At 38.3% G+C, this 144,179-nt stretch overlaps 1 protein-coding gene across 1 annotated transcript; it reads left to right on the top strand.

Annotated features, from left to right (window-relative positions):
* The first annotated feature begins 40,007 nt into the window (after nt 1–40,007).
* ST8SIA4 (ST8 alpha-N-acetyl-neuraminide alpha-2,8-sialyltransferase 4) lies at nt 40,008–143,584 on the top strand. The gene is made up of 5 exons (XM_086413267.1): nt 40,008–40,443; nt 47,704–47,835; nt 58,273–58,530; nt 82,051–82,344; nt 139,244–143,584. The coding sequence occupies exons 1-5, from the start codon at nt 40,331–40,333 to the stop codon at nt 139,524–139,526; spliced, it is 1,080 nt and encodes a 359-aa protein (XP_086269393.1). The 5' UTR covers nt 40,008–40,330; the 3' UTR covers nt 139,527–143,584.
* The last annotated feature ends 595 nt before the right edge of the window (nt 143,585–144,179 follow it).

Raw genomic sequence — 144,179 nt, 5'->3', positions numbered from 1 at the left:
AAGACATGATCAAATGACAAGTATCCTTGCCTGCTGTTCCAACACAGGGTATCCATTAAGATAAATTAATAGAGTTAAACTTACTATAAAAAAAATCATCTATTCATAGGTCTCATCCACTCTAAGAAACAATTTGTAAACTGAAAGTAAAAAGTTTTGGGTAATAATTGGCTACAGTGTAACACTTGGATTAAATAAAGCAATTACCAATTAATAATTCCATGATAGTCTGTATGAAAAAAGAGAAATGTGGTTTTGGAATCTAAGAGCAGCGTGCGGCAGTCTGTCTCTATGGTCACCTGGTAGAACTGATACTTTGAGCAACGTCCCTGTCAGAAGTAGGTCTGTCCCTTCAGTGACGATGGGACCATCAGATCATCACTATCATACCATCATATTTACTTGCTCTATTTCCACACACACTCTGTGAAAAAATGTCCCATGTAGCTTTACCAACTAACTCTTTATATTATCTGTCTGAGTTGAGTTAGGATTTTGTACCTCTAAAACTCATAGATATAAATGATAGATACCCATTTTGTGCTTCTAAAACTCATCAGATATAGATAATAGATACTCATATATCACATCAAGATTTACCAAAGAGGCCCAACTGGGTAACATACAGCACATTCTAAGAAGTGTGCATGACACTCTCACTTTTTGTGTATAAATATACAGAACCCTGACTTTTTGTTCTATTATAATACTGATTGCAAAATGTTCAAATAATTCAGCAATAAATAAAAAACTAAGTACCATCAAAATATAGTACTATTAATTTCTAACTACATAAACCTTCACATACATATGAACTCATACTAAAAAATGTATATACTCTAGGTATTTGTCATACCTATTAGCTGTCTATTCCTCCTAACGCAACATAGATATAAATGTGCATGGCATTTTTAACAGCTGCATAACATTTCCTTGTATAAAAAATACTACTAACATAAAAATAATAAATGAATTTGAAATTTTTAGTTTTGTGTATTTTTTCCCATTTGGAAGTTTTTCTTTACAGATTATGTCAGGATTATAACTATAAAAAACTTTGTATTTAGTTTGCAATTATGCACGTTTACATACTCACTGAAGTAAAACTCCATGTTTTGTATTTAACTTATGTCTTTACAGAGATTATTTCTATGCCTTGTTTGAAAAAAGAAGAATGGATAACAGTGTGGAAATTCCTTAAAAAACTGGAAATAGAACTGCCTTATGATCCAGCAATCCCACTGCTGGGCATACACACTGAGGAAACCAGACTTGAAAGAGACACATGTACCCCAATGTTCATCGCAGCACTGTTTATAATAGCCAGGACATGGAATCAACCTAGATGTCCATCAGCAGATGAATGGATAAGAAAGCTATGGTACATATACACAATTTTATTACTTAGCCATTAAAAAGAATACATTTGAATCAGTTCTAATGAGGTGGATGAAACTGGAGCCTATTATACAGAGTGAAGTAAGCCAGAAAGAAAAACACCAATACAGTATACTAATGCATATATATGGAATTTAGAAAGATGCTAACAATAACCCTGTATACGAGACAGCAAAAGAGACACTGATGTATAGAACAGTCTTTTGGACTCTGTGGGAGAGGGAGAGGTGGGATGATTTGGGAGAATGGCATTGAAACATATATAATATCATATATGAAACGAGTCGCCAGTCCAGGTTCGATGCATGATACTGGATGCTTAGGGCTGGTGCACTGGGACGACCCAGAGGGAGGGTATGGGGAGGGAGGAGGGAGGAGGGTTCAGGATGGGGAACACATGTATACCTGTGGCAGATTCATTTTTATATATGGCAAAACCAATACAATATTGTAAAATTTAAAAATTAAATATATATATATAAAGAAAAAAGAAAAATGAAATAGTGATAATATTTTTTAAGTATGCCAAGGGAAATAAACAAATACACAAAACACACATACAAGTTTTTCATTTTAGAGTTTTGTAGGTGAGAAGTCTGGTAAAATTCTCACCAAGCTAACAGCAAAGTGTCAACAGGGCTGTTTTCCCGTCTGGAAGCTGTATGGGATAATATATTTCATTATTCATTTATGTCGTTGGCTGAATTCAGTTCAGTGCTGCTGTAGGACTGAAGTCTTTGTTTCCTTGTAGACTGTGAGAGTAATCCCCAGGTTTTAGAAGCCACCAACATTCCTCAGCTCATGGTCCTGCTCCTCTGTCTTCAAAACAAGTCACAGTGGGTTGAGTCTCTCTTATGCTTCAGATCTGTCTTGCCTCTTCTTCTATTAATACCATCACATCTCTTTGAATGACTATTCTAGTTTCCTCTTTTGCTTTAAAAAAAATTTTTTTTAATTGAAGGATAATTGCTTTGCAGAATTTTGCTGTTTTCTGTCAAACCTCAGCATGAATCAGCCATAGGGATACATATATCCCCACCCTCTTGAAACTCCCTCCCATGTCCCTCCCACCCCACCCTTCTAGGTTGATACAGTGCCCCGGTTTGTTTCCTGAGCCACACAGCAGATTCCCAGTTGGCTATCTATTTTACATATGGTAATGTAAGCTCAGGTTACACTTTACATACATCTCACCCTCTCCTCCCCTCTCCCCATGCCCACCTCTTTTGCTTTTAAGAACCACGATTACACAGCATTAATCTGCTTCAAAGACAACAGATTAACCATCTTAATTCCATCTGACTTTGCTTTGTAAACTGTCCCTGGTATCATGCTGGGGGTGAAGATCGTGTGAGATACATCCTTTCCTCCACACCCTGCTTTGCCACCATGCCCAGTGGTTTTGTGCTTCCTGTCCCGGAACCTTGGCCTTTATAGATTAGAGACGTTGTTTTCCAGAGGGAGGATAGTTTCGACAGTTTACAAGACCCTCATAAAGATTTGAGCCACGGATTACTGCTTGGTTACTGCAAAGAAGCCAGCCAGCAGGCGGGAAAGGGAGCCGCCATGTTGGCTCCCTGAGAGGAGGTTGGCTGCTGGCTCACAGTGAGTGCTTTCACAGGACATTCTTCTGCCTCCTTGCCGGGTTTTGACTATAAATGGATAAGTACAGTAGGTTTAGTAGAAGAATGTCATTGCCTCAGGCGCGTGAGGGCTGAGGGTCTGATCAGGCAGATCTAGCTGAGTTGCTAAATGAGAATGGTGGTTTAGTCGCTAAGTCGTGTCCGACTCTTGCGACCCCATGGACTGTAGCCTGCCAGGCTCCTCTGTCCATGGGATTCTCCAGGCAAGAACACTGAAGTGGGTTGCCATTTCCTTCTCCAGGGGAGCTTCCTGACCCAGGAATCAAACCCGGGTCTCCTGCATTGCAGGCAGATTCTTTCCCGACTGAGCCACAAGGGAAGCCCTAGATATAATGAGAGGAGTCAAATTGTGTAGGATGCTGCAAAAGTTGTTCTTAGATAGGGACACTTTTTTTAAAAAGTAAAAACTTAAAAGATAACTAAAACTATTTTCAGGGAAGAGCTGGAGCATCAAGATGTAGCCTGTAATATTTTTGAATAAACATGAATATTAAACTAAATTATAGAGATAATTAATATCCAGATACTTTCTCAATACATCCTGGGATGCCATACAGGTAATAAAAATGAAAATAAATAGGCAAATTGCCCAGTCCAGCAAATATATTTGAAGCAACACTGAGGGATTAAGAATAGTTCTATAAATGATATGCTAGTGAATAAGGAAAACACCATTACTTAATGGAGAGCAAAACACACATACACAAAAAAGCTTTTTTTGGCAATATTCACAGGAAAATTCATTGGTAACAATCAGAGAAAATTTTTATAGGGTTTTTCTGCATCACAGACAATTTACTGCCATCAGTCTAACTAAAAAGAATGATTAAAACAAGGTAAAATAAATTATCTTTCATTTTCTTGGCCAACATTTCTATAACATGTTTCTTTTTCAGTTATTTATCAGTGAGGGGAAAAAATAGTATGCAAGCTTTCCATACTAAAAGTCAAAACTTTTTTGAAGCTTTTTGTAGAAGTATTGGTGAAATAATTTGTCACTGTAAATCATGTTTGCAACTCACATATAGGAAGATAATTTTTTTTTAAATTAAGGATTGTTATGGAATTAAAAAAAATCTGAGTCAGATGATCAGCCATGGTCATTATTCGGTGATCTATTTACAAAAAAATATGCTATTTTATATAAAATTTAAAGTTTTACTTTGAAAATTGATCCTGCAGTCCTATTCTCACTTTGTCAGAAGAGATGATGCATGTCATTGATCAGACTTTCTTCATAGAACTATAAATATAAGTTGTTTAGTCACTAGGTCATGTTTGACTCTTGTGACCCCATGGACTGCAGCCTGCCAGGCATTTTCCAGGCAAAAATACTGGAGTGCCTTGCCATTTCCTTCTCCAGGGGATCTTCCCAATCCTAGGATCTATCCCATATATCCTGCATTGGCAGGAGCCACCAGGGAAACCCCAAAATATAAGTTGAAGTATGGATAAAAATAGAATAATGTTATACTAAGAGCACAGACTACAGAATCCAGCTGCCTCAGGTTGAGCCCTGAAGGCTGGTGTTATGGGTGCAAGAGTTTCTTTGGTGGAGGAGGATAAAGTAAAAAAAAAAAAAAAAAAATAAGTTAAAGGAAAACAATTTTGTACTAAGAACCAAGGAAGATAAATAATAAGAACAATGTTTCTCCTCTAGCATGTTTGAAAAAAAAAATTTTTTTTTATTAAGAATGTAAGTTTTTTTTCTCCTCATAATTTTTATTTTTTAATTTATTTATTTTAATTGGAGGCTAATTACTTTACAATATTGTATTGGTTTTGCATACATTGACCTGAATCCGCCATGGGTGTACATGTGTCCCCCTTCCTGAACCCCCCTCCCCCCTACCTCCCCATACCATCCCTCTGGGTCATCCCAGTGCACCAGCCCTGAGCATCCTGTATCCTGCATCGAACCCAGACTGGCAATTCATTTCACATGTGATAATATAACAGCTGCATTCTGTTGACACCAACACCACTCTTGAGACTGAACCAAAGTAATTGCAGCTTTTCCATCTGAGTTAGACACACTCAGGGGATAGATACCAAGAAAGATAGAGATAAGATAAATATAGTGTACATTACAGAACACATATGTAATACAATATATACTGAGTCCATTTCATTCCTATTAAATGTAGTCAAAGCTAGAAAATAAAGGAGCCTAACAAAAGCCATTTTTCATAATAGAGAAAAAGTTAAAAAACAACAACAACAGGTTTTCACATGTCTTCTCATTTCCTCCAACTACTGTCTCTTTCAATGTAACCAGGGTTTGTTTGAAAGTTAATAGATTAAGTTCCTTCTTTGTAGGGAAAATAAAGCCTTAATAGTTATACAACCATTATTTCCATTGCATAGAATTGAAGACGATAGCATTTTTGTCCCCCTGAGTTAGTACCATTGTAATTCATTATGAAATATAGACTGTGGCATTTAAAGGGAACTCAGTAGGTTTCAAATGAATTATTATGCAAAGCATAACTTCACAGAACACAACAAAGTGAAGCAAAACAAAACAATATATACACATAGAGATGTGTCTTGGTGATGTGAGTCTCTATGTGAAAGTCTCAATAGATAATAAAACAATGTCTTAGTAAAGAAGAATTACTAATTCTAATTAAAAAAAAAAGTTCAAGTTGTAAATTTGATGATTTTGGGCAAATTTGAAGAGACAGTACTTCGAGGAAACAGCAAGACTGAGGGAGAAAACCCCATGGCTATACACTGACAATCAGGCTGACTTGGAGCCTCAGAACCAGAAACCGTAGACCCACATGGAGTCCATGGGAGCAGAACCTTAGCCGATACTCAACAGCACTCTCAGATCTGGATGACTCTGCTCCAAAATTATTTTCTGCTAAAGATCAGAGCCTGAAGGTGAATTTATGGCAATGTGAGGTCATTTTTCCAAGCCCGAAAGAGAAAAGAGCTTGATATGCTGAGGTGAGGCAGAAGATTGAGACTCCAAGTGGATGTTCATACAGAAAGCAGACTTGCATCTCCTTCTGTCAAGGCTATGGTTTTTCCTGTGGCCATGTATGGATGTGAGAGTTGGACTGTGAAGAAGGCTGAGCACCAAAGAATTGATGCTTTTGAACTGTGGTGTTGGAGAAGACTCTTGAGAGTCCCTTGGACTGCAAGGAGATCCAACCAGTCCATTCTGAAGGAGATCAGCCCTGGGATTTCTTTGGAAGGAATGATGCTAAAGCTGAAACTCCAGTACTTTGGCCACCTCATGCGAAGAGTTGACTCATTGGAAAAGACTCTGATGCTGGGAGGGATTAGGGGCAAGAGGAGAAGGGGACGACAGAGGATGAGGTGGCTGGATGGCATCAGTGACTCGATGGACGTGAGTCTGAATGAACTCTGGGAGTTGGTGATGGACAGGGAGGCCTGGCGTGCTGTGATTCATGGGGTCGCAAAGAGTCCGACATGACTGAGCAACTGATCTGATCTGATCTGTCCTTTGGGGGTTTTAGGAAAGTTGGTGTCAGGAGATAAACCCATGTAATTTTTAAGGATTCTGGATGAAGATCTTTAAGGATAAGGATGAAGAAAAGGGCTGTCTGTATACCATGGACAACTCAAGGAGATATATAAAAAGCAAATAAAGCAAAACAAAGACATTTTAAAAATTCACTCTCTGTGCATCACCACCACCTTTTCTTTTTCAATCTGAAATAACGTGGGAGAATATTTCCAAGTAGTTTGCATCCACCAGACCAGGGTGGAAGCAGCAAAGTAGGCATGAGGATGCCTATCTATTGGGTAAAGGTAGCCGCAGTCACACTGACATGGTGACTGGAGAACAAAGGTGAGGACAGTTTAACTGCTGGTATGTATGTCCCCTGCCCACCTCATCAGCTTCCAAGCTAGGAAGAGAGGAGGAAAAGTGAAGACGAGTGGAAAATACTGAACTGACTGACTGTCTATAACCACTAGACTAGAGGAGGGAGCAGGGAGAGGAAGGCAGAGACAGAGAGAACCTGCTTTTACCTTCAGTGAGCACCAGTGTTTTTCAGTAAAAGTAGAAATGAGGATGAAATACCTAAGGGCATTTATGAGAAACAAGTCCTTACTTTGGCAGTTCCTGTTTGCAGACGATAAACTTTGGACCTGTTCTGCCAGTGAAAATACCTCAATCCAATAATGATCCATTATTGCACATCTTACACAATATAATGGAACGTCTTATATTATATAAAGTTAGCAGCATTATATGACAGCCGTACGAACAAGTTGTTCCTCATGTTTTAATGTTTGGACAAAATAAACTACTCAGCAAGTATGCCTAAAAGGAGAAGGAGACAAAACCGGAAGCAGTTCTTCGTCAGTATTTAAATATTGAGATAGGGTAACTTAAGAGATGGTGGAAATGGCATCCATGTCAGCTTGAGTAAAAGGAAAAGAAAAAAAAAAATGTATAGGATAGACCTACCTAGACTTCAGGTATTAACCTTTTAGAGGGAGAGGGATTAAACCAGGTGATTTTTCAAAGTACAATCTAGGACTGTCATTCTATCATTCTGGTTCTTTGATGCCAGAATGCAATTCGGAGCTTTTGAAATACATTAGAAAACTCAGTATAGCTTGCTGTCTCCTGGGCCACAAGCCGACACCAGTCTTATGAAAGAAAGTATCAAGGATGGCTTTCGCTAAGGATGCAAAACTCACCCAAAGAAACAGATGAGAGAGGGAATAAGATAGTGAAGGACCTATTAGGAAGGGAAGTAAACGGTGGAGACATAAGAAGCTCAGGCAGAAACAACCTGGATTAAGACAGTGTGTATATAAAGGAGTAGTGCTTATCTGGTTTTATCCATTTTGGATACCTGAATTTGAATGTTCATTGACAAGTTGGTGTCAGATGTAGAACAGGAAACTATCAAACTGGTCTCTAGAGGAATTTCTTACCAGAGTACTACGAAGAAAGAAGGTTTATTGAGAATATCTGAAATCCTAGAAATAAATTATGTGTATGATAAAATACATACATGTATCTGGGGACAATGGTATCATTAATCCTTCAGATAAATATTTATGAACACCTGCTGAAAACTAAGGCACAAGGCCATATTCTGAAAATAAATTAGTAAACAAGGAAAATACAGTCTTTCTCCTCTCGAGACATACAGTTATTGCTGATCCTATGGATCCCCCTCCTTCCTCGTGCTCTGTGTGCCTCAGTGGGGCTGATGCTCACAGAAAGCATCTCCCTGGCTCTCACATCACCGGGCTCCAGTCCTGGTCCCACCACAGAGCAATACCGGTGGGAGGTCGGAGGGACAGAGAAGCGAGGATGGTCTTTGTGCTCTTTCTGTTACATCTCCTCACTGGTTCCCACTTCTTCCAAGTGGCCACTCTCAACAGGGTTCCATAGGAGCAGGGATTCACGAGCGCTCCTTTGCATGTTTTCAGGTCTCATCTGGTCATCCTGGATTCTGGGCTCTCAGAGCACCGCGTTTTCCTTTTGTTCATCAACATTCCAGTTGCTGCTAGTATCTTGGTTAGCTCTATTTGTCTTTTTAGCTCTCCCCAAATTTCTATAAATTATGTCAAGGAGATTGTTTTCTTGACTTAACGCTAACTAATCCACTGCCTAATAGAATAATTAAATAAGATTACAGAAGACCTAGGTTGCTAAGGACACATTTATCCATGGGGACTACCATAGTCCTAGGTCGAGAAAATGTCTCTCAAGGCAACTGACATGAATGCTGGGGCCTGAAGATCAGTGGGCTTCACGCCACTAAAAGAAAAGGAAGATTTCAGACCTGGCAATAATAGCACCCTCAGAATTACCATTTGTGACTGTGTGTATATGGTGAGAACACATAAATCTACTCTCTGCAAATTTCAGATATATGGTAGATTACTAGCTGTAATTACCATACTGCACATTAGATTACTAGAACTTACTCCTCCTAAAAATAAAAATCTGTTTGTTATGACCAACAACTCCCTATTTCCACCGCTCCCCCACCCCAGCCCTTGGAAACCAACATTCTTCTCTCTGTTTTCTAAGTTCAGCTTTCTCAGATTCTGCATATAAATAACATTATGTAGTATTTGTGAGTTTGGTTTATTTCACTTAGCATCGTGTCCCCAAAGTTCATCCACGTTGTCAGAACTGGCAGTATTTTCTTCTTTTTTAAGGGTAAATAATACTTAAATATGGACTCCCCCAGTGGCTCAGCAGTAAAAAATCTGCCTGCAATGCAGAAGACTTGGGTTCAATTCCTTGGTCCAGAAGATCCCCCGAAAAAGGAAATGCAACCCACTCCAGTATTCTTGCCTGGAGAATCCCATGGATAGAGGAGCCTGACGGGCTACAGTGCATGGGGTCACAAAAGAGTCAGGCATGACTGAGTGACTAAACCACCACCACCAATATTTAAATTTAGCTCTCAGGCTTCAAGAATTGTGGGCATGTAAGACAGGACTGGATGAGTGCTTGATACTATGCAGGTTAAGCAAGTGAAGGGTGTGAACAATGAGAAGTGGGTAAGGAATGGACGGGCAGGGAGCTCTGCATTTCCTCTCACTGTGGAAGTAAAAAGATGTTAACTCACATTGGTGGTGGCGCTGCTCAGTCGTGTTTGACTCTTTGTGACTCCATGCACTGTATAGCCCACCAGGCTCCTCTGTCCATGGAATTTTCCAGACAAGAATACTAGAGCGAGTTGCCATTTCCTACTCCAGAGGATCTTCCCAATTTCTCCCCATAAAATCAATATTACATTCTTTGCTAAAATTCATTTTTTAATTTTCTTTCCCCCAGATAACCAGATGCTTCACTCTATCAACTCGTTCAGGTGTTAACTCAAATATCACCTACTCCTTCCTCCTTCATCTCATTTAAATCCCCAGCTCCACCTAGAACTACCTATTTCTTTTCCTGGTTTTGTTTCTCCCCTTAATGTTTAGCATTAGTAATGGAGCAGATTTTTATTTTACTCTATGTGCATTGCTTCTCCGTTCCCAGCATCAGAACAGTGCCAAAAACATGTAGAAATAGTAAGAATTTGATAAGTACTTCTTTAATTGAATCCAATTAAATTATCTCAACTCTGCTGATCCTTTTCCTTCTGACAATGATTTTATGAGCCATTATCACTAAATATTTAGCCTTTGAAACAATAAAAGACCAGAGTTCACTTTAAGTAGAATCTGCATCAATTGATTTCTACAGAGACTTTGCTTCCCTCTGAGATGTTCTGCAATATGCTGACTGACAGTCTGACTTGTTTTCCACAGGAGCAGAGTCTGTCTGGCAGCTTTGGCTGCAGCTCTGTCTCTTCTGAAATTCTCTGCCTACTTCAGGGTTATTTGCTATGTTAAATGTGAGGGCAAAAGAAAGACACTTCTCTCATGAGGGATTTGAACTGAAAATGAGTTGCCTTTCTTATATAGGGCCTTACTTTTTCCGATAAATATTCCCTGGAAGCAATTTCGTATCATCAGTTTGATATATTCTCTGCAGAACAGACCCAGAAACAGAGATGTGTATGCAGACATTGTATTCAGCCATGTTCTAAAGGACAGAATGTGTGAGGGAATGCATGCAGCAGGGTTGGGAGGAGAGAAGGGAGGAATTGGATGCAGTTGGAACAGAAGGTTAAGACGATCCCAGAGGAGATCTGAGATGAGGATGGCCCTTGAGAGAAGCCAGTCATCAAGGCACAGGGGCTAGCCGAGCCCAGCCCCACAGTAGCCATCGCTGGACTCTGGCCACTCCAGGAGTCCAGTTCAGTTCAGTTGCTTAGTCGTGTCTGACTCTTTGCAACCCCATTAACCACAGCACGCCACGCCAGGCCTCCCTGTCCATCATCAACTCCCAGAGTCCACCCAAACTCATGTCCATTGAGTCGGTGATGCCATCCAACCATCTCATCCTCTGTCGTCCCCTTCTCCTCCTGCCCCCAATCCCTCCCAGCATCAGGGTCTTTACAAATGAGTCAGCTCTTCGCATCAGGTGGCCAAAGTATTGGAGTTTCAACTTCAGCATCAGTCCTTCCAATGAACACCCAGGACTGATCTCCTTTAGGATGGACTGGTTGGATCTCCTTGCAGTCCAAGGGACTATCAAGAGTCTTCTCCAACACCACACTTCAAAAGCATCCATTCTTCGGCACTCAGCTTTCTTTATAGTCCAACTCTCACATCCATACATGACCACTGGAAAAACCATAACCTTGACTAGATGAACCTTTGTAGGCAAAGTAATGTCTCTGCTTTTTAATATGCTGTCTAGGTTGGTCAATTGGAGAAGGCAATGGCACCCCACTCCAGTACTCTTGCCTGGAAAATCCCATGGATGGAGGAGCCTGGTAGGCTGCAGTCCATGGGGTCGCCAAGAGTCGGACACGACTGAGCGACTTCACTGTCACTTTTCACTTTCATGCATTGGAGAAGGAAATGGCAACCGACTCCAGTGTTCTTGCCTGGAGAATTCCAGGGATGGGGGAGCCTGTTGGGCTGCTGGTCTATGGGGTCGCACAGAGTCGGACACGACTGAAGCAACTTAGCAGCAGCAGCTAGGTTGGTCATAACTTTCCTTCCAAGGAGTAAGCGTCTTTTAAGTTCATGGCTGCAGTCACCATCTGCAGTGATTTTGGGGCCCCCCAAAATAAAGTTTGATACTGTTTCCACTGTTTCCCCATCTATTTGCCATGAAGTGATGGGACCAGATGCCATGATCTTAGTTTTCTGAATGTTGAGATTTAAGCCAACTTTTTTACCCTCCTCTTTCACTTTCATCAAGAGGCTCTTTATTTCTTCTTCACTTTCTGCCACTCCAGGAGAGAAATTGTCAAATCTCAGGGCCTCACCTCCCTTCAAACAAAGGCATTTCAGAGGGAACTACTCTGTTGCTGGTCACCATCATACAACACTCCTGGATTCTAATGGAATGAGTCTCCTGAGGTGCACTCAACATCCCCCCCAAACTTCATGTGCATTTATGGGGATAACCAGAAAAGATAAGTTAGAAGAAATTAGAGGTGCAAGAATGAACAGATTCTTTCCTTGAAGGTAAATAAAAGAATGACTATACAATGAATAAGATGGTTCTAGGTGTTATCATAATCATAAGATATAATAGTATCTTATTGCTAGATAGGAGATAATAATAATTGGTTAATACTTGTGTCTCTTCTTAGCAAAAACAAAGGTTTTTTTCTGCTGAAATAGGCAGTAATTAGGATAGTATGTATTAAATAATTAATAACTATTTTTATAATCATTAATGGTAATATTTCTCTTGCAGTTATTACTGTCTTATTGTACTGGTCATACACATTCATAATAAAAGCTTTAAAAATATTTTAAAAGCTCACAAAGGAAAATAAGAACACAAAACCCCACTACCCAGATGATGCTTGTTGCCATTCAGTTACAATTCTTTCAGGATGTAAGAAGCTAGCAATCTTTTCTCAATTTCTACACACACTGTTTATACACATATACGCATGCATACAACATTTACCCATGCTATTTTTAACATAAGATACATGTTGTTTTATATCAACTGTATTTTATTTAATATATCATGAACATTTTAATAACTTCAGATTTGCTTGTACTGTTCTACTTATTGCCCATTATTCTTTTACACAGATGCATCTTTATTTCTATATTTCACAAAGTTACCATAATTCATTTCACTGATGAACTACTGCTTTTGATGTAGACAAATAACACTTTAAACTCTTTCATTTTTCCTTAAGCCTTGGGCAGGTTTTTCTAAAAGCCAGTTACTGCAGAATATGTGACAACATATTTTACACGACACATTTATAATTCTTCAATATGTTCCTTGGCATGCAAGGAGGCTTTGAGGCAGAATATATCTTTGAAGGTAATTAACACTAAACTGTTGAACCACTAAAATACATGATTATTTGTATTGTTTAAATTTTGTTGAATCCAATTTTTCATTATTAAAGTAATTCAGCAGTTGCTATCAAGTTCCCTGAGAGAGAATATACGCTGCTTTAATCTTTAATCACATAAGTGAGGCTTATTAGATATAAAGTTATTTTGCTTAATGTAAATATTTCCTTTAATAAAAATACGCAATATCATTTAAATATTTAATTCTAGTGGCTTCTCTGTGTATTGCTATTGAAGGTGCATTAACAGGGGGAAATTAAAGACTTAGTAATGCACTAGATAGAAATTTTTAACATTCTTTTACAGTAAACTCATTTTGTATAGTAATAATCTTTGCCATTGCAAATGAAATGCACCACCTGCCACAATTAATGTTATGCCTCTTATTTTTTTAGTACATCTCAGAGCTCTAGTACAGTGGCATAATTTGCATTGTTATAGCTCAGAAAAAATGCTAGAACTTGATTCAGAATATGTCTTCCATACCTGGGTCTGAGGTCATTTAATGTATTAGTTACCAGTTAGGTACCATGAAATTTTTAAAGAAAGCACAGGGTTGGTAAAATCCAGGCAAAAATTAATATATAAGTAGCTAAATCTTTCAGGAAAGAGCACTTGACTCATGTAATCTAGTGAAAATTGTTGTTGCTTAGTTGCTGAGTCCTGTCCAACTCTTTTGCAACCCCATGGACTGTAGCCCATCAGGCTCCTCTGTCCATGGAATTTCCTAGGCAAGAATACTGGAGTGGGTTGCCATTTTCTTCTCCAGAGGATTTTCTTGGCCCAGCAATCAAACCCACATCTCATGCATTGAAAGGTGGGTTCCTAACCACTGAGCCACCAGGGAAGCCCAGTGAAAATTAGAACCTCATATTAAAATATAAATGTAATACAACTTATCAAGTAAGTGTATTAAACTATATAAAGGTAAAGTTGTAACAATAATAATATTCAGCCAAAGCATACAAATTACCCTTCCAACATTTTGTGGGAAAATGGGAAGAAACCTAAAAGAAATAGTCTATTGAATAGACCTGATTTTATTAATTATACTTGAGAACAGTTCTTAGTAGATTGAATATTGCACCATAACCATTAAATTTAAGACAATGATGAGGCCATTAAAACAACTGTCAAAAATATAGTAAATTATATCTCTCTATTTTGAGGAAGGTTATTAACAGTATTTCATTCTCTATCTTCCAAACTCCATTTAAAAATCACTGTAGAACATATATGTAAATGAGAATTAAAAATCACAAAAGCTCTGACATCTAAAGATAGAAATAGGAACCATAAGATATACAGATAAATAGAGATCGAAACAGAGATGTGTGCTGAATTAGAGAAGCCCAGTTCTTGGATAGTGCTTTCAAAGTGTGCAGATGAACCCCTTTCAGGAGAAGACAGGGAGATAGGAGATTTTAACTGTTCCCTCTACATTGAGCCCTGGGTAGAGGAGGAAAGGCACTGAAATGGGAGTGCCTTTGCCTTCATTAACAACTGTTCCCTTGTTCGCTGTGATCTTGTAGGTTTCATGGACACAAACCTCAGTGAAGGTGGGAGGTGGGAGTTGGGGGTTCCTTCCCAGTTGTATGAGGCTGTACTAGAGGTGGCGTTTATGGCAAGAGTACCTGTTTTTCTTATGAATACCTGGCAATTATTCTTTCCTTTGATTCTTTTTCTTTGCTGTCATGGAGTTTCACTGTACACATGCAGATTGGTATTCAACCTAAGACCCCAAGAGATACTTATGTAGATTTCCAAGGTTCTTTCTCTATGTAATTCCCTCTTTCTTCCTTTTCCATTTGCTATTGCTGGTTTTGAGGATTTCAGATATTCAATAAACGGCTTTTATTGTCAGTTTCTTGAGAGAGATCACTAGTATACAGTCATGAACCTGCCCTGGCTATGCAATTAGTGATGTAATCTCTCCATTAAGCAAGCTCTGCTATCCAAGCAGACAGTATTTAAGAGTCTAGTTATACTCATAAAGAGAAGGTAACATTGTAATCACAGTTAAATTTCTGAAGTATTCTTTTACCTAATTTTGAACGTCCAAGTTTCATATGATACCTGTATTAGTCCAGGTTTTCCAGAAAAACAAAACCAATGAGATATGTTTAGAGAGAGATAGAGGTTAATTATGGAGAAGGCAATGGCACCCCACTCCAGTACTCTTGCCTGGAAAATCCCATGGACGGCGGAGCCTGGTAGGTTGCAGTCCATGGGGTTGCGAAGAGTCAGATACTACTGAGCGACTTCCCTTTCACTTTTCACTTTCACGCATTGGAGAAGGAAATGGCAACCCACTCCAGTGTTCTTGCCTGGAGAAGAACCCTAACCCAGGGATGAGGGAGCCTGGTGGGCTTCCATCTATGGGGTCGCACAGAGTCGGACACGACTGAAGCGACTTAGCAGCGGCAGCAGCAGCAGCAGCAACAGCAGCAGAGGTTAATTAGCTATAAGGAATTGGCTCACACAATTACAGAGGCTGGTGAGTCAAAATTCTGCAGTGTGGACCAGCAGGTTCAAGACACAGTTAAGCCAGCGGTGTAGGTGAAGTCCAAAGGTGGTCTGCTAAAGCTTCATTCAGGTCTTCAACTAATTTGAGGAGCCCCACTCAGGTTATCAAGGGCTATCTGATTCACCCAAAGTTTGCTAATTTAAATTCTAATTTCATCCAAAACCCTCCAAGTTGACACGTAAAAGCAGCCATCACAATAACATTTAATGTTAATCCCTTAGGCTTATTAAAATACTGAGAAATAGACAACTTACAGTAAAAAACATTTGATAAGTTAACAAAGACATGCTCATTTTATAGGATGAAATGACAAGAGTTATTATGAGGAGAAGAAGGTGTGGGTTAAAGAAAATAGAATGGGAAATATTCAAGAGGTTGAGATAAAGGGAAAAATGGCGTATTTGTCATATTCTGTTGTTGAATCTCGATCGAGTACCTACTGTCTCAAAGCCTTACTTGCCAGTGGCACAGAAGGAGAACTGTGAAGCCTTGTGAGCACTAATGACCGCAGGTACTGAGTTACATGTGAAAACCCTACAGTTACTGTGTGATAATTAATTAGCAGTTTAAGTCACACAAGGGCTAAGAGACTTTTTTAGCCTTAGCTTGTAGTGTAAACATTGCTAAAGAGAAAGCCATATTACACACAGTGAGGATTAAATAATTAAACTTTGTTAAAGGAGTTCTTATTCTGCCTACTGCTTCCCTACTGGCTCAGATGATAAAGAATCCTCCTGCCAATGCAGGAGACCCAGGTTTGATCCCTGGGTCGGAAACACCCCTTGGAGAAGGCGATGGCAGTCCACTCCAGTATTCGTGCCCAGGAAATCCCATGGACAGAGGAGCCTGGTGGGCCACAGTCCATGGAGTCGCAAAAGAGTTGGACACGGCACGGCGACTAAACAACAACAACAATTCTGCCTCCCAATCTACAGCAATCAGATTGATTTTTTTTTTTTTAATTTCCCTTATCAGTCTTAAGGCAGGAGCCAAAAAACGAATGTGTTCCTGACTGATTTGTGAGGAAATTTCCCTGGCTACCTTATTTTCTTTTTTCTCCCAGGATACTTGAATATGTAAAATTCCTGTGCTACCTTGATTCTTATCCTCCACCCTCAAAAACAAGTGCCCTATCTGGTGATTAGGAACATTTTAGTCCAACTCTTTGGAGAAGGCAATGGCACCCCACTCCAGTACTCTTGCTTGGAAAATCCCATGGACAGAGGAGCCTGGTGGGCTGCAGTCCATGGGGTCGCTGGGAATCAGACACGACTGACCTCACTTTCACTTTTCACTTTCATGCATTGGAGAAGGAAATGGCAACCCACTTCCGTGTTCTTGCCTGGAGAATCCCAGGGACGGGGGAGCCTGGTGGGCTGCTGTCTCTGGGGTCGCACAGAGTCGGACACGACTGAAGCGACTTAGTAGCAGCAGCAGTCCAATTCTGCAGTCACACTGTCTGAAATGAGGGATAGAGAACAGGACCTTGTGCCTTTTGTGTCTGCTGTACGCCGTACTCTCCAGGAGTCAAGGGTTACTGAGCCACCTCCGTAATCGCATTGTTCTAAACACTCATTCAGACATTCTCTTTAATCTCTGAACATATCATAAAATGGCTAATTCATTTGTCATTTTATTCCTTCATTTTTCAGAATAACATGCAGACTATTCTTATAGCTCTCCTACCACAGTTTTATTTCAATGTTTGGAAACAACACAAAGGCATACGTAAACATTAGAGTGAGTAGATGATGCTACAATAAATATCAACGAGATCTATTTTCATTAATCATCCATTCAAATGTGCACTTTCAGGCTTTCTAGATGAAGCTATCTCCCACAATATGAAAACATTTAGGTAAGTGTTGGTGAACGTTATGTGCAGCCGTGTGATAACTCATGAACATTTATATGAATCTTTCATTGCCCATCCAAATAAATGCCACATTGAGCATTCAATATGTTTGAATGTGCAATCTCGCACAAAAGTATCCTCTTTCTTTAAACCATAATGTTACATATTGCCTTACCATCTGGCTTTTAATATCGTATTAGAATGTGATTCTGCACATATCATCTTTGGGATTTTGTGCTATGAGCCATGGGATGCTCCTATACACTGCTGTCTGGATCAGTGGACCTGCGTTCTGTTATCCCACTGCAAACAGAAGGAAGAACAGAGGTGCTTGTCACTTATATCAGGGTCTCTTACTTTGAGTCTTTTAGTTAGTGAATCTCAGTGTCATTAAGGGTGATCTGAAAATTAAACATTACAAAGCATTTCCAAAATCAACAATTGGCTGCTTCACACAGCAATATGAAGAAAATCCACTTCAAACTACAGGTGATATTTTTTTTTCCTTTCCTTCTTTTTATTTTCCTTTAAACCTCCAAGAATTAATTAAACAGCCCATTTTTCTAAAGCCTACTAGAGATACTGGGCTTGCTGAAGTTAGCCATTATAAGAAGTGTCAGACATAATCTGCCTTTTTTTACTATAAAATCCTGGGTTTCTTGAAAGGAATATATTGTCTTTCTCAGAAAAATGTAAAGTAACAAAACTCCAACATTCGTAAGTTAAAATAGCTGTCATGTGTGCCAACACTAAAGACAGTACAGAGTAAACCTGATGAAACTTGAATCAACTTCATAACCTCAGAAACTACAGTCAAAAACAGGGAAAAATAAAGGTCCTAAAATTCTTATGAATGCAAAATCAAGGAATGACCAAACAGTGCAATGCCATTTTCAATCACTTTCTATAGTAGATGATACAGTGTGCCGCCCAGACTCCCCCTGCAAGACTCTGCTGGAGAGGGTGTGGAGAAAAGAGCACCCTCTTACACTGTTGGTGGGAATGCAAACTAGTACAGCCACTATGGAGAACAGTGTGGAGATTCCTTAAAAAACTGGAAATAGAACTGCCATACGACCCAGCAATCCCACTGCTGGGCATACACACGGAGGAAACCAGAATTGAAAGAGACACGTGTACCCCCGTGTTCATTGCAGCACTGTTTATAATAGCCAGGACATGGAAGCAACCTAGATGTCCATCAGCAGATGAATGGATAAGAAAGCTGTGGTACATATACACAATGGAGTATCACTCAGCCATTAAAAAGAATACATTTGAATCAGTTCTAATGAGGTGGATGAAACTGGAGCCTATTATATAGAGTGAAGTAAGCCAGAAAGAAAAACACCAATACAGTATACTGGCACCCCACTCCAGTACTCTTGCCTGGAAAATCCCATGGACAGAGGAGCCTGGTAGGCTGCAGTCCATGGGGTCGCTAAGAGTTGGACACAACTGAGCAACTTCACTTTCACTTTTCACTTTCTTGCATTGGAGAAGGAAATGGCAACCCACTCCAGTGTTCTTGCCTGGAGAATCCCAGGGACGGTGGAGCCTGATCGGCTGCCATCTATGGGGTCGCACAGAGTTGGACATGACTAAAGCAACTTAGCAACGCATATATATGGAATTTAGAAAGATGGTAACAATAACCCTGTATGTGAGACAGCACAAGAGACACAGATGTATAGAACAGTATTTTGGACTCTGGGAGAGGGAGAGGGTGGGATGATTTGGGAGAATGGCACTGAAACATGTAAATTATCATATGTGAAATGAATCGCCAGTCCATGTTCAATGCATGATACAGGATGCTTGGGGTTGGTGCACTGGGATGACCCAGAGAGATAGTATGGGGAGGGAGGTGGGATGCAGGTTCAGCATGGGGAACACATGTACACCCGTGGCAGATTCATGTTGATGTATGGCAAAACCAATAGAATATTGTAAAGTAAAAATACAAATAAATACTGAAAAAAAAAAAAAAGACTTGAGACTCTCATTCCCACACCTTTGTGGAACACCAAGAGCTGTGTCCCTCTCCAGAAATTTCCTTCAGCTCAAGTAAGCATCTAAACTCAGGTGGACTCCCATCCCCAAATGGTCTCAAGGAAGGCCACTCTAAAGGACCACCCCAATTCCAGTGCTTCCTATGAAACTATGAGTTTATCTTGGTAACTCACTGAAGTTCAGGTTCTCTCTTTGCCCAGTTCTAGAGTGTTTATATCTAAATATTGGTATTAACGGCACTGCCCAAGACACCTTGTTTTTTGCTGTTGTTGTTGTCTTTTTTGCCCCAAACACTTTCCACTTGAAAATCTCCCACTCATGGTCTGTTTTCCAGAGTTCTGACTTAAAACAATGTGTCAGCAGTGGTCCAGGTTAATAGTTCTTAATATGAGTTGTTGAAGCTGGATGCTCTGGCAGCAAGCTGGCAAGGAAGACTCCGTCAGTGCTGGTAGGCACAGTCCTACAGTTTTTGCAGTGAATTTATTAAATCCCTCACCTTTGGTGAATTGCTTTGGTATACACTCACAGGTGCAGTATCTCCGGCTTTTGCGTGGCTGAGGAAAGTATTAGTTAGAAGGAAATCATGCCAGGTGTCTCTTATTGCATGACTTTGATGCATCCGAGAAAACCAATAAAAGGCTGTGGGGGATTAATCACCAATTGAAGGTGAAGTATAAAATTCAGAGGGCCTCCTTGGCAGCTTATAAAGGGACTCTTATCTCCTGCAGCTAGAGACAGGGAAAAAAACTGAGTATTCCGCCCAGGAATTAATTACAATAATAGCAGAGAGCCTTCCAGAGAAGATTGAATTGTCAGTCTTTCTGCAAAGGTTGTGCCAGTGATAGATCCCTGGTTGGAAAGACTGAGATCCTGAGGCTCGAGTTGGGGACATTTGGGTTGATGAACTCTTTATATTAACTCCAGATCCCTTAAATCATCTTGACTTGAAGGAGAGGCCTGCTCCTTCCTAATAAGGGCCTGCACTCCTCCACTGCTTGAAAATTACTGAGTGATCACTGCTTCACAAGGAAACGTGAATACCCCTCAGCACCTGGCTGTTAGCTCCCCTTTAGATTCCAAGCTGGGGAAGTGCTGGGCAGGTGAAAGGAGGCAAGGAATTATGATCCCTAGGGCACCTCCCAGCAGACTCCTCGTGGGTCCGCAGGACTTAGTCATATACATGGAAAGGAGCTGGGAGAATCTTACTGAGACTGCATCCTGATGGTCCTGTATCAAAAATAGAACATAAGATTGGATAACAGTTCCTTGATTTATTAAGAAGGGGAGAACTGTCTTGCGATAAAGGGTTTGGCAGCTTGACAAGATCTCAAAGGACATGTCAAATCAATGTTAAGATAGATCTTGGAAGCTTGGAGATAGTGAAAGCCCATAATAAGTAGAGTAGAAAAGTCAAAACAGCCATGGCTGACGTGGGCAAAGGGGAATTTTAAAAATTAATAAAAATGGCCAAGCTACTGGATTATATACGGCCTGAAAACCCACCGGTTAATCATGTCCCGAGGGAGAGCCTGGGATACTCCTCAGTTCCAAAAGCAACAGTGAAATTCTGGTGCAGGAACATCATTGTCCTTGAGAAGCTCAAGGACAGCTATTGTCTGTTGGCAGGACTCAGGGCAATAAAAATACTGTCATAGAGCCGTGTTCTCTGCAGATAAGAAGGACAATGGAATCTTGAAAATACAGAGGTCAAAGGTAGCAACTGACCATCAGAAGCAGCGTGGGTGCAGCTGCCGTGATGAGTAGTGACACAGGTATGGCTGCCACAGGCGTTGCCTCTCAAAGAGTTTCCCTTCAGACAGCGTGAAATAATGTTAATACTACTGGTATGAGCCTCCCCCAACACATGCTAAGACTGAGGCTTGGGACTGGCTCCGTCACTACCCAGCAAGCAGAGGAAATGCAATCCTGAACAGAAGGTGGGACATTGACCTGAGACACGGCCTGACCCCTCATATTCAGACAGGTAGTGATCTGTGAAAACAGCCTTGGGGAAGAGAACACCTTTGCAGATGTGATGGGGGCAGAGAGGTGTCAACATGGAATTCAAGTGACCCACTTGGATGCTCCTGTTGCAACTTTCCTCTGAAATAATTGTGAAGAGACACAAGCAGGAAACTTGTCCTGGGGAGATGATGATCACCAAGAGGTTAGAACCATCATGAATGGAGGTCCGAATGAAACCACTAGATAAGCCACCGAGACTTTCAAAGGTGCCTGCCTAGGGTGAAACGGGGAGGCAACAGTGAGTACAGGGTATGGCCCCATGACCAACAGCAATAACAGATGCTATTTGTTCAACCAACCACTGCCACAGTTCCCCTGCCACAGTCCTGCCAGGACCCCACTTCCTATGAGCTGATCCCAGCCAATGAATGATTATGGCAGAAACATCCGTGCCTTCCAAGGGGCTACTTTGCCTTCAGGATTCTCCATAGGCATGACTGAAACTCTCATAGACTTGTACTGAAGGCTGACATTTATTTTCCTACCCAGCCCCTCTTCCTCCCCTCTTTCTTCAAAGGGTAAGCCTTGCATAACAGTCTGATGGAGCCCCCTGCCTCCTGATATTCCTCACAGTCCAGTCCTCCAGTACATCTTTTGCATGTCTAATCCTGTCTTAGCTTCTGCTTCTCAGAGGAAATGGGCTAACACATCTGTGATCCCTAAGAGAAGGGAAATGCTTGAGGTGAGCCTCATGTTCGCACTAGTTGCTGAGTGCATGCCACTTTCTGAATTAAAGTGTAAAGAATTAGAAGCCAAACAGAACACAGTTTGCTGTAACACAAAGTTGAAAAATCTCAAGACCAAGCTAGGAAAGAATATTACTGCATAAGTCCATCCCTAGGGAGCTCAAGCACAAGATAAACAAATGTATAGCAAGATAAATAACAAAGATTCACTGCATATGGTAGATGGAGATTGACTGGAAAGGGGAATAAAGGGCATTTCCAGGATGATGGAAATGTTCTATGCTCTGATCAGAGTGCCAGTTATTGCTTATAGACTTTACCAAATTCATCAAATTGTACCCTTCATAATAGTACATTTCACCAAATGTCAAGTATTTTGATATATTTATTAATTTATTGGTAATGAAATAAAAATGACCCTTGCCAAAGTGCACAATGGACCATGAGAGTGAATAGCCAACTCATTGTTACACTTTTATGAATACCTCAATTCTCATATCTAATTGCTCCTTAGTCTTTCTACCCTGATCAGACAATTATTTAGGGTTGTTGGTTTGATGTTCAAGAGTTTTGAAGTCTATCTTCAAAAGATATAAACATATTAATTTATTATATTTGAAGTGAAGTGAAAGTCTCTCAATTGTGTCTGACTGTTTAGGACCTGATGGAATTCTCCATGGAATTCTCCAGGCCAGAATACTGGAGTGGGTAGCCATTCCATTCTCCAGGGGATCTTCCCAACCCAGGGATTGAACCCAGGTCTCCTGCATTGCATGCAGATTCTTTACCAGCTGGGCCACAAGGGAAGCCCATTACTATATATACATGTTATTAATTTAATGAGGCAATATAGTTAGGGGAAAACTCTCCAAGTTTAAGATTCAGGAAGTGTATATTATGTGAATTTTCTAGAATTACAGGATAGCTACATAGTTGTGAATTCATAAATGTAACTTAAATGGGATAAGTCTGCTAAATAAGAAACATGCCAATCAGAAAGGGTCAAGATTAAACCAGAAATACTACATGCTGCTGCTGCTAAGTCGCTTCAGTCATGTCCGACTCTGTGCAACCCCATAGATGGCAGTCCACCAGGCTCCCCCATCCCTGGGATTCTCAAGGCAAGAACACTGGAATGGGTTGCCATTTCCTTCTCCAATCCATGAAAGTGAAGTCACTCAGTCATGTCTGACTCTTAGAAACTCTTGAAGATAAAAGTTTTATCAGCCAAGGAATAGACTTACGGAAAGAGAGTTTTGGCCATCAGCCTTCAAATACATTAGCCCACATCCCCATGCTGAAACAACAACAAAAAAAAGCTTTGCCCTTTGACACATAGAGCTTTTGTGTAGTGATGACAAAATTAATATGTCAGAGTCACTAAATTTGGTGGCTAGACATTGGATCATGAATAATTTACTGTGGAAGAGTTGCCACTTTGTGAAGGATTTAAGGTATGGACTAACAAACCTTTCTTTTCTAACAGTATTATTCCCATTGCTTCACCTGTTTTTATTTTCTGTGATTTTTATAGAAAAAAATATTGCTAACATTTATTCTGTCTTTAAATCTCGTATCCCTTCAGACTCTACAGACTTTGTCAGCTTGGATCTTTATCCATGATAGATGCAACTCTACCTGCCCAGTATGGATTTATCTCCTGAGTATTCATCTCTTAATGATTTATTATTAAATCTTATCTTTTGAGTAAGCTATTAGATCTACCAGTGGTAGGTCTTATTTTTCTGCTAAATTTTTACTTTCTTCCTAGTAAGGGATTTACCCATCCTCATTATGGACACATAGCATGCAAGTAGGTCCCTACAGTACTAACTCATTGATTTGGGTCTTGGCTACACTGCAAGCTGTAGCTAAAGTAATGTGAAAGAACAAAGCATACAGAAATATCTGAGGGGAAGCTTAGGAGACATCAAGAGTTCCTGCCAGCTGCCTTTCTGAATGTCCCAAATAAGGACAGTTCCCTGAGGCTGGAATCTAGAAGGAGAAAACTTGTGGATCAGAACCACAGAACTTGAGCCAGGCCAATGACATCTACCATGAGCAAGACCTAAATATATGTTGTTGTGAGCCACTGTGATTTGGGTGGGGTCGCTTGTTATTAACAAAGCTTACTAATAAAATTCATACGCTGAATTAGGAAATAATCAAAATGAACACTTGTGTCAGAAAATTTGAACCCATTTTAGCTGATATATCACATAAGAATGAAGAATAGGACTTCCCAGGTGCCTCCGTTGGTAAAGAATCCTCCTGCAATGTGGGAAACCTGGGTTCAACCCCTGTGTTGGGAAGATCCCCTGGAGAAGGTAATGGCAAACCACTCCAGTATTCTTGCCTGGAAAATTCCATGGACAGGGGAGCCTGGGGCCTGACAGGCTACAGTCCATGGGTTGCAAAGAGTCGGACACAACTGAGCAACTAACACACACACACAAACAAAAATAATTAAGCAATTTAAAATTTACATTAATACAAATAAGAAAAATCTTAAATATGGCAGCAACTACAGTCCAAGATTGCTAAAAAATGATTTTTTTGTCTTTTGGTTATAATTATTTAAGATTAAGTAACTAGTGTTCTCATCGCTTAATGAACACCTGCATTTGAAGAGAGATCCCTTTTTCTCCAACAAGTCCTCACAAATGAAAGCTGTTCTTCCTTGACATGTCGTATAAATCATGGACAGTAATAGAAGAAATATCCTTTTTGGTTCCCCATTACATATGCAAAACATCTCTTCATATCCTCTGATGCTTATGCCATCAGTAGTATCCTTCTCTACCACCTCTGAGGCTGTCATTTACAGAACACGGACTCAATGGACATGAGTCTGAGTAAACTCCAGGAATTGGTGATGGACGGGAAGGCCTGGTGTGCTGCAGTTCATGGGGTCGCAAAGAATCCACACGACTGAGCTACTGAACTGACTGAACTGAACAGAACACCTACTCACTAACCCTAATTAAAGGCCTGCTCAACTCACTCAGTCCATACTGACTCCTCTTGCCCTCCTTGGTGACTTCAAATAATCATCTAAATGATCCATCTGAAACCCTAGTCTTTGCGTTTTGTCTCATCTCTAGCAAAATTTGGTTTCACCTCAATTTAGTCTTCCATTCCCATAGATATTCTGTATCTTACACTGCCATTAGCTTATTTTCCCCTGAAGTCCACACTGTTAGTATCTCACTCTTTGAGTACTGACTCTACCTTATGAACTTTGTCCTGTAGCCCTTTAAAATTATTTCAGTTCAGTTCAGTCGCTCAGTCATGTCCGACTCTTTGTGACCCCATGAATCACAGCATGCCAGGCCTCCCTGTCCATCACCAACTCCTGGAGTTTACCCAAACTCATGTCCATTGAGTTGGTGATGCCATCCAACCATCTCATCTTCTGTTGTTCCCTTCTCTTCCTGCCCCCAATCTTTCCCAGCTTCAGGGTTTTTTCCAATGAGTCAGCTCTTTGCATCAGGTGGCTAAAGTATTGGAGTTTCAGCTTTAGCATCAGTCCTTACAATGAACACCCAGGACTGATCTCCTTTAGGATGGACTGGTTAGATCTCCTTGCAGTCCAAGGGACTCTCAAGAGTCTTCTCCAACACCACAGTTCAAAAGCATCCATTTTTTGGCACTCAGCTTTGTTTATAGTCCAACTCTCACATCCATACATGACCACTGGAAAAACCATAGCCTTGACTAGACAGACCACTATCTTAAAATTTCATCCTCTTGAGTTATAGACTTTACACATCTGTACCCCTTTTAAAAAAATGTTTGGAAGTATAGTTGATTGACAGTATTGTGTGGGACCATTCTGCTTTGATTTGCCTTTTTCCCATATTAGGTTTGGTGGCCCTTTCAACCCTTGTTAATCACTGTCAACTCTTTCCCTTCGCCATTCTTGTCTGGCAAAACCTCAACCGTGGTTGAACGCAAGTATATATATTCTGTGTTTGAAACCTGTATAACTGAGCTCAACTGGAAGTAGGAAGTAGTCATATAACCATACAGATATGTCTCTCCTTAAATTCATGAGCTAAAGCCTCAAATAGACAAGGATTGCCTAAAAATAATGCTACATGTCCTAAATAAGTTGGCTTTCACAGGCTTTGAGATATATATATACCTCAGAAATTTGTTTTCCTCAAATACCTTCTTATATGATATCTTCTATTTCACTTAATTTATTGTGCACTGTATAATGACTTCTGGCTGGCCTAACTTCCCTTGCCTTTAGGGGCTTCCCTGGCGGCTCAGATTATAAAGAATCTGCCAGCAATGCAGGAGACCCAGGTTTGATCCCTGGGTTGGGACGATCCCCTGGAGAAGAGAATGGCTACCCACTCTAGTATTCTTACCTGGAGGATTCCCTGGATGGAAGTGGACTACAGTCCATGGGGTCGCAAAGAGTCAGACATGATTGAGCAACTTAACACTTTCACTTCTTTTTCATATAATGGCTGCTGTTGTATTCGTTATTTATGTCATATCTGCCTAGCCATTTTCTGCTTCCTGGCCATTGTATTTGCTATTCTCTTAGCCTATAATTCTCCTACTGAGTTCTGTGGATTCCTATATCCCTCTCATTCAGCAAGTTCATTCCAACCATTACATCCTCAGAGAGCCCTTGCCTGACCGTCTTCTTCAAAGAAAAACACCTTTATTACCCTCCGTTCCATTGCCCTGTTGACTGCTTCACACACTAATCACAATATGAAATTATCCAATAAATATTTTGGCTAATGAATAAATGAATGAATGCCATCTGCAAATCACTTGATAATAGTTTAATTCATTTTATAGTCTGTAAAATGAAGATGTAATAGTACATGTAATAGTCATTTTTTAAACTTGTAAAGTGAGGGTGTATTAGTACACATGATAGTGTATGGTTTACAAGGTCTCCTGTAGGATTCTAGCCATTTCTTTAATTAATACCTTAACTGTAAGTTGTGAATAACTATCACAGGATTAAGTGAATAGTTGAATCCTAGTTGTACTGGCAGTTTGACATGTCTTTTTATGCTTGTTCTACCAGGTGTTGTCAGAGAGCTATCTAAGACTAGTTTTAAGGCTTCCTGTAAGTGACTTCATCTTCAAAGGGATCACAACATCCATGGACAAGAATCCACTGCCCAAATATCTCTGCTCACCTTAACAGACCTATGACAGATATCTCTAATACCAAGGACACATGTTCAAAACCTTCATAGGTTCTAGGTTAGTCTCTCCAGGAATTCTATACATCATAAATGTTGTAGTCATAGTCCACTCACATCAGAGAACTCCCTGTAAACACACTACTCTGTCAGAAAGATTGTGAGTGGATAAATCCAATCAGCGTTCTTTTTCCTATCTCTTTCTAAGAATGCAGTCAAAAGGTAAAGAGTTTCACATTTAGGTCACACAGGAGGGATAAAATTGCCAGATATTTTTGATCTTCCCAGTAGAATTCTAAAGCACATTTATTTATTTTTCTGAGGATAGGATCACAATTGTAACTAACAAGCTATCACAATTAGATAAGGTGTATATTTGTGAGCGTGTGGTTAACCACAATGCCACCATTACTGCTGAGTCGCTTCAGTCGTGTCCGACTCTGTGCGACCCCATAGACGGCAGCCCCCCAGGCTCCCCCGTCCCTGGGATTCTCCAGGCAAGAACACTGGAGTGGGTTGCCATTTCCTTCTCCAATGCATGAAAGTGAAAAGTGAAAGTGAAGTCTCTCAGTCGTGCCCGACTCTTAGCGACCCCATGGACTACCGCCCACCAGGCTCCTCCGTCCACGGGATTTTCCAGGCAAGAGTACTGGAGTGGGGTGCCATTGCCTTCTCTGATGCCACCATTATCCATAGCTATTTACACAAAGTTTTCTGGTGTAATGTAGGGATATACGACAGTGGTAATGCGGTGTGTGCATGCTCAGTCATGTCTGACTCCTTGTGACCCTATGGACAGTGGTAGCTGGCCAGGCTCCTGTGTCCATGGGATTTTTCAGACAAGAATACTTGGAGTGGGTTGCCATTTCCTCCTCCAGGGAATCGTTCCAACCCAGGGATCAAACTTGTGTCTCCTGTGTCTCCTGCATTGTCAGGCAGATTCTTTACCAATGAGCCACCTGGGAAGCCCCTAGGGGTAATGTAGAAGACAGATCAATTATTTATATTATGAGGCACAGGTCATATGTTAATTAGACTCATTGTTTTTCCTTTATTCCCACAGGTGCCCTCTAGGGAATATCTATTGATTCATTCCCCTAGAGCAACTTTCTCTTGTGACAGACATTTGGAGACTTGGCATTTGAAATTTTGGTTAATAAGAGCTTTATTTTGTTACTTTTAAAAAAGTTGGTATTGTCTAAAGTTCAATACATCAGACAGGTTAATCATGAAGTATATATCTTTTAAAGGGATCATTTACTTGAAGGACTGCAACTCAAATACCTGCAAGGACCAAGAAGTTAAAGTATAAATGAATTTTTAAATCCTGGAATAAACACAAACAAGAGAGAGATGAAACAGCTGCTGCTTAACTTCACCTAATTACTACCATCAGAGTAGATGAATCTGATATTAACAAGTCTTATGATATTTTTGAAAAGAAATTTGAAGTACCGACAACTAATTTTCTGTATGTGTGTGTGTGTGTCGGTGTATCTTATTTCAGTCATTTCCCCATTTTGTGGGAAAACAAAATGCCTTTTACAGGCTATGTTGGTCACTAGTTTGCCAGTTAATAATTACCTCAATATTATTTTTCTTTAAAATCTTCAAATGACAAATTAAAAATAATTTGAAATGTCTGCTTCACAAAATTAAATTTACATAGAACTGTTCTGTGTTATAATGTGTACATCAAAACAATATTTTCCAGAGATACTCACTGAATACTATTTTAACTATAAAAGCAATTACTTGAATATAGATATCTGGAAAGAGATAGACTTACACAAATGATTTTTTAGCCTTGAACAATTTTTATTACTATTTCTCTTTTGCTTTTATTGTGATGAATGGAAAGTCATATAAAAAGAAGGTGGGTTCCATAAAAGAAGATATTAAGTGAGTGATTAGATTGGGCAATCTTATGAAATATAGATAATAGAAGAAAAGATAAATTGGATGAATCAGATACAAGACAGACTTTTAGAAGGTACAAAAAGATTAAAGAAATCACAATCCCAAACAGTAAATTCCCTAGGTGGTGACACACAAAATTGCCTTTCAAGTGACCACTATTCAATAGCTGAGCAGTTTGAAGTGATATTGAGCCTTATGGTTATTCTTGTCCTGGTAGATAGCTTCTCCCATCACCATTAAGCACAGAAAAACAGCAAACTGAGAACACAAAATGTATTGCTAGGTAATAAGGTAGGGCATCTGGAACTTGCCAAAACATGTATGGGGTGTGTGTCTGTTTATTTTAACATTCCAGAGGTGTGTGCAGTAGGAAATAAAACACCAGGAACTACGTCTAAAAGAACAGTTTATAAACAATTAAAATGTGAACTGTGAGCAAAAGAAGTGCTTATTTCCAATTGAGATATGTTTGACAAACAGAAGTTAAAAGATGTCAGAGAATATTTAAAATGGATATTACAACTTAAAGAATATTTGTCTAATAGTACATAAGAATTGTCTCTTCTAAGGACATTCATGTTTTGAGATTAAGTATTAAAAGCAAAGGATGATGTAAGTGACATGCATCACTTAAATAATGCGTTAAATGATGGGGAAAAATTGAGAATGGCAATGATGGAATTTTTCCTGTTGTTCTAGTTATACTAGATTCATGCTTGTATCTGGTACCTAAAGTCAAAACCACTCTTGTGCTGTAAGCCTAGTAAATTTGGTTACTATGAATGAAAATAGTAACAGACAGTGAATATACATATAAAAAATATGTGAAGATTTTATGAATTTTTACATGGGCAAAACGAATTAATATAGAATGAAATTTAAAGACTAGATATTTTTTCCAGAAACAAAGAGGTTGAGTTGCCTATTGGTGAACAGCTGAATTTTCTTATTAATATGCTTCTTGTTCTTATTGATAATTGATTCATGGGTAAAAGGACTTGTTTGAATAATTCTTACTGTATTGCTAGGTCATAAATAAGACCTTCAAGTAGCTCATCTGTGATGGTTAATTTTATAGTTGATTAGGCCACAACACCCAGATATTTGATCCCAGCACCAGTCTAGATGTTGCTGGGATGTGTCCTTTAGATGAGGTGGTGGTGGTGGTTGTTTAGATGTTTAGTTGTGTCTGACTCTTTGCAACCGTGTGGGCTGTAGCCCACCAGGCTCCTCTGTCCGTGGAATTCTCCAGGCAAGAATACAGTGGGTTGCCATCTCCTTCTCCAGGGGATCTTCTGACCCAGGTATCGAACCCTTGTCTCTTGTGTCTCCTGTTTGGCAGGCAGATTCTTTACCACTGAGCCACCTGGGAAGCCCATCTTTTAGATGAGAGTAACATTTAAATTGGGCATCCCAGGTGGCTCATTGGTAAAGAATCCACCTGCCAATGCAAGAAGATGCAAGAGTCAGGAAGATCCCCTTGAGAAAGAAATGGTAACCCCCGCCAGTATTCTTGCCTGGTAACTTTCGTGGACAGAGGAACCTGGTGGCTGTGGCCCACCACTGGCACTGCAGTCCATGCGACTGCAAAGAGTCAGACATGCCTTAACCACTAAATAGCAACAACGTTTAAATCGATAAACTATGAGTAAAGCAAATTACCCTCCATAATGTGGACCTTAGCCTGGAAACTGAAGACTTTAAGGAGAAAACAGACCAGGTTCCGCCAGAGGGATACCTGCCCCCAGATGACCTGAGAGTTGAGCTGCAATATCAGTTCTTTCCTCTTTCCTAGTCTCCAACCTGGCAGCTTGTTCTGCAACATTAGAAACTGCCAGCTTCCACAATCATGCAACGTATTCCTTAAAATAAATCTTTTTATTTCTGTACATACACACTTTCTATTGTTTCTTTTCCTCTGGAGATTCCTGACTACTACAGCAGCATCCTCACTATTAAAATGTCACAGGTACTAGCAAGGAACACTTGGAATTTGAAATGGAAAAAAGAAATATCTATACTAGCATTCAAAAAGATGAAACACTTAAGCATAAATTTAAATATGCACAAAATGTATATGAGGAAAACTACTAAATTCTGATGAAAGGACTCACGAAGGAACTAAATAAAGGAAGAAATGATCCATATTTATGGATAGGAAGACTCAGTATTGCCAAGATGTCAGTTCCTCTCTGCTTTCAACAGAATCAACACAATTCCAATCAAAATCCCAGCAAGGTATTTTGAGGATATTGACAAACCAGTTATAAGTTTACAGTGGAAAGAAAAAACCCAGAATAGCCAACACAATATCGAAGAAGAACAAAGTTGGAGAAGTGAAGCTACCAGACTTCAAGGCTCACTACGAAGCTTTAGTAATCAAGACGATGTGACACTGGTAAAAGAACAGACAAACAGCTCAATGGAGCAGATGAAGGACCCACCCAGTGTATTCAACTGATCTTTATTGATAAAGGAGTAAAGCAGCAACATTCAGAACAGATTGTCATTTCATAACAAATAATGCTGAAACACTAGACATCAACATGCAAGTACACCTTCTGTATGCTTGTCACAAAATTTAACTTAAAATAGACAGTAGACCTATGTGTAATTTGGGAAACTATAAAACATCTAGAAAGTGACACATGAGAAAATCGACATGAGCTTGGATGTGACAATGACTTTTTAGATACAGCATCAACGACATGATCAACGTAAGAAATAGTCGATAAGCTGGACTTAGTCAAAATTAAAAATTTCTACTCTGTGAAAGTCAAGAGAATGTACTGGAAGAAAATATTGCAAAAGACATGTGATGAAGGACTGTTATCTAAAATATACAGGAACTCTTAAGCCCAGCAATTAGAAAATGAACAACCTAATTTTAAAGTGGACCAAAGATCGGAATAGATCTCATCACAGGAGATAAACAGGTGGCAAATAAACATACTGTGTGTTGCTGGAGAAATGAAACTTAAAACAACAGTGAGATACCACTACATACCTAATAAATGGCCAAAACCCCAAACGCCAAATGCTGATAAGGATGTGGGCAACACAGTCAAATTCTTTGCTGATGAAATGGATAATAATACAGCCACTTGGAAGTCTTTCACTTCAGGTTTCTTACAAATCTAATTATGGTCTTGTTGTTATTCTTTAGTCACGAGGTCATGTCCAACTCTTTTGCAACCCCATGGACTATAGCCCACCAGGCTCCTCTGTCCATAGAATTTTCCAGGCAAGAATACTGGAGTGGGTTGCCATTTCCTTCTCCAGGGCATCTTCCTAACCTAGGGACTGAATCTACATCTCCTGCTTGGCAGGCAGATTCTTTACCAATGAGCCACCATCAGTCTTACCAGCAACAGCACTCCTTGGTATTTACCCAAATGTTTAAAACATGCCTACACACACAGAAGCCTGTACATGTTTGTAGTAACTTTATGAGTGCCCAAACTTGGAAGCAACCAAATGCTCTTTGTAGGCATTTGGATAAATAAACTGTGGTACATGCAGATAATGGAATGTGTGTGTCTGCTAAGCTGCTTCAGTTGTGTCTGACTCTTTGTGACCTATGGACTGTAGCCCACCAGGCTCCTCTGTCCATGGGATTCTCCAGGCAAGAATACTGGAGTGGATTCCCATGCCCTCCTCCAGGGGATCTTTCCCAACCCAGGGATTGAACCCTCATCTCCTATATCTCCTGCATTAGCAAGTTGGTTTTTTACCACTAGCACGACCGGGGACGCCCAGATAATGAAATATTCAGTGTTAAAAATATGAGCTTTCAAGTCATGAAAAAATATGGCAGAATCTTTAAAGCATATTATTAAGTGAAAGAAGCAAAGGGCTGCATACTTTATCATTCTAACTATATGACTTCTGGGAAAGGCAAACCTATAGATACAATAAAAAGAACAGTTGTTGCCTGGGGAGGGGGCCATGAATAGCCAGAACACAGAGGATTTTTAGAGCAGTGAATCTACCTGTATGACATTACAATCGTAGATATTATCCCATCATTTTATTGGTGGATATCATTGTACATTTGTCAAAGCAATTAGACATATAGACCACAGAATGTACAATTCCAAGAGTCAACTACAGACCATGGGGTGACAATGATGGGAAGGTGTACTTTCATTGACTTTAATGAATGTACTGCTGTGCTGTGGGATGTTGATAGTGAGGCTGTGCATGTTTGGAGGTAAAGGTGTGTGTGGCTGACCCACCTGGACTCCATTGGTCAGCTCCATGTTAGGCCCACAGTCCAAGCCACCCCCGTTTCCTTATGACTGAACATCTGCCTACTCATAAGGAATGCACCTAAGCCCAATGAGTTCCCCGTCAGCTTTCACCCTTGCCTTCACCAGATCCGAAAACTGGAAGAATGTCTTTTGCTAATGCAGACGGTTAACAGTCATGAGACCTCCAGGGGGAGGGAAAACCCCTGGTCCCAGTCCCTGTTTATGTGCGTCTCGCTGGGTAGTCAGGTTCTGTGTTTTAGGGTTTGTCCCTTTGAATCCCTCAGTACCCCTTTTGTTGAACGGAATGCAGTGGCAAAATTCGCAGGATCCTCTGTATGTGAGTTACTCACAATAAACTGCACTTTCTGGAGTTGCCTGCTTTGTTTTTTGGTCTCCAAAGTTTCTTCTCAGTTTGGAGGATATTCAGTATCTCCACCTCTCAACCGCATATGTGGGCAGTCTATAACTTGCTACTCAATATCTCTGTAAACCTAAAACTGCTCTAAAAAATAGCCTATTAAAAATGTCATGAGCTTTTAAAAAACCCCACTATGACATTCCATGTGTCTATTCATTTCTTTCCAGCTGAAGTTGAGGGCACTGCCAGTAATTAAAACATGATTTACATTAAGTTAAAGGATAAAGTTGCATTTTGAAACCAACTGCCATTACTTGTATTATTTATTCATAGGGTACTGTGTAATTGCAGATTTGTGCTGAATAAAGACAAATGTGTTCTCTTTATTGAAGAACTTACAGTCCAAATATAGAATAGAAATTTAGGAGCAACTTTAATTTTTCAGGATCATCAAAACCAGTATTCTAATAGAGGGCAATAAGTTCAAAAGACACTCGTGTGGATAAGAATTTTTACCCAACATACATATTTACGGCTCTTGTCCCTAATAGCACATTGAAAAGAATCAGACTGTCCTCAATTTGGTCATACTGTCGGTCTCTACGTATTTCTAAACTTGGCAAATGATTGTGGATGCATATTTCATAAATCTAATAAGATGAAATAAATGACGTTAAATTATACTCTCAACACTTAATTGTTCAAATATGGAAAGAAGGACTCTCTTGAATTTCATTGAACCATTATCAATCATTCAGAAGTGTTCACCTCTAAGTAAAAGGTGCTCTGCTTAACAAATTCAGAAACAGCAGCATATACAATTGGAGAGTTCTTTTTTTTTCCTGGACATTTGAATTTGCCTTATGTGTTCCCATAACTAGTTCTTGGTTTGCTTTAGTTTTGCTGTTGATGGATTTGTTTTGTCTTGTTTGGCCATGTGAACATTTTCACCAAACTGGAAGCTTAATTCATGAAATAAACTTACTGTCCTCTTGAAGATTTTCATATTGTAACTTGCTTATTAGAGAAAACAGTTTGACATTGTGGAGGTTTAGATTACTATGATCACACTGAGGACTATATCCCACTGTTTTCCTTTTACATTTCTTATTCCAACAGTACTGATCTATTCCAAAGCTCCAGCAATGTATTCCTCCCTGTGTACACATATCTTTCCTGTGCTTGTTGAACCCTCTGCCTGACTTACCTCTTAGCTGTGCAAACTCCATTTATGTGTGCCCTTTCCTAGAAATCTTACCTTCCTTGCTGCTAAAAACTTAGGTGCTTTATGTGCTTCCATCCAGTAGCCTACCTACATATGAGATATATACTTCAAACCTTACTGTTAATTCATGGTGCCTAAATATAACTTGGGCTTCCCTGGTAGCTCAGCTGGTAAGGAATGTGCCTGCAATGCAGGAGACCCTGGTTTGATTCCTGGATCAGGATTATCCCCTGGAGAAGGGAAAGGCTACCCACTACAGTATTCTTGGGCTTCCCTGGTGGCTCAGCTGGTAAAGAATCTCCCTGTAGTGCGGGAGACCTTGGTTTAATCGCTGGGTTGGGAAGATCCCCTGGACAAGGGAAACATTACCCACTCCAGTATTCTGGTCTGGAGAATTCCACAGACCGTATAGTCCATGGAGTTGCAAAGAGTTGGATGCAACTTTCACTTTCACATTGCAACTTATTTTGATTTCTTTTTCTCAATCTGTCCCCTCTGAGTGAGTGGTCTTCCTATCTGCTTAGATGCTAAATTTTATTCACTACTGTATTTCCAGGTACCTACCCATTATAGGGGACTGGAATGCAAAAGTAGGAAGTCAAGAAACACCTGGAGTAACAGGCAAATTTGGCCTTGGAATACAGAATGAAGCAGGGCAAAGACTAATACAGTTTTGCCAAGAAAATGCACTGGTCATAGCAAACACCCTCTTCCAACAACATAAGAGAAGGCTCTACACATGGACATCACCAGATGGTCAATACCGAAATCAGATTGATTATATTCTTTGCAGCCCAAGATGGAGAAGCTCTATACAGTCAGCAAAAACAAGACTGGGAGCTGACTGTGGCTCAGATCATGAACTCCTTATTGCCAAATTCAGACTTAAGTTGAAGAAAGTAGGGAAAACCACTAGACCATTCAGGTATGACCTAAATCAAATCCCTTATGATTATACAGTGGAAGTGAGAAATAGATTTAAGGGCCTAGATCTGATAGACAGAGTGCCTAATGAACTATGGACAGAGGTTTGAGACATTGTACAGGAAACAGGGATCAAGACCATCCCCATGGAAAAGAAATGCAAAGAAGCAAAATAGCTGTCTGAGGAGGCCATACAAATACCTGTGAAAAGAAGAGAAGCAAAAAGCAAAGGAGAAAAGGAAAGATACAAGTATCTGAATGCAGAGTTTGAAAGAATAGCAAGGAGAGATAAGAAAGTCTTCCTCATTGATCAATGCAAGGAAATAGAGGAAAACAACAGAATGGAAAAGACTAGAGATCTCTTCAAGAAAATTAGAGATACCAAGGGAACTATTCATGCAAAGATGGGCTCGATAAAGGACAGAAATGGTATGGACCTATCAGAGGCAGAAGATATTAAGAAGAGGTTGCAAGAATACACAGAAGAACTGTACAAAAAAGATCTTCACAACCCAGATAATCACGATGGTATGATCACTCACCTAGAGCCAGACATCCTGGAATGTGAAGTCAAGTAGGCCTTAGAAAGCATCTCTATGAACAAAGCTAATGGAGGTGATGGAACTCCAGTTGAGCTATTTCAAATCCTGAAAGATGATGCCGTGAAAGTGCTGCACTCAATATGCCAGCATATTTGGAAAACTCAGCAGTGGCCACAGGACTGGAAAAGGTCAGTTTTCATTCCAATCCCAAAGAAAGGCAATGCCAAAGAATGCTCAAACTACCACACAATTGCACTCATCTCACACGCTAGTAAAGTAATGCTCAAAATTCTCCAAGCCAGGCTTCAGCAGTACGTGAACTGTGAACTTCCTGCTGTTAAAGCTGGTTTTGGAAAAGGCAGAGGAACCAGAGATCAAATTGCCAATATCCTCTGGATCATCAAAAAAGCAAGAGAGTTCCAGAAAAACATCTATTTCTGCTTTATTGACTATGCAAAAGCCTTTGACTGTGTGGACCACAATAAACTGTGGAAAATTCTGAAAGAAATGGGAATACCAGACCACCTGACCTGCCTCTTGAGAAACTTATATGCAGGTCAAGAAGCAACAGTTAGAACTGGCCATGGAACAACAGACTGGTTCCAAATAGGAAAAGGAGTACGTCAAGGCTGTATATTGTCACCCTGCTTATTTAATTTATATGCAGAGTACATCATGGGAAATGCTGGGCTGGAAGAAGTACAAGCTGGAATCAAGATTGCCAGGAGAAATATCAATAACCTCAGATATGCAGATGACACCACTCTTATGGCAGAAAGTGAAGAGGATCTAAAAAGCCTCTTGATGAAAGTGAAAGAGGAGAGTGAAAAAGTTGGCTTAAAGCTCAACATTCAGAAAACGAAGATCATGGCATCTGGTCCCATCACTTCATGGGAAATAGATGCGGAAACAGTGGAAACAGTGTCAGACTTTATTTTTTGGGGACTCCAAAATCACTGCAGATTGTGATTGCAGCCATGAAATTAAAAGATGCTTACTCCTTGGAAGGAAAGTTATGACCAACCTAGATAGCATATTTGAAAGCAGAGAGGTTACTTTACCAACAAAGGTCCGTCTAGTCAAGGCTATAGTTTTTCCAGTGGTCATGTATGGATGTGAGAGTTGGACTGTGAAGAAAGCTGAGCGCCAAAGAATGGATGCTTTTGAACTGTGGTGTTGGAGAAGAGTTTTGAGAGTCCCTTGGACTGCAAGGAGATCCAACCAGTCCATCCTAAAGGAGATCATTCCTGGGTGTTCATTGGAAGGACTGGTGCTGAAACTGAAACTCCAATACTTTGGCCACCTCATGCAAAGAGTTGACTAATTGGAAAAGTCCTTTATGATGGGAGGGATGGGGGTCAACAGGAGGAGGAGGGGACAACAGAGGATGAGATGGCTGGATACCATCACCAACTCAATGGACACGAGTTTGGGTAAACTCTGGGTGTTGGCGATATACAGGGAGGCCTGGTGTGCTGTGATTCATCCAGTCACAATGAGTCGGACACGATTGAGCTACTGAACTGAACTGAACCGAAGGCATTTTCTGGTCAATAGGAATTGCTTAAGAAGGATGAATTTAATTAAATTATACATATTACTCCATCAGCAGCAGCAAATAGTGTTTTATTTGAAATTCAGAATATGTTTGTTTACTGCTTAAACATCAAAAGTTAACTTAGCTAACATCCTAACCATGCATTGCCCACTTCCTCTGCATCCTGGTACCCTTCTCACTTAAGTAAGAAGCTGTTTATTCTTGCAGTTTCTGCTAGTTGAGCAGGAACTGTGATCAAGCTGCATTAATGCAAGTGGGATTTCCCGAGACATCAATAAACTCGAAAGGCTCCCGGTGGGCCACTTGTAGTGTCAATAAAGGTTCATAATTACTTGCTCCTTTGAGCTTTTTAGACCCAACTTCCTTTCACTCTGCTGTGAATAGGAGGCTGGAGACCTGAGTGGTTCTTAACTTTCTACATCTTAGCTGAAGAATGGCAAACATCGCCAGGGATCCCAAGTTTTTAAGCAAAGGTGTTGGCTGGTATCCTTGTTATTTTACGCTGTCAAGAGACTAGAAACTTTTTGCCAGTATTGCTCCCCTCCAGCAGAGGACTGGCGGTGAACCTCACCATTTCTAAGTTCAGGGAGGTGGAAGGCCTAGGGGCCAAGGGTGGAGTTGGAGCCACTGCTCAATCTGAAGGAACAAGAAACAGAATTGAGAGAGGCTCTGGGGGAAGGACTAAAAGCAGAGAGTCTGGGTCCTGCTCAGATAGATGGGGGAAATTCTGGCTTCCAGACACTGTCTCACTTTAGGACTGACTCCCCCAGGCACCTCCACCACACCCACACCACACAAAAACCAAACCAAGGCAAACTAAGTGGCTGAGGCTAGGGGACCCAAGACTTGGAGAGGGACTATAACTGAAGACTAGAATCTAGGAAGGAAAAGTGCTCCCGCCACACAATAAGGTGTAAGTCAAACAAACAAACAAAAAAACAGTAGAGGGAAAGAGAGGGTGAAAATTAGGCTAAATACACTTTACTAACTTTGAGAGAAAAGCTTGCTGTTTTTCCTTTTCCCCCTTCTTCCTCCCTCCCTCCCTTCATTTCTTCTCTTCTCCCTTCTTTCTTCTGGGTGTGTGCATATGTGTATGCATGTATGGGTCTGTGTGTGTGTGTGTGCGCGTAAGTCCACTTGCGTTTTAAAAAGGAGATTCTGCTTTTCTCAGACTCTGATCTCTCCGCAGCAAAGTTAAAGTGGGATTGGAGTTTCCTTGACTTCTGCGTGAGGAGTTTTCAAATGGCAGCGATCGACCCTCCTAAATATCCATCAAGTCCCCGATGACACCTCTGCCATCATTGGTTCCTTGCCAGATTCTGAGCTGGGCTGGTCATCCACCACCCACCCGGAGTGGGAGATCCGCTCTTGCGCGCGTGTGTTTGTCCTTTCGGGATCGAGCGGCGCCCAGCATATCAAATGTCCTCCAACCCCCTCCTCCTCCCGCCCCCCATTCACTCCCCTCTGGAGGCTGTGCGTTTGGCTTGTGTGCGCGCGCGAGGGTGTATATTTAGCAAAGACGCCTGGAAGCGGCTACCCCTCTTGCTAGCCACCCCCAGCTCTCAGATCGCGTCTCCGATCTGTGTCCCCAGCCGCGGGGTCCTCTCCAAGCGGAAGCGGACAAGACTATCTAGGTGCGCCCTGCCTCCCAGATCGAGCTCAAGCTTTGCTGTCCCGAGAGGACGAGCTGACTTTTTCCTCGGGCGCTTCTCTCTTCCCACGGTGTGCGAGCACTGGTGCGTGCGTGTGAGAGAGAGAGAGAGAGAGAGAGTGTGTGTGTGTGTGTGTGAGCGCGATTGTGTCTGTACACGACTGAGCTCGCGAGCTTCCTCTCTACGCACCGCGCAGGCAATGCCGGCGACGTTACTCTGCAAGCAGCAGCCGGAGACCGAAGGCAACAGCAGCCTCCGCCCCCTCGGCGCCGTGATTGGCTGGCTTTGCTCATCATTTCCATGCTAGCAAAAAGGGAAGGGCCAGTGACGCCCCCGAACCCCGCTGCAGAAGCGGCCGCCACCTCCAATGCACAAGGTGTCTCTCCTGCAAAGGAACCGAAGCCCCAGGGAGGAGGCGCTGGACCGACCCGGGCAGAGCTGGAGGGAACCGCGAGAGAGAGAGCCCGGCGCAGCGCTCGGGTACCAGCCGGAGGTCGGCCGCAGAGGACCCTCGAGACCTGCTGGGGAGATCCCGGCTCCACGGTCTCCTCGGCTTTTACAGATCTTGCCCCCCCGCCCCGCGACTACCTCTCCCCCTAAAGGAATCTTTCTATGAAGAGGAGGTGAGGGAGCTGGGGCCACCAGGAGTTTCCCGGGCACCCAAGATGCGCTCCATCAGGAAGAGGTGGACGATCTGCACGATCAGTCTGCTCCTGATCTTTTATAAGACAAAAGAGATGGCACGGACCGAGGAGCACCAGGAGACGCAACTCATCGGGTAAATGCAAAGCTTCATTCTAGGATCTGACAAAAAGTCCAGCCGTGAATGAGATGTGAATTGAAGCGATCGAGTGAGGGTTGGGGTTGTGTTGGCGGTGGGGTCCGCCTGTGAGCGCTTAGTCTGGTGAAGTAAATAACAAAGGATGTTGTTGAGGTGTGTGATTTCTCCACGGCGGGTTCTCAGTAGGAGTTCAACTTGCCCTGCGCGGTGATAGTGACAGTTGCCTTGGTGCCGGGGCTCGCAAGCCAAAGAAGTCCCCGCAGAGTGTCAACAAAGAACGGGCACCCTTGCCCTTTTTAGTCCCAGGGCAGAACTCGGTCCAGATGTCTTTATTGCCCTTCCGTCTTTCTCTGTGCTAGCTCTAAAGGGAGGTACCAGCAGAAGCTGGCTTCCTGAAAGGCTGAAGTTAAAGCCCAGAAAGTAGGAAAAGCGTCTCCTCTTCTTTACAATTGTGTGTGTGTGTGTGTTTTGGCTTCTAGTTAGATCTGTGTATCATCATTTGAATTAGAAACTCCAGGTCAACCAGTGATACTTCCTTGTTTGCTGTCCATGGGTCAAATGCATGGGCGTCATGGTTACAGTTTTGGAAACTGGGTTCGACTTCACACAGACTAGATTTCTGCTTTTTCTTTAGTTTGTCTAGATGAGTTCAGAATCTTCCTTCACCCTAGTCAGTTCTCTAAATATCACACTTCCTTCCTCCCTCCCCCCAGCCTCTGTGACTTTGAAGTTTACCCAGGAGGTGGTTGCAACTTTGTGTTGCTTACAGAGCTTGGAAGCGTTCTTTTTTTTTTTTTTTTCTGAGAATGTGACCCCTGGTTGTCAACTCTGCTCGAAGTCCTGTTTCGGAAATCCTGCCTCATCCGGAGGTGTCTGCTGTCGCTATCGGAAACTCCACACTGGCAGAGATGCCAGCCTGGTTTTTCTTTTCCCTAAAGATGAGGACGAAGATAGAACCCTTGCACGTTGGGGTGGGGAGGCGGGGGCACAGGACGGCTAAAACGTGTGTACGCGCGCGCGCGCACACACACACACACTAAACTTAATGCGCTCCATTTCTTAATATTCCTGCTCTTCCCTAAGTAATGAGAATTTAAGTGAACAAAACGCCGGCTTATCTGTACAGAAGACGCTGTTCTTTGATAGAAAATTAACACAGAAGTAGTCGAAGGGGACTGAAGAGAATGAAAAAGCCAAAAAGGCATGTGCGGGATGGTTGTTATGCCTCAATAAATCTCCAAATGGGCTATTCGGGGAGGGGGTCCCCGAACTGTGTGAGGTCCTTCACACTGGGAGGGGTTGGCTTGAACCTTCAGCCTGGCTCGATTGTCAGAGAAGGACTCTGGGGGGGGGGCGGGGGTGAATGGGTGGGCATTCCCGGGTAGACCTGGGGCTTTGCAGACGGACAAAGGGGTCTTTTGGGAAGTGGTGAACCGGCGCCCAAGGGGGGAGAGGCTGAGGCTGGGCTTGGGGGTGGGGGGTCGAGGCTCTCGGTAATCTTCAGGGTTCGGTGGGCTCCGCAGACGCGCCTTGAGCCCAGACAAAGCGGCCGCGTCCTCGGCCAGGACTCCGAGGGTCGGGGCCTCGGCGGCGGGCCACCCTGCGGGGCGCGAGCGGGAGGAACGGGTTGGGGGTCTCCCCCGGGGGGCCCCCTCCCCAGGCCTCCTTAACCCGCCGGCGGGAAGGCGGGGCTCACCCCGAGTCCTAGGATGCTCCCCCTTTCCTGGGCGACATGCCTCCTGTGGCCTCTGCCAGCCGGTGTGCGCAGCCCAGGGCGCCCGGGAGGAGGAGGAAGGGGAGGGGAGTGAAGGCGGGGGGCGAGCAGGCGTCGGCCTGGGCCAGAGGGTCGGGTCAGCCCCGCGGGGCTTCTCTCGCACCTTCTCCGGGCCGAGCGCGCCCCTCCGAGGATGCGCGGGGTGGGCGCATCCAGCAGGAAGAGGGGTGCGCGCGGAACGGGGGTTCTCCGGGGCCCCCTCCCCGAAAGAGCTGCCCGCCCGGGTGGAGGAACCAGCCTCTATTGCAAGAATCAGGTCCCCTTTACAAATAAAATAATAACTTTTACTGCTCCAGTCGGCCCCCGCGCGCCTCCTCCCTAATTAAAACCCGCAATCACAACCACGCAGGGCGGCGCGCGCCGCGCCTCGCTGAAACCTGGGAGTTGGCGCTGCCTGGGGTTCGGGGTTGGGGGGGCGCACCGGGAGGACAGCTGGTCCCCCCGAGCCCACCCTCGCCCCAGCGCTTTACCCTCGGCTGAAACGTGCCCCTGAAAAGCTGGGGATAGCAGCTGATTATTTCAACTCCCCCGAGTAGTGCTTCTGGTGGCAGGGTTGACTCATCCCAAACAACGGTTCTTCTCATTGACTCTCTTTCTACCCAAGCCACGTGGAGGGGCTGGTTTCTTTGGAGATGAGTAACCCAGCGTGGCGGTTTGGCCGCCTGAACCCAAGCCAGTTCATCGCCCGAGAGGTAAACAGGAGTCTGACCTTTGGGGGCGCCGCTGCGTACCTTGTGAGCGGGCCGTAGATTCGGTGAAGGGCACTTCCGTAGTCCTTGGATCAAACATCCTTCTGGATTCGGATTTAGCGACCCTGCTTCCATCTGGCAGCAGACAGGTAGTTTCTTTCTTTATTCCACCTGCCTGCCTTTTAACACTGGAGGTCCCACCTAGAGTCTGTGTGACCTGGTTCTTCTTATATCCAGGATAGAGCAGTCATTCCGCACAGAGGGAAAAGCAAGAAACAGCCGCTTAGCTTCCCACACCAAGCATCCACATTCACACATCTCCAGAGGAATTCCAGCATTATGTTTGTCATAAGCAATGATTGAAGAATGGGTCGAGTAATTATTGGATGTTCAGAATTGTTTCCTTCAAAGCTAGCCTATTAATTGCCTGATCTGTTGGCTAGTTAATAAAATTTACCTCAAAGCTCATTTAGGGATATAAAGGGGTCTGTTCTTAGCTGATATTTTTACTTAATGATGGAAAATGGCATTTGCCTCTCAGTTGGCATATTCTTTTACTGACTGTATTCTTTGGATATAATTAGAAATATGCTAACTTAAAGATCCTACAGATAAAATCATGTGGGTGTACTCATTTAATGAAATAATGCATTTGGGAAAGTAACAAACTTTAATACCAAATAGACATTTGCTTTGTTACTCCTTAAAACTTACCACATACTTTTTTAATGGTGGACTTTAAATGGCACTTTAACTTACTTTTCTTATTATCTAGAGATCTCTTTTTTCACTTGACTGTGCACTTTAGGTTGTCTCACTAGGTTATCTCCAGTATTAGTTCTGAAACAGGATTGACAGTGGAGATAAGCATTCATACTTAAGAGTATTTTAGCATTGTCAGCAGTGTTCATTCCAGTTTGTTCTAGAGTAGAACACGCGCTGGTAACTCAGGAAACCAGAATCTGCATGTTACTTCATATGTTATATTTGGAATTCTACTAAAAGCCATATGCTGTAAGTTAAGGTAGCACATCTCATTGTTTTTTAGTTGTTTTACACTTAGGTAATGAAAACACAAAACTGCCTGCTATTTCTGTTGAGGCTTAGTTTGATGCAAGTTCTTTTTGCATAAATAATGTACATTTTCATTTTAAATAGGAAGTTTAACCTAAGAGAGCACATTCCAAAACCAAATCAAGAAGAGTATACAATGAGGTGGAATACAGGGCTTTTGGGTACCTAATTTCATGAAACTGAATTAATCCTCCGTATTAGGCACTGCAGAATTAATAGAATAAATTATAGTGATGCCTGGCAACTCATATTTCAAAGAGAAAAATATTTGTAAAGTCTAGTAGTAACATTACTACTGACTAGCTTCTATCCCTGGTATTACATGGATGGCTATCTAAGTGGGTTTTTTAGCTGCGTATAAGCAGGAATACTTTATATGTTGCTTTATTTCTTTTATATGGTGTGTAATTATCCCTTTAGAAGTACATGTTGAACCTTCCTGTATATAGCCCATGCAAGAAATGTTTTCAGTGCAGCTGTTTGGATCTGGGATGAGAAGCTAGGAGGGGGTGGCAACATCCTTCATGCCTTGCATTCACAGGAAGGAAAAGGCTTGTCCAAGACCAAGTACTACCAAGGTCACAAGTGAAGAACCCCCTGGGACTCATTTAACTTTATACAAAGAAGTTTGCTCCAGAGCCTCAGATTGCTGGAAGCCTGGCCTTCTCACACATGAGTTCCACTGACTTCAAGGAGAAGTGTGACTAGTTGTAGATACTTTCATTCAAAATACTTTCCAGTAATAAAAGTCTGAAGTTTGGCTGATCACCAGTTTAGTGAAAACAAAACAATTCAAAGGGCAGAGTAATGTGGCAGCATTTCGTTAATATATTAATAAAACTGATTTAAACTTTTAAAGCACTTCTTTAAATCTTTGCAGTTCTGAAAAGGCTGCATACCATATCGTAGCAATCATTCTGCTTTATAAAAATGTATCTTTATCTACCTGTCAGTAAAGCAATCTTCCACAGGTATTTAAAATGCCAGCTTACTTCTTCTATAAAAGTTTATTGGTGGCAAAAATAGTTATTTTAATTGTAATGTTAGGTAGTTAGAATAGGGAAAAGGAGTCCAAAATGGCGGTGGCTAAAAGACAAGGAAGGGAAAAGCCCGCAAAAATAGAACAGAGGAAGGTTAAAGGAAGATCCGAGGACCGGAGTAAGGACTTAGGTAGAACAGCATTCCTGACTAAGCAAATTTGCCTAGGGCAGCCCCAGGGGGAAGGAAAAAAAACATATAAAAAGAGGAGCCAAAGGGCTGTCTCTCTCTCTTCCCTGCCCCTGCACGCGTTGGGGCCCTCTTCTCTTCGCGTCTTTGGATCTAAGTGCCCTCAAGCCTTGAAGATGGATTTTCCTGCTATATTCTAAATAAAACAGAGCTGTAACACTGAACTGTAACACTGATTTGTCTAAGAGCTATAACATGGTCCGTTCACGACCTGAGAGCTATAACGGTCTGTCCAAGACCCCAGAGCTGTGACACGCCGAGAAGGCTTTAATGTCCGTCACTCCAAATCTTTGTTGTGACAAGACAAAAACTGAGGAGCATACAGTCACCTGACAGTAGCAATCTGTGTTTAGAAAAAGATGAATTGACAGGCCAATTATTGACAAGATGAAGATTGGGAAGATACTAACCCCTAGAAATGTTTGTGTCCATACCCTTGAAAGTACATCTCCAAAAGTATGAAGGTTAACTCTGTACATCCACATTTTCATTCATATATAGTTATCATGATTAGACATGTAATATAAAAATTGACTCTGGGCCACTGAGTAGTAATTGCACCCTGTTTCCTTACATCCTAAATGACCTCTATAAAATGACTATTATTAGCCATGCCTAGGCATGCGAGTGTATCGTTTTCATCAGTAGAACAGTTTAAAATATTAATTTTTATAGACTTCTAAATTTTACAGGGAGTAGTTGCATTTGATGCTTTGAGTTGCTTCAAATTGGAACTACATGTTTCAAAAAGAATGCAAACCAAAATACCAAACTATAAGCCTCCAATTACAGAATTCATCTAGCAGCTGTTGCACAGGCAGTGTTTCCATTGATAGTAGGGGAGGATTGCCTACATAATAAACACAGATTTAGACTTTGTGACTGAGCAAATAGCCATGCTGCTTTTTAACTATGTTCTTGAGATTCTAAAAAAAAAAAAAAAAAAAAAAATTAAGAAGTGACATGTAAAGAAATACAGATTTGAAAGGGCTAGGCCATAGACAGGAGGCTTTTTTTTAATTCTCTGAGTCTGGATTTACATCAATAAAATGCCAAGAAATAGTCTACTGAACATTGAACAGTTTCAACTATAAAGGCCCTAAGGGCCTAAATGCCATCATAGGTATCTGTCACTTACAGTCAGTACCCCTGCTGTTAGTATGCCTCATGATATACTTGCCCTATGCTGCTGATTGGTGGGGGTAGCACAGTTGATTTTTTGGTATAACTGAAAATACCAGTAATAATGGCTACTGAATGAGTATTCCCCCAATTGCAATCTCTTATCTCCCCACCCCAAACAACTATCAGAAAAGCACCTCATTGTTGAGATTTTTTTTGAGACCAATGTAATTTCAGAATTAGCACTTCAGTTGTTTTATAAATCACTTTCACGTGCAGAGTCCCATTTAATACTCACAAAGTCAAAGCATATTAGTTAATATTTTTGCAATTTTCAAGGTAAGGCTCAAGCCACCTCATCACAGAGGATGAGATGGCTGGATGGCATCACCGACTGGATGGACATGAGTTTGAGTGAACTCCGGGAGTTGGTGATGGACAGGGAGGCCTGGCGTGCTGCGATTCATGGGGTCGCAAAGAGTCGGACACGACTGAGTGACTGAACAACTGAACTGAACTGAAAGCCACGGTGGCTTGGAAAGAAAGGATTTAGGCGCTAGGGAGCAAGAGAGTCACAAACATGCCTAGATCACTTGATAGCCAGCGCCTTACTCCAAAACAAAAGCTCTTTCCGTTATGTCTCATGTCTCCTGTGAAAATAAAATTACTATCTTAGGAGTCACAGTTACGCAGATGGAGGAGAACTGGCCAAACATCCTGTCTCTATTGTTACACACAGCAGGGAGGGAGGGATTAAAGGGGAGCAGAACTTTGATGAGAATTTTTTCCTTTAAGTACCACAAAGGTCTTTTCTTTACACGAAACAAGTCTTTTCTTTACACGAAACCAGTTTTATTTAAAAAGAGTATTTTGCCTATGTTCTCCTCTAGGAGTTTTATAGTTTCTGGTCTTACGTTTAGATCTTTAATCCATTTTGGGTTTATTTCTGTGTATGGTGTTAGAAAGTGTTCTAGTTTCATTCTTTTACAAGTGGTTGACCAGATTTCCCAGCACCACTTGTTAAAGAGATTGTCTTTAATCCATTGTATATTCTTGCCTCCTTTGTCAAAGATAAGGTGTCCATATGTGCGTGGATGGCAAAACTAATACAATTTGTAAAGTTTAAAAATAAAATAAAATTAAAAAAAAATAATAAAAGAGTAAGTGAAATAATAAGTGTAAATGATTGCCTGATAAAGACATATTCACCTAATCTTTGTAATAATACCTTTCATCATGCTTATACTTCTTCTTCTAACATATAGAAAATGTTGTATCTGTAAGCTGTCAACCAGTAATCTAAATCGGGTATTATGATATTATACAAAGTGTTTCTTATTTTTACAAAGCTTTTATTGTGTTCTGTTCCAGAGATGGTGAGCTGTGTTTGAGTCGATCCCTTGTCAATAGTTCAGATAAAATCATTCGGAAGGCTGGTTCTTCAATCTTCCAGCATTCTGTAGAAGGTTGGAAAATCAATTCCTCTTTGGTCCTAGAAATAAGGTGAGTTTCTTTAATAAGGCATAATGAATTTCACATCATGTTCGAGAATACACTGGATTTGGCAAATGTACATTGAATGCTTGATTTATAGTTTAAGTGTGAATACTTCAGTAAGAGTGGACCAGTGTTTAATGTTGCTCACTGAAAGATGTGAAGTCATAAGACTGAAATCACTATACAGTCAGAAGTATAAGGATGAATATATGAGTTTTTAACATACTGTCTTTATGCTAATGAAATAAAACATTCAGCAGAACCCTAATATTTAACATACTTTTGTCTGGATGGACATATATTTTGAGAATTATCTTTAACTTCTCTAAAGTCTTTAATAATCTTGTGTTTTCTCATACTGGATACAAGTAGAGCCTATTCAACTGCTATTTTTGCCAACAGTTATAAATAAATTTTACTTATTCTATGAGTACTTATTCAATAATTATATCCTAAACAGGTAAAAATTAGCAAATAAGGTTTCTAGAATAGAGGTTTATTCTTTGTAAGATTCTGTTATTTTCACTTAGATAAGCTCTTGAAATCAAATACAGCGCCTATCTATATTCATTATATCTTGTTTTCTTCAGTTATAACTCTGTAACTAAGAAGAAAGTTAGGGCCTTCCTAATTATAGAGGAAAGAAGATCATTTTCACTATAGTTACTTTGCTGTGTTGGTTGGCATGTTTAAATAAGAGCATTTCAGTAAATCAGAACTCTTTAAAAGTTCAAGAGAACAACCATCCTTTACATAATAAAACATTGCATTTTTCTAGCATTGGTAAAATGCTAATTACTCAATGACTGAATATTAACATATAGATTTTGTAAGAGTGGTTTAGTGGTTAAGAGAGTAAGCTGGCTGATCTCTTTGGGCTTCTACCTCCTCACTTCTTGCCTCACATCTATATGTAATGTAGAATAAGCCACTTGAAGGAAGGATTCACTACCCTCATCTGCAGTGTATGCATAGCAATTCATAGAATGCATCCCATCAAAGGCACTCACTACATGTTAAAATATAATTGAAAGAGTGGCTGGAAATTAAAAAAGAGATGGGTGCCATGGAAAAGCAGGAATTGGTAGACCTCTTTGTTTTAAAACTTTCAGTCTGACTGGAGTGGAAACAGGAATCAAGCCATGCAATGTCAAGTGGTGTCTGTTTGGTTGTTTTTAGCTGAGGGTGAACTTTGTATATTTGAAGGCAGAGTACAAGAACAAGGAGATGAGTAGCATCTGACTGATGTAGTACAACTCTGACAGTTTATAAATCGATGTCTTCTGGGTAGAATGTGTGCAGCAATCAATATTTATTTCCAGTGGATAAAAAGAAACTTCAAACAGTTCTAATAAATTAGCAAATTCCTTATAAAAGTACAGATTTTCATATTCTCTTGAGAGATTGAAAAATGTGTGACTCTGGGCCTGTACTCCTCCTAAGACTTCCTTGGCTGAAACCAACACTAATCATGATATCTCCAGTTGGACAGTTTTACACCTTGGCTCCGATTTCTCATGACACCTACCTAGTGTCATCCTTACTATCTCATACTCCTATGCCCACATTGGCATTTAGAAACCCTGTAAGAGATGAGATAATTATGAAGGAAAAGCCACAGCATGTGGAACTAGAAGGGGCCATGAGTCCAGTGTGTTTGAGTTTAGAATAGAGTAAGGATTTAATATTTCTTAGAAGGAGATCAGAGAGAGAGAGAGATGGGTTATTAAAAAGAAAATATATGATCTACAAGAATGGCTAGAAAGAAAACTTTTAAGTGTGGATGATTTGACAAGAAAGGTGTCAATTAGGTAAGGTTCTATAGATCAAGTAAAGTACTGAAAGAAAGTAAAATCAGAAATTGAAATACTTAATATAATTATTATATCTAATAATTAATGTAATGAACATATATAGCCATGCTGAATAATAAATCAGGTAAAGTCTAATAAATAAAAATACATAATTAACAATAGTTTAATCAATAAATCTGGCCATGCCTTCTTAGTATCTGTGAAAAAATGAATACTACATAGGGGCATGAGGCTCCATCTATTGCTGTTTTTAAAATATTCAAGCTAAAAGTGTTTAACATAGTTGACCCAAGCAATTTATTATTACAACTTTACAAATTAATGAGAGTTGCATTCATATCTTTAAGGGTGATTTATCTTCAATTATAATAGCTCATAATGTGAATGAAATGTAAACACTCTTTTCATATGGTTCTCCTTAGCAGGTAAAGAAGTAAACAATTAAACAGTGAGCAAATATTAAATAAGACATACAAAGTTGTCACTTCAAGGAAATAATAATTTATAAAACCATTACTGCTTAATATACAGTTTATAAAAATTATATAATTGCCGATCACAGTAGTGACTAGTAAGTATCAATTTGACACCTAATACTAAAAAATGTAGAATATAAAAAATTAGTTAGTGGCTTAACTTTCTTTTTAACTCCAACCTAAAACTAATCTTAAAGTATTTTGGTTATTTTCCTTTGTTTTTCCCCACACCTATAGCATTTACGAAGAACCATATTAAATTTGTGTCAGTGAGTGGGTGTGGGCCTATTTTACAAGTGTTTTCAAAATTCGACTTTGAAGTTTTTGATTAAGACATTAAAACTAGTCAATTTTGATCTTACATGATTGAACAGTGCTTACAAATCTTTCTCATTTTTGAAATCTCATTAAACTTATAATGCTCTTGTGACATTCCTAATAAATTATTTATCTGTTTGCATTAAAATGTGAAACAGTCACTGAAGATAAATTGTTTTCCCGTACTTTTGTAGACATGCTTTTCTTTCTTATTACTAATTCTTCCATCCCTATATACATTCTGCTGCTTGCATATGCACATCAAGAAAGGATTCATATATATTCATCAAACAACTGTACCTCTGAGGAGTTATCTGAGAGAGATGATTTCATATATTAGTTCATTGTACTTTGAAAACTCATCGAGATTTAGGGAGGTTTATGCATCCCACAGCTAACTTCACAATTAAACTAATTAGCTTGGTTAAAGGCTTGATTTTATTGTTAGTAGCTTGTTCTTTATACTGTAAGCTAAGAAATGACACGTTTAAGATGCATCAGATGTCAGTATATCCGTGAACTATGTACTGAGAAATTGTACTAGTCATGTCCAACATTTGTGACTTGACTTTTTTTTTCATCTTTGGGTTGTTTCTTTTTGTTCCCTCATTTTTCATGTGTTGAATAGAAATCTGAAGAATTACAATACCAGATATAAATGTACAGAAATGTATGAGCTCAGCTGCTGCTGCTGCTGCTGCTGCTGCTGCTGCTGCTAAGTCACTTCAGTCATGTCTGACTCTGTGCGACCCTGTAGACGGCAGCCCACCAGGCTCCCCCGTCCCTGGGATTCTCCAGGCAAGAACACTGGAGTGGGTTGCTCATCAGAACCAGAATAAGCACATCATGATTAGTCAGCAAATAGATCTTCAACTCTTAGTGTCATTATATAACAAAGTTCTTCACTGAACTTTTTTATGGTAGGTTGACTAACCATAACAGCAAATTTGTATGTGCTCCGGCTGTCGACAATAATTTGCTGTTGCATGCACTGATTTACTTTAGAAGAAGGTCCACATACAGTTCCACTCGTTCAGTAAGTGACCATCGTGGCTCTCACAGCGCGTTAGTTCCCTGGTCACTCTTCAAAGCCAGGCCTCTCTGACTGTGCAACCAGAGCCTCTTATTATGAGATAAATATTTTGGAAGGCTCACGTTTAATACTAAAAGTGCATACTATTAAAACACATCTTTATGTAAAGTTCACAAGGTGGAGTTTTTTGCTCTAACATAATAAAATATAACAGTATTCATCCAGTATTGCCAAATGCTGAACCAAATATCAAATGGCTGCCTGACGTGTAAATTAAACTAAAACAGGCTTTTCCTCAAGCTTTTTTGAGACAGTTTTGCCTTTTCATTTGGTTGTGTTCAGAATTTCTTTATTTTAACACTAACTAGAATATCTTTCCTGTAACAGCTAGAACCCTAAGCTCAGAAGCTCTAACAAGCTATAGGTTATGTTTTTGTTTCGTTTTGTTTTTTTTTTTTTCAGAACTTTAAGGCATGTTACCTTGCAGAATTAATCTTTTGAGACAAAAAATTGTCTGCTTTTTCTGGGTTTAATGAAACACTTGGCATTTCTTAAACTTTTTTTTTTTTTTCAGTGAAAACAATTGAGTTGATTCAGTGATTTTTGTCTAGAGTCAAAAGTTTGCAAAAACTGATTCCTAATACATGTGTATCACTACCTAATTCGTTTCTCAACGTGTGATGCCTTCCAGCTGTAAGATTCGCCTCACAATACTTACTGATGAAGTCAACAATGTCATTTAGATTAAATTTTAGCTGCCACAGCACGTGTGCTTGCTGTTGACAGGAAACCTACAGAGAAGAAAGAGTGGCACCTGGTGATAGGTTAGCGATATTTAACATTTCACAAGTGAAAACAATGTTTAGTAAATTAATTCCCCAGGACTCTGCAGCTGCTATTTCAAGTGGTGGGTGACGTTGAAAGGGAAGTTGTCATTGAAAATTCAGTTGAAAAGTTTCTGTATAGCATCTATTCCTGTCAGTTTCACAGTCTAAACCAGTCTTTCGGTTTAAGCCAACGTTGCCTAACAAAACATTATCTTTATGACTAACTTTTTAGTCTTACCAAAAGTGAAAAATATTTTCTGATTCTGTCAGTTTATCTTTACCGTTAAGACAGTTGCTGAATTTAGGTGTTTGCTTTTCGAATAGGGTTTCAGAAGTCACATTATGCTTACAAAATAACAGTTAGAGACCTGTAAGGAATCCTTCAGGGCTTCCCTGGTGGCTCAGATGAAATCCTGCCATTGTGTTGCTCTTTGAAGCCACACACAGAAAACACAATTCTTTGCTTTAAAAAGCTGGTAATAACTTGACCACATATTAGGAAAGCTTACACTGGTACAGCCTGCATATTCAGTATCAGCTTCTGTTGATTCATGCTTCCGAGTCCAGAAATTGGAGTTTTCTATCTCTTTCCAAAGTATCTTTTTTTTTTTTTTAATGAGCTGTTTTCATTCATGTCAATTTTATCTTGTGAGCAAAGCATGTATGTTCCCCTTGGTAATACTTAACATGTTTCAGTTCAACATAAGTACACAAGCTTTTCAGGCTTCCAATGACGTTCAGTTAATTATATTTAAGCACTCGTTTTCTTCTTTCTGGGGCTTCCCCAGTGGCTCAGCAGTAAACAGTCTCCCTGAAATGCAGGAGACCTGGGTGCCATCCCTGGGTTGGGAAGATCCCCTGGAAGAGGAAATGGCAACCAGCTCCAGTATTCTTGCCTGGAAAATCCCACGGACAGAGGAGGTTCATGGGCTACAGTCCTTGGGGTCACAAAGACTTGGACACGACTAAGCACCCACTCACTTTCTTTTTTTGTTTTTTTCTTCAATAGATTTATAGTCTGAACAACAATTAGACTTAGCAAATCCATATAATTTTTATATTACATTAAATCTATAATCTAAAAAATACAGCCTACTGGGGAGGAAAAAAAAAACAACTAAATTTTCTTTACTGTTTCCAAACAAATATCAAGCATTTTCATCAATATTTTCACTCACTGTAATTATTTTCAGTCTTTATTGTACCCTAGACTAAGAATTTTAGTTCAGATAATATTCAAAGCATAGGTTTAAGCCCAAAGAAATGAAAAGTTTGGTTGAATGTAGGAAAAAGAATAAGCTGGAGGCATTCAAGGTCCACCTCCCCTGTTCAGCTTAAGAAAGCAAATTCTATGGCAACAATTGTTCTGAGTTTTACCTAAGAAGCTTACATTTTTATATTTCAATTAGTCTGTGTGAATTGCTGTTTTGTATTCTGTTTTGTAAAGTACTTTATTTTTACTGCTTCCATTAAAAAAAAAACAAACAAAAAAAAACTGTTGAGCCTGTAAGACAGCATTGGAATAATACATACAATAATATCATCTGTACTTAATACTTATTTATCACATTAAGCATTATTTTTTCCTGAACTCTTAGAGTCCACTTTTTAAATATCAATTTTCCCTAAGAATGAATGAATTGAAGTGTTCTCTTACCTAAACTCAGAGATTTAGAAACCTGTGTTGGAAAATATTTTTACTGCTAACTTTTTATGACACAGCAAAGCTACTGAGATTGGAAAGTCCCTCTTGCCATCAGTTGACAAGCATTTAAGTGTTAACGTTATGAGTAAGGGGATTTTCCCTTTTGGTTTTCCAAGCTAAAGAGTCCTTTTTCAAAGCCGGACCTGTAATCTGTTCACCTTAGGCTTGCAAACATACCACAACTCCTGAGTTACATCTTCAAATACCTACAGTAACTCCTTTAAATTTTGTTCAAAGGAAAATGATAAACATCTTCTAGTTTGTCAATTCGACCACATCCGTGCAGTCTTTAAAGTCAAGCTTGTCATTGTCACAGGAAATGAAAAAACAATTGTTAAAATACAGGTATCAGGCATTACTTAATTTTTTCACCAAAGAAGTAAGTGGGAGTTAATATGTACAAAAGTTGATTGCTGCTCTTGGTGCTAGTTAACTTTTATGAAGAATCACATGTGCTTAACATAATGAAAGGCTTCTGAATCTTCTGCAATTCATATGCTCCATAGTTGCTGATTTCAACAGTGATTCTCTTCTGATGTAGTCTGTACTTTGTTAAGATGACTATTATGATGCCTTATAAGGTTTGTTAATTTTAAATGTTCATTTGTAGGACATTTATATACATTTTCCTGCATAAATTTTACCCCTTATGAACCTGATAATCCAAATATTTGATAAAAATTTAAAAAATGTCCTTTTTTCCCAGAGCTAATGGGCATATTCCTTGTGCATCAAATCTGGACAAATAAAATATTCAGTGATCTGGTTTCCTAATTAGATCACACATTAAAGTGGGATGTGTTTAAGGCAAACCAAAGTAAAACCAAAGGATTATGGTTTTCTTAGGGTGTATGCCCAGTAGTGGGACTGCTGAGTCATATTATAGTTTTATTTTAGTTTTTTAAGGAACCTCCAGAGTGGTTGCATCAATTTACATTCTCACCAATAGTGCAAGGGGGTTTCCTTTTCTCCACACCCTCTCCAGCATTTATTGTTTTTGATGGTTTTTTGATGATTACCATTCTGACCAGCATGAGGGCCATTTGTAGTGATATTGATGATACAGATTGAAGTAAGTCAGAAAGAGAAAAAACAAGTACCACATATTAACACATGCGTATGGACTCTAGAAGAACGGTACTGATGCACCTATTTGCAAGGCAGGAATCGAGAGGCAGACGTGGAGGACATTCTTGTAGAGACGGTGGGGGAAGGAGAGAGTGGGACGAATTGAGAGGGTAGCACTGACATTTGTAATGTCAGTTACACCTTGACTACCATGTGTAAAAGAGATAGCTGGTGGGAAGCTGCTCTGTTGTACAAGGAGGTCAGCTTGTTGCTCTGTGATGATCTAGGCAGGTGGGATGGGGGAGGTTGGAGGAAGGCTCAAGAGGGAAGGAATATATGTATACATGTAACTGATTCATCTTGTAGAGCAGACACTAAAAAATTTGCAAAGCAATTATATTCCAATTAAGAAATAAATAAAAAGTAAAGGGAAGATTCTTGTTGTTCGGTAGCTGTTATGTCCGATTCTTTGTGACCCCATGCAACTGTAGCATACTAGTCTCCTCTGTCCTCCACTAACTCTCAGAGTTTGCTCAAATTCATAACCATTGAGTCAGTGATACCATCTAACCATCTCATCCTCTGCTGCCCTCTTCTCCTTCTGCCTTCAATCTTTCTGAGCTTGAGGGTATTTTCAAATGAGCCAGCTCTTCGCATCAGGTGGCCAGAGTGTTGGAGCTTCAGCTTCACGAACAGTCCTTCCAATGAATATTCAGGGTTGGTTTCTTTTAGGATTGACAGCTTTGATCTCCTTGCTAACTCGGGACTCTCAGGAGTCTTCTCTAGCACTGCAGTTCGAAAGTGTCAATTCTTCAGCACTCAGCCTTCTTTTTGGTCCAACTCTAACATCTGTACATGATTACTGGAAAAGGCGTAGTTTCCACTCTCTAGATTTGTCATAGCTTTCCTTCCAAGGAGCAAGTGTCTTTTAATGTCATGGCTGCAGTCACCATCCTCAGTGATTTTGGAGCCCAAGAAAATAAAATCTGTCACTGCTTCCACTTTTCCCCTTTCTATTTGCCAAGAAGTGAAGAGACTAGATGCTATGATCTTAGTGTTTTGAATGTTCACTTTTAAGCCAGCCTTTTCACTCTCCTCTTTCACCTTCATCAAGAGGCTCTTTAGTTCCTCTTTACTTTCTGTCTTTAGAATGGTGTTAAGCAAAGATACGAGTTGTTTTTACATCCCTCATTGCTAGTCATGCTTCTGCCTTATTGGGGAATTTCCCTTTTGTTGGAGTGTTAGGAAGAGATCATATTTTTTGCTCATTAATAAAATTTACAAATAGTGATGAAGCTTAAACAGTAATATCATTAGAGGAAAATGTATCTATAATATCACGAATATTATAATAATGACTTTGTTTTGTGCTTTCTGAAAATTCAAGCTTGGAGTTAAAGCACTTCAGTAAATAATATCCAACGTCCAACTCAGAAGACTGCTTTCTCAGATTGCTTCTAGTGGGTCTCTGTTTGGTAACTTGAGAATCAAGCAGTCTTAGACTTTTGTAAGCTAGGTTAATAGATATTTCTTTGTTAATATATAGTGAAAGTCACTCAGTCGTGTCTGACTCTTTGCGACCTCATGAAATGGGGCCTGCCAGGCTCCTCTGTCCATGAGTTACTGGAGACATTTGGGAGGTCCCAAATACTGAACTTTCAACACAGTTTAAATCGTAAGCCATTGCTAGAGTTACTTCCTTCTGTCTCAGCTTGCAACTTGGCTGTTTCATGTCTGACTTAACCTCTTTTGGTGCCTTGCTGAAAGGGGTAACCAACATAGCTATCCAAGAGCAACAAGCTATTATATGTAGAATATGACTCTCAGGTTATTACAGACCACAGTTTTAGCAGGTGCTATCCTGTATCATGCCAGGAGTCACCAGCTTTCCAGGCAGCTGTATCTATTTTCTCATTTTCCATCATCTAACTTAGCATAAATGCATATATTTTTATGTAGCTTCACACATCTGTTAACCAATTTCTTTAGTAATTAGGGGATAGGCTAAGCTTCCACAGAAAGGAGACTTTAAAATACAGTGGGTCACAGGGAGCTCGGCTTGGTGCTGTGATGACCTAGCGGTGTGGAACGGGTGGGCAGGTGCAAGGGAGGTTCAAGAGGGAGGAGATACGTGTGTACTTAGAGCTGATTCACGTTGTTGCATAGCAGAAGCTACCGCAACATTGTAAAGCAAGAATCCTCCGATTAAAACTTTTAAAAAATTCAGTGGGCCAGTCAAATAAGTTGGAAGTTTCTTTCTTTCTCCTATAGGAATATACTTGATCCACTCATATCCTGTTTAAGAAAACTAACTCAGATGACCAAATCCAGCTATACTTGGGTTTGGAAACTTGGACATGTTCTAGCTGAGCATCCATGTCCCCAAGTAAAACTTAGAAGATTTGATTAGAAAAAGAGAGAAGGGAAGAAAGAACACAGAAACAGTGAGTTGTCTTTGCCATACAAGGTCCAGTATTCTATCTGTCCATGTTTTCTTCTAATATAGCCATCCAACTTCCAGGATTCTTGAGCTTGGAGGAAAACTTTCATAAGTACATACATATTGCTATAGTTTTAACATTACTTTAATTACAATATACACATGATTTGGTAAATGTCAATAATTTTATTGGAACAATCAGTCCTTTAATAGAATTAACTAAAGTATAATTCCAAACAATTTCAAGTTTCTTCTACACACCGTAACTAGACAATATTGAACAAAATAGATGATTATGGATAATTAATAAAGGTTTGCAGAATACTATCAGGCTCAGGTAAGTCAAGTCATGGCAATAATATTTCATTTAATAAACTAATTTTCTGTTTCATAGATAGGGGGCCTTTTTCACTCCACATATAGGTGTGTATAGTGTATATCTATTTACAGAATCATTGAAAAACTATGTGAAAATGACTTTTTAAAAATATATTTTATTTCCTATAGTATCAACTTAATTGGTGGGTTTAATTACCAAATGCGTTTCTTTATAAATGATATTACCTCATTATTGACCAGAGACACGTTAATTAATTTTTTGTTACCTGAACATTATTGACCAGAGATGTTTCAGTTTCACTTACATAACAAATTGCTTGCCACCGGCATTAATTTCTACAAAAATCCCCCAGTCAATAACGTGTCACCAGTCCTTGGATGCGTTGTCATTAATGGGGAACTTTGCTTGTATCTCAAATGCAGGAAGAACATTCTTCGTTTCCTAGATGCCGAGCGAGATGTCTCCGTGGTCAAGAGCAGCTTTAAGCCTGGTGACGTCATACACTATGTGCTGGATAGACGTCGGACACTAAACATTTCTCAGGATCTGCACAGCCTCCTACCTGAAGTTTCACCAATGAAAAACCGTAGATTTAAGACCTGTGCCGTTGTTGGGAACTCTGGCATTCTCCTAGATAGTGAGTGTGGAAAAGAGATCGACAGTCACAATTTTGTAATAAGGTGAGTTTTCTTCTGTTGCTAAAATGTGTAACTTCTTCAAAGACCTTTTACTTAGGACTAGAATGCTGGCAGAAATATGTAAATCTAATATTAATAAAGAATTACTGAAAGCTAAATCTAGCGTTTATTGACAATATCTTTATGTGTGTAGTATCCAAATTTACTCACCTTGAAATGTCAAATTAAAATTATTATATCCTTGAAAGAAAAGTTGATCTTGTAGCAATAATTCACACCAGCTTGTTTTTTTATTTTTTTTGCCAAATGATAATTTTATTACATATAATACATAGAAAAACTATTTGCTAATAGATGTAATTACTTATTATAATTTAATTTATTTAATTGTTTATTTCTATTACTGAATAGTTCTTCTGTGTATAATTTATAATATATTTATAATTATTCTTTTCTATTAGTGAATGAATTAATTCACTTAATTGCATTTATAAGCCATTTATATTCAATAAATTATTTTACTTATTCACAAAATTATGAACATTACTCTGCAATGATATAACAGATGTAACTTAATTTTACTGTTTTAATAATGATTATTTAGCATATTCTAGGAATATACTGTAGCAAATTTATATTTCATACCTTGGGCCAAATTGATTTCATCACTCTTTATATGTGGTATTTGTGAATGTTAGTGTATTTTGATTTTTCAGTTTTCTCATGGAATTAAACATAGCTGTTTGTTTTTCATTGATGTTCAACAGATATTTGATGAATCATGTGTTTGGTTAGCTTTTGATTAACTGAAAGAAAGACAACCATAGACTTAGGATTGTAATGATGACATAGATATTATCATTTTTTAATTCTCAGTTATTATTTTTAAATAGATTTGTTGGTTTTTTATTTCTTCAGAAATACTTGCTAAATAAATGAAACATGTATATTGAAATATGAAATACTACAATATAAAGATAAATAGGAAAATATGCTGATTTGCCATGTTGACAAATAGCTTGAAGTCTTGAAGCTATGCGGGAATCCTGCTTGTGGTAGTATCTTGAAAAAAAATTTTTTTGAACTATGGTATTAAATATAATAAATATTAATCATAAATAGGCCACAGTTTTTTTTTTTTTATAAAGCAATAATAGCCATGAAAAATCATAAGAGAACACTCAGGGAATACAATGCATAACAATGAATATTGCTATGAACATTTTGTATAACTATCTTACTTTGCTCAGTCACATGCAGGGTTAGTGATTGATTTGACATCAGTTGACCCTTTAAAACCCTGAGCTTTTAAATCGATTGAACTGAGAGAAAAACCCTGTGAAAATGTAGGTATACAAACAAAATTGTGTCCAAGGAGGAAACAGATTGTTTGATGAAGGAATGATGGTGGAAATGGAAACAATGAGCTTAAGACATTGAAGTCTGTATGAAGTATGGTTGGAAAGAAAAAGTAAGCCTTCTAGAATTTCTGAAGAGATTAAAATCAGAGCTCAGATAAGATGAGGAAGAAAAGATTTTAGAGTATAGTAGAAATTTCAGAAAGTAGATAATTTGTAAAGATGATTAATACTGGAGGGATACAGGATTCAAATGTATCCTGTATCCCTATTAGTAAGGACTGACTCCTTATTCCTACATCTCTTCAGACCTCAGCATTGAGATCTACATAATCCACTGGGTTCAACCTCACCTCTAACTCTGAAATTAGGATTGTAATGTCAGCTAACACCTCAACCAGAGCACATAATTATCTCTTCTTTTTTGTGGTGAGAATAATTAAGATCTTGTATTTTCGCAACTTTGAAGTGGGTAATGCAGTATTGTGACTATAGTCACTAGGTTGAATTAGATCTCTTGAACTTACGTGTTTGTTGCAGGTCACTCACTAATGTTTCAGGGCTCCCCAGGGGGCACTGATGGTAAAGAACCCGCCTGCCAATGCAGGAGACATGAGACATGGGTTCAATCCCTGGGTCGGAAAGATCCCCCAGGGGTAAAAATGGCAACCCACTCCATTCTTCTTGCCTGGAGAGTCCCATGGACAGAGAAGTCTGGTGGGCTACAGTCCATGGGGTCGCAAAGAATTGGACGTGACTGAGCGACTTAACACATGCTGATGTTTGAGCATTTACAAATGTAAAGTGTTTTTAGGAACTGAACTTCAGAAGTTCTTTATACTTTCCTCAGCTATGATTATTTTAAAAGCTTATTAACAAGAACACCATAGTGGTCAATCCTTAGTGTCCTAAGTGTGTTATGGTCTTACCAAGAAGTATAAAACACTGAGGATAAGCATTTCAATGAAGGCATAAGATTATTGCCATAATTACTTTTTTTTTCTTTTGCTCCTATTTTTACTAGTTTCTGAAACTAGAAGCTGGAATGTTCTACGTTAAAATATGTACTAGGAAAGTGTAGCCTATGGATGGGTTTCTGATTTTCCAAAAAAAATTTCAGCAAGAATACATTTAACGTTAGAAACAGGTAATCCCTGCAGCGAAACCTGTTTTTTTGGTAATAATATCTAGTCTGGAAACCCATTCCTTTGAGTCTCTTGGACACAAGAGACTTCAGTGACACATCATTATGCCAGACCTCCACCCTTCCTAGAACTCGAATCTTCCCCCGGCGTGTGGCACATCATCCGTGTGCATCTGTTCTTCCCCGGGTGTATGTGGCCTTTTGTTAGTGTCTGTTCTACTCTGCTGCTGCTGCTAAGTCACTTCAGTCATGTCCAACTCTGTGCGACCCCAGAGCCGGCAGCCCACCAAGCTCCCCTATCCCTGGGATTCTCCAGGCAAGAACACTGGAGTGGGTTGCATTTCCTTCTCCAATGCATGAAAGTGAAAAGTGAAAGTGACGTCGCTCAGTCGTGTCCGACTCCTAGCGACCCCATGGACTGCAGCCCACCAGGCTCCTCGGTCCATGGGATTTTCCAGGCAAGAGTACTGGAGTGGGGTGCCATTGCCTTCTCCAGTTCTACTCTACACCAGCAGAAAGGATTTTTGCTTTAAAACTCAATCAAAACCCCATTCCTTGAAACAGTAATAGTTTCCCATCCAGGTCAAAGTGGTTAAAGTCACAAATTGTAGTAACGATTTTTAAAAATCTTTCAAACTTCCCGTCTTCTCAGAGCTGTATGGTGTGCACGTGCATTTGCTTAGGTACATAGTTTTAACTGGTTGTTTGCCTGTATCACCTATTGCTCCCAGGTTGTTTGTTTCGCTTTTCTTCTTGTTAGATAATAAGTTTGTTATGGGAGAGAGAACTTATGTCTGATCTCTTGCCGAGGACACTGTTGGTTCAGTGACCCCTCAAGGATCAGATGCACCCAGGTATTATGTTCAATTTGACCTCTGACATGAAGCAAAGCATTCTTTTTAGATAAAATATTCATTCAACATTAGATTTCAAACTTTGTATTTTTTCTGAAGGTGCTTTAGAGGAATGCGAGGCTGTCTTCTTTGTTTAATGATGCACAGAATGTACTATCACGTGCAAACAGCAATCTCTTGCTCCAAACAGTTGTCCTATTGAAAAGGAGAGCAAGGTGCATGGAATAATTGTCCTGTGAAATGTATCGGTATTTTGGGAGAATGTTATTTTTAATGTCCCACAATATTTTTAAATAAGCTGCTTAAAACTGCTCACGTTATGTGTCTGCACACGTAGTGATAGCTATACACAAGAATTAACACACACACACACACATCATCATGCATTTCTTCTCTTAGAAGAGATACTCCCTCAGGGGCTCTTTGTATTAGAAGTTAATCAATTAAATTAAATGCTGGGTTTGCAGGGATATTACACAAAATGGGAGTTCGATCAATATCAGGATGCTTAAAGGGGAAAAAAGGAGGGTCAGAAAAATCAAAACCTTACTCTGATTCTCTAATTACTAAATACTGAACTGATTTGTAAAATCTAGGTTTCACATGTACCTAAAAAACAGAAAAATGGGCATAAAAGAAATATTTTTATTTCTTAATAAAAATGCCTGAAGTCATAATTCAAATATTAGCATTATGTTCACATGTGCTACACTTAAGACCCCTAATCTGTAATTCTTCAATCGGTGAGTACCATGCTGCAAGGAGGAGGCCAGGACAGAGTACAGGTGGTCAGTCACTCACTCAGATTGAAAATATCTCGCTTTTCTGGACTTGAAATCCTGTCTGAGAAAGTTCATTAAGGATGATAAAGTTCTTGTGCTGTTAAAGATCTTGTCATATAGCTCCAGATAAGCAAAAATTCAATTTAATCTGGCACCAGTGTGTCAGATATAAACCTTCTCTCACCTCGTAAGCATTAGAAACATTGTCCCATTGGTGTTAAATTCTGTATTTTATATCTGGATGGCCTGACATGCTAACTATTGGAAAGAGAGAGAGAGAGAAAATCAATGTAACAAAGGAAGTCTATTGTCCAACATAGAGTCCAGGATTTCAAGCAGAATTCATTGTCTGTGATAGTGGATGAAGTTGTATACCTTTCTATACTTTAGTTTTCTAATTTAGAAACTGATATTATTGTGTGAACTATTTCTCTATTCCTGGAGTGTTACAATTTACCTGCTCACAGAACCTAGAGCGGTACAATTGTCTCTGGACAATGTCAGTGTTAAATTTACCCTGTATACTCATCTAAAGGTATGCTGTAAAATTTCAAGAATTTAGAGTTTGGAAGACATTTATGCATCATTTATGTATCAGTATAAGTAAAAGAAAACAGAGTTAGAAAGCTCCCTTCATGCAATCTGTTTAAAAGTATCTTTAAATCCTTTTTTGGGTCTTTTTTTTTTTCCTTTGCTTTGTGTTAGGTATAGGTATAAAGTTATTTCAACAGTTCACATCTTAGACTAAAGAATATATCTCTTTAGTGGTCAAAGTTGGATTTTGCAAAAAGATATTTAAAGTGCTTTTCAATTGTCCTGCAGTTTTGGGATGCTTTCTCATTTTTTGGATGCTTTAGTCTCATGTGTATTTACAAAAAAAGTGCATTATAATATTTGTATTGTCTATACTCAAGAATTTCATAGAATTAACAAAAGCGGTTTTCTTCGTTGTTTTTTTTTTTTCCTGCCACTTTATTCTTTTAACTGAAGGATAATTGCTTTACAGAATTGTGTGGTTTTCTGTCATACATGAGTAAGAATCAGCCACAGGTAGACCCATATCCCCTCCCTCCTGAATCTTCCTCCCATCTCTCTCCCCATCCCACCAACAAGAGTGGTTTTTCTAATGAGAACCAGAAAAGTAAGGTATTTCCTAAAACTAAGGCTGAAAGGTGCTGAAAGACCATCTTCCCTGGTTCTTCTCTCCCCCCTCCATCGTGGTGTGGAAGCGACCGTGCATTCTTTCCATTTTCTGGACTTGTGTGGATGGTAGGAAATGTCAAGCATCTGCCAGCGCTGGTTTTTCATAGAAGGAGGACAGCGTCCAGCCTCATCGAAAGTAAACTGAGCCCTGCAGTATACTGTCTTTGATGCCATATGGGGGACACTAAAGTGAAGTCAAGTGAGAGTCACTCAGTCGTGTCTGACTCTGCGACCCCACGGACTATACAGTCCATGGAATTCTCCAGGCCAGGATACTGGAGTGGGTAGCCTTCCAGGGGATCTTCCCAACCCAGGGATCGAACCCAGGTCTCCCGCATTGTGGGCGGATTCTTTACCCGCTGAGCCACGAGGGAAGCCCGGAGGACACTGAGGGAGGAGTTAATAACAGTTATAGTTCACAGCTGACACATTTTGACCATCAGCTGCCACTCCTCTGTCTCCATGCTGTGCTTAAACAGAGATGCTAGAAGCAATGAGTAAGACTTAAGTGATTCAGACACGGTTAACCAAGAGCTGTAAAACACTTTGTGTTGTTCTGGCTGCTTGAGATTTCAGTTAATTTTGTTTATTGATTGCTCTCTTTCCACCTTTCATTTATCCATTCTGTCTTGTCCCTGTCTTCCTCTCGGATAGACGACTTTGCTCATTTTTCCTTTGTTAATCATTATTCTCAACTCCTGCCATGTTTGATTAAATCCTTTCTAATTTCCTTTTCATTAGTGTTTTTTCCCTAAAAACACAGGAACAGCAAGGATAGATCACTTAAAATATCCCTTTAAATGTATACATATTTATATAAATAAATCTTTGTCATTTAGATTGAGATTCTGAACTAGCAGCATTGACATCACTTGGAAGCTTGTTGGAAATACAGAATGTCAAAACTTGCAAAAGACCTGCTAAGTCAGAATGTGCATTTGATCATGGTGCCTTGGTGCTTCTTTTGTGCATTAAGGTTTGCCATGCACTAGAATTCCCAATATGGCTAAACAGCATGCTCTAGAGAAGCTGGGACTACCCAGTATGTCTGCTTTATGTAGCCTGTATCTTCAAGAATCTAGCACCAAATTTGATACATTGAGACATGTGCTATTTATTGAATGAAAGAATTAATGTAGGATTTGAGAAATTTTTGGTTTGTATTCATGTTTTATTGTATTAAATTTATACACTACTGAATTTCAAAATTAATATATAAGAAGAGTCGTGTATAAGGTTATTTATGGTCATTTAAACCTTTACAGCAGAAGGCAATGGCACCCCACTCCAGTAACTCTTGCCTGGAAAATCCCATGGACAGAGGAGCCTGGTGGGCTGTAGTCCATGGGGTCGCTGGGAGTCAGACATGACTGAGCGACTTCACTTTCCCTTTTCACTTTCATGCATTGGAGAAGGAAATGGCAACCCACTCCAGTGTTCTTGCCTGGAGAATCCTAGGGACAGGGAAAGCCTGGTGGGCTGCCGTCTATGGGGTCGCACAGAGTCGGACACGACTGAAGCGACTTAGCAGCAGCAGCAGCAGCAGCAGCAGCAAACCTTTACAATTAAAAAGAAAATATAGAAATATGAGTAGTATAATGAAATGTACTAAATGTTGGGAATCAGAAAATCTGGGCTTCTGACAATTATTAGATTCATTATGTTGTACACCTGAAACTAATATAATATTATATATCAACTATAATTTAATAAAAAATAAAATGGAAAAAATAAAGCCATAAAATGTAATAGTGCACAAATATCTTAATTTCTAAACATTATTATTTCCAGTGTCCAGTGATGATGATAATAATAGATGTATAATTTCAAAGTGATTTTCCAAGTATCATATGGGAAATATAATAAAGAAATGTATAAACTGTAAATCTAAACTAATGGTGAATGATATTAAAGCATACCTTGCTTGAGTTAAATGTCATAGTTGAAAGTTAAATTTGTTACTGCATTTTCTAATAGCCATGGCCATTGGCTGGAAATGCAAATTCTCTCTGTCATACATAAACAAGAAGTCAGACCTTCCCCAAATTTGTCAACTTTATCAAACATGTCTATAGTTGATACTGAATAACATAGTAGATAATATGAAGACACAAGAACACTACTCAAGAGTGTCTATAAAACCTGAGTGTATACAATTAGAAATAATTGTAGTGAAGAGATATGTTTCTTCAGGAAACCAAAGTATAAGATAAAAATGTGTTACTTTGTGGTGATCTAGCTTCCTAAGAGAAGGGATGAGATGTGTCACAAAATGAAAAGATGAAAGAACTGACTTGCATTGACTGATCCCGGTGTATTTTTATAACTCGATCAGTGTTTCATTCTCCACTGGTAGATAATTTATGGGAAACTCTAAATCATTCTCTTTGACCTTCTATAAATGCTAACTCTTTTATAGCAAAATAGAATCTTTTCTGGGAGAAAAAATTATGCTTGCTTTTCCGTGTGTTCACAAAAATGGCCTTATTTTTTTTTCCTTCCACTCTCACTGAGGATGTTCGTCATTAACTCAAAGTGTTTTAACTGCAAACAACTAATTTCTGGTAGTGAATCTGGTACAGGCATTAGAAAGATTTTTTCTTAATTCTTATTGATTAAGATAACCACATTATATTTTAGAAAGAGCAACATTGATTATTCAGTATGTTATTCATATTTTTGATCTATGAAATTTTATAGTTTTTAAGAAACTATCATTGTTATTTCTATTGATTTAACCATAAAATTCATATTCTAGGTAGAAATCAGAATTTCTATTTATTTCTAATTAGTTATGCTTTTTAAAATTAACTTAGAACTAAATATGGAATTTTTGTTGATTGTGATGTGAGTTGGGCTTCACTGGTGGCTCAGTTGGTAAAGAATCCGTCTGCAATGCAGGAAACCTGGGTTGGATCCCTGGGTTGGGAAGATCCCCTGGAGGAGGGCATTGCAACCCACTCCAGTATTCTTGCCTGGAGAGTCCCCAAGGACAGAGGAACCTGGTGGGCTATAGTCCATGGGATCGCAAAGAGTCAGACATGACTAAGTGATTAATAAGCACATGTGATGTGAGATAAGACTCTAACTTTTTTCCTTATAATCATGTGACTGCTTGGATGAAAAGATTTAATCCAGAAGAATAAAAAAATTTAAATGGAAGTAACAATGAACTGACAAGCTATTTTAAGTTTTAAAATGCTTATCTCATTTTCTAAAAATGCAGTATTAAATACAGTTTCTTGTCTATCAATCCAACAAGGATATTTAAAATCTGTAATATTCAGCATAAAGTTATGTTGATATTGGCACTCGTATTGAATGCTTTTAAAAATGAAAACTGATACAACTTTTCCAAAACTCAGGTTGACAGTGTCCTCCAAGCCTTAAAAATAGTAGATTGCTTTATTTACCATTTCCAATTCTAGGAATCTACCCAAATGTGAACACCTATTTAAGTATAAATGCATTTTATAACACAGAGCAAGAAAAGGATGAGTAAATCATTGTACACGTGAATGATACGTCATTCAGCACATGAAAAAGAGGAATCTCAGGCAGAGATGAGTAAGCACAAAGACAACCGCTTTCAAAGGTCTTCAGAGAAGGCAGTGTTTGGGGCTCCTCTGCTATTAGGTTCTTAATGAGACAGGCTGTGGAAGGGGAAATGGCAAGGTACGCTGGCCTTAAATCATGAAGGATTGTTTCACATGACGGTTTCACATGATATCCTATAGTCCAAAAGACAGCCTTGCAGTTTGTTGGTTTATTTATTTGTTCTTGTTGGGGTTTTGTTCTTCCTATTGTAAGCAGGAGAGGAATATAAAGGTAAAGAAGCATGAGCATATTTGCAAATGAAAAGACCATGATAATGAATAAATCAAAGACAAGAAAGACAGAGCACTCAATAAGATACTAGAGGAGGCAGATGTGATGAATTACAAATCACAGGACAGAGTAAGATGATAGACTTTGATGGGAGGAGTCATACTAATGTAAAATATGGTGGAGATCATCCTTCCCTGACACCAGAGAAGCATTAGCAAATGGGCAGTTCACCATTTCATAGATTTTCAAACTATAGCTTCAGTTTGGGGGTTAAAGCCTTTGCTACCTGCCTACCAATGTTCCAAAAACTGAGATCATGGCATGCGGTCCCATCACTTCATGGCAAATAGAGGGAGGAAAAAGTAGAAGCAGTGACAGATTTTATTTCTTGGACTCCAAAATCACTGCAGATGGTGACTGCAGCCATGAAATTAAAAGATGTTTGCCCCTTGGAAGAAAAACTATGTTCAACCTGACAGCATATTAAAAAGCAAAGACATCACTTTGCCAACAAACGTCCACATAGTCCAAGCTATAGTTTTTCCACTAGTCATGTACAGATGTGAGAGTTGAACCATAAAGAAGGGCTAAGCGCCAAAGAACTGTGGTGTGTGTGCTTTGAACTGTGGTGTTGGAGAAGACTGAGAGTCCCTTGAACTGCAAGGAGATCAAACCAGTTAATCCTAAAGGAAATCAACCCTGAATATTCATTGGAAGGACTGATGTTTAGCTGAAGCTCTAAACTTTGGCCACCTGATGCGAAGAACTGACTCATTCGAAAAGACCCTGATGCTGGGAAAGATTGAGGGCAGGAGAAGATGGCAACAGAGGATGAGAAAATACTGAAAATAGTCTAAATATGGAGATAATGAGGGGCAAAGTAGGAGAGTGACAGTAGGGATACATGGTGGAAGGCAGTTTAAGAAAATCAAAGAATATATGACTTGTATAATTTATGGCTCAATGGACATGAATTTGAGCAAAGTCCAGGAGACAGTCAAGGACAGAGGAGCCTGGCCTGTTGCAGTCCATGGGGTCACAAAGAGTCCAATATGACTTAGAGAATCAATAACAACAAATAATTCATGGAAAGGGCAAGTAATAGTGAGCATGAATATGCCATGTTTTAAAACATAACATATTTTTGGATGGCAGAAAATGGATCTTGAATAATCCAAATTGGTTTCCATTGGTTCCTCTGAGAAAGTTAGGCTTAGGTTCAGTTCAGTTCTCTCACTCAGTCATGTCCAACTTTTTACGGCCCCATGGACCATAGCACACCAGGCTTCCCTGTCCATCACCAACTCCCGGAGCTTGCTCAAACTCATGTCCATGGAGTCGGTGATGCCATCCAACCATCTCATCCTCTGTCGTCCCCTTCTCCTTCTGCCCTCAGTCCTTCCCATCAGGGTCTTTTCTAATGAGACTTAGGTTAACATACCACATTTTGTCATAGATCAGAGAGTCTAAATGACTTTCCTGAGTGTACACAGTAAGTTGAAGAAGGAAACAGTAGAACTGTTTCCTCTCTTACTCAGAGTCTAATACTTTGTTTTTAAATGAAGATTGGAAATGCTTGTCTTTTTAAATATTTGTTTATTGCTGGCTGCACAAGCCTTAGTTGTGGCATGGGGGTCTTCAGTCTTCGATGCAGCCTGCAGGTCTTTAAATTACAGCATGCAGACCCTTAGCTGTGGCATGTGGGACCCAGTTTGCTGACCAAGGTTTGACCCCAGACTCCCCCTGCACTGGGAGCACAGTCTTAGCCACTGGACCACCTGTAAGTCCCTGAAAACATTTATCTTTTTATAGAAATAATAGTATTGCACTAGAGTGTGAAGTTTTTCGGTTGCATGTTTATTCTGAAATGTGGAGACCAGTGAGAAATTATCTTAATTAGGATATATTTAAAATTTTGATGACTTAACATGAAAAGCAGAAGAGGGAAGGCCATTTTTAATGTCTGACATTTCTACGAGGTACCAGCAATTCTTCAAAGGCTGGGTTAACAAAGCAAATTGAACAGCAAATAAAATCACACACACAAAAGCTGTGTGGATGGTAACTATATATGGCAATCCTTTTGAAATATGTACAAGTATAAAATAACCCTGTGTACCTTAAACATATACAATTTTGTATGTCAATTATGTCTCACTAATGCTACAAAAAAAAAAGCTTAAATAAACACCAAACCAACCTTATAATGTTTAGCATTTTCTCCAGTTGTGGTCTGTGGATCATCCAACGAGAATTCTTTTCTTTTACTAAGCACTTGCTGTGTGCCAAAAATATGTCAAAATATTCTAGAGACAGATAATAGAGCAGGAGACTCATGACCTTTTCTCTCAGATAATCAAATGTAATAAACCCTTAAATAAGATAAATCTGGTTTCAAGTTCCATCTTTTCCATCCAATTTATTTTTGGTCTTAAATGATTTATTTACTTCTCTAAACCCCAGTTTCTTTATATAAATATGATGAAAATAATCTCTTTCTTCCCTTTTTCTGTGGGTATAGATAATATGTGTGAAATTGACTAGAATAAATCCAAATACACATCAGCTATTCAGTAAATGTAGATCTTCCTTCTTTTTGATGGTATTAGCATTAGCACATTGGTGGTATACTCATGGTGGTAAAATTATATCTGTGACCCAGGTACACAGAAGATGTAAATATTTGTGCTTAAATGGTCGTTGTTGCTCAGTAGTATGTATTCTCTCATGAAGTGCAGTTAAAATAATACTTGTCAGAGAGTTCAGAAACTTGGATCCCCTGGCTGGCATTGCCTCTAAATATAGCTGTGTGGCTTTGAACAAATACTGTAAACCATTTGGGGCTTCAGTTTCCTAATATGCCAAATCTAGCCGTTGAACTAGATGGACTCATAAATTCCTTTCTGGCTCTAAAAGTCTATGACTATCTTCTTATGATTCAATAGACAACTTTGGAATAGAGCCTGTCAACTTGCATTGTGGTTTGAATTTTTTCCCTTCTGGTTGTCATGTTCTATGAATAAATTTCCTTCTCATCAATCAACTTGTATAAATAGCATTCTCTGCTTAATACTGTGTATCCTCTAATCTGGTTTTCTGTTTCCTCTGGTCCAGGAGTATTGCCTTGTCTCCTGATGTATGCAAGCCAATGTTAAGACCTAAAATCATGGGAAGGGTTTTACTTCTCAGCCAAAGAAAAACAAGACTAAATTTTTGTTTGTTTCTTTTTAATTTTGATTGAAATATAGTTGATTTACAGTGCTGTGTTAATTTCAGGTGTATAGCGAAGTGGTTCAACTTTACATACGTAAACCATTCCCCTTTGAGAACTACGTGCTGTGCTTAGTCGTTCAGTCGTGTCTGACTCTTTGCTATTCCATGGACTGTAGCCCTACATAAGTTTGTTATTTATAGATCAAGACTAAGTTTTAGTGGTTTATACAGATTATTCTAAGTGTGATGAGGTCAGGGCCTTGGGAAGTCACCATATGTACAAAATACATGAGGAACTGGTGAATAAAAGTACTATCAAAAGAGAGAGAAATTGTTTCACAGCAGTATCATTTAGGATAGTTTTGGGAAAGGACCCTGACATTTTTCTGGGAAATAAGACCTCCCATAGCTTTGATTAGATGGACCTTTGTTGGCAAAGTAATGTATCTTCTTTTTAATATGCTGCCCAGGTTGGTCATAACTTTTCTTCCAAGGATCAAGCGTCTTTTAATTTCATGTCTGCAATCACCATCTGCAGTGATTTTGGAGCCCAGAAAAATAAAGTCAGCCACTATTTCCACTGTTTACCCAACTAGTTGCCATGAAGGGATGGGACCAGATGCCATGATCTTAGTTTTCTGAATGTTGAGTTTTAAGCCATTTTTTTCACTCTCCTCTTTCACTTTCATCAAGAGGCTCTTTAGTTCTTCTTCACTTTCTGCCATAAGGGTGGTATCATCTGCATATCTGAGATTATTGATATTTCTCCCAGCAATCTTGATTCCAGCTTGTGCTTCCTCCAGCCCAGCGTTTCTCATGATGTACTCTGCATATAAGTTAAATAAGCAGGGTGACAATATACAGCCTTGACGTCCTCGTTTTCCTATTTGGAACCAGTCTGTTGTTCCATGTCCAGTTCTATGTGTTGTTTCTTGACCTGCGTGCAGATTTCTCAGGAGGCAGGTCAGGTGGTGTGGTATTCCCATCTTATTCAGAATTTCCCATCTATTTCACTGGCATCCACCAAGATTCTTGGAACTACAGCTTGATTTATGCCATTAATGGAATCTTTTTCCAGAATATTAGAATTCAATTTGGTACCAAATGTTTGTAGTGATTGTCTTTTGGGGGAGACTTGCAAGTGCCCTATATTTGAAAAGTAATTAGGCTCCTGTTCTTATTAGTGTTGTGTGTTTGCATGTTTTTCCATGTAGTGAATACCAACACTGTTCTTAAATTGGAAATGAGAACAATTTTAACTTTGAAAATTATCTTAAAGGCCTGAGGTATAGATAAGACGAATGATAAGCAGGGACTTAGGAAATTTGGGGTCATGTTACAGCTCTATCGCTACCTGAGTAATCTGGAAATATTTTTTTAAACAAACACATAAAACTGCAACTTACAGATTTTGTATTCTGTTGCTTTTAATATTCTGTCTTTAGTGCCAAGTGTAGTGTGTGGGGGCGGGGAGAAAATGAATATGTATTTTAGACAATGAAAATCATTTGGATGCAGTATTGTGCAGTAAATTTTGGATTCATAATGTTTTAGATACAAAGTTGGATTTAAATCCCAACTCTGAAGGTTCGTAAACTGAAACTTTTTTCTTCATTTGTAGGATATGATTACTTACTTATACTTAATTATTTGGATGTGCTGTAAGTTTGAATAACAGATATGTATAGTATCTGGCATAAGGTAGTATATGATAGGTCTTATTATGTTTAGTGAATTATATAAATGATCAGACTAAACAATGTCAAGAGCATGGTGATCCTATAAAGAATTGAGAGGAACTTTTCTATTGTGATTAATAATTGTTTAGAAAAGAAGTCCAGAGTTAGGGTCCACAATTACTTTGTAAGTACGGAAATCACATTTGGCACAAATATATGTCTCTAAATAACAGATAAGAAGCATTTACTTGAAGTTTTAAATGGAAGCAGTGACTCCATTAATTTGTAGTCAAATCAGCAAGTATTTCTTCATTCAACTAATAATTATCAAGCAGCCACTAGATGACAAGATCTGAGGGATTTCAGTCGGTATTCGGGATATAGGGATAAATTACATGGTGTATTCTGTTTGAAGTTCACAGTCTGATGGAGGAGACAGTCTGATGGAGAGAGGAATAACAAAACAGGACAGTAACAGTAATAATAACAGTAAAAATGGAACTAAGAACATAGCATTGCTGCCAGGTAGACACAAGAAATTAATTATAAAAGTGAGTGAAACTGAGTTTTAAAGCTGTTCAACTTGGGACAGGAAAATAGCCCCCTTTCCAGGAATGTTGTGTTTGTATGGATATGCTTGCCCCTGCTCTTGGCATACACCATCTTATCGAAGGATTGCAGGGATATGCTTTTCATGCTTTTTAACATCAGTGATTGAGATCGTTAATAATAATCCTACTTACCTTTTAAACATACATACACATGCCTTGTCCCTCAGTTTATGTTTTCAACTTTTCTAGGCATGATCTTCTGTATGTGACTTAAGAAAGCTATTAACATTTGGAATGTATTGTTTGATTCCTTTAATACAAAGATGTTTCTGATCCATTCTTTAATTATCTGCTGAGATTTCAGAGTCTTGGGTAATTTTAATGTATAATAGACTTTTAGGCATATCTCAACATTTTATGTGATATTTAACAAAGAAACAGAACGCTGTCTTGGTCCACGGACTGAAACTGTGAGACTTTAATAAAAGGGAGAAGGGGACCCCTCCAGTCGGTGAATGCTAAGCAGCATAGTTTCTTTTCTCCACCTGTCACCCCTGTATGTTCTCTATGGGTACATTTTGACTTGTGAGTGTTTTTAAAAATCAGACTGAAAAATTATTATCGGCCCTTAGAACTCCTCTAGGCTTTCCTTGCTTGTTTTGAATGATGATGGCTTTGCACACAGAAAACACAGGTCACCTAGAATAGGCGCGTCAATGAAACAGATCGCATTTCTTACTGTAACGTAAGTAATTCCAACTAAAAAGGACGGTTGTGTTTCCATTTTTGTGTATTTCAGTTAGCACACCTTCTGAGGGTTAAACATTTTATCAGCTTCAGAGTTTTCAGCTTAACACCTGTTTATTAGTATGTTTGGTGATCCTTAATTCACTTCCCCAAACACACGCTGTATCAGCTTTCTAATGAAACGCCTTTAATGTATTTAACAGAACAAACACGTTAAAAGTGAAAATTGAAGTGGTTGTACAGAGAATCAGAAGATTTAGTGCAGAGCTCACGAACTGACGCCCTTGGGGCACAAACCAAGTGGTAGTTTTGTTTTCTTTGGCATTTATCATCATTAGCCCACGAGAGCCTGTCCCCTTTAAATGGGGAAATAGCCCAGCAAAATTGCCCATTTTTCAGAGTTATGTTAACCTGTGACCCAGAGGCCTGTGAATTTTCAGGACTTGGTTAAGAGCTTCAGCAGCACTCCTAGAAGACTAAGAGATCAAGTAACCCCTGTAAATTAAACAGATTCTCAATTCACATACACAGAATAACCAATGTTATTATTATAGTTAGCTTAACTAATTGCATGAAAGAGATAGCAACCCTATACAAGCAACTAAAAGTAATGGAGTTCCATATGTGATAGAATAAAGATAAGGTAAATATTTTAGATCAGTGCTACAGAAGCAGTCGATTCTGCCAAAGAAAACATATAAAGCATTGCAAAGGATATTAACCTTTGAGTTTTAGGAAAAGATAGGACATTTTGAGGTTGGAGGCTAGAGTGTCTTAGAGAGGGAGTAATTTCACTCAGAGATGTTCATCATAAATAAAGAGACACAGGCAGAGAACTACATGGAGTAGTCTGATGCCATTGGGATGCAAGACAGGCAAACATGTAGAGAGAAAATTCTGGAAAGAAAGGGTATGGGCAAGTTATGAAAACCCTTGGACTGGTGTCACTGAAGGTTTTGGTTGGGATAGTATTGTGATCAAATATGCTTATTAATTGGAGAAGGCGATGGCACCCCACTCCAGTACTCTTGCCTAGAAAATCCCATGGATGGAGGAGCCTGGTGGGCTGCAGTCCATGGGGTCGTGAAGAGTCGGACGCGACTGAGCGACTTCAGTTTCACTTTTCACTTTCATGCATTGGAGAAGGAAATGGCAACCCACTCCAGTGTTCTTGCCTGGAGAATCCCAGGGATGGGTAATCCTGGTGGGCTGCTGTCTATGGGGTCACATAGAGCCGGACACGACTGAAGTGACTTAGCAGCAGCAGCAGCAGCAACATGCTTATTAATAAGATGATACCATCCTTGAAACAGACAGATCAAGTTGGAGTCCGGGTTTTATAGAACCGGTTAGAGCAGTGTTTTTCAGTACTGCTTAGTAAACATTACAGCAAGAAATACAACTTATATCATGATATCCTCCTCCTGTTGCTTCTTCAGCTATGGTCATTAATGCTACACACATGTAAACCTGAAATAAATTTCCATAACGTGATGTGCATGGAACACTGTCATGTTCTGTTATAATCCATTTTATTCTCCTTCATTATTTAAAAATTGCAGATCAATTCATGATTCATCAGTTGTTATAGCTAAGTAGTAATCAATTCGGAAATTATTCCAGTGATAGTTCAAACGCACATGGCAGTGCCTAAGCTTTGAAAATACCGATAAGAATGAAGAAGAGAGAACATACTCAGGAGAGATTTTCTGAGATGGATTTTTAGGGCTTTGTGATGAACCAGATACGGAAGATAAAAGAATTGTGGAGATCAAGTCCTTCTGGTCAGTCAGAATGTGACTTTCTGCTAAATGGAGATAGAGAAAGACCCACTTAGAATAAATATGATGTAATTAATGTGAGATGGCCTCGGCCTGCCTTGTGATATTAGGAAATGAAACATTCATTTTTATCCACACGTGGTATGATACTTTTCTGAATGCTTGGTGAGCATCAGAATACCTGACTCTTCTGAACATTATATCAACTGTCTTTCCAGGAGCATGTGTCAAATAGATTATATATACTAAGTAAGAAATCATCTTTTAATCTTGGATTGTACTTTCAAAAGAAATGAAAAGTGCATTTGTAGTTTAGAATGACAAGTTTTTGTCTTCTTAGACAAGAAAGTTGTGTCAGCGTGATATTACTGTGACGAGTTTGCTGGTATCATCACTAAATGTTAGAAAATTCGGGTGTGTTTCCCACCACCACCATAACGGTCACGTGGTACTTAGTTTATTAACACTATGAATTGCAAAGAGAAAATGTTATAGTTTTTCTGCCTTGGTTTTCTGGCGTGGGTGATTAAAGTATCAGCTATAATATTTCACGAATGCTGTTTCTTTCCTTTTAATGTACAACATAATTTTTAAGGACATAAATTCCATACTAAATCAGTTTTTCCCTCTGTAGAAAAAATAGTAACTGCTCAGCAACCACTGATAAATGGAGTAGTTCAGTTCCCTGACTAGGACAAGAGGGCTGAAAAATACATCCTAAGAATCTTGCTTGGTTTTCCTTGTCTTAAATATTTCCAGTAATGAATTTTTACCAGAAAAAAGGAATTCCTCAACAGGAATTTTTTGCCAGAATTTTTTCTTTATACCCCTTTCAGAAAAGTTAAAATGATCCTTCATTTTAATTACAAAGGAAGTATTTATAGTATATGCTTAATATTCATTTCATATGCATTTTCAAGAAACTTACATGTATAATTCAAATAAATATTAGTCTTGCAACTATATATATTCACTTTGTGAAAAAGAAAACAATCACATGCATGGAAATTCATTTGATTTAAGCACAGTATGTTCATTCTTTGGCATTCCTTTCCTTCTCCCCCCTAGAAAAAAACTTAAGTTTTATTGAATAATATCTGTGCAGTTGTAGCAAATTTGCCAAATGGGTGATGCTATTTTGATTTTGACTGAAGTATGGGAATGACATAATCTAAGATATTTCTCCGTTACATGGATCATTGTCTTCTAGAATGAGTTTGATTTTTTTTTTTGATTCTGTGATTTCCCTAGAAATAATATGACACTGTTTTCCCACCCCTGCCAGTAATATAACAAATCTGGGCTTGTGAAAAGAAACCTCTTTTCTACTTAGTCACTTAGTCATTTTCATGATATGTGTCATTTACATTTATTTCTGTCAACTTGAGGAGTTTATTCATTGTTATCAGCAAGCATAACGCATAATGTGTGTTTCTGTGTTTTTGTGTTCATCTACCATACTGAAAATTCAAATCTTCAACATGATGCTTCATTTCCAACTCTTACACTTTGTCTACTATGTAATATTATACCACATATAAGTCATCTGTTAACCCTAGGCTTCCTATTTCAAAAAGTGACATCAGCTAGCTATTTAATCATTTTACTAGCATTTTTAAAAATCCTTTCTTTCAAGAGACCTGAAGTGTAACTATTGTTTTGCTGTGTCAGATATTTAAAACCCCTTTGTTCAATAATTGCTCAATGTTTGGGGAATGTTGTGACTGACTGGCCTTGTAGACTATGCTTAAGACCAAATGATAAGGCATTCTGTTCCTTACAGGAGGGTTGGGTGAAAGATGAACATATAGAGATTTTCACTGATTCTGAAAGAAATCAGTGTGTAAATAGTGTCAATTAAAACACCTGTCCTGGAGTAATTTTTAAATAGTTATCTTTTATTTTCTATACACTATGTCCTTAAACTTGTTTCTTAACCTCACCCCTAAGTGAAGATAATACCACTCCTGACCTCAAAGTATTGCAAAAAGTATTGGCTTCAGTTCTACTGCCTTCACCTCAGGAAAAGCCAGAGAGGCTGAGAGGTTGCGTGTTTCGGCTTCCCCTAGCAGAGTTGAGAGGGTAACCACAAAGCCTAGAATAAAACCAGGTATTAGAGAGTAAATGTTCTCTTGACTCTTCAAGCTCAAAAACAGGATGGGAGCAGCTAGGAACCATGTGCTTCCTCTCAGGGCAGAAAAGAAAAGAGGTCATCTCCCATTTCATTGTCAGTTGACAAATGTGGTTCCCAGCTTATGATGGGATTTCAGTGTTAGTACAGCAAACAGTGAGACTGGCTAACAGAAAAAAGGGTGTGTTTGTAAAATTATGTGATTGGAACTTGTCTGAACATTAATGTGAGAAAGAATGAAGATAAGGCTGTAATCCACTTAGTTGTTATTGACATCCTCCTGTATCACAGTGCATGCTGTTTCACCTCAGTGTCTCCAATGACTAGTTCTGTAGGTAGCACAAAGGTATGTAACACACATTGTGGGATATGTAAACATGTGGCTACTTGAGCGTTTTCTTATTGCTATTACTAGTAATAAATGTCAGGATCATACTTTGGCCAGATTACATCATTGCCAACTAGCACAAAGAGTAAGATAGCCAGAAAAAAAAAAAAATTTCTGAGCAATGTATTGTATTTGCACAATGAACTCTTAAGGCATATCTGTTGAACTTTTGAAAGAGGGACCTCCTAGTTGCTTAGACTGTTCAGCCATAACTTAAGGGAAATGCAGAGAATATTGCCAAGTCTAAAAGATATGTCTTGCTGGAGAATGAGGTGGTCTTGAGCGATTATTGTGAAATAAGCACAGCTTTCCTAAAAAATTAAATTAAAATACATTAAAGAATATTTTATATGGCCATGAGATAAATGAAAGTGCCTTCAATTCTACATAAAAGGACTGTTGAGAAGGCATCACATCTAGCTTGAGATCACAGAAGAAATTTCAGAGGTCTAGGGTGGGAATGGAGCTGGCTGCATTCCCAAAGGTTTTAATCAGTCTTGAAAAATAAACACAAACAAATAGAAAATTGGGCAGCTTTGAATAAGCAGTGAGTTTGTCCACCATACCTAATTCTTAGATATGGTTTCATGTTTTTGATATGTCAAAATAGTTGGTCAGTATAAAATTTTGGGGCTTCCCTGGTAGCTCAGATGATAGAGAATTTGCCTGCAACGCATGAGATCAGGGTTCCATCCCTCGGTTGGAAAGATCCTCTGGAAAAGTGAATGGCAACCCACTCCAGTACTCTTGCCTGGGAAGTCCCATGGACAGAGGAGCCTGGTGGGCTACAGTCTATGAGGTCGAAAAAGAGTTGGACACAACTGAGCAACTAACACACACACACAAATTTAATTTGGCTAAAGAAGTGGAACTTGAGTGCATTAAATATTCTTGTATACTCAGTAGTTTTGACTCACAGAAATCCACCATTTAAAAATCGAGCCCTCTTCAATTTTACAAGATTAAGAATAATGTGAAATAATGCTTCATAAATGCTTGCTACCCATTCTGGCTACTTTTGATTATTGTAATCCCTGAGAAGAGTTATTAAAAAGGAAGATAAAGAATGTGTGATTGCAAACCTATTTATAATCTTGCTCAATCAGCACCATTGCTACTAGTAATGCTGTGAAGTTCACAACGAGTCTACTGAATTGCTGGAGTACAACACAGCTGGTTGGTTATTTTGGCCTCCTTAATGCTTGCCCTGATTATATGATTCAGCTAATTATATGACTACATATCTAATCCAACCGCAGCAAAGTTAATTTTCTGGCCACATGTGGACGTGATATTAATCTTTCCTTCCCGTAAAAACTTAGGCATAGGCACTCCAAACAAAAAGAACAAGCAGGCATGCCGAGCCAGCATAGTCGACATGTTACGGTATGTCCTCTGTCGCGCTATTTTCAGTACTCCCATTTCCATCCTTTGCAAAGCCTGATGGGGCTGTGCTTGGGTCATAAAAACTTTACAGTGAAGCTCAGGTGAACTGATGAATCTTTGATCGCCTGATGCCCTTTCGGTTTGCATCACAGCCACTTAGCGTTTTTTACCTCCTCAGATACGTTAGTTCCCTCTTGATCACCCCTGTTCTCCAGAAATCGTGTTATTCTGTTAATTTCCTTTTGTTTCCAAGGTGGAAAGTCCCTGTCTTTCAGCACCCAGCTTTATTGATGACTGCCTTATTAACTCTTCAATAACACCTGGCCAGACAGTCCTGTTTCAGAAACTGAGCTGAGGCTAAAAGAGTGGGTGTTTGCAAACATGAGATGTGGAGGGGCTTTTAAACATGTGATGAAAAGGAATGAAAAGCATAAACTAAGTCATTTTTTTTTTCCTGAAAAGATAATTCATTGGGATGTTATCTTGGCTGTCTTTAACAGGGATGGCTCTGATTACTTATACAATTATAGAGAAAATGACATTTATAGATATTGTTTTTCCTCTGGTAGAACCCTCTGAAAAGGATGGCTGAGGTATCATTACAGCAGAACGATCTGTCTGAAGCTATCTCCCCAGACAGGACACGTTAACTGCCGTGTTAGCAAGTGCTGTCTATTTTTTTACCTAAGGAAGGGGAAGTGTCTGCACCCATGTTGTTCAGAATGTATTTCCACACTTTCCAAATCCATCTTATAATCAGCTTGGTTAGAATTTTAGACTATTTTTGAAGCTGATGTGGAGTGAATTTTCAGACTTTAAAAATAACCATATCCTTAGTCTTCTGTGAGTTACACTGTAAGATGCTCAGTTTGTTCTGTTCGCATGTAGCTGTTCTTTCCCAGGGCAGTCCCATCGCTAGTATCCTTACTGTGAGAGGAATGAGGAATAACTAATCTCCAACAGGGCATGGATCATGGATGGAGACAGATAAGTACTCTATCACATAATCTAGTGGGTATACTTAAAGTTACATGACTTGAGATTATTTCTAAATAATATGATGTGTTAACTTTGTTTTCTCTCGGTAGCTCAGCCTAGATAACAGAGACTCTGCTTAATTGTGTGAGATGAAAGATATTTGTTGTGTTAGATAAGTGTTGTCAGAGATCTAGGAAGTAGTCAGATATATTAATTAAGAGAGATAAGGAGCGATATATAAGCCAATAATTTTAATAGAAGAACACACACTTTACTTTCTAATTCAATTTAACTGGTTTGAGATTTAATTAATGTGGAGAAATGCAGCAGGTAGAGAAATGTGAGAAACTTTCATAATGCAGTCAAACCTGCAAAAATGCAGCAAGAGGAAATTAGTTTATCTTCCCTTCACTTGAAAGGTTGATGTAAACAACCAAAAAGAAAAGAAAACAAAAAAAATCTGTGAGTGTGTTTTCATGAATGTATAGATTCAAATTATTTTTTTTTTCCAAATAGCAAACTCTTGTTTGTTAAAAATCTAATTTTTCACTGATCAACTAATTAAAATGTGCCCCTTTTTTTTCAGCAAGTTAAACTATTGTAAAATTTAAAAGCTGTTTTTCAAGTTTAATCAAATCCAGAACTCTTTGTGACAGAATCAAAGTATCACAAGTGGAAGACAAATTCCAGGTGCTTTCCAAAGCTTTCTTAAAATGCAAAAATCAGGTTACAAGAATAGAATCAGAATCAGGTACTTTGTGAGGCTCAGGAGCTCGGGTGTTGAGAACAGGGGTCCTCCTCCACAAAGGGCTCATGTCTGATTAGTAGGGAAGGCAGGCATTTTGAGGATGTCCTCAAAAGGGACAGAAAGATATCTGATCCCTTGGTAGAGGATTTTTCTCTGGTAACATCTCAAAGAGGTATATTAAATGCAATAACTCCATTTTCTTACTTTTCCTCCCCGTTTAGGCCTAGGGAAAGCAATTACAAATAGGTTTGTGGAAAATGTTGCAAGGAGTTATATTTTTCCCTTAACCTCAGGGTACAGAAAAGCCATCTCCACTTACATATGTTTAGAAACTTGTTGAAATGACTTAAGCTTGACAAGTGGTGCAGGTTAGACTATCAGGTCAAGTGTGTTTTACTTACTTCCAGAACAGCATGTGGCTTAGACTGCCTACTTCATGGCAGAGCTCTTATGAATTTACCATCATAAATTCCCCTATTAGAAATTCATATCATGTGGTTTTATGAAGATAATAGCAATAAGTATTCTTCAACAACAGGTTGTATTAGTATAAATGACAATTTGAGCCCCATTATAACCCTTATTGAAGACAGTACTGTATTCCTGAAAGTGTGATGACTTGCTGAGAATGTAATTTTACCAGGCAGATTATGTTTTTTTTCTCTACCTAGTTAAAAAAACTGAAAAACGAAAAACATGCTCACTCCGCTTTTTCTTTTCATGAATGCCATTTTATAAGTGAATGCTTCGTACTTACTTTTCATTTGTCCATTAATTTTTTCCCTCTTCAGGTGTAATCTAGCCCCTGTGGTGGAGTTTGCTGCAGATGTGGGAACTAAATCAGATTTTATTACCATGAATCCATCAGTTGTACAAAGAGCGTTTGGAGGCTTTCGGAATGAGAGTGACAGAGAAAAATTTGTTCATAGACTTTCCATGCTGAATGACAGTGTCCTTTGGATCCCTGCTTTCATGGTCAAAGGAGGAGAGAAGCACGTGGAGTGGGTTAATGCGTTAATCCTTAAGAATAAACTCAAAGTGCGGACTGCCTATCCATCACTGAGACTTATTCATGCTGTCAGAGGGTAAGTGTCTGCAAAGGACCAGTCTGTCTTTGGCACAATGGTGCGTATACCTACACAGTTTCCCTAGACCAGAAGGAACTTCAGTAATTTATATATATATATATATAGTTTCTATTGTTTTATTCTAATGGCTACTCTGCTTACCAACTTGAATTTTGTTTACCTACTATTTTATTTTAGTGCTTCTCTTCTTTGAAAAGGCAAACATATGATCTTGGCGCTTACTTTTATCTGCTTATAAACAAACTACTGATTTTTATATGTTGCTGCATTAAAGAATAATAAGAATTCATAGTATAATTTGATGAATTTGGGGTAAAAACTATGAACAGAAGTGCTAGATAGCTAGTGGGCAATGTTGTGGAAGCCTAAATGTTAAATGTCTGTAAGAAGCAATTAAATCCCATCTGTAGTTAAGAGGCCAACCAGTGATAAAGCTGGCTGAGATAATATGCCTTAATGCTTCCCCACTAAAGTCACAGATGCCACTTTTATGGATTATGTCAATATTTTCGTTTTATTAATACAAGCTCAACAGAAAGACCTCAGGAGTAGACTCTTGTCTCAAAGTGGCAAACAACCAAAAGGCTAACTTCAGTCGTGCATACATATGTGTGTAACATGCATAACACAAAGATAAGCAATACTGTATATTTATTAAATATCAACTGAATGTCAGATACTGTAGATTCAAAATTGAAGAGCTGATCACTGCTTTAGAGGAATGCATAGGCTTTCTGGTAGAAATAGAGGCCTGTACAGTGAGCTAAGGCATAAACAATGATAAGGGGGAATATTGTCTGAAGTGTAGAATCTGTTCCTCATGTCAACAAAGAAGTCCTAAAAATCTAACATCTGAACTGGACTTTTAATGCAAGAAGTAATTTTTAAGAACTTTAAAGTGATTGTCAGGGGAAAAAAGAAGAAACCAGAAGGAAATGTTATTGCATCATTAGAGCAAACTGAGGCAGGAAAATAATTTAATGCGTTGTAAATTTGTGTAATGGAGTCCATTTTGGTGCAATAGGATACAAGATAACTTTTGTGATCTGGTTCGGAAGATAATCAATTTTATCCTTCGTGAAGCATCATTAGATATGTGAATTTAGGAGATTAAATCTTGTAACTGCAGACTCTATTGACAAGGAGAAGTGCTAGAGATACAAAGACCATATAGGCTTTTGTTCAATTTACTCATAAAATGATAAAAATGTGGAGCAAAGTCAGTGGACATGAAAAAGATGGGCAAGTTCAGGGTAATTGAATACAACGGACAGAAGTCCCAAAAGAAAAATCTTTCCAAACTCAGAGTTAAAAATAGCTTACTTTATACACTGTCATTTGGACTGGGCTAAGGTGTTTTCTGTTTTGTTTTGTTATTGAGATAATTTCCTTCAGGAATTTGTCATTTCTTTGTTTAATTCTTGAGACAGTTTTTTTTTTTTTTAATCGTTATTCTGCACACAATTAAATTGCATTCTTGCAATTAGATCCTGGTTATTCAACTTTCATTTTCTTGACATTTGGCATGAAGTTTTAACAAAGATAAAATACATGCATTCAGAAGATAAGTAATTTTTTTTAAGTTACTGATTCCTGTAATTATAGATTGAGTCTGAAAAAAAAAAAAAGATGTGTTCTTAATAGAGAGAAACTTCGTAATGTGTTGTGCTAGGAACATATCTTTTTAATTTCTTTATTAATCATGTGTATTGCAAATATTTTTTCCAGTCTGTGGTTTGCTTTTCACTCTCTAAATGTTACCCTTTGATGTACGGGAATTTAATTTTAACAAAATCTAATTTGGGCTTGCCTGGTGGCTTGGAGGTTAAAGCGTCTGCCTCCAATGTGGGAGACCCGGGTTTGATCCCTGGGTTGGGAAGATCCCCTGGAGAAGGAAATGGCAACCCACTCCAGTATTCTTGCCTGGAGAATCCCATGGATGGAGAAGCCTGGTAGGCTACAGTTCACAGGGATGCAAAGAGTCGGACATGACTGAGTGACTTCACTCACTTCACTTAATTTAGTCTATATTTTTTCCTTCATTTAAAAATTGTGATAAAGCACACATTCCAGAAAATCTACCATCTCAACCATTTTAAGTGTACAATTTAGTGGAATGAAGTGCATTCGTTTTGTTGTACAACCATCACTACTATCTGCATGCAGAACTCTCTTCCTCTTGCAAACTGAAACTCTTTATCTTACAACAATTGCTCCCCATTCCCTTCTCCCCCCACTCACTGGCAGTCACCATGCTACTATCTGTTTTTATGATTTGGACAACTTTAACTACTTTATTGGAGAAGGCAATGGCACCCCACTCCAGTACTCTTGCCTGGAAAATCCCATGGACGGAGGAGCCTGGTAGGCTGCAGTCCATGAGGTCGCTAAGAGTCAGACATGACTGAGCGACTTCACTTTCACTTTTCACTTTCATGCATTGGAGAAGGAAATGGCAACCCACTCCAGTGTTCTTGCCTGGAGAATCCCAGGGATGGGGGAGCCTAGTGGGCTGCTGTCTATGGGGTCACACAGGGTCAGACATGACCGAAGCGACTTAGCAGCAGTAGCAGCAGCAACTACCTTATATGAGTGGAATAATACAGTATTTGTCTTTTTATGACTGGCTTATTTCACTTTGTGTAGTGTCCTTCATTGTTTCTTATAATTTTCTTAAGTTAAAATTTGTTTTGTCTGACATTGGTATAGTCACTCCTGTTCTTGTATTACTGTCTTTTGTTTTTTAGTATTTTGTGTGTCTATGTGTGTAGTGAAACATTTGAATTTCTTTCTCATTTCTTTTGTGTGTATTCTGGAGCTATTTTCTTTGTGGTTACCATGGGGATTTCATTTGAAATCTTAAAGTTATAACACTTTTATTTGAATTTATACCAGCTGAACTTCAGTGACAAGCAAAAAGTTTTGTCCCCACTACTTCCCATTGTTGGTGTCACAAAATTATATTTTTATACATGGTGTGTCCCAAAACATAAACTAATATTTTTAATGCGTTAGTATCCTAAATTATGTGGAAAACAAGATTTAGATATAAACCAAAATTATAGTAATCCTAGATTTCACACTAACAATTTTTAATGTATTAATCTCTTAAGCATGTAGAAACAGATGACAGTAGTTACAAACCATTGTTAGAATAATACTAACTTTTATAATTGCCCATGAATTTACCTTTAGTGAAATCTTTATTTCTCCACACATCTTCTTTTTTGATGTGTTAAAGTTGAGTATCACTGATTCATAGAAAAGCAAAGAAGTCACTCTGTCCTGTCTTACACACACACACACACACACACACACATATACTCTAACACATTCATATACATATATGCTTGCATGTACACATCCATATACACATACATGTACATATACATATACACATTCATATACATATATGCTTGCATGTACACATCCATATACACGTATGCATACATATACATATACACACTCAGGTTTCCCAGGTGGCAGTAGTGGTAGAGAACCTGGCTGCCTGCCAGGAGACATAACAAACTCGGATTCGATCCTTGGGTCAGGTTGGGAAGATCCCCTGGAGGAGGGCATGGCAACCCACTCCAGGGTCCTTGCCTGGAGAATCCCATGGACAGAGGAGCCTGGTGGGCTACAGTCCAAAGGGTCTCAAAGAGTTGCACACGACTGAAGTGACTTAGCATGCACACATACACATACACTAGTGATATCTTAGGATTAAATACAAATATTTTTAAGTACTCCTTGATTGTAGGAAACTAATAAGAAAATTCAAGGTTACTGTGAATGAGTACTTTCCCAATAGACTATTTTTCGTGCCGTTTTATGTTCACAGAAAAATTGAGAAGATGGTGCAGAGATGTTCCATATACTCCCTGCCCCCACACATGCATGGTCTCTGTGGTCAAAATCTTCTACCAGAGACCTACATTTGTTACAATTAGTGGACCTGAATTTATAGATCATCACCCGAAGTCCATACTTTATACCAGAGTTTACCCTTAATTGTACATTCCATGGTTTTTGACAGATGTTATATGACATGTATCCACCATTATAGTATGATATAATGTTTCCTTGTCCTAAAAATCATATGTGCTCAGACCGTCATCCCGTTCTCCCATGAACCCATAGCAAGCATTGATGTGTTTACTTTCTCCATAGTTTTTTGCCTTTTCCCAAATGTCGTATTGTTAGAACCATACAGTATGTCACCTTTTCATATTGGTGTCTTTCACTTAGTAGTATGCATTTAAGTTTCTTTTCATATCTTTTTACCGCTTGATATCTCATTCCTTTTTTAGGGCTAAATAATGCTTCATTGTTTTGATGTACCAGTTTATTCTTTCATCTATTTCTTCTAAGTTTTAGCAATTATGAATGAAGTAATAAAAACATCTGAGTGCAGGTTTTGGAGTGGACATAGTTTTCAACTCATTTGATTGCTGAGTCTTATGCCTGGAATCCCATGGATGGAGGAGCCTGGTGGGCTACAGTCCATGGGGTCGTGAAGAGTTGGACAACTGAGTGACTTTACTTTCACTTTTCACTTTCATGCTTTGGAGAAGGAAATGGCAACCCACTCCAGTATTCTTGACTGGAGAATACCAGGGGCAGAGGAGCCTGGTGGGCTGCCGTCTATGGGGTCGCACAGAGTCGGACACTACTGATGCGACAGCAGCAGCAGCATGATAAGAGTATGTTTGGTGTTGTAAGAAATTGATAAATTGTCTTCCAAAGTGACTGTATCATTTTACACTCAAACTAATAATGATCGAGAATTGCTGTTGTTCCACATCCTTCTCTGCATTTGGTGTTTTCAGTTTATATTTGGGTGATTTTGGTCATCCTAATAGGTATATAGTGATACCTTCCCTGTTAGCTCAGCTGGTAAAGAATCCACCTGCAATTCAGGAGACCCTGGTTCGATTCCTGGGTCAGGAAGATCTGCTGGAGAAGGGATAAGCTACCCACTCCAGTATTCTTGAGCTTCCCTTGTGGTTCAGCTAGTAAAGAATCCACCTGCAATGCCGGAGACCTGGGTTCGATCCCTGAGTTGGGAAGATCCCCTGGAGAAGGGAAAGGCTACTCACTCCAATATTCTGGCCTGGATAATTCCATGGACTGTACATGGGGTCTCAAAGAGTCACACGTGACTGAGTGACTTTAACTTTCACTTGTTGTTTTAATTTACATTTCTTTTATAACATATGATGTGAAGTGTCTTAGAATATGCTTATTTTCCACCTACATCTCTTCTTTAATGAGATATCTGTTGAAGTCTTTGGCCCATTTTTTTTATTGGAGAGTTTCTTTGTGTATTTTGGATAACTATCCTTTATCAGATATGTCTTTTGAAAATATTTTCTCCAAGACAGTGACTTGTCTTTTCATTCTGTTCCCATTGTCTTAATGAAGTCCAGTTTATCAATTATTTTTTCATTGATTGTGCTTTATGTGTTGTATCTAAAAGTCATCACCAGTCCAAAGTTATCTAGATTGTCTTATGAGTCATCATCTAAGAGCTTTATAGTTTTTCATTCTACATTTAGATCTATCATCCACTTTTAGTTAATTTTTGTGAAGGGTCTTGAGTTCTTTATCAGGAGTCATTTTTTAATGAGGATGGCCAATAGTTCCAGCACCATTTCTTAAAAAGACTGTCTTTGCCTTTTTGTATGAGTTTTGCTTCTTTTTCAAACATTACTTGACTACATTTGGGGGGGGCGTCTATTTCTGGGCTCTTTAACCGTTTCATTTGATCTATCTCGTCTGTTCTTGCCAACATCATATTGTCCTGAATACTGAAGCTTTATGGTAAGTTTGTTTTTTTTTTCCCCTCAGTTTTATTTATTTTACTTTACAATATTGTATTGCCTTGAAGTCAGGTAGTGTCAATCCTCTGACCTTATTCCTCCATCAATATTGTGTTGACTATTCTGGGTGTTTGCATCTCTGCATGAACTTTGGATTTGTTACTTTATTCCCTAGGTTCTGGTTTTTCTTTCTCCATTTACTGACAACAGCAAAACACTTAATCAGAGGAATGATTGAAATAGGGCATTTTCAATAAGTTAGAATCTAGATAGAATTACATATCTTTAACAACAGTAAATTCACATAGCCCCTTTGCATGTATTTTAAACATAGAAAGTGCAAAACTTTTTACTAATTAGTTCATCAGTCCTCTCCTTTTATGTTTGTCTTATTCACTTTTCTTCCATAAACTTTATACATATAAAATATCTCACCATTTTCTAAACATTTTATTGCAAAGAACAACAAAGTCAAGCTTCTGACTACTAGTGAAGTCCGTGATATGCTTTCTTTTAATTACTGTACTTTAGGTATTTTTGACAAGACTTATTTTGTATTCTCCAGAAAGAACTTAACTTGCTACTTTCATGCTTACACAGCAGCGTCTTTCCCCTCAAGGTCAAGTTCTCAACTGTGGCCTAAGGTATAAAAGGTAGCCCTAAATGTACCTTTCACCTTTCAAGTCACATTGGAAATTTGTACACATGATGTTTGTGAAAGGTTGTTTCATTTATGGAACTAATGGAATTAACACATTGATTCATGCAAATGTAGCATTTCAGCATAATATTTGTACTCTACAAAGTTACTGAGACTCAGAAAGAAAATAAGGAAGTGGGGATAGTGATGAAACAGAGAAGATTCACATGATATGAAACCATGAGCAAACTCCCCAAAGATATATTCTTTACGTATTTTTTCACATGTCTCTGAAACCCTGTGGTTAATACAATTCAGGAAAATAGTTTAGAGAATTTTGTGTCCGCTATGGATTATTAGCGTTGTGTCTCATGAGAGGTCTTTCTTGCAGTCCATGGATTTTATGATGCACGTCATCACAGTATTAAAATGGAAAGCCTCTTCCAGGTACTACAGTTACAAATAGAAATTTTAAATGATTTGGAAACCAAAAAAGTCCTTGAACACCCATGAGAATCATTTAGTTTCCATATTGTCAAGCTTCATGATTTAAATTTTTTCCTTTCTGAAAATTATGATGGCTTACCAACTTTAAGCATCAAATTAATTGTACATGTTTTAAAGCTCTGAAAATATAACCATCAATCACAAAATTTGATATGGTTTTTAATGTATAGCCATTCATCCCAAGCCATGTTAAGTGAAACAGGAGGGGAAAATATCTCTATTTTCTAATTTTGAAACAGTCTTACAAAATAATGAAAGAGTAGTCTAATGGGGAAAATTGTAAAAATAAACTATAATTACAAATTAAAGTGAATACATCAATGTTACACTGGTTTGGGATTGCAAGCTGTTCATTTGTATTTATTCTGACGCTTCACATGTCTAATACTCTTATTACTATGTTGTAATTTCCCTTGTGAAGAATGGAACAATTTTCCTAAGACTTTAGGAGTGAAGAGGGAATTTTTAAACTTTAAAATGACGTTGAAATTTAAAAAATGTGATTACAAAATATAAAAATCAAGGTTTCTTCTTTATATATTGAAAGCAAAATTATCAATGTATAACCTGAAATCTGAAAAGAATTTAACCCAATAATATGATTTAATATGCAATTCAATTATTCTGTAAGATATATTAAATATATTTTTGCAAAATATATATTAGGCAAAAAATTCTATTTTTATAATTACCAAAATGATTTTTAAGGAAATGATAAATTCAATTCATACATATTCTTTACTATTTTATGTGAATCCTCTTTATGACTTTCTTCCTTAACTTTTAGCTGAGAATATGTATCTACCCTTGTATTTGAGAAATATTCCAAATGATTTTTTTCTTTGAAGGATAATTTTGCAACTACAAAAGAAATGTGCAAATGTGAGATAAGTTGACTATATGACTGCTTTAAATTTGCTTGGAATTAAGAATTTCTATTTGAAATGCTTGGGATAACCCTCATGACCTACAGCAATATCATTCAAATTGGAGTTCACAGATGTATTTCTCAGGTTCTGAGAAAAAATACTTATTCTCTTTAAAACATGTTTTTATATTGATCCAAATTGAGAACACTGGCTTACAGAATTTTTAAAAATTACTTAGGAGTTTGACCTCCAAAGACAGTCAAAACAAACCCTTCTTATTCTGACCATAGACAAGACTGTTTACAATCTGGAGACTCAGATTTATATTCTATAAAATGTGGATATTGACATAAATAATCATCGAGATCCTTTGGGCTTTGAGTTTCACTGGTTCTGTTCTTTAGTTTTCTTACTCACATGAATATTAAAAATGCCACAAACATTTGTACTGAATTTTCATAAATATCCTCAGGAATATCCTCTCTATAACCTTAAGGGAGGCATCATTTAACTTTTGATTTTCACAATAACTGAGGTAGCTTTCTAAAATACTCCTGCTTTAAAGTCATTTGTCTAGGAATTTAAATATTCTTCAGGTTTTTCAAGACCAGAATTAATTAAGAACCTCATCGGAATGTTACACACACACAAACACATTCATATACACACATAAATATGTATGTGCATATATGAAGATATAAAAGAGATCATTATATATATTTGTTATGGGGCCATTTATCTATTGAATTATTCTTTCTTTGATTTCTGCAGTTATTGTTAAAAAGCATAGATCTTTCTATAAATGCAAATTATGGAAAATTATTTCTGGAGAAGTGTTTATTTCTTGCATACTTGAAAAATAAAAGTAGTGTTCATATATGCTGTATATACATACTCACAAAATACATTCTTATATAATACAATATATAATACATTAAAATATATTAATATATTATTAATACCTTACATATATTTACTGACTAAATAATGTGTAATACACTGTTTTATATATACATATATAAAGTACAGTATACTAATAATACATATGTAACAACTTATTCCATGCAGGTTGCTTTGCTAGACCTTGTGTGTGTCAAACAATACTCAAAAATACATTGTCTTACATTGCTTAATATACAGCAGACTCCCATTCTGTATTTATATTTTTGGCATTTATTTTGCCATCTTGAATTATTATTTCTAGTAATTTCTTCTTGTGTTGAAGGACTAAGTTTCCTTCTATATTGTTCTGAGTTCAGTTCAGATCAGTTCATCAGTTGTGTCTGACTCTTTGCGACCCCATGGACTGCAGCACGCCAGGCCTCCCTGTCCATCACCAACTCCCGGAGGTTACTCAAACTCATGTCCATTGAGTCGGTGATGCCATCCAACCATCTCATCCTCTGTCATCCCCTTCTCCTCCCGCCTTCAATCTTTCCCAGCATCAGGGTCTTTTCCAGTGAGTCAGTTCTTCGTATCAGGTGGCCATAGTACTGGAGCTTCAGCATCAGTCCTTCCAATGAATATTCAGAACTGATTTCCTTTAGGATGGACTGGTTAGATCTCCTTGCAGTCCAAGGGACTCTCAAGGATTTTCTCCAATACCACAGTTCAAAAGCGTTAATTCTTCGGCACTCAGCTTTCTTTATAGTCCAACTCTCACATCCATACACGACTACTGGAAAAACCATAACCTTGACTAGATGGACCTTTGTTAGCAAAGTAATGTGTCTGCTTTTTAATATGTTGTCTAGGTTGGTCATAACTTTTCTTCCAAGGAGCAAGCATCTTTTAATTTCATGGCTGCAGTCACAATCTTCAGTGTTTTTGGAGCCCAAAAAAATAGTCTGTCAGTTTCCACTGTTTCCCCATCTATTTGCCATGAAGTGATGGGACCAGATGCCATGATCTTCGTTTTCTGAATGTTGAGCTTTAAGCCAACTTTTTCACTCTCTTCTTTCACTTTCATCTATAGGCTTTTGAGTTCCTCTTCACTTTCTGCCATAAGGGTGGTGTCATCTGCATATCTGAGGTGATTGATATTTCTCCCAGCAATCTTGATACCAGCTTGTGCTTCCTCCAGCCCAGCGTTTCTCATGATGTACTCTGCATATAAGTTAAATAAGCAGGGTGACAGTATGGAGCCTTGACATACTCCTTTCCCTATTTGGAGCCAGTCTTTCATTCCATGTCCAGTTCTAATTGTTGCTTTCTGACCTGCATACAAATTTCTCAAGAGGCAGGTCAGGTGGTCTGGTATTCCCATATCTTTAAGAATTTTCCACAGTTTGTTGTGATCCACACAGTCAAAGGCTTTGACATAGTCAATAAAGCACAAATAGATGTTCTTCTGCAGCTCTCTTACTTTTTTGACAATCCAATGGATGATGGTAATTTGATCTCTGGTTCCTCTGCCTTTTCTAAATCCAGCTTGAACATCTGGAAGTTCATGGTTCTTGTACTGTTGAAGCCTGTCTTGGAGAATTTTGAGCATTAATTTGCTAGCATGTGAGATGAATGCAATTCTGCAGTAATTTGAGCATTCTTCGGCATTACCTTTCTTTGGGATTGGAATGAAAACTGACCTTTTCCAGGCCTGTGGCCACTGCTGTGTTTTCCAAATTTATTGGCATATTGAGTGCAGCACTTTCACAGCATCATCTTTTAGGATTTGAAATAGCTCGACTGGAATTCCATCACTTCCACTAGCTTTGTTTGTTGTGATGCTTCCTATGGCCCACTTGACTTCGCATTCCAGGATATCTGGTTGCAGGTGAGTAATCATACCACTGTGGTTATCTGGGTTGTGAAGATCTTTTTTGTACAATTTTTCTGTGTATTCTTGCCACTTCATCTTAATATCTTCTGCGTCTGTTAGGTCCATACCATTTCTGTCCTTTATCAAGCCCATCTTTGCAAGAAACGTTGCCTTGGTATTTCTAATTTTCTTGAAGAGATCTCTAGTCTTTCTCATTCTATTGTTTTCCTCTATTTCTTTGCATTATTTCCATTATATTATTACTGAAATGTTTAAATAACTTGAATTTTTCTTCTTATTCAGAATATAAGATATATTCTAGTTTATCTATATATTTCATGATCAGTAAACTTATTTCTTGATTTTTTATTAAATAATATTATGTTGAACAATGGGATATCACTTAATATAACCTCCCAAATTTCTCAGAGTTTTGCTGAATCATTAATGTTTTCTTTTAGCATGCAGCCTGTAAACTATTATAGCTGAGTATTTAATTCCCAATGCAGTAAGCAAAGTCGTAATTCCTAGTTTGTGGATTTCAATGTAGGAAGGAACAACACGCCTTACAGAAATGATATCAAATGACATCTCTAGCTTACCCCTTATCTGTGTAGCTCTCTCTCTGTTATAAACTATTTCATTGGTTAAGTATACTTTTCTATTAAAAGAAGCACGTATTAGTTCCTTTGTTACAATGTATGACTTTCAATATGGTTCTTACAGATAAACACGTTGTATTTTCATACATGTTTCAGCATCAATGTCTATTCCAGTAAGACTAACACAAAAATACAGTATCAAAGACTTTATTTTCTGAACTTATCTTTTAGGTGTTAAAACCTGTCACTTTTAAATGAGTGTAAAGATAAAAGGCTATATAAAATTAGATTGATCCTCTGCAGGCTAAATTCATGTGAATGACATGTACTTGCAGAAGAAGTTGAATCAGACCAGGAATTCCAATAGAATCGTCGGTAAAAATATACACTGACATAGACCAATACTAGACTTCAGGAAACTTGAGTTTACCTCTGTTATACAAGTGGATTATTTTAGAGTATTGAATCAACTCAAAATTGTATAAGGAAAAGCAATTTTAAAAGACAGCTTTGAAAATGGAGACATTCACTCGGAACGCTTTCTGAAAATGGCTTACTTGTTTTAAATTTAGTTTTATGCCAAAAACACTTCCATATGGTTTCCATTTTGACTAATGAGCAACACAGCTGTAATACTTCTTTGTAAAACATGTATCCTTCTTTAATGCTTTTGAGCAGCTAGAAACTGCTTAATCGATATTTTAAACGTCATGATATTTCCATGATGGAATATTTCTTCCCTTCCTGGCAACTCTGATATCCACCCTTCCACATTGCAGGGTTTCTTGATATCTTAATCTAGTTGGCCTTGAGCTGTGGTACTGTTTTCTGGCAGCTTCCATCATTCATATTTTATTGTGGAATGTGACAGTATAAATAGCTTATATCTGAGAGGTCATTCATAGGTGTATGGCTCCACAGGACCCTGTGGGATTGCCAGCATGCCCTCAGCCAGTCTGTTTTCCAGTTCTTGATTCTTCTCATTGAGACTAAAAGCTTTTGCAGGGTATCTAGAGTACTTTTAGGGGAGTAGAGAATCCTTCATGGCACTCACTGATATTGACGTATTCTGGAGCTTCTCCTTGATAGGCATTTTTTTTTCTTTTCTCCACCTAGATCATTCTGCTTCTTCACTTTAAAGGTAAGAGCCAGTTGGACACAATTCCTCACTCTTGTCCCTTTCTCTCAAATTAACCTGGATGTCTTTTCTCTTCAGAAGGGATGTATATTTCAAATAGAACAACCATCAGAATGTATGATTATTTTTTATATTGTTCTCTGTCTTTTTATATTGTATATTTCATGAGAGAAAAGGTTGATTTATTCATCCCTTTGTATACCTAAGAAAAAGTATGAAATCCCTGTGTTCATTATATTGGGGCCTGGGGCCTGGGGCCTGGGTGCAAGGGGAAGGAGAATGGAGTCACGAAAAAGAGCCAAGTTGTGCTGAAAAAAGACTTTGTAGTTTTGTTTAAGGGTTCATTATTTAGAGCAAAGAAGCAAAGCAGCAAGCAGAAGGAGGAAATGACTTTTTATAATATGAATCTGGATACCACTGGGAATCACATTAACCATTCAGCTTATTTTGAAATAGAAGGAAATCATGGAAATAAGGAAGGCTTGAAACTCAAATAATGAGGTTAAAACTAGAATAACTTGTCTTTCCCACAATTTATTAATTAATCAACTGGTACACATCAAGAACCATCCTGTGCTCAGTATTCACAAAATTGTGAAAGCAATGCTTACTAAACTTTACCGACCTAAGTTGTTGTTAGAATGAAAATATAAGAATAAGTTCTAACTAAAAAGTGAACAGATCATAATAACGAAGTGTGACACGGGAACATTCAGACTACAAATTCATCCTGGCCACCTGAGGAATATTGTCTTTGTTCCATAATTTAGCAATTTAATGTTTTCTCTTGATTATTGTTTTTCAAAATCTCTCTCTGTGTGTATATACATATCTTTATATATATATATATATATATATATATATCTGTATATATATATGTATCTATTATTGTTTGATTATGATGCTTTCTAAAAGAAAATTGTTATTTAAAACATGTTAATGAAGGAAATAAATTTATTTTCATCATTTTAAAAAATTCCTATACTGACAGTATTCAGAACAAAGGTTTTCTCTGCTATTTTAAGAGCTACACAAAATATTCATGAATTTATTTCATGGATTGTGTTCATTACTTGCTTTTGGTTCTTTTATTTCCTTTCTACTCTGAAGACCCGATCTTGTAATGAGTGGTAGAAAATACAAAAATAACATTAGAAATTCCCTTGTTTCTCTGACCTTTAAAGAAAAAAGAACACGGATCACTATGCAAAATATGTCTTGAATTAATCTGCATAAAGCTATTCTAATTTAAGTTCAAGTGATCTAGCAGTGACTACATTCAGAGACTTCTTATATACATTAAAAAATTAGTTGTGAATTTTAAATAATAGGCAAATATATAATAAATTTTTAAGTAGTATGACTATATATTGTCTAAGTTTGCTGAGGAATGTAACTGAATCAAAGGTCCCATAAATCTTTTAAAAAATGTACAGTTTCTTGAAAGTGGTTAAGTGTTAGCTGCTCACTTGTGTCTGACTTTTTGCGACCCCATGGATTGTAGCCAACCAGGCTCCTCTGTCCATGGAATTCTCAGGCCAAGAATACTGGAGTGGGTCGCCATTTCCTTCTCCAGGGGATTTTCCCAAACCAAGGATCGAACTGGGTCTCCTGCATTGCAGGCATATTCTTTACCATCTGAGCAGTCATTTCCTCCAATTAGTATTGTACTGGGACTCTCACTTCATGGGCCTAAGTGAAGGTAAAATCCTGAGGTATTTTCTCCATTCTTACAAACAGATAGTTTTTATCATATCCTAAGAATTTTAGCCTTCTAATATGCTATTATTATCCTCATCCATAAATTAAAATTCTGTCTGTTTGGTAGAATTTTTATATATGCCATGAGGATTCCTCATCCCTCAAAAGATTTTACTTCTGTGCAATTTGAACAGATTTTTGTCTCAAGGAAAAATAACTACCTAAATTTAAGATATTCAGGAGAGAGCAGCTTAGATAAGCAGTAAGGTATACATAACTGATAAGTAATTTTTACTTAATGGCAAATTATTTGTTAGAATTAAAGGAACCAGTGAAACTGCTCAGTCGTGTCCAACTCTGTGACCCCATGCCTACCAGGCTCCTCCATCCATGGAATTCTCCAGGCAGAAATACTGGGGTGGGTTGCCATTTCCTTCTCCAGGGGATCTTCCGGACCCAGAGTCAAACCCAGGTCTCCCGCATAACAGGCAGACGCTTTGCTGTCTGAGCCACCAGGGAGGCCCTAGGAATAAAGGAAAGTAATCATAAAGGCCCAGTGAATATACATTGGGAGCAGCAGTACTGATATTTCTGTGCTACTGTTGCTCATACCCTGTCTGTGTGTCCTTATCCAACTGGATCATGAAGTTAGATCTCAGGTAAGGTTACTACAAAAAACTGTTGGTGAAAAGTCACTGCTCTGTATTGGATATATACCTGCTGCATTCTTGCTATTATGTGAGTTTTCAGCTCAGGACCTTGTTACCACAGCAATGGTATTATTTAGCTATATTCCCTGATTAAATGTTCCTGGAGAGATATCAGTCAAATACTAGTGTATTAAGAACTCACAGTCATTCAGTTCCGCCGTGCTTTAACTTTTAACCTCCAAACCGTCATCCAACGACCATGTTGGTGGTCAAATGAAACATGTTACAGAGATTAGGCTGGCAGTTGCTATCTTATCATTAATTCCTTACTAAACATGTAACAGGTTTTATTTCAGGCAGTATACATTTCCACTGTCAACATCAAATTGTTTCACCATAATGGAAGTATGTCCATTCTTTAATTGCTTGCTTGTCCTATTCTTTAATTACTCATTTAAAGCAGGCTTTTTGAAGAAATATCACCCTTTGATGTCCTTCTAAAGACAGTAAAGTCAGTGGGAGAATTCATTTCTCCTTCTTTAAAAGATAAGTAAAATGGTAAAGCTGAAGCTCCAGTACTTTGGCCACCTCATGTGAAGAGTTGACTCATTGGAAAAGACTCTGATGCTGGGAGGGATTAGGGGCAGGAGGAGAAGGGGACGACAGAGGATGAGATGGCTGGATGGCATCAGTGACTCGATGGACGTGAGTCTGAGTGAACTCCGGGAGTTGCTGATGGACAGGGAGGCCTGGCGTGCTGCGATTCATGGGGTCGCAAAGAGACATGACTAAGCGACTGAACTGAATTGAACTGACTGAATCAGGGAATAGTGCAATAAAGTAACTAGGAATTCTTGGATACTTAGCTTGTATAGGTTCCATTGAATGACTTACATGTACTGACTTTCCTGGCCTTTGTCATAAAATCAGAGAAATTGGCCAAAATTAATAAAGCTGTAGCACCGGCAACTGAGTTCAGATTTAGAGTTTCTTTATTTCAGGTACCCCATGATATCTTTTCAGTTCACAATTGGATGAAATTAAATAGCTACAATAATCATGTGACATTTGGATATTCTTCCATAACTTAAAATGCAAGGGATTCTATATTAATATGTTTTAATGATTTAGTCTAATAGAATCTAACTTTAGTTTTTCCTTTGCTTCAGTGAATCTTACTTAAAGCAAAATTATTACAGCTAAAGTCATGATTTTGCATTTTATTGCATTAAATCATCTTACTCATCTCAACAGAATTTTGTAAACTTTGTAACAGAAATTTATAGCTATATATAAGATTTTCACAATATGACAGCCTGATCTTATATTAAAGTATCTATTTTTCAGTAGAGTTTGGGAAAATTGTACAGTCATTATAAATACTTGGCAGTGTATATTTTAAAATAATAAAAAATTAAAGAAACAGTTGGAGTGGAAAATTGGAAGTTTCCCAAAACTCTCATCTTTGTTTTTGCTTCATGGTAGTCACCATTTAAAAAAACAACAACAAAAAAGAAATTGACACTGTAGAATTCATAGAGTTGTAGTCATATAACCCATGAGCAGGTCTCTGTTATTAAAAGTCACTAATAGGCAAAGTCAGCACATTTTGTAGTTTATTTAGCTGGAAAATATTTTCTTCTTTTTTCCCTAGAACAGATGCCTACAACAGTATTAACTGTCAGTTTCAAAATTAGTAAGCTGATTATTTTATGGAAAATAACACAAAATATGTTTCAGACAAATATTTTAGTAGTGTAAAAAGCATGGCATTCCTATCAGACTGGAAAAGAAATGAAATACAAAATTTTTCATTAAAAAGTTTAGATTAAAGTGGCAAAATACTTTAAATCACATAATTCCACATTTGGAAGATATGAACAAATGTTTTGGTGTGTTTACCCATTCACCGATTATAGATGCAACCTATGCCAGGAGCTGGGCGGGGTCTGAAACTGAAAAGAAAGCAAAAGAAGTGTGGGTTTCCTCTAGTGATGGATTCCCCTCCTGCTTTATCCAGAGATTCATATAAGGAAGAGACATGGTAAGTTGCAAACTCCAGCCCAAGGAATTTGGCAAATGCCTGGAACCCCCAGTGGGATATATGAGCTGAATGGACTCACTGAGCAGAGATGCACAAAACAGTTTCCAAGCATGATCAAAGGTTAACTAGAAGAGAATAGACCAAGAATTCACAGGAGTGCCTATTTGCAAATTGTCTAATAGCTAAATATTGCATAATAGTCCTCTTTTGAGAGAAATAAATAGAAAGATTTCAATAAGTTATGGCTTGACTTTTAATGAAAGACTATTCATTAGAATCCCAGCTTTCACAAAGCTACGAGATCCAAACAGTGATTTCACACACTAAATATTTTTCTAGAAAGGGATGGAAGGTGATAAAAGGAAACACGTATGCAACCTGGTAGCTCAGAAGGTAAAGAATCTGCCTGTAATGCAGGATATGAACAGAAAACACATCTGTTCATATCTTCCAAATGTGGAATTATGTGATTTAAAGTATTTTGCCACTTTAATGTAAACTTTGTAATGAAAAATTTTGTGTTTCATTTTTTGTCCAGTCTGATAGGAATGTCATGCTTTCTGCATTACTAAATGCAAAATCAAACCCAGACCCAGGGTTTGATTCCTGGGTCAGGAAGATCCCCTGGAGAAGTGAACGGCTACCCACTCCAGTATTCTTGCCTGGAGAATCCCATGGAGAGAGGAGCCTGGTGGGCTACAGTCCTTGGGGTCGCAAAGACTCGGACACCACTGAGCGACTAAGCATGCATACAGCTACTAAAAAGAATAACTTGTTTAGAATTAATTCAAGGTGACAGAACAAAATTATATTCAAATAGATTTATGCATCTCTCTTCTGTCTCCGCCATGATATATGGTGAGCTTGACGTGTCCCTTGCTCTCGTTTTCTCATTTCACTTGGTGTGCACAGGACCTAATCCCTTGGACTTTTCACAGCATGCCAGGCACTAAATATGATGAGGAGGCATACTGGTACTGCAAACATATTACATGGAGGGCAGAGATTTACTGGGAAACAGAAGAGGAAGAAACAATTACAAAAAAAAAAATGTGACACACTGCTATTTTCATTCACTTTATTCTTTTGGATCTAAATAATAGGAAATCTTTGTAGATTGGTTTTCTTGTATCGTGAAGAAACTTGGTGATAGGAACTCACAAAAACAAACATAGCCTGTCTGGGAAGGAGACTGAAAGCAGACTGAACTATTCAAAAGCGATGCTGTCCCAGCGGGCCAGCAGATGATGGAGCCCTGCGGTTTCCTCGCCAGCAGTTAGTGTGCTAGGAAATGACTCTGCATTGCCCAAGCCTGTGACTCACGATGAAGTGAACTGTTTGGGGAATTTGGCATCCTCACTCAGGGTTCTGGACCTTTTAACACTTAGGTTTGACTGGGGACTTTCTCAACAAACTGATGGTGGATGATTTTAGGGAACACTTTCATAACTTGTTCTTTATTATGTTAGAGTAATATATTGAAAACTAGTTTTGTAGTTTCTTTGAAAATCCCCCATATTTTACCCTAAGTTCAGTTCAGTCACTCAGTCGTGTCCGACTCTTTGTGAGCCTATGAACTGCAGCATGCCAGGCTTCCTTGTCCATCACCAACTCCCAGAGTTTACTCAAACTCATGTGCATTGAATCAGTGATGCAACCCAACCATCTCATCCTCTGCCATCCCCTTCTCCTCCCACCTTCAATCTTTCCCAGCATCAGGGTCTTTTCCAATGAGTCAGCTCTTCGCATCAGGTGGCCAAAGTATTGGAGTTTCAGCTTCAGCATCAGTCCTTCCAATGAATATTCAGGACTCATCTCCTTTAGGATGGACTGGTTGGATCTCCTTGCAATCCAAGGGATTCTTAAGAGTATAAAGGAATCTCTGAAATTGCCATGTATTTATACACATACATTAAAGCAACTATATCCTCTGATTTGGATTTCTTTAAAAGTGTCACTATAATCTTCCTTAAAATAAGTAGAAAATGTTTTAAAATATTAAAGAAGGTGTGAGGACATGCATAACTGCTGAGAAAACTTTAACTTCCTTGAAAAGCATTTCAGATTGTCATTGCATGCATCAGAAAATTTTGTTGAGTCTCATTGATAAAACCACACATAATAATAATAAAAGTTCAGGATCAGAAATAGTTTAAAAAGATTTTAGGTGTGGTAAAAATATTTGAAGGATATAATTTTAAATATAGAGATACTTTCAGTTCATTTCAGTTCAGTCACTCAGTCGTGTCTGACTCTTTGCAACCCCATGAATCACAGCACCCCAGGCCTCCCTGTCCATCACCAGCTCCCGGAGTTCACTCAGACTCACGGCCATCGAGTCAGTGATGCCATCCAGCCATCTCATCCTCTGTTGTCCCCTTCTCCTCCTGCCCCCAGTCCCTCCCAGCATCAGGGTCTTTTCCAATGAGTCAACTCTTCACATGAGGTGGCCAAAGTACTGGAGTTTCAGCTTTAACATCATTCCTTCCAAAGAAATCCCAGGGCTGATATCCTTCAGAATGAACTGGTTGGATCTCCTTGCAGTCCAAGGGACTCTCAAGAGTCTTCTCCAACACCACAGTTCAAAAGCATCAATTCTTTGGTGCTCAGCTTTCTTCACAGTCCAACTCTCACATCCATACATGACCACAGGAAAAACCATAGCCTTGACTAGACAAACCTTTGTTGGCAAAGTAATATTTCTACTTTTGAATATGCTATCTAGGTTGGTCATAACTTTCCTTCCAAGGAGTAAGTGTCTTTTAATTTCCTGGCTGCAGTCACCATCTGCAGTGATTTTGGAGCCCAAAAAAATAAAGTCTGACACTGTTTCCACGGTTTCGCCATCTATCTGCCATGAAGTAATGGGACCGGATGCCATGATCTTAGTTTTCTGAATGTTGAGCTTTAAGCCAACTTTTTCACTCTCCTCTTTCACTTTCATCAAGAGACTTTTTAGTTCTTCTTCACTTTCTGCCATAATACATAGGTAATTAGTATATATCGAAGAGGCTGATCCTTAGACACAATTGAGTTATAAACCCCTCATTTTACAGAGCAGACTATTGAGACCCAGTCTGATCCAAGACTACTTGTAGATATTCAATTAGTGGCAGAGCCCGTATTGCTGATTTCAGCAGCTCACTTTCCAGCAATATCTCTATAGAAGAATGTAGCTTTATATTAGCATGACAATATTTGTGCCATTTTATCATTCCTTTTGAATGTATGATTTTTGACTATAATAAAACAATTTATGTAGCTTTGTACTCTTTGCCAAAATGATATTCAAAAAGTGAATGCATTCCTATTTATATCTTATCACAGATCTTGAACTGTTTCTGACTTGTGTTTCCTGGCCAGAGATAAAAGAATGTTATTTTTCATAGACAAAAAGAGGAAGCAACTGCGGAAACTCTGTTTAGCTAGGGACTTATACCACAAACTTCAGACACAAGTTCCTAAGTAATCCTAAAATTGAATTCCATTTTGTTTCCAACTCTTAAGGAAATAACACAGATCCTATAGCTGGGTTCTGAAGCATTTCATTAAATTGAACTTCATGTATCTACCCAGGCTTTCAGCTGACTTCTGCAGAGCAAAACCAAGATCTCTTCTAGAAAACTGAATGATTTTGTGCATATTATTTGTAAACCTCAAACCATCTATATTTGAAATATTTTAACCAAAATTTGAAACCCGTTAAGGACCTTTAGGAGAAGGAAATGGCAACCCACTCTAGGTTTCTTGCCTGGAGAATCCCATAGACAGAGAAGCCTGGTAGGCTGCAGTCCATGGGGTCGCACGGAGTTGGACATGACTGAAGTGACTTGGCGAGGACCTTTAAAATTATTTGCCCGGAGAATCAGTGAAATTTGCATCATAACTGAACAACAAATCTTTTTTTTTAACTTAAATTTATTTTAATTAAGGCTAATTACTTTACAATATTGTATTGAAGTAAACCAGAAAGAAAAACACCAATACAGTATCAGTTCACTTCAGTCGCTCAGTCGTGTCCGACTTTGCGACCCCATGAATCACAGCACACCAGGCCTCCCTGTCCATCACCAACTCCAGGAGTTCACTCAGACTCACGTCCAGCGAGTCGGTGATGCCATCCAGCCATCTCATCCTCTGTCGTCCCCTTCTCCTCCTGCCCCCAATCCCTCCCAGCATCAGGGTCTTTTCCAATGAGTCAACTCTTCGCATGAGGTGGCCAAAGTACTGGAGTTTCAGCTTTAGCGTCATTCCTTCCAAAGAAATCCCAGGGCTGATCTCCTTCAGAATGCACTGATTGGATCTCCTTGCAGTCCAAGGGACTCTCAAGGGTCTTCTCCATATTTGGCAAAACTAATACAATTTGTAAAGTTTAAAAATAAAATAAAATAAAAAAAAAAAAAAAACTAAAAAAAAAAAAAATAGTCTTCTCCAACACCGCAGTTCAAAAGCATCAATTCTTCGGCACTCAGCCTTCTTCACAGTCCAACTCTCACATCCATACATGACCACAGGAAAAACCATGGCCTTGACTAGACGAACCTTTGTTGGCAAAGTAATGTCTCTGCTTTTGAATATACTATCTAGGTTGGTAACGCATATATATGGAATTTAGAAAGATAGTAACGATAACCCTGTATGTGAGATAGCAAAAGAGACACAGATGTATGAATAACAAATCTTACATATTCTAAGTTGCTGAAAGGCTAGGAACAAAAAATAATCTGTTTTTTTTTTTTTTAACTAGCTTTGTTCACGTGGTTTAAACAATTTCCTGGGAAGCTTATTGTGCATGACATTGTTTGACAACTGACTGAAAATACCTAGTGAGAACTGTTTCCTATTCTATACATTTATTATTCCATGCAAAACAATCATTCATGAAGATATACCTGGGACAACTGTCAGAGAATAAATTCTAAGTAGCTGCAATGTTGATGACTTAGACCTGAGTCTCTGGACTCAAGTTTGTATTTATTTGAAATTCAGATTAAACTAACTGCATTCTTATAGATAAATAAGCAAATGGCTAGTTACACTGAGACTTCTACTTTAGTGTATAATTTGGCAGGTTTTTTCTCTAGTGCTCCCAACATAATTTGTTGTTAATGTTTGGACTGGAATGAGAAAAATATAGTTTATATATTATTTCTGGTCAAAACAGATTTTTTTATGTATTGTTACGGTGTGTATTTGGCACTCCTGGTATCTATTTGGTACTCATCTCTTTGCTAGTAGTATAAGTAATATAATGTTGGGCTTCCCTGGTGGTGCGGATGCTAAAGAATCCGCTTGCAATGTGGGAGACCTGGGTTCGACACCTGGGTTGGGAATCCCCTGGAGAAGGGAAGGGATAACTCCAGTATTCTGACCTGGAGAATTCCGGGGACAGAAGAGCCTGGTAAGCTACAGTCCATGGGGTTGCAAAGAGATGGACACGGCTGAGTGACTTTCATACTTCATACTTCACTAAAATACCTGCTTTCTTTCATTTTTCTTATACAAACACCCTATCACTGTTTCTGTTCCTCTTCTTGATTACGGAGTAGGGACATCAAACTGATAACTAACAATTCATTTCCAGCCTACTGATCTGTTTAACAACACAGATATTTTCAAATGAAATTTGTTGCCAATATTTAAGATCCTTGAACTATCAAATAAAAATTTTAATCTTTGTTGATTCTTTAGAAGATCTGGCAGTGATTGGTCCTTCATTTCTTCAAAATGCCTGTGAGCCAGAACTGAACTGTTGTCTCCTGTGTCTAGCTGTTGTTATCCTGTTCTTCATCATTCACACAGCCCTTTATCTCTTCCATCCTGACAGTCAGCCTGATTCACTTATCATAGTTTTCCGCTGTATCCAGCTCTTAACCATTCATTTCACTGTTCTACTTTTGGGGAGGAGAGTGAGGTATAAACATATTTGGCAATGATTCAGACAATCTTAGAAATGGAGAAAACTTTTCATACCATCTAACCAAAATTCTCATTAGAAGTAATGACATTTATGCATGTTTGGACAGGTTAGGTGACTTACTAAGATTTGTGTATAAACAGTAGTTTAGTCTCAAATATCCATCTATTGATACTAAATGTCATGCTCTTTTCACCATCTTAAGAAACTTGTTGTGAAATAGTTGCAGAAAATTACTCAACGTTTCACCAGTAGAATTTCTTTGCAGGCAGTGTGTGCGAATAAATGTTTAATATCAACTCCCTGGGAAAACAAACCTAGATTACGCATTTGCTGATAGTGTAAATACTCCCACCTTGTTCAAATCGAAGCTACCAATGAGACATCAACCAGCTTATAAAAGTCAAGAAAATTTAGCAATAGCTATTGTCAATCATTGAGCCACATCTAGCCCTCCAGAATACATGTATGATTCAAGGATCTTGCGTATATTAGAGAATTTCAGGTGACTAACATACATGCTTATTAAACAAAATCATTCCTATTACACTGGCAACCCTTACCAAAAATGTCTATCTCACTTATGAGAATATTTTCCTTTTATTTTATCTGTTATCATGGCTTAGATCAGCTAATGGAAATTCACTGACAATACTGATACATATAAAAGCAAAATCAATCACTCTTATATAACGCATCTCTTTGGTTTATTATTCTGACCAAATATAAGCATGCATAATGGCTCATTTATATGATAATTTCTAAAGTGGAGTCTTTGAATGTTACTGACTAAGGAAAAAGTACTTGAGTTCTTTATCTGCTATTGAGTTTGGCCTGGCTAAGCACTTTGAATGGCATTCAATTTTATTTTGTGTGTCAGAAATGGATATGTACTATAAGCTTTTTATTATCTAAATATTGTTCTTTTTTCTAAAATGTAAGAGCTCCTAATCTTATTAATGATAGCTATGATATGGCAAAATTCTTATGTTCTAATTTCTCAATTGTAAATGCTTGAAAGTATTTTGACAAGAGTCAAAATTTTCCATTTTATCCTGCTTTTTGACATTGATTCTCACAGGTAAGAGAGTTGTTTACCTACATAATTTGAAGTTTCTCATTTATTAATGACATAACATAAAAACCAGAGAAGGCAATGGCACCCCACTCCAGTACTCTTGCCTGGAAAATCCCATGGATGGAGGAGCCTGGTAGGCTGTAGTCCATGGAGTCTCTAAGAGTCGGACATGACTGAGCGACTTCCTTTTCACTTTTCACTTTCATGCATTAGAGAAGGAAATGGCAACCCACTCCAGTGTTCTTGCCTGGAGAATCCTAGGGGCGGGGGAGCCTGGTGGGCTTCCGTCTATGGGGTCGCACAGAGTTGGACACAACTGAAGTGACTTAGCAGCAGCAGCAACATAAAAACAAAGATAATATGTAAAAATGGTAACGATCTATCTGAGCAAGTAAAATTGTATTGTCATTTACTTTAGTCATAACTGAAAAATATAAGAAGATAGTTTTGGGTAAAAATATTATAAAGAAAGCAGAAGTATGCCGTTCCACTGTAACCATTGCATCTCCAACATTTTGCTCCTACTTCCTGGAGATGGCTTGTTCAATGCCATAGAACCAGTAAATGCTATAGACATCAAATGTGTTCCATTTGTTCCATTAATTGTTTTTACCCAGATGAAGAAGCAGTTAAGAAGCAACAGACATAGTATTTGATTTAGGGAAAGCAAGAAACAGAGTATTTGGAGATGAACAAGTAAATCCTAGTGAAAGGTTCCTGCTGCTTACAGGACCTGTGGACACCATTTATCTTATGTTTTCTGTGGCGAACACTGGCAAAATGGAAGAACGTGTGTGTGCGGGTGTTTGTGTGTGTGTGCACGCACCGCGGTGTATGTTGTGCTGTGCTGGAAGAATCACTTGGCACAGTTGGTGACCTCTACCTTCTTCTGTTATTTATAGTTCTTCACTTATCCCATAAAGTAAAGAATTTCTTTTGCTCAACACACATGTACACACACACATTGGAGAGGGTTAGTATTTTGAGTTTGGGGTGAACAATATATGAAAGGAAAATCCATAAAAGAAAAGTAAAATTTCCCGTGCTTTAATATTTTAGAATTATCCTCAAGACAGAATTTGGATACAAAAGACTAAGATACAAATTGGCTTATGACTGTCTTATGTGTTCTCCCCAAATTTGAAGAAAATATTGAAAATAAAGCTGCAGGACTCTACCTGTTTATCATCTACCTATTAAACTGTCTGTCTGTCTATCTATCTTATACCTGCCCTCTTTTTTTTCTTTGCAAACCAATTCAGCCTTGACTCCTGAAGTACCTCTAACATGATGACTTGGATTTTATAAGTGAAAGCAGAGCTAATAATCAGAATGACCTCTTATTTCCCTCAGGTATAATGGGTGTGTTTATGTGCACAGGTGTGTATTTTAGCACTAATGACAAAATTCCCTAAACTTCCATTAAAGCTCCTGTGAGTAAAGTCAATAGTGATAATAACTGACATGGGCGTGTTTCTGCCTGGAAATTGGAGAGTACTCCATTTCAATGTCAGCACAGAACAGTGGCAGTTTTCTCTGATGGATTTTATTCTTTTCCAACTATCAATGTTATTGCTGCCAAATTTAAGTAAAAATAAAATCCAGAGATGATAAAATACTTCCTAGAAATTTTTTTCTAATTATGCATAATTCAAGTTTATTGTTTATTTTTATTCCTAAAATTATTTGTTCCCTTCAGAGATATAGAATGATAACTTTGACAAGTATGAAGTAACTTGGAATTTAACACTTGCCATAGAAAAGTGAAAGTTTTTAAATTCTAGGTTACACTTAATAAGAGTGCCATATATTTAACCAAGAAAAGCTCATTGACCTATTCTTCTGTGTTAGATTTTAGAAGTATTCCTACTTCTTTGCATTTTATAAGTTAATATAACATACCTACTAACTAATCTCAGAATAATACTCACAAAAGTTCTAACATGGAGTGAGTATAGGACTCTCAGACACATTTTACTTTTTAGTAATTTTCTAATTTCCAGTTGAATTGATGTAATGCCAGTTAAAAATGGCTTGGCCAAGTTAATACCTTTACTAAGATTCAGCTCAACCTAGTTTCTAGGGCACAAATTCTGAAGAGAGATTGTTATTTCCCAGTGCGCAGTACCTGCTCACTCTTTGGGCCTATTCCTCCTGCTCGTCTATGCTTCAGGTTTCAGAGCTGTAAAATGGGGTTATTAAAAATATCTACTTCATAATATTGCTGAGAGGACCATTTGAGTTATATATAAAGCATAGAGATTAGTGCCTGACACATTGTCAGTACTAAACAAGGCTTGGCTCTAATTAACAGATCCCTGAAAAACAGGTTCAATAAATTACCCTTTGGGTAATTAAGAAAAGTTTATTTTTTATTAAAGTATAGTTGATTTACAATGTGCTGTTAATTTCTGCTGTACAGGAAAGTGATTCCATTTTATATACATATAAATATTACATATATTTTTATATAAATATTATATAAATTCAATTATGTATATTTTATATATAAATATATGTATATTATATACGTGTGTGTGTGTACACATTGTTTTTTCTATTCTTTCCCATTGTGGTTTATCAGAGGACGCTCATGTATCCTCTGTGCCATCCAGTGAGCCCCCGTTGTTTATTCACTCTATCAGTAATAGTTACCTCTGCTGACCCCAGTCCCCCTCTCCGTCCCTCCCCCACCGTCTTCCCCTGGGCAACCATAAGTCTGTTGTGTATTTCCATGAGTCTATTTCTGTTTTGTAAGTGGGCTCCTTTGTGTCATAGTTTAGGTTCCACATATAAGCAACATCACACGGTGTTTGCCTTCCTCATTCTGACTCACTTCGCTTAGTATGATAATGGCGAGTTGCACCCATGCTGCTACAAGTGGCATTAGTTTGCGCTTTTCATGGCCAAGTAGTATTCCATCGTATGTGTGCCCCGCATCTTTATTCATTCATCTGTCGATGGACATCTAGGTTGTCTCCATGTCTTAGCTACTACAGATAGTGCTGCTTTGAACATAAGGGTGCATGCATCTTTTTGGATTAGTTTTGTCTGGATCCATGCCCAAGAAAGGGATTGCTGGATCATATGGCAATTCTGTTAGTTTTTTGAGGAACCCCCCATACTGTTCTCCATAATGGCTGTAACCAATTTGCATTCCCACCAACAGTGTGGAAGGGTACCTTTTTCCGTATATCTTTCCAGCATTTCTTATCTGTAAAGTTTTTAATGATAGTCATCTGACTGGCATGAGGTGGTACTTCATTGTACTTTTGATTTGCATTTCTCTAATAATTAGTGATGTTGAGCATCTTTTATGTGTCTATTTTCTGTGTGTGTTTCTTTGGAGATATGTCTATTTAGATCTTTCTGCCTACTTTTCAATTGGATTGTTCTTTGTTCTTGAGTTGTATGAGCTGTTTGTATACAGATTTTGGAAAATAAGCCCTTGTTGGTTGCATCTTTTGAGAATATTTTCTCCAATTCTGTAAGTTCTCATTTCATTTTGTTTATGGCTTCCTTTGCTGTAAAGAAAAGTTTATTTCTCTCTTTAGATATCCCTCTCTTTGCTGCCAACCTCTTCTTTGGCTGATTTATTTAAATTAATACCAGGTAGTTCTAATAAAACATATTGAACATTTAGCTAAACTAATAGGAGACCCTGCAATTATTAATACTTCTTATGCCTTACCCTGATATCAGAATGTACTCTACTCCAGATGTCTGTGTTTATATTCCTCTTCACTTCTATAACTCCCTCAATTTGGTTTGAAGTTAACTGGTGTTTATCTTTCCATTCTGGTGAATATTAATAATGGATGAATATGTCTGCTGCATACTAAGAGGGGAAATATGTCTATTCTAAACTTGACAGGTGAAACAGATCTGCATTTGTTGTTGGGAAATCTCTCTCATCTTTTCTATGTTATTTCTGAAATACTGTTTGGCAACCACAGCATCCATAATGTCTTTTTCCATTTTAAACGTCATCTTAGACCTTTCACGTGAGTGACAAATACAACTTCTGATGCAACATTTAGTAAGAACAAATACGAAGTGTACTTCAGCTACTAGTAATTTCCATACTGCATGAAGCACATTGTCCAGACTTTGCCTTCTCTAACATCATACATGTTCCGATTTCAGCTGGCCCCATAGGTTGTGACTGAAAAACGTTTTTTTTTTCAAAGTTAATGATTTTCCCATGTATTTTTATATTTCTTCACTCACATAATCAGATTATGTTTGGGGAATATGGCAACATCATTCTAAATAAATAGAGAATCAGGCTTGGCTGTCAGAATATCTAACATTTCTGTAAACAATTGACTAACTCCCCACACAGTAAGCTCTGGAGTGTTTTCTGATACCAAATGACCAGTTGTCTAATTCCTTGAACAAGTATATGTCCAACAATTGAATCCACTTTTGATAAAATCTATGCAGAGTTATCATAGTATGCAAAATTGCTATAGCTATACGTGAAGGAATATAAATTGAAAATATATATAAAATTCTTTCTATTTTTCTTTGTTTTATGCCTTTAAAAAACTAATTTAAGAAGGATAGGTCAGTTTCATCAAAAGTCATCACTTGAGAATGAGAAAAAAAAAATTGAAGCATTCAGAAATTCAAAGCCATCAAATTAAAGTAAGTCACAATAGTTCCTTCCAGCAAATATGTTTTGATGCCCCCATTCAGTTCAGTTCAGTCACTGAGTCGTGTCCAGTTCTTTACAACCCCAGGGACTACAGCACGCCAGGCCTCCCTGTCCATCAGCAACTACCAGGAGCTTGCTCAAACTCATGTCCATGGAGTCAGTGATGCCATCTAACCATCTCATCCTCTGTCGTCCCTTTCTCCTCCCGCCTTCAACTTTTCCTAGCATCAGGGTCTTTTCCAATAAGTCAGTTGTTCACATCAGGTGGCCAAAGTATTGGAGTTTCAGCTTCAGCATCAGTCCTTCCAGTGAATATTCAGAATTGATTTCCTTTAGGATGGACTGGTTGGATCTCCTTTCAGCCCAAGGGACTCTCAAGAATCTTCTCCAACATCACAATCCAAAAGCATCAATTCTTCAGTGCTCAGCTTTCTTTATGGTCCACCTCTCACATCCATACATGACTACTGGAAAAAGTATAGCTTTGACTAGATGACCTTTGTCAGTAAAGTAATGTCTCTGCTTTTCAATATGCTGTTGAGGTTGTTCATAACTTTCCTTCCAAGGAGCAAGCATCGTTTAATTTCATGGCTGCGGTCACCATCTGCAGTGATTTTGGAGCCCAAGAAATTAAAGTCTGTCACTGTTTCCATTGTTTCTCCATCTATTTGTCATGAAGTGATGGGGCCAGGTGTCATGATCTTAGTTTTTTGAATGTTGAGTTTTAAGCCTGCTTTTTCACTCTCCTCTTTCACTTTCAAGAGGCTCTTTAGTTCCTCTTTGCTTTCTGCCATAAGGGTGGTGTCATCTGCATATCTGAAGTTATTGATATTTCTCCTGGCAATCTTGATTGCAGCTTGTGCTTCATCCAGCCCAGCATTTCTCGTGATGTATTCTGCATATAAGTTAAATAAGCAGGGTGACAGTATACAACCTTGACGTATTCCTTTCCCAATTTTGAACCAGAATCCATGTCCAGTTCTAACAGTTGCTTCTTGACCTGCATCCAGATTTCTCAGGAGGCAGGTAAGGTGATGTGCTATTCCCTTCACTTTAAGAATTTTCTACAGTTTGTTGTGAAATGTCCCCATTAGATACCAAATTACAGGCATTCTCAAGTTTAAGCACATTTCTCTTTTATGTGAGATAGACAACCATGAGGTTGCTTTGTTTAATATCCAAGTAAAGTTTTAAGAAATGCTGAATCCTAAGCTATTCTATTCTCTCTGCATGTGTTGCTAGCTTCCTTCAGTTGTGTCCAACTATTTGCAACCCTTGGAGTGTAGCCCAGCAGGCTTCCCTGTCCATTGGGTTCTTCAGGCGAGAATACTGGAGTAGGTTGCCATGCCCTCCTTCAGGGGATCTTCCTGACCCAGGGATCGAACCCAAGTCTCCTGCAGCTGCTGCATTGCAGGCAGGTTCTTTACAAACTGAGTCATCAGGGAAGTCCCACTACTCCTTCTATGCCCCCCAAATTAACAATTGCTCCTTTTGTCACTGTAGGCTTTCATGCTTCATTTCTATTTATTATTTCCTTTTTTGACTCTTGTAATTCTGTTAAAAGTAGACATCAATATTATATTCACCTGCACATTTTGTACATGTCCATATGTTTAGATTGCATCTTATATATATTAGTATTCACTAAGATGATTTCCTAAACTTTAACTTTCTTTTCTACTTTCACCTATTCGTTCACTTTTTTTATTGAACATATGCTATATGCCAGGTACTTTGCTTGGTCTAGGGTTCAAACTTGGGCTAAAGAAATACAGTTTCTCCTCTTCATAATTGTATTAGTACCAGGTGGTACTAGGGCAGTGTAACAAGAGCTATGACAAGGGGACGTAAGGGCACTGTGGGAGGATCACTTCTAAAAGAAATGAGAACGGGGGCTTGATGACAAGAGAAAGACCTGCTGGAGAAGTTGGTGCTTCATTTATTTATTAGTGAATTAATGATTTATTTCTTTTTGCCATGCCGGGTTTTCACTGCTGTGCGGGCTTTTCTCTAGCTGTGAGAATCAGAGGCTACTCTAGTTGTGGGGCACAGGTTCTCATTGCAGTGGCTTCTCTTGTCGAGTTGCAAGGGCCCTAGGGCACAGGGGCTTCAGCAGCTGTGGCTCATGGACTCAGTAGTTGCCACTTCCGGACTCTAGAACACAAGCTCGATAGTTGTGGCACGAGGTCTTAACTGCTCCTCAGCATGTGGGATCTTCCCAGATCAGGGATCCAGCTTATGTCTCCTGCATTTGCAGGCTGATTCTTGACCACTGAGCCTCCAGGGAAGCCCTGAGATTGGTGGGTTAATGCAAGGAATGGGGCAGGAAGTGTTTCAGGCAGAGAAAATGACAGATTTAAAGACAGATGCCTTGTTGCAATTATTTCACTGTATAATATTACAACACTCATGTAACACTATGTACCAGTCACTATTACAAGTGATTTTTACACTATGTAAACAATCCACTAAGCTAATTCTGTTGTTTCTTTCATTTTCCAAATAAGGAAACAGAGAAAGTAAGAAGTTAGCTCAAGTTTACGCAACTACTCAAAGGCAGAGCCAGAATGCAAGTTGTGCAGCTTGTTCTGATAAGCTGTACTCTTCAGTGCCTGTTACACTGGAAAGGCATTAAAATTCAATTTTAATTTATTCACTTTGAAGTCTAATAAAAACAGTATGATTATTTTAGAGACCAATTCACCATAGCTAAAATAATATGAATCACCAAAAAGTCTGTGTGTCATTTATCATGAATCAGAAGTCCATAACAGAACAAGAACTCACTCTACTTCCACAAAGATCTGCTGTCTTCCTCTCCATGCAGTGTTCTTTGCCAGGACCCAGGGACAGCAAGTTCATTTAATCTTTGCTCTCCAGGGATTCTCAGTTCTGCCCAGGAAAGTGAGATGTTAACCAAAAACAGTACCTCAAACTTACAACAAATGCAACCAAAGAGATGCCTGTGTGATATGAGGGCAGAGAATTTGTCATATTCACCTTTGAATTCACCACACAGTGCCTAGCATCTGATTAAACACAGAATGATTGAATGACTATAACAATGTGTTATGAGGGGAAGAATTACTTTCATCGGTGTAAATCATGAACTACTTAATTAAAAGGGAACATTTTGAGCTCTAAAGTATGGATTAGATTTCCCTAATCTAAGACAGTTAGATCAACCTCTAAAAAATGTAAAAAAAATAAAATAAAAACTTGCTTGATGCAGGAGATGAACAAAATCATTAAAGAATAACTAAGAACAGTGAGGGAATAATTAAGACAGTGAGACAATGCACAAAAGAGTTTGACTAGAGTAAATGTCTAGAAAGCTTCAAATCCTGTAACAAAGAACTTTATTCTTTTGAAAGTAGAGAATCAGCAGAGGTTTGTGAGCAAGAACTGATCAGACCAGAGCAGTATTTTCATAAAATTAGTCTTGTTTTGGGTAACCAGAGCTATAAGAATATTATAAAGGCTAATTTGTTAAACTGTGTGCACATTTCTGATAGTCTAAAGAAGGCCAATAAATATGAGAAGGAAACAGATGTGAAACTTAGCTAAGGGTGTATTGAAGTTTTAGAACACTGTGATACGTTTCAATGCATTAACCTATATTATCTGAAAGAGAGTGAGTCACCCTGAAAATAAGAACAATTTCCTTCACTTCATTGATGAGAAGAACAAATCTTTCCTCTTATTATTATAGTTACTGTGGTCCAAAGCATGTTTGAAAATGAAACATCTGTGATACGGAAATATCTTCAGTATTTTTTAAGAATTGGGCAGGCTTCCCTCAGGCATATGTCCCAGATATACAGTAGCACATTTGAGGTCTAATTGCCAAACTGTGGTGGGCCCACAGAGCCTCAAAGGAAAAACTAGTCCACGTGGAATTAACTGGAAAAAAAAAAAGCTGAAATCCAAAGTGTGGACTGATTTCTATCAGAGCTCTTGTTTGAAGTGTGAATGAACACAGCACATTTAACTTATCTAGATATGAAGTCTCCACTCTTGATAACTGGTATCTGTGTAGACCATTATGAAGTGTTGTTTTTTAAGCAAAATTAGTTGCTGTTTAGAGCTCAAGGATAAATTCTGAGTGTTTGGAGGAATCAACATTTTACACAGAATTTTGGCTCTGGCCCCTGAGAGTGTACTCAAATACTCAAATGTTGCTCGTTTGCATATATAGTTTCCTCCTATGTCTCAACTCCTGCGTCACCCAGCTACCCCCTCAAAAAAGTGTAGACAATTTACATTGAGTCAGATGAGCATTTTTTAAGTAAAATGATTTTTTTGGGTCATCCCCTCAGAAATGGTCACATCTGACCCATCTCAGAGCACACTCAGTTCAGTTTAGTTCAGTCGCTCAGTCCTGTCTGACTCTGCGACCCCATGGACTGCAGCACGCCAGGCCTCCCTGTCCATCACCAACTCCCGGAGTTTACTCAAATTCATGTCCATTGAGTCGGTGATTCCATCCAGCCATCTCATCCTCTGTCATCCCCTTCTCCTCTTGCCCTCAATCTTTCCCAGCATCAGGGTCTTTTCCAATGAGTCAGCTGTTTGCATGAGGTGGCCAAAGCATTGGAGTTTCAGCTTCAACATCATTCCTTCCAAAGAACACCCAGGACTGATCTCCTTTAGGATGGACTGGTTGGGTCTCCTTGCAGTCTACCTAGCTAATGACTAGACTCCACCTCCAGTGGAAGGTTAGGTAACAGAGTAGCAGAGAAGGAAGGAAAAATGGATACGATGAACCAGGTTGGAGATGGGAAACGATGCTGGAGAAGAGCTGTGTGTCTCTGTGTGGGAAGAAGGACAACAGTCATGAGAACTGTTTATTGAACATTTATTTTCTCATTTAATCCTCATAATAGGATAATAGATGGATTTATAAGTCTCCTTTTAGGATAAGAGCACGCCTTGTTCTGTACTCACTCCCCAGGAGAGTACCTGGAAGATAGTAGACGATCAAAGCTAAGTAGTCACTTAAGGACTGGAGCATAAATGCAAAAAAAGAGAAATATTTCCAAAAGTAATTTATAGTGTTAAATTTAAAATATAATTATAATGATGCACTGGTAAAATCAGCAACTTCAATTTCAGTTTATATTATTAAAGGGAATTGTCAATGTACACTCAAAGTCAGTCCTATCTGTATTTACAGTAAGATTTATTTTGAGAAACAGTGGGTCTAAATTTTAAGAACTAATGTTCTTAATGACCTTACTATATTTTAGCATTTTGTTCTTGAAATACTACTTATATAGTTACAACCTAAGCAAATGTAATAAAGAATAATACTTAGATTTGAGGTCATATGCAGGTATGGTTATATAAATACATATGACTGTATACTTAATCCTCGGTAGAAATCATTTGTCTGTATCTCTTTTAAAAATTAATTTTAAATAATCAAAAATTAATTTTAATTTACATTTGTGTCTATATTTGTCCTCAATAGTACATACAACATAATAAATAGATAATATAAATCTTTATCTTTTCAAATTGCACTTTAGAAAGATTCGTTTTGCCTAAAAGAGAATATGTTGCTAGATAGAAACATTGTGGTAATTCTGAAAGGTATGCTCAAGCATTTTAGAGGTCAAGAGCATAAGTGATTTATTATGTCCATTTTCTGTTTAACTTATGACTTTCCTTTCCCTATTATAGATCTATCCCTGTCCATAGCTTTTACTTTTCAACCTTTTCTTTATTACTCTAAAATAGAATTAAGGCAAGGAAAAGCTTCAAGTAAATGAAAAGATTTATCAAAGCATTTAGGCAGTAGCTGGGAGGAGTTAAAAAAAAAAGGATAAAACAGGATATATGTGCTTGTTTGAAAAAAGACTAAGGTTTAATTTATAATCCAGGAGAGGGGGAAAAAAAGACAGGAGAGGGCATCAAGCCTGAAGATAATGGCTTTGAAGGGGGAAAAGAGACAGTGCTGGGCAAAAACTCTTGGTTCATAAGCTCTCATCTTTTGCTCAGTTAGGGAGTGGTGTGAACTGAAAGGGGCTTCCCTGGTGGCTCAGACGGTAATGAATTTGCCTGCAGTGCAGGAGACCCAGGTTCATTTCTTGGATCGGGAAGATCTCTTGGAGAAGGAAATGGCAACCCACTCCAGTATTCTTGCCTGGAGAATTCCATGGACAGAGGAGCCTGGCAGGATGCAGTCCATGGGATTGCAAAGAACTCAACACAAATCAGCGACTTTTACTTTTTCACGTGAACTGAAGCCCTTTACCTCTGCTGACTTGAATTGACACCTCTGGACTAAGCATCTTTCACACCCCATACAAATTGCTCATCCTCTCTATTAGACTATATTGGAGCCATCTACGTAGAGCTGCCACAGGCAAACTGCACGTTTAATCATGAAACACGGCCTTAGATGTCTCTGGAGTCCCTCACGTGAGAAAAACTAGGACCCAGGCTAGACTTTTGACCCAAAAGGAGTTTTGTTGCAAAGATGTGCTTCAAAATCTGAAATTCAACCTATGTCCTCCTCTAACATAGAATTTGTTTTTTCCTTACAAGCCTCTTTCAGAAAGGTTTTCAAAGAGGTAGCTGCTTTTCAGGCACAAAGTGGGGATGGAAAAGCTGAGAGTAATGCTTCTTTCTTCCGTGTGTTTTAAATATATCGGCGCATTAGTGTCTTGCATTGTGGTTAGTTTATACAGTCCCCATTTGATAAGGAACTCAAGCAGTGAAGGAAGCAATGACTCACAGAGTTCTTTCCTGTGATTAGGGGGGACTCATGTTTTGTTATTACAATCACAGATTTGCTCTGGTTGGCAAGGTGTCTCAGAACTAAATTAAGATGCTTTGTTTTTTTTTTCACTTCATACCTCTATATAGACTGAAATAAATGGATGTGAGGCACAGACTTCAGTTTGAACTCGAATCACTTAACCAGTGTCTCCCAACAGTGTGCATGTGATATCAGGAAAAAGCGCTACAGTGAGACACAGGAAATCCGTGATGATAGAAGGCTTAGCAGGCTCTCAGAGCCGCAGGATGTCCCTGCTGCCGTGAATGTCCCTGCTATTTAGGGAATGGAAAAGGGACATCTTGAACTTCTCAGAGTGGCCTGTAGCCACACGTGCAACTTTGTCATAGAAGCTGGGGAGGGCTTGGTTAAAGCCAGGGCCGACCCACTGCGAGAAAACTCTCTGGTATCCCAGCTGCCATTCAGAATGTGAAATCCAGGATATGACCTGTCAAGATGAGCCACTTCAGCATATTGTGGCAATGCAGCTGTCACAGAGATACATAAGTCTCCAGAGAAAAGTATTCGAACCGTTTCCATGGTGGAATGAATACAAATGCAGGGCTCCGTCACATTTGAATGTGATTTTTTTTATTTTTTCCTAACAGGATGGTCTGCACTAAATATGCAGATGGGTGAAAGTGACTGGGGGTCATCTTTGATTGCTGAGTGTTTTCTGGAGGCAGACTTGTTCAGTATTTCTCTCCATCTGTATTTGAGAGGGTTAGGCAGTATTTGGAAACCAGACAGATTTAAAATACACATTGTACCATTTCCAGTTAAAAATAAAATAAAATTAAATTTAAAAAAAATGAATAAATAAAATACACATTGATGTCCTTCTGTTTCTTCAATGAAGACAAAATTGCTAGATTCCCCCAAGGTGTTTTAAAGAAATGTTTGCAGAACAGATGATTCCATAACCCAGATTTTAAAGAATTATTTCATATTTATTCCTTGCTATGGAACTTATTCTAGTCAATGTTTTTACCAGCTTATAGCACTAAAACCAAAACTTATAATAGGGTTTGAAAACTTCTCACTTGTACCATTAATGTCAAGAGAAGTTCAGTGAGTAAGATGAGTGATTATATAAGCATTTTATTAATAGGGAATTAACGTACATGGTCCCTCAAGTGTGTCCAAATAGATGACAGTAAATCAATTTTAGACCAAATTTCTTTTCTTTTAATTTCATTTTTAAAGCTTCTAAAAAGTAGGAAATAGGGTCATTTCCTTACAAAACTGGCTAAAATGAGTCTCATAACAAAAACGCCGGAGTTTTATCAGGAATTATGCAGATCTACATTGTCAACTAACAAACTTCATTCTAATAGCAAAAAGGAAATGAGAAACATTTGATGCAACTAATACCGAAGTTCAAAAAACTTGCTGTCTCAAACTATTTTTGATTTTAAGGCAATACTGTCATCTAGATATTCTTTTTTTTTTTTTTTTTTTTTAATTACCGAATTCCCCAGGGGGCGCCCCAGACGCAGAGCTGAGCCCCCGGCGGCCTGAGGCACGAGCCTGGCCCCAATCCGGACGCGGCGCGCAACCCCCGCCCATCTAGATATTCTGATATTTAATGTACCTGTGAGATATCTGTGGGCTTCCTAAGTGGCACTGTCTGGCAGGGCAGGAGACATAAGAGATGCGAGTTCGATCCCTGGGTTGGGAAGATCCCCTGGAGGAGGGCATGGCAACCCACTCCAGTATTCTTGCCTGAAAAATCCTGTGGACAGAGGAGCCTGGCGGGCTATGGTCCATAGGGTAACAAAGAATCGGGCATGACTGAAGTGATTTAGCATGCACACATGTGAGATATTTGTATGTATACATCTTTGCATAGCAAACTAGTGATGCATATTACACATATTCATATGTGTATTTACATGTGCATTCCTATGTATTAATGTATAATTGTACTGTAAGTGTAATATGCACCATATTACAATATTACCAATAGCTGCCGGTGCTGCTAAGTCTCTTCATTCGTGTCCAACTCTGTGCGACCCCATAGACGACAGCCCACCAGGCTTCCCTGTTCCTGGGATTCTCCAGGCAAGAACACTGGAGTGGGTTGCCAATTCCTTCTCCAATGCATGAAAGTGAAAAGTGAAAGTGAAGTTGTTCAGTCATGTCCGACTCTTCACGACCCCATGGATTGTACCCTACCAGGCTCCTCTGTCCATGGGATTTTCCAGGCAAGAGTACTGGAGTGGGGTGCCATTGCCTTCTCCGATGCACCATATAACTATATATATATATATATATATATATATATAAAATGGCCATACTTAATAGTATACTTGTAAGGAGATTCACATTATTAATTATAGCAAAATGTCCTATTTCCCAATCATAACCTATATTAATTTGTTCCAATCATTTATTTCTTGCTTCCAACAGCTCATTTTATTTAACAAACATGTCCCTGCTTACTGTGTAAAACTGTTAAATAGATGAACATTTTGTGGTTTGTGTGTATATAAATTCAGAACTTGTCTATTCCAAAATACCTGAACGCCATCGCTGAACTATGAGGTAACCTTAAGACCTCCACACATGTCATTTCTTCATTGCGCTGTGACAGATTCCCCCCCACCAAGTACCCATCATATTCCCCAGATGGCTTAGCCATCATCATTGGCAGATTATGAATAATGTTTTAGGTTGAACAGATGTAAGCAATTTATAATTTTTCCCCTTTCTGAACCAGCTTTGTTTGGATAAGTCAACTGGAAATTAAAATTTAAAGTAGAACTTCATTTTTGAAAAGGAATAGTGTTTTCCCACATTAGACTATGTAGTCAGCTCCTAAATATGGACAAGAGACAGTCAACAGGGAAACTGGTCAGAGTGTGTGACTAAAATCTGGAAGATCACCACTTAGCATTGCATCGCAGTTCCAGTTTCTTTCGTCTATAGAACCACATGTAAAAAATCGTTTTAGGTCATTCCAAACTAACCACACTTCTATTATATCTTGAAAAGACGGTTTTTAGCTAGTGTAAAAATTGCCTGTTTTTCTCTTTGGTTAAAATACTCTTCAAAGAACTAGAGTTCTGGACATGCAGAAAGTGCTGATGAAATGTTAAGAGAAAAGGAAGTGAACTATCCTTCTGGCAAGGATTTGATTTATTGTGCCAAATTATATTTTAAGTAAACTATACAAATTAAAATTATATTTTGACCTTAATATAGTCAACTTAAATTGAGACTTACTGGCAATCCAGTTTCAGGAAAAGCTATTCACAAACTATAAATCAAATATACTTTTGTAAAAAAAATAATTTAAAAAATCTACCTCTTAAGACAGGTCTTAATTTTATAGCTATAAAATACATATGTATCTATACATTGATCATCCATTTGCAAAAAATATAATGTCTTTTTCTTACCATAGTCAGTTGCTGGGCCTAAAAAGCCCTTTTAATGTCTAGAATTCAGTCACTGTCCTGTTCTTCCAGAGCCTGTCTCTGACCTGGTAGTTCTTGCCATAAGAAGAAAAATTATAATGAATGTTTTAAATTTCTTTAAGGTTTTTGAGACTAAATTAATTAGAAATTGGTCTAGATTAGAGAATTAAGAATACTTAAATGCTTAAGAACTTGGGAGCTCCAATTATCAAAGACAGTTATCATACACATTTTGTGTCTTTGCTTATTACTACATTTCAAAATCATCTAGGAAGCTTAATGTTAATATAGTAAAATATTTTAGGTAGACTGTATAGACAATCCTCAAAGCATTTTTAAACTTTGTCCCCTTTTAAAACCCACAAAATCTCATACCCTTTAATTATATTTGCAATTTCAAAATAAATGGTATGACTTAAACCATTCGTCAAAACAACTATAATGTTTATTAATCTCCTTCTATTTCCACTTCACTCCAAAAATCTACCTGTTTCCCCTTCTTCAGTGAATAATCACTGGTTCTAATGAAGCTGGTTAAAGATCTTATTTACTGAGTCTCTCATGTAAGCAGGCATTTTTAAGAACTTATTAGGTATATTTTCTTACTTAATTGAGGGACTCTCCAGAATGCCCTACGTTGGCTGCTTTTGTTCTCTTGGAGCCTATAATTTAGTGTTCTTCAGATGTATTGCTCAGTCCCTGAGTTCCTGAGTTTGCTTTCATTTACCGTTGTTAGACCAAAGATGAAAAGGCTTGTGCTCATGCTTGTACAAAATGAAGGATCCTCTGGACAGCTCTCACAACAAAGTCTCCGTGAATTTTAATGATTTGCAGCCTTTCTGGGATTGTGTTTCATTTATCTTCCATATTTGAAAGGATGAATAGTAAGATAGCAACTGAGACATTTTCGGAATGTTTTATTTGTTAAGCAAAACCATAGAGATTCAGTGTGAGATTTCTCAATATTTTCAGCCTGATCACTTTTATTCCAGAATGTAAATGTAATTTATTCTCCAGAAGTACCTACTCCCTTTCTGAACCTGTATATTCCCCAGATTCATCTCTTGCTTTCTGTACTCTACGTGTGTTTCATGCATTAATGAAGTTTATAAATGCAACTTAGGTCAGCCTACAAAACAATATTACATGAATGTGTTAACACAAAGAGAAGCAGATGGTCAGGAATACTGTATACATGCTTTGTAAGCCAACTCCCACAAATTGCTTATCTTGAGACTTTTTTTTCCCCCAAGTAGAATCAATCATCAGAGAAGTGATTTGAGATTCTTTATTATGGAAATATTCCTCTTGAACAACAACAACAACAAAAAGGCATTTCAATTACATTTTCATTTTAAAGAGAGTTATGTTTCACCCTCTTGATAAGTTTATTGTTATGAAGTCTGAGGTAATTATCTCCATCAACTTATATTCTTGTTTAAAATGTGAAAAGAAAGTTTTGTGACTCTCATTTCTGAATTTCTATTATATCGGTATGGCTAAAAGAAAACAAATCTTGGGAAATAAATGTTTGTCTTAGGCAGTGCCTCTAAATTTATGTGAATTTCATGATTGCTATATTCAGTTGAATTGTATAGCTCATATTCTGGATGGAAACCTAATGATTACTTCTTCCTGCCTCTTAAAATTTAACAAGTTTAAAGGAAGTAACTATTGGGTTTTTTGTTTGTTTTATTTTGTTTTGCTAGATGCTTTTTGAGCCCTAGTTGTATAATGCAAGCAATAATTCAACAAGTTCTTTAAACAAAGTAAACTAAACTAAACTCAAATTGAGTGTTACTTAGGTGTGTGCACAGGTGATGTCACTGATCTTACCTAATACAATCACATCAATAGAATAAGACTTCCCGGGTAAATCCAAGGTAAAGAAACTGCCTGTCAATGCAGGAGATGTAAGTTCAATCCCTGGGTGGGGAAGACCCCCTGGAGGAGGAAATGGCAACCCACTCCAATACTCTTGCCTGAAAAATTCCACGGAGAGAGGAGCCTGGTGGGCTACAGTCCATAGGGTTGCAAAGAGTTGGACACAGCTGAGCACAAATGCAACATCCTAAAATTTATTTGTATATGAATTCACAGTGGACACTTATTTGTATCATATTCAATTTCTCCAATATTCCCAGAAGGTAAGATGTTCTAGTTCAAATTTATAGAACAGGAAACAGAAACAGACATGACAAGGAGCAGCTGAATCTCACAAAGCAGATTCCAATTTGAGCAGAGCACACTCTGATAGCTGACTCTATTTTAAGTCCTAGGATTTTCCATAGTACCAAAGCGGTATAGTTGTACAACACAATAAGATCAGTTTCATAGTTGCTTCTGAACTTTTTTTTCCATTTCTTGTTTTGAGATAGATGATGTGCTTACGTGCTCAGTCATTATGGCTCTTTGCAACCCCATGGATTATAGCCTACCAGGCTCCTCTGTTCATGGGATTCTCCAGGCAAAAATATTTGAATGGGTTGCTATTTTCTCCTCCAAGGGATCTTCCCAACCCAGGGATCAAACCAGCATCTCCTGTGTCTCCTGCATTGACAGGAGGGTTTTTTGTTTGTTTGTTTGTTTTTACTACTTACACCACCTAGGAAGCCCTAATAGAGGATAGATATTGTAATTTTAAATTATTTGTTATTTAGGTCCTGTAGGCTTATAGTTTTCTACCCTTTAATTTTTTGAGTTGTGAATTTATATTAATAACATTAAAGGAAAATAATTTTGACTTAGGACCTTATCTCCTTCCCAATATGAGGTATAGATGTTCATTATTACATTTTTTTTAAATATAACAGCTGTATTGCTACATAATTCACATACAAGATAATTCAGTCTTTAAATTATATAATTAAATCACTATAATGACAGATTTGGGCAACTATTATCACAATCAATTTGGGGACATTTTCTTCACTCCAAAACAGTCAATACTTATTCCCCCCTAAACCCCCAACAACAGCTCTTAGCAATCACTCGTCACATCCATGTAGCAGGTTTCAGTATTTCATTTTGTTTGTCATGTAATATTCCATTGTATAGATAGATCCACATTTTACTTATCTGTTAATCAGTTGATGAAAATGTGGCTTGTTTTCACTTTTTGTCCATAATGAATAATACTACTATAAATATCTGTCTGCAAGTTTTTATATGATCAAATGTTTTCTGTTCTCTTGATAATTATGAAAGAGAAACTGAGCCAGACAGACTCTGGCTAAAATGATAACAGATTTTATTCAGAAACTATTGCCATAAGAAAAAGATACTTCAGAATCAAACAGGTTAGTTCTGAATACAGAAAAAAAAAAAAAAGGTAGAAATGTATGGCCATTGTGCAGAGTATGGGTTGGAAAATTCTAAGAGAAGACAGGGGGTTCAGGGAAGTAATTTTTACTTAATAGGCTTAATGAGACTCTTCTAAAGTTAAGCCAAGAACTTGAACATCAAAGTTAGGGTATGAGAAATTTGATCAGATATCAGTGGTGGAGAGATTCTCACTAAACTAACTTGGCAGGATTTTTGCAAAAACTGACCTCAGCAAAGATGGCTGCTGCTGCTGCTGCTGCTAAGTCGCTTCAGTCGTGTCCGATTCTGTGCGACCCCATAGACGGCAGCCCACCAGGGCTCCCCCGTCCCTGGGATTCTCCAGGCAAGAACACTACAGAAGGCCAAAAAGTAGAGGCCTAGTTGAGAGAAGGGCAATCGCTGCATGATAAGATAACTCCATGTTAACCTTTTGAGGAGCTTGCAGACAGTTTCCAAAGAGGCTGTCTCATTTTCCTCGAAGACACACTCACTAGCACTCTATGATGGTTCCAGTTGTTCACATCTTCACCAATCATCATCATCATTTGTCTTTTTATTGTAACCATCTAGTAGCTGCAAAATTCTCTCACATTTCCCTGGTGGATGGTGATATATATTGCCTTTTCATGCGAAGGTTGACCATTTGTATGTCTTCTTTGGAAAAACGGCTATCCCTTTACGTACTTTAAAACAGAGTTTTTTGCCTTTTTATGATTGAGTTGTAGATGTTATTTATGTGTTTTAGATACAAGCCTCTCCGCAGATATATGGTTTGCAAATATTTTCTTCCATTCTGTGGGGTTTTTTTCTAACTTTCATGGCCACATTTGAGGCATAATTTTTTTTTTTTAATTTTGATGAAGTTCAGTCTGTTTTATCTTTTGTAGCTTGAGCATTTTGTATTGTACCTAAGAAGGGTTTGCCTAAGGTCATGGCATTTTCCTTCTGTATTTCTTCTAAGAGTTTTAGAAATTTGGGTCTATGACCCATTTTGAGTTATTTCCTGCATGTAATATGATGGCGGGGTCCAGCTTCGTTTTTTCAGCATTGTACTTTAACTGAATGTTATGACAAGCATTAGAATAGGGGGAAGTCCTAGGCAAGGTATACTTTGTTACACAGTAGCCTGATTTTGTAATGCTGTTTTCACTTTTGTACTTTTCCATTGCAAAGAATAGTATTTACATAATGTAATTGTGTTTACAGCTGAGTTTCTGATTATTTTATTTTCTCAGAAGAACATTATCTTTTTGATATCTACTAATGGTCTTCTATTCAGCAACTATTTAATAGTGATTTATAAATTTAGTGATTCTGCCTATAAATATGTTGAAGGAATCAGGATTAAGTGAGACTAAAAAAGAAAAGATAGGAAAATTAGCATTGATTTCATTAGATTGGACTTTCATCAACTGCACATTGATGTCTGGAGGGAGTAAAATTCCCAAATATTTATTAATATTTGACATAATGAAAAATATTATTTATCACCCTATTGCCTTCAAAATTTTTTTTTATTTTTTTTTCCAACTACAATTTTATTTTTAAACTTTACAAAATTGTATTCGTTTTGCCAAATACCAAAATGAATCTGCCACAGGTATACATGTGTTATCCCATAATTAAACTTGTGGAACAGAATTACACCAATAGTATTTCTAGTGACAGGTAGCTTTAGCATATTGGGCTTTCATGGGTGACTCAATGGTAAAAAAAGTTCACCTCAGTAATAAAGAATCTTCCAAGTAAAGAATCGAACTTGCGTTTGATTCCCTGGGTTGGAAAGATCCCCTGGAGAAGGGAATGGCTATCCACTCCAGTATTCCTGCCTGAAAAATCCCATGGAGAGAGGAGTCTTGCAGGCTATAGTCCATGGGGGTCGCAAGAGTCGGACATCGACATGACTTAGCAACTAAACCACTACCACCACCACAGGTCATAAACCCTGCTTTGCTGGCATTGTCTCAGCAATATTCCTTCATGGGACTCTTCTCTCAGCCAGAAACCCCTTTCTCAACTTACATGCTCATAGAAAGTTCTTTATTGAGTGATAATTCCATGCCAAGGACAAGGTTGTTTTCTAAATGGTCCATCTCTTCAGCGTCACACACTTTATGACAGGAATAAAAATAGAGAATACTGATCTATATTTGACTACCCTCCCCAAATGTTATTGTTTTTATACTTGCTGAGAAAGCTTAAAAGAAGTACTTTGAACTTGCTTATGACTGTCTTGATTCTGATTCTCACTGGGTTTTGAGAAGAACTCTGATCTTTGGCTGATGTTTAGTTTGTACACTTTGGTAGTAAGCATTTTTCATTATTTAGTGGACTATAGATCACATTATTATTGAATGGATTATAGATTGCATTTGCTGCTCCTTACTCCTCTTAAAATAGATTTGAGTGCCAGACCTATCTGGAAGGTTACTGTAACCTGACTTATTGATGTAAACTGGGCCTATCCATTTGTAAATAGTCTGAATGAAGATAAAATAAGATCATCAGGCCATTAGAAGAGTTGTTTACATTTTGTTACTAAAGTAAAATGAACTTCTATTGAGAAACTGTGCTTATGTTGGCTGGGGAATGTGGAAGTATAATCTCTAAGTGCCTCCTTAGAATAAATGTTTATGTAAAAAGGGGAAAATCTCATGGATAAATCACTGCTATCATTTTCACCTGCCGGTATCTAAGCCATTTTTGATAAGTGTTAGGATTACCTACTCTACTTACTCTTAATTCCTCTTTCTTTTCTTGTAAGACTCCCTGTCTTATGATAAATGACTTCACTGCTTCCTTTTAATTTTAGGAGGAGAAATGTAAAGTTTCTGTAATTTTTCATTTTCAAAATGTCGCCTGATCCCTCATGAAAAGGACCATTCACAAAGCGCTTTAGCATTAACCTCATTTAATTCCTTCATCATACTTCAAAAGACTGTCCCCCTTCTACCTTGCAAATATTTCACCTTTTGAGCATCACCACTTCCTCATTCTGGCAATTTAGATTATACATTCAGTTGTTTTTCAGAATTCAGTTGGGTTATAACAGAAACTAATTAAAGCCTGTAGCATTATGTTCATGTTATTATTATTATTTTTATTTTTTTACCATAGGCTCCATGTGCCAGTTCAGGATTTTAAGCATTAATGCTTAAAATTATGATGGATGATTTTATAATTTTTAGATAACAAGTATCACTTTACTGTGATTTGGAGAGTAAATAAAATCATCTGCTCTCCCATTACAACTATTACAGGAAACTAGAATTGTTTTTTCAGCAAGGACGACTTTTACAAAAGAGCTATGTAACGTTGTTGAAGGAAGAGGACGCATGTCTGTCACATGACATGTTATCAAAGTTGGAATAATTTATAGTTAATAGCAAGACAGAAAGATTAGACCACTGCTCAGTTCAATTCAGTTGCTCAGTCGTGTCCGACTATTTGAATCCCCCATGAATCACAGCATGCCAGGCCTCCCTGTCCATCACCATGTCCCAGAGTTCACCCAAACTCATGTGCATAGAGTCGGTGATGCCATCCAACCATCTCATCCTCTGTCGTCCCCTTCTCCTCTTGACCCCAATCCCTCCTAGCATCAGAGTCTTTTCCAATGAGTCAACTTTTTGCATCAGGTAGCCAAAGTACTGGAGTTTCAGCTTTAGCATCATTCCTTCCAAAGAAATCCCAGGGCTGATCTCCTTTAGAATAGACTGGTTGGATCTGCTTGAAGTCCAAGGGACTCTCAAGAGTCTTCTCCAACACCACAGTTCAAAGCATCAATTCTTCAGTGCTCAGCTTTCTTCATAGTCCAACTCTCACATCCATACATGACCACTGGAAAAACCATAGCCTTGACTTGACGGACCTTTGTTGGCAAAGTAATGTCTCTGCTTTTGAATATGCTATCTAAGTTGGTCATAACTTTCCTTCCAAGGAGTAAGTGTCTTTTAATTTCATGGCTGCAGTCACCATCTGCAGTGATTTTGGAGCCCCAAAAAATAAAGTCTGGCACTGTTTCCACTGTTTCCCCCTCTATTTCCCATGGACTGCTGCTACTAGTGGATAAACACTCACATTCCTCAGGCAGAATTCAGGTATTATTTGTGAACTTTTATAAATGAGAGCTTTAAGTGTAGGAGAAGCCATATGTCGAATCTCATTTTACTGGTAAGTAAGCCAAGGCTGAATAAGTTTAAGTAGTTTGCCCATGACCACATAGATTGCTGAAGACAAAACAAAGCCAAGACACCAACATTTGCTGCACTCTCCCACTGTTGACTGTTGTCACTTGGAGACGGCCAAGGCATGCGTATGCTCCATCTCATTAACACTACAGATCTGTAAGGTGCCAGAAACAATACATTAAGCAAGCACTTACTAAGTACTCAGTGTGTATCCAGCACTGAGTTAAATATAATGCGATAAAAATAGAAAGAGAGCACTGTGCTTTATGTAATAAAGTTAAGCTTCCCTCTTAGGATATAGTGAAGTTATCTTTACAAAGGTACACATTATACCTCCACCTTCTCTCTTTAATCCCTACCTGGGAATCTTTCTAAGGGAAGGTTCTTTAGTGTTAAATTTTATTGTGCAAACGGAATGAGATTGTAGGTCAAGAGGACTATTTCCCGTCTCTTTTCTACTGCCAGTAGTTTAGTGAAGCTGGCTTGTACTACCTTGCGAGAGCTGATTTTGCCATCCCTCCTCCAGCTCAGTGCTCACTGATGTCAGCTTCAGTTCAGTGCAGCCACTCAGTCGTGTCTGACTCTTTGTGACCCCACGGACCACAGCATGCCAGGCCTCCCTGTCTATCACAATTCTCGGAGTTTACCCAAACTCTTGTCCATTGAGTTGGTGATGCAACCCAACCATCTCATCCTATCATCCCCTTCTCCTCCCGCCTTCAATCTTTCCCAGCATCAAGGTCTTTTCCAAGGAGTCAGTTCTTCGCATCAGGTGGCCAAAGTATTGGAGCTTCAGCTTCAGCATCAGTCCTTCTAATGAATATTCAGGACTGATCTCCTTTAGGATGGACTGGTTGAATCTCCTTGCAGCCCAAGGGACTCTCAAGAGTCTTCTCCAACACCACAGTTCAAAAGCATTAATTCTTCATCACTCAGCTTTCTTTATTGTCCAGCTCTCTCATCCATACATGACCACTTGAAAAACCATAGCTTTGACTAGACGCACCCTACAGTATGATGTCATCTTAGTTGGTTGCAATTGGCCCTGATGGGAATATTTACACCACAGAAATTGACAGGTCCTACAAAAATGCAACTCTCTCTCTCCCCTAGCCAGTGTCTGCTTTAAAACATTTACCAGCAGGTCAGTGTACAACACCAGCATTCATTGGGCAGAACTGGACAAGTTATTTTTTTACTTCTTGAGCTATTAACTGCACCTTATGTGAAGTAGGGATAGCAATATATCCTATAGCATATATCACAGGATTTTAAGAGGAACATGTGAGAGTACTTTGAAAATGTATGAAGTGAAATTAGTAATATCACAATAATGGGAGTTATATATTCAGTGATAAAACATGAGACTCTTGGCAAAGCCAATATAGTGTAAGTGGATCTAGACTTTCTTACCCCTATATCTACGCTCAGCCTGACAGTGTACCTGGTCAGATGAAAAGAAGAGTGAATTCAGAGTCAAAGAATCAGGCAAAAGACTCATTTCTATAGTATACATCAAGTAACAGATAGGAACCAAATACAATGTAGATTATTAGCCCACAATAGTAACCCTATTCCTTTTCACAAGCTCTGAGCTCTCTATGCCTCTGATGAATTAGGCTTATGAAGGTGGATAAAATATTTTCTGTATGTATACTATGAAGGGCCTCAGCAGAAAGAATTTTCTGTCTTCTTTTTATCACCTATTCAGTACAGAGCTCTGCATATAAAGGACACACAGAAAAAGATTACTGATAAATTTGACCTCTTGAGGTTGCAAATTCCTGCTTTCATTTTAATGACACTTCAAAATACTTTTAGAAGCCTTATTCAAATCTGCATGAAAATCCCTACCCTTTGATTCAGTGTCACTGCCTTTGGCATTTTCAATGTGGTTAAATAAGTTACATATTGAAACTACGAAATCATCTTCTGACTTCAAACACTTTTGAGAGTGCTTATGTGGAAAAGTGGGTACTTTATACTGGTCAGCTCTTATTTACCTTTGAAAAAAAAAAAAGAAAGCCAAGACAGTTCCCTCCATAAAACACATCACTATTGATACTAGACTGTCAATCACCAAAACACCCTACAGTTGTTTATTTTTCCTGATGTGAACTCTGTGTTGCAGATTGTCCTAAGGACTTGCTGTTCCAAGATGAAGGCTTTGTAGAAGCTAAGGAATCCTATTCTTTTTTAGCTGAAATTGAAATCATCATAGCCAGATAGATGTGGGCTTGTCATTCTCAAATTCCATGACCTTAATATGGTTATTTAACCTTCCCAAGCCTTGGTGTCCTCATCTGTTAAATACATTTACAGGTTTGTGGTAAGGGTCAAAGGAAGAAGGCTACATATATGGAACTCTTAACACTGTCTCTGGCACATTATAAATAATACATTATTATTACTGTTACTACCTTTTAATAAATCGCCTACTCCTGGGTTTAATCCTATCTTGCCAAATCACATTAAATATGCTACTCTGTCCTTTTGTTTCCTCAGATAAGAATTTGGTATAAGATCTATCACGTTTTGCTTCTCTGGAATAATAGAATTAATTCATGGTGGACTAAATTATTCTCAATGAGTACAGTGAGAACTCAGTGAAGTTCTTTAAAAAAAAAAAAAAATCACCAACCCTAGTTTTGTGACAAGCCAAGCTATCTCAACAATTCTAAAAGATATCATGAAGGTTACCACAAGAGTTTTACGAAAAAAATAAGTTTTATGCACTTTTAAAATCAAATCATGTTATGTAGTATGCTGCAGACTGGGAATACAATGAAAGGACAATTTGAATAGTTGAAAATAAAACAGCAGTGATATTCTATTTCAGAATGCCCAGGGATGATTGCTTTGAAGTCTTAAACTTTATAATCTGAACACACATACTCCTCCTAACAATGAACTTAAATAATGACAAGCGTGGAAGACACAATTCCAGAATACAATATTCAGATATTATAAAAGAATTAGTTTAGGGGTGTGGAGTGTAGAATTGGAAAGATGCAAACATCTTCTGCAAAGACAATGAAAACGAATTCTTTTATAATGTCTGAGATTTCTGCAGACATTGTACACCCAGAAGCCACACTGTGTACCTTTAACAGAATCTTCCTCTGGAGCCAAGCTCAAAGCTCGGTTGCGGGAGGGTAAGTATGAGTGGAGAAATACAGAAGATTCATTGGAACTCAGAATGCACAGGCACACTGGGCTGTGTACTCCACCTCCCATCCCAGAGAAAATAATTTCTGGACTCTTGAATGGATATTTTGCTTATAGTATAATATTAAAACTGTTGGCACAGTGGGAATTCATTCTCTCTATTCAAATTCTTCTAGAAATTTCCTTGGTTGATTTCAGGAAGAATAATATTTGAAGAGGAAAAAATATATTACTTCTAAGCTTTTTGACTTCTTTGTTTAAATATAAATACAAATTAATATTCCTTATTTGCCAGTGTGTTGAGTATGAGCTATCATCAGTATGTTAAATACTACTTTGAATTTAACATTTTTTGCTTTAATTTCAAAAACATGTGTTTCTGAAAACAATCATGCATGTTGGCTCCTGAGGTGATTATTATCTAATTGATTATGAGAGAAAATGTAACCTGTTGCAGGCTTTAAAATCAAGAAGCATCTATTAAGTATGTTGGGCAGAATTTTAGAAACGGAGACCTAATTGAAATAAAAAGGTGTTTATTTGGAGTTTGTTAGGAGACATATATTTGCCCAGGAGATATATATTCAAGAAACACTTGAATTGTGTACCACAGAACTATACAATGAAGGAGGCTTATAAAGGAAAACAATCTCAAGGTTGCAGTTAGTTACATGAGTGGTGGTGGTTTAGTCACTAAGTCGTGTCTGACTCTTGTGACTCCGTGGACTGTAGCCCACCAGGCTCCTCTGTCCATGGGATTCTCCAGGCAAGAATACTGGAGTGGGTTGCCATTCCCTTCTCCAGGGGGTCTTCCTGACTCAGGGATTGAACCTGGATTTCCTGCATTGCAGGCAGATTCTTTACCAATTGAGCTACGAGGGAAGCCCCTAGTTACATGAGTTGTGTATCAATCATTATAATTGGACCTGGCAAAAAGTAAGGGTGCTTGTTAAGTAAAGCTTGGTTGGAATCCGAAATGGTTGCATAGTCACAGGGAAAGACCTTGAGAGCTGGAGGCTGCAGCTGCCAGGTGCTGTTGGGAACACAGCTGGTGGTGAGCTTGGGCCTGGTACAGTTCAAAGACAGTTAACGTTTTCAGTGGTGCAGAGATGTGTCTGAGACCAGATCCTCAGTGACCTCTCAACTCCTTATTTTAAGCTTGTGATTACCCATTATAATATCGATTGGTCATCAAATGCATTTGCTGTGAATGTATTAAATACTAAAGAAGGTAAAGGGAACAGAATGGGAGGAGGAAGCTAGAGCTGGAACAAGAGTTTCCCGCGGCTTCAGGGAGCATGCAGTTTCACGGAGATTTGAAACAGTAATCGAATCTTGTAAACAGAGGAAACCCTAAAGCCATACGGTCAGATGGTTTTGTTTCTCAGCTAAGGAAACACACCACTGAGATGAAATGACACATCCAACCCATTTGTAGTTTCAGATGTTTCCGGGAGAAAGTAGGCTGTGGGCGCGGGATTGAAGAATAGGTTTTGTGGGCTACATGGAAGTTCAACTACTGTTACTCACTGTGTGTCAATTCCTGGGTCGGAAAGATCCCCTGGAGGAGCGCATGGCAACCCACTCCAGTATTCTTGCCTGGAGAATCCCATCGACAGTGGAGCCTGGCAGGCTACAGTCCACAGGATCACAAGAGTAGGACATGACTTAGTGACTAAATCACCGCCACCACTGCGTGTCAAGCTTTATGCTATGTTCCTATGTCCTTACTACCTCTTTTACTTTATCCTAACAATGTTGTGTTTTTCACTGAGTCCTGTCCGACTCTCTGCAACCCCACGGACAGTAGCCCACCAGGCTCCTCTGTCTGTGGAATTCTCCAGCCTAGAGTACTGGAGTGGGTAGACCTTCCCTTCAGGAGAAGGCAATGGCAACCCACTCCAGTATTCTTGCCTGGAAAATCCCATGGTCGGGGGAACCTGGTAGGCTGCAGTCCATGGGGTCGCTAAGAATCTGACACCACTGAGCGACTTCACTTTCACTTTTCACTTTCATGCATCGGAGGAGGAAATGGCAACCGACTCCAGTGTTCTTGCCTGAAGGATCCCAGGGATGGGGGAGCCTGGTGGGCTGCTGTCTATGGGGTCTCACAGAGTCGGACAAGGCTGAAGTGACTTAGCAGCAGAAGCAGCAGCAGACCTTCCCTTCTCCAGGGGACCTTCCTGGTCCAAGGATCGAACCCAGATCCTCTGCATTGCAGTTATTACCATATGAGCTATAACAATGTTATATGTTAAATATTATTAACCAAAGTCTGAAGAAGTAAAGTAGTTTTCCCAAGGACTCATAGGCATTATATTACGGATTCACACCCGTAACTTCTGACAATAAATTTGGCCTACTATAGCACACCAATGTGGTGAGTAAAAGCATTTCAAGTTGCGTTCGTTTGAAATAAGAAATGGGACTGATATGTTGGAGGAAGAGAAGATAAAATACCTTGCTGGGAAGCAGAAATAACTGTGGAAAGTTTTACATCTATAGAAAGTTACACGGCAAATCCAGGGTGAGCTTGTTTCATACAAGACAGAGTATTAGAAAATTAAAGTAGAAAGGAAGGGAGGGAAAGGGGGATTAATAGTCTTTGAAATAAAACTGAGCCTAGCTGATAGAAAATATCCTATGTATGTCTATGAGTGGTTCTAATATATATTGATTCAAAACAGCTAGAGAAACAAAAGGATTCAGCACCTTGTAGCAGTAATTGTCAATTTGTGTTTGGATTATAGGTAATACTTTTCTTCTGCATTCATTTCAAAGAAATAGATATGTGGAAACTAGATTATTTGCTGAATTGAAAACACTGCTGAATTTTAAACCATAATAGATAAGAATTTGAAATAAAAATTAGAACAGCTTGTACTGAATTGGAGTATGAATAGTTCATTATTTTATCAGTTAATTGCCTTCCATCTTTTTTCCTAATTAGAGTTAAAAACTTAACAGTCTATTTCAATGAACTGTTCACAAGAAACTTGTAGTTTTTAAATACCAGCTTGTATATAAGTAGATACTCACAGATTCTTTAAAATTGTACTGTGTTCCTGGACAAATACTGAATCTTGATAGTTTAGGTTGGCCTAAACGATTTCAAACATAACTTTAGAGCTATCGGAGAAGGCAATGGCAGCCCACTCCAGTACTCTTGCCTGGAAAATCCCATGGACAGAGGAGCCTGGTAGGCAGCAATCCCTGGGATCTCGAAGAGTCAGACACTACTGAGCGACTTCACTTTTACTTTTCACTTTCATGCATTGGAGAAGGAAATGGCAAGCCCCTCCAGTGTTCTTGCCTAGAGAATCCCAGGGACGGGGGAGCCTGGTGGGAGGCCGTCTATGGGTTCACACAGAGTCGGACACGACTGAGTGACTTCAGTTTTCACTTTAGAGCTATATTAAACACTCAGTAAACTTTTACTGATTGTATTTGGTTTGGCTCATTTTTTTTTTTTAATTTCACAGAATGTTACAGCAATAATTATGACTTTAGTTCTTGACCTGCTTTAGATGATTTTGTTTAAATTTATCTGTTACATATTGATGCCATTTATTAAGGCCTTTTCTCCTGTGATTTCTTTCTAGAAACAAATAAGATGTTATTTATTTTCATTATTTCTCAAAAAGTGTCAGTTTTTTTTTAATTATTCAAATTGTTGTATGCCAAACATCACAAAAGTTATTTATAACATGATCTTGTAATTACACACAATGTGACTTTGATGTCCCATACAAATGCTATAGTGTTACATTTTTCTGCTCCTATCTATTTTTCTCCCACTTTAGAAATAAGATAATTCAGCATGACCAATATCCTGCCAAGTGTTAGTCACTTAGTCATGTCTGACTCTGTGACCCCTTGGACTGTAGTCTGCCAGGCTCCTCTGTCCATGGAATTCTCCAGGCAAGAATACTGGAGTGGATTGCCGTTCCGTTTTCCAAGGGGATTTTCCTGACCCAGGGATTGAACCTGGGTCTCCTGAATCGCAGGCAGATTTTTTATGGTCTGAGCCACCAGGGAAGCCCATATATTGCCAGACTATTTCCAGTAATTGACATTCCCTGATGGAAATGATCTTTTTTTTTTTTTTTTAACTAAGCTTACTTCATTCACTTTAAAAATTTATAAATGCACTTTTTAAACTAACCAACTGCCTCAGCTGACATTTGTAACCACACACAAATCATGCTTACAAAACTTTCCTGTAATAACCATTTCATCTTAAGAACACCTGCTTTCTCAGAGCAGAGAGAGCTGCCGGCTGTATCAAAGTTTCTTCAAAGCCTCCAGGCTGTAGTTTATGCTCCTTGCACAAAATCCGTCTGTGGTTTCTTCATGATGTTAACAGTATATGTGCTACGGGTTTTGCTCCTGCCTTTGGGTTTTGAGAAAATTCTTAGATGTTCTTCTCTAAAAATTCCTTAATAACCTTCTTTACTGAGAATATGCTTTCTCAAAACACTTGCGTTAACAGAAAGTTCATAACACGTTTCACGTTGCTCACAATATTCAGCACATGCCCTTTACCCAACAAGAAAAATAAAAAGTGTGAAAGGTCAATACTGGTTCAAAGAAAAGGCAGGAAAGAAGAAAAAAAAGGAAAACAGGAATAACAACGGCTAAGTATATTTCCCCTGTTTTGGATGTAGTGAGGTCTGAAAGTCCAATATTTCTTTAACCAAATTAAATAAAACAAAATTTGGGTTTTTGTACTCATTAGTGTAGATGTATTTGATCCAGCCAGGAAAACTTCATAAATTACTTTTTAGAAAAGAAAAAGGAAAACAATATTATGTAAAATCTAAGGAAAGGATTTAAATATAGCAATGACCAGAATCAAACAATCTTACCCTCATATTTGGATAGCCAGTTATATATTTCCTTGAATAGGAAATGATAATAAAAACCAAAATAAAAAAAAAAACAAATTTTATTAAATTCATTTGTAACTAGACCACTTTTGATCTTGTGAGTTTCTACCTTGTTCCTTCATTTGCACTATATTTGTGTCTTGTCTTTTTCCCGCCCCCACCCTCCCAACTTGCTCCATTTGACGTCTCCTTTTCCCAGGCTCTAGGGTTGTATTCCTTCTTCCTTTTGATTTCTGCCCTCAGTTGGTCCAGTGGGTTGTGTTGGTTTAGTGTTGGGCGTTACTTGTGCCTGCATTCTAGTGGGAGGAGGTGAGTTTATCTTTTTCCCCTGCAATGGACAGGACTATGTGAGGTGGTATGATTTGGGATGTCTGTGGGAATCCCGTCTGCTGATGACTGGTTTTGTGTTTTTTTCTTGCTTGTTGTTTGGGAGAGGCGTCCTGCACTGGGTACCATTGGCAGCTGGGTGCTGCTGAGCTTTGTATGCAGGTATAGTCCTTCCTGGAAGTTCTCACTGATTCATAGTCCCTGGGATTAGGAGTTTTCTGGCAGTGTAGACAACTTTTTATATCAAAGAAAATCCACACTCTTCCTTAACTTTAGCTGACCCCATATAAGATCATGACTGTGGCGAGAAGGCTGGGACACCTCCTTTCCTGTTTGAGGTGGTGATTAACTTGTGACTGTGCATGCTATTCAGGTGAACAAAGCTTGGCAACAAAGGTGGATCAAACATTTTGGAGTATTTTATTGCCTTTTTAAAAGAATAGTATAAAATACTTACCAGCATTGAAAAATATTTTTCTATCAAATCACAGCATAAGCAGTGAACGATTTACAAATATTGGTTACTTGTGCTATGTTTTTGTTCTTCTGTGGGTTGAGGCAGTATTCTTAATTAGCTTTAGTAAAATGTGACCTAGAAATTGGAGTTGAATAAGTCAGTATAGTACAGTGTTGGGGGCCAGTGTGAGGCACTGCTCCCATGGCAAAGGTCATGAGGAAGGAGGCTCGACATACGCAAAGGCGGGATCGAACCTCAGGAGTCCCCCTGGAAATCCTCGAGCATCTACCCCCATAACCAGAGCCTGCCTACTTTACTACTTTGTGCTCTCACCTACACCTCTGACTTTACAGGAGCCTGTCCCCCACCACCTCTTTCAGAGAAGGAGTTAACTTAGAGCTCCAGTTAATAAAAACTCCTGGGCGTGACAAGAGTGTTTCAACCTACAAACTCCTCTGAAGGTTCTCTAGCCTGCCTGACAGGCTTGTCCGGCCACATGTGATTGCTCACAGCCTCCCAACCGTGAGAGGCACGAGATGCTTTAAACCTTCTAAAAACAGGTTCCTTAGAAAAGTTAGAAAGCTATTAGTATAAGTATAATGGGCTGATTAGAAACTGTATTGGTGAAGGGTTTTTCATTTGTTGAGCCAATGTTTGTTGCTAAGTCTCCACATCCCCTGCCCTTACACACATTAATGAATATATAGAAGAAATAAGTATTAACCTTTGATATTAATCACATTAGACCTTAGGCTAATTAAATTCTTTCCTTAACTAAAACCCACTACACCCTCACCCTATAGGAATGTAACTTTATTTGGGTGGCGTCTGTTTTAAGAATAATCACCCCTGGAGAAATAAGTGTCCTGGTTGACTGACCGCTGTCACAAGGAGAGGGTCATAAATTGTCAGCAGGCCCCCTGGCCAGAAGATGATGTAATACCCCTCAGACCTCTGTGCACATTTGTATGAAACACCTGACTTTAATAAAAGTCAGGACTGCTGTCCCCGTGTGACTTTTGTATAACATCTCAGTGTATAAAAACAGACTCTGGAAAATAAAGAATTGGCATCAGTTTCTCGAAAGACTGGTCTCCCCATGTCACTCTCTCTCTCAAACTCTGGCTGAGTCTCCATCTGGAGCGCAGAACCCACCATGCTTACTAATTATGCCTGGGCTTCTAAGATCCGACCGGGGAGGCCTCAGTGTCTCCTCTCCTTCGGGAGAATGGAAGGACGCCTGCGGCCTACGTAAGTGGAGCAAGCTTCTTGTCTTAAAGTTTTATTGGTCTCCTGTGTAAACCAAGCTACTCAGCCTCTTTTCTCCACTGAATTTTCCTGCTGAGCTATCCTCATTCTATTACTCTTTACATCTCTAATTAATATCTAATTGAAGCTATTGTATCCTGATCCTCACCGACGCCGTCCCTGCTTTGAACTCCCTGGATCAGCCGGGGCTGGACCCCGGCAGTACAGGCAAAGCATTTATGTTTGGATTTTTAATTGAAATGTGAAAGATTTTGGAAACTTGTAGGCATAGTTTCAAGTCCTCTTTTTCTGAGAAAATTGCTTAATCACTGCCCAATTACTGTGCCTTTTGCAGTTATATTTAGCCCTTTCTGAAAAGATTCTACTCTGCAGGTTCTATAAATGTTTTCTTCTAGTTCTTTTTAATATAAGATTCCACAGTAATATTTACTCACCTTCTTGGTCTCTTGGCTATTCATGTGACCTCAAAATAAGCAAGAAAATAAAGGATAAGAAAGATAAAATAAATGCATTCAATTTTCTAAATGCATGAGCAATATATTATTCCTTCAGCAATTTTTTAATGTCACTTATACAGTTACTTTTCACATTTCATTTACTTTATACATAGTATGCTTGCTATAGGTTATATTGAATGCTTCTCTAAATTCTTCTCTTGTGTGTATGTTTTTTCTTTCCAGTTACTGGCTGACAAACAAAGTTCCCATCAAAAGACCCAGCACAGGTCTACTCATGTATACACTTGCCACGAGATTCTGTGATGAGATTCACCTGTATGGATTCTGGCCATTCCCTAAGGATTTGAATGGGAAAGCTGTCAAATATCATTACTATGATGACTTAAAATATAGGTACTTTTCCAATGCAAGTCCTCATAGGATGCCGTTAGAATTCAAAACATTAAATGTGCTACATAATAGAGGAGCTCTGAAATTGACAACAGGAAAGTGCATAAAGCAATAAAGCACACCTGAAACATACAAGCAGACTGAATATGCACTTCTTTTCTGAAGATGCTTCCTAAGATTTGAAAAACAGGATCCAATACAAGACTGGGTTGCAGCATCCACCACTTACCTGAAAGGTGATTAAAGGACATTCATGAGACATCTACTACCAGCTGATGAAATACCTGCAAAGTGCTCTAAAAATTAAGTATTTTGACTTCAAGGGTCCTAGTAAGTGCCACTTCCACTCAGAACACAGTTTGAATGTATAATCAGTAGTGTTTACAAGATCCAACAATGCACTCGTCATTAGTTAACGAAGCAAAAATGTTCATCAGTGTTGGGTTGCCACTGCAACGCCAAGCACATGAGAAGAGGAACCCAGGAACACAGCTCAGCCCTTGGGGAAACTGAACTGTCCTGTCAGCAGAAATCAAGATGGAAACAGTTTGAGCAGTGAAATCTGTAAGGTTAAACAACTCAAGTAAATGCCTTCAGTCAGGACTCTGAGTCTGATCATGATAAACTTTATGTTTTGTTTCTGTTCTTGTTTGCCTTCTGGAGTCTCTTTTTTTTTGGGTATCGGGGTGCTTTGAAATCCTTTCTGAGATAAATATGAATGAGATAATTGAGCTTTAAGTGATCGTTTTTAAAGTTCTTGTATTTTTTAAGCAGTTATCACACAATAACTTTGTAAAAAAAGTTTTATTTTGCACAACTGTAAACCTCCCAATTTTTTCCCAGTGGTGTAGAAGGTACCAGCTAAACTGTTTCACTCAGTAATCTTGAGCCACTCTAAAAGAAAGACAAACTCTGTGTCATCTGAGATGGTAAAATTAGCAGGAAAAAAAAAATTACTTTTGGTACCAAAGATTATACTGATGTGTCTACACGAGAAACCAGTCTCCTTTCATGAAAATAACATATTAGTATATTACGAGGCTACTAATGTGAAAATTGTCTCTAGGTATTTTAAATTTTCCAAACTCAACCTTCATTTTTGTTTGAAGGAAGATTCCACAGCTTTTACATTTCATAATGATTTTCTGGAAGCATTTGCCCGTTAGAGTAAATGTTTGACTGGTAGGGCTGAAATGTGACTTCCAGTTCTTTGATATCCCACTTGTTAATTCAGATAGAAACACTGACTTGCTCTGTAGATGACTGTTAAAATTTCTTAGTGCAGAAATAATATGATTAATAGAGTGCTGTTTTCATCACAGAGATAATTTTAAGAGGTTTAACAATGAGACTGTATGTCAGTATTTTGAACTTCAGATTAATTAAATTGACCAATATTTTTTCTATAGTTAAATTTATTCACATTATCACATTAATGTGTTTCCAGAGAAGCACATGAAATTATTAATAAAGTGATTTTTGAAAATTTTAACATATAACAGAATTGACCAACAGGCCAATTTCTGGTAATTACTACGCTGGTAGGTAATTCTGACGGTAAACTGTTTCTTTAGAAAGCAGAAGTGCTTCGTTTCCACTTCTACTCTTGGCCTGAAACAACATAGATTACTTCTTGTTTCTTAGGGAAGGCAATCTGCGAAAAGAAGAAATAGCATGAGGAATATATATGTTTTGTTTCTTGGCGAAGAAGGCCTGAAAAAGAATAAATAGCATAAAGAATATACATATATATATATATATATGTTATCAAGAAAAAGGATATTCATAGTAATACAGTTCTCAATATATTAATAATATGTGGTTTTCTTTTTAGAAATACGATAGAACCTTGGGGTATAGAAGATTATATTTTCTGAAAACTTATGTGTCTCAAATAAAACAAAATAGAATCCAGAAAAGAGATACATAGCCAAAAATGGATAGAATATGATGTACTTTTATCACTGAACCTCTTATTATTGGGAAGTTTTTAAAGGATTAGGTCTATATTTTGAATGTAAACTTTAAAAGTCTGATTTACCCAACCAATCAAAAGTAGGCGATTACTTAATTTGGACTTGCAGACAAGCTGTTTGAGTAGTCTTTAATTTAAATTCAATAAACATTTTGAAATCACAAGTCAATTCTTATAGATAAGATACATCTCAGAACTCATTGAAGGTAAAAAGCAACATCAAGGTACCTTGCTATTTTGTCTGCACTTTCAACAAATGTGTTTAGACAATTTTAAGGCCATAGCAAAAGCATCCCAGACATTCGCTGTTCCGTGCATTGATGTTCATCTCATAAATGCATTGAGTAGTGCCTTTTTAGCTTCACATTGCTTTGTTACCCTATGCTTTATGTTCTCTAAATATGTTGCCCAGTTCTGAAAATTCTCAGCATCTAAAAAGGGCTTCAGTATCGACTGAGACTACTTTTGTTCATCTCAGGGAACTTTCAATACTCAAGAATGAATTTAATTAAAGGCGTTTAGTGTTCAAAGAAGACAAACTGTACAAGACCGATCCATTCCCTATTGTAGCGCTTTCCATCTCCCCTCCCCCTTCACCATCCACTATGGCCTTCTTACAGGGGTGGGGCAGGCAGATTACTGAAGGCTGACAGCAAGAATAAGAAAAAGAATTCAGATCTAACCAATCAGGGGGCAAAAGCGATCACGATGAAATCAAATTATAAGTACATACTTGAAATATTTGCGTTTGTTTTTTTTTCTTCTGAGACTATGTTCACAGCTTTAATATTTTATTTCCTTTTCATGATTTAAACCTGTACCTGGCAATACTCAGGCAGCTGAGTGTGAAACACTCCTGTCCCTTTGAGAACATGGTTGTTACTGTGCTGTTGACATGAAGAGGCCATGGAAACATTTTCATCATTATTACCCAGCCTGTTCTATACTTAAGTTGCTGGAATAAAAAATAATAAATCAGTAACAGATTTTTCTGGGCAGATCTGATGATTGAGCCCACAGGACTGATGAAATGAGACTGAAAGTTTTTCTGTCTGAAAGAAGGTGCTGGGCATTCAAATGTGTTTATGTATTGTATATCATATGAAATGTATATCAGTTGCTAATGGGAATTTCTACATATATGCTTACAGAAGCAATTTATTTAAATAATGCTGTAGGTAGTGTACATACCAACTAGTTGTTAAGCTACTACGCAGGAAGAGGGTGAACAAAGTAATTTATTTCTGATTGAGCCCGTTAGTCATAATACACACAGTGGGGTGTTTGGTTCATAAAAGAGTTGTTTTATGTGGTTATTGTTGGGAGTATCCATAATTGTGGAAGGGGTATAGGAAGAGTTATGTGTAGTTAGTTGTGACCTCTACCAGTTTGAGAGTTTCCCCATCAGACATGATCAATATACCAATGTTTGACAAGTTGAGTGAGAGAGGGTTATCGTTCCTATCTGATGAAAGAAAATCCAAATAAAGCCCACCTAGAAATAGATATTTTATTATATATGTGCTATAGATATATCTACATAGTACAAATAGACATGTGTGATACATATATACAATGTTATATATGTGTGTCTGTGTGTATACACACTGAGTCTGTAATATACACACACTAGATTTGTGTTACGCTCATGTCTTCAGGGTTTATGCTGTGAAGCACTCTGGATATAAGACCTCTTTAGAATAAAGAAGTTCTTTTGAAACTTCAGTTGCTAACCTGCTTTAAAGGGATCTACTTTGTAACTAAATTATATGTTGTTCATACCTAGAGTTATAATGAGGGTCTAGTATACCCAAATCTTTAAAAAAATTAAAAAAAAAAAAAGTCTTCAAGCTGGCAATGTATTTGAATTGCAGTTTTCAGATTGTGGCTCCAGAACCATTGTCTCTGCATTTAAGTAGCACCTTTTAATAATTACTGTTTCTTTGTGTATGCAAAAGCACAAGAGTTACAAATGTATATAGCAGGGGGGAAAAAAAAGAGTTTACAGAGGTAGTATTGCTGCATAGAATAATTGCTACTGAGTGTTTCTTATATCATCTGTGGAATTGAAAGATGAGGTTTATTCTGTCCAGTTCATTCTGTTCAACACTGTTTCCCTTTTGTTTATGTATAGCAATCAGGTGTTATTGTTTTATCATTTGTAAAACTGTAAAATAAATTAAACCCCATTTTTTTCATGTTTCTCTTATCTCTTATATCTACAAGGTCTGTTCTGCTTTGCACATCAACATAAGGTGGGTGATACCAGCTTTAACAAGCTCTACGTAGGGTTCCTGTTTTCCCTCCACATTAGCCCCAGCTATTTGCAATTTAGCCAGTCATTTCTTTAAAGTGTATACAGAACAATATGGACAATATCAACACTCTCATGGACATCCGGGAATCCTGAACAGGTGTTGTGTGTGTGTGGTACATTGTGTTTGTAGTTGAGGGAATAGAGTGTTACATAAGCTACAGTCGTTTATATCCAATTTGTATTCCCAGTGACTACTGTCAGTGAGTCACTCCAGCTTCATGGCTGAAGAAGCCAGTGGCTCCTTACGCATTCTTATGGCTGCCCTGTGACTTGTGATTGCAAACACTATTACACCCACTTGCTCTTGTTTGCATCTCAACTTCCAAAGGATGATCCTAAAAACCACATTTTTAAAGCTTTCATGGCTTTCTAGAACTGACTAGTCTGTTTTTTGACTGCATTATTTTCTCCCAAAATTATTAACTTTAGTTTCATGAGGTCACTTTTTACCTTCCATAATTTTAAAATATTTGCTG

Source organism: Bos grunniens, chromosome 7, assembly GCF_055505025.1.
Source record: "Bos grunniens cultivar Pamir isolate PY7600 chromosome 7, Bosgru_T2T1.0, whole genome shotgun sequence".
Lineage (NCBI taxonomy): Eukaryota > Metazoa > Chordata > Mammalia > Artiodactyla > Bovidae > Bos > Bos grunniens.
Note: the sequence above shows the minus strand (reverse complement) of the source record. Positions and strands in the feature narration are given on the sequence as shown.

Coding starts and splice junctions, on each gene's coding strand:
- ST8SIA4 (XM_086413267.1), top strand. CDS start 40,331: ATGCGCTCCATCAGGAAGAGGTGGACGATCTGCACGATCAGTCTGCTC. Junction 58,531..82,050: donor AGTCACAATTTTGTAATAAG/GTGAGTTTTCTT, acceptor TTCCCTCTTCAG/GTGTAATCTAGCCCCTGTGG. Junction 82,345..139,243: donor CTTATTCATGCTGTCAGAGG/GTAAGTGTCTGC, acceptor TTTTCTTTCCAG/TTACTGGCTGACAAACAAAG.